The sequence below is a fragment of the Zosterops lateralis genome (genome assembly GCF_965231275.1).
Source record: "Zosterops lateralis genome assembly, chromosome: 6".
Taxonomy (NCBI): Eukaryota; Metazoa; Chordata; class Aves; order Passeriformes; family Zosteropidae; genus Zosterops; species Zosterops lateralis.
The window spans coordinates 7,930,515-8,074,693 of record NC_139761.1 but is presented as its reverse complement, the minus strand read 5'-3'; the positions used below and the strand labels follow the sequence as shown (position 1 = coordinate 8,074,693).

Genomic DNA, 144,179 nt, shown 5'->3' with positions numbered 1-144,179 from the left:
TATCCACCTTTGGCCAGATTTGCCAATCTGCCTGGAGTAGCCCATTTTAAAGAGAGCATGTTGGTTCAGACAGCCCTTTGTTATTGACAGAAGCTATAAGCCAGTGAGAAGACACAGCCCCTTCCTCTCAATAATCCTCTTAGGGTGAGAAGACCTCCTGGTGGTGTCCACCTCTCTCCTCTGCTGCAGATGGAACTAACACAAGTCCCCTTGTGAAGCACTGAAGTTTTTCATAATCCCTGGGAGGGCAGGAAGACAGTGTGGTAGTTTTGAGGGTTGTTGGTGCCTGAAGGTAAAGTTGTGTGCCTCTCACATGGGTTAGCAGGCAGATCTCCACTGGGCTGCAGGCAGCTCCTGTCTAGGGAAGAGCTTTATAAATAATCCCTCTTTTCTAGGAATGTGCCCAATTTCTCATGTCAGTTGTCCCATTGTGTTTGCAGTGAGAGGGGAAACAATAAAAGGAATTTCTAAAAGCTCCTCCTCAAGAAAAAAAACCACTTGTCCCAGAAACGCAGGTACAAAAATTCTCCTTCATCTCTTCAGTACAAGTTTTTTGTTTTTTATTTTGCTGTTGCATGTCTAGGTCAGGCCTCCCATGGTGTGTGCTGCAGGATGTGCAGGATGTGGCCTGGAGCCCTCCTGCTTCCATGGCCCTGAGCTCATACTTGTTCCAGTGGTAATAACAACACTGCTAATAAGGATAATGACTGCAGAGCTGGAAGAGTATATCTGATGTTTTCACAAGTGATGTAACTTTTCTTGATATGGAGATGCCTCTCAAACCCCTTCAGCTATACTTTTTATTACACTCCATTTTCTTTTATCTTTTTTTTTCTTTCCCTCTAAATATACTTTTGATTCTGGTATAAAACAGCTGACGCACTCATAGACAGACGAGTTCCCACAAGCAATTAAATTTTGGGTGCAGACATTGGTGTCCTATAAATGACATTTCTTTTGAGGGAGGGAGGAAACACAATGGAAAAGTAACTATTTTGACTTTATAAATGACAACAATAAAAACTCAAAGTAATTTCCTAGAAGAGAAAATAATTAAGAGCCAAATTTACTGCTTTAAGTACAATATGAAGCCTTCATCATTAATAAAGTAATAAAAGCCTCCATCAGTAATAAAATTCGAACAAAATGTCTTGAAAACCTTGCAAGGCTAAAGAGACCTTTAGCTGTGTGAGGCTGAAGGTGGCACTGGAGGGAAGATTGCACACTTGCCATGCCTGCTCCTCTTCCAGTGGCAAAGGACACAGTGGTGTTGCTATTGAGGCTCTTTGGAAAAGTTTTAAGCCAAAGGTTGATCTCAGTTACTGTGTCTGGAGCAGCTCCACAAACTTCATATCAAAATGTTACTCCAAACTTTGTCATGCTTGTGGATGGTGTGAGTTTGGTCTATTTTCTCTGGAGTCACCCTGCAGGCATGCCTTTCCCTTCCCTGCAGGAGCACGTCCTGCACTGCTGTAACACATTGCCTGCTGCTGCCACAGAAGCAAGGGGAAAATTGCACTTGTGATTAATGCCTGAAGTTTTTATGGACATTCATAAGACATCACTTTCTGTGACCACAGGAATTCAAAGCTTAGTCAAGCTATTAGATCTAAAATGTTTTCACTGAGATATTTTGCTTTTGAAAATAGAAACAAAGAAGAATCCTTATTCTTTCATCTGCTCCAAGAAATATGCTCCTGAGCAGCTAATAGGAGGGTGTAAAACAGAGCAGGTTCCCTTCCCATTCCAACCCAGGGGCAATGCTGAAGTCACCACTCTGGAGTGGCTCCACAGCATTCTGGGATGAAGGAGAGACAGTTTGGAGCTGCAGCCTGCCAAGATGTCCACTGGGAAGGCTGCCCGTGGGTGCACACCTCTGAGCCTCCTCAGGGATGTACAATAGAGCTTTCCAGAGCTCCCAGGGGATGGCACCCTCTGCTTGGCTCCACTGTTAGTGTTTGCAGGAAGCACTTGAGACGGCGTGGGCAGCATGGGCTGGCACAAGAGGGGAGGCACAGCCACCATGAAGAGGGCTGGAAGGTGCCCTAGCACGCCAGGCCTGGGCACACTGCTGGTCTGGGGCTCAGTGGGGCCATGGGAAGTGCTACAACATCACATTAGGATGGACCAAAGCAGCCCCACATTCAGCCTCCACCTCGCCTTGGAAGGGGACAACCAACAGCTTCACCTGATGCTGTGCCCACCTCCCAAAGCCTGACTTTTTGTCCAGCTCATTTGGGGCAGGGCAGCAATTACAAGTCAAGAGAGGAAGCCACCACTCTGCCGTGCTGGGGCACCCTGTGGCTCTCCCTTGGTCCCCTCTCAGCAGCATGTGGGTGAGCATTGCTTGGATTTCACCCAGAGCAGCCAAATCTGTGCCCTGAGGGAGCCAATTCCTCCTGCCCCATGTGCTCCAGCTCAGTAACCCTGCAGGAATCAGGGACGGCGATGCCGGTGGAGCGTCGCAGTGTGCAGGGCCCCTCCCCAGCATGGAGAAGCCATGGAGAGTGTATTCCCACCTGAGCCAAGAGCAAATACCAGAGGCATGAATCCTGCCCTAACAGCTCATGGTTTGCAGAGCTAAATTAAAATGATAAAGAGGCTGCAAGGCCGGGCAGGCTCGCTGGCACAGGGCTGGCAGCAGCGGCGGGGCCATGGACTCCACCGGGTTCTTGCCACCAAAGGGGGCAAGGGCTGCCCATGCCCACTCCTCTGCTGCTCCTGGTGTCTTGGGAAGATGTTTCATCTGCCAGGACAGAGAGGGATTCACCTGGTGCTCAGGCCCCACCCTTACCTGGAGCTTGGCTGAGTAGCTGTGGTGGGTTGAGCCCTGTTTCTGTGCAGACACTCAGACACACCCATTTGACAGACCCACTGTTGTCTGCACCTAGGGACAGCATTGCCATTTTTCTCCTCACCTTGCTATTCTCTTCAGCTTCTGATGTTGAAGGTTCAGGCTGTTGTTCTGAAGGGCAAAGCATTTGAAGGACTTGCTTTTTTCCAGCACCCACCACTGCACTGACTGGAGGGATTCAGCTCATCCTCCCTTCGTTTAGGAAAGCTTCAAGATTCACCTCTTCCCTTCAAACTAACCCAATTTCAACCCACGCAGAGGTCCTACCCTTACACACTGTGTCTCTGGTCCACCAGGAGAGACTCTTTCCCTTCCCTTGGCTTCCACAGCCAGAGGCAGTTCCTGTGAAATTTGATAGTTTTCCTATACAACTTAAACTGATAGGTTGCTGCATGTGCAAATACTTGTGTACACGCAAAACTTCCTCAAAGCAGTCCCAAGGATAAGAAACCTTTCACAGATCTAGTTGTACCTCACCACCAGTGCTCCTCTTCCATCTTTTCCACTCGAGCTCTCCTCCCCTTTTGCCATCCACACCCATTTGTGAGTTTAGGTAATCAGGAATAAATGCCCACAGGAAGCATGTTCATGTGGTTGGAATATCCCTGTGATCCCTGAGCAACTTCTCTCTTTGCTGCCTGTCTGTAGGAATAAATGCTATTAAAATGCAAGCGGTTTTCAAAGGGCCTGAATTCTTATTTATTTTGTATCAGTATCCTTTGCTGTTCTTAGAAATTTTTTGCCTTTGCAACATCCGGCAAGATGTCACAGGAACCACAAGAGCCCAAATACACACATTTATGTTTCCTGGAACTCGCTGGCTGTCACAGTCCCCTGAGACATTCTGCCTCCTCTTCCTCCTCAGGGACAGAGCTGAGCTGCTTCAAGGACAAATATTCCAATTATAGACAAAGCAGGGAGCTCTCAGAGGCAGGTGTTAACATTCAGCTTACTGCTCCAGCTTTTCCAGTGCCTCTTTTGAGGTTTCCAGGCAGCAAATGCAATCCCCTCTGCTTCCCTTTCTGTCCACAGGTTTTGAGGTCTTGCTGTTCTCTGAGTTCACATCACTGTCGTCTCCTGGTAAAAAGGGAAACATCTGAATGGCACCTCTGCAATAGGAGAGCAGGAATGGAGACATGACATGTGTGTGGAGCACCCTGAGTTCACGGGACAGCATGAGTGGTCATCCCAAAACCCACCACCAGATGAGCTAAGGGTTGGGTTGCAAAGCTGATGGCTGAGGGGAGCAGCCAAGGACTCACTTTTCATCCCCACTCAGCTGATGGAGACATCCCCACATCACCCACCTCCCCTCTGCCACAGGTGAGCTGGAATACCATGGATATATCACTTGTACCCACAGGACAGTAGTAGGATCTGTATCAAGCACTCTTGCAATGAATGTCCCACCCTACCTTCTATCCTAAACTACCATTTCTCAGTGGAAGAAGATAGAAAATAAAAATGGTATCAAAGAAAACCAACCTTTTTTTCATGGACCATGGAATCCTAACAGGGTTAGTTCCTCTGTAACAATGATACCTGTAAATAGGTACCAGGTAAAAGCCTTTATCATTCATTGGTGATATTCTGTTCTGCCATATTTTTCAGTTAACTTTTTCCATCACCAGGGATAGCAGTGTCAGAATTGATTGGACAAAGTACCTGACAGGGAATGGGGGACGAGGAGAAACAAATCCCAGTTTTAATGCTGCGACCTCAGGCAAATCTCCTATCTGCCCCACTGTTTATGCTTTCACACTTTGTGTGTCTTTTCTGTCCAGACTACAGGTGCTTTGGGACAGACACCATCTCCTAAAATCTGTTTTCAACAATTCCCCTGGGAGGGCAAAGAAGAACATAATAAGTGCTTAGTGTACCATAAAATTATTTAGTAAATAACAGACAGTTGTGAGTCACTGCCCTGTAACTCCATGTCTGGTTCTTGGTGAGTATTTTTATACACTACTAAGAGACTTGAGGACTCACACCCTATCTTCAAAAGGAGGAACATAAGGGTCTTGACTCACACAGAGTTAAAAATGCAGTGGCTGAGGCAGGCAGATGTCCTGCCTCTCTGGATGGGGAACATGAAGAGGACAGCTGAGGCCAGTCCCTGACTTCAGCTGTCCCACTGTGTAGTGGCAACCACAAGTCCCTGAGCTCCCATTACCTCAATCTTTTTAGTCCCTTCTGAAAACAGCTTCATTTCATGACACCTAAAAACTTACTGGTCTTTTGGCACTAAAATATCTGTTTATTTTGTTGTGTTTGTTTTGCCTTGGTTATTTTTTCTGGCCTCTGAGCAGGATTTTGTCATCTGTAGGATATAGTTTCATGATATAAAAAGGTTTGTTGGGGAACAGCTGTGGATGAGTCTGCAGAGCACTTGAGAAGCACCCAGCTGTGGGGACAGTTTCATCTGTGGTCACCTTGTCAGTGATGTGTCCCACTGCCCCTTCCTTTCTTCACCTGTTGTTCACCTTCATTCGGACTTTGTGATAGCTTGGTGGAAAATATTGGGTAATCCTGGCAAATGCACACCACAGGAAGTGATTTTTTTACCCAAGAGCCATTTCCATACCTGTTAATGTTGGTGGGTCTCAAGCTCATGCTTTCAGGTCTCTCCCACTGGCTGCAAGAGAGTGCAAGTATAACTGCTGCCAGGTGAGCTGGTGGCAGGAGGTGGGATAAAGTGGATTTGTCTTGTTGAACAGGAAGATCTGTGGCAGCTGGATCAGCCAGATGTTTTACCAGGTTCTGAGGATTGTTTGAAGAGGTGAGATGTGCAACCAGCATGGTCTTTCTCTCATCAAAGAGCTTTGCATGTATTCCCACAAATGAGGCAGCAGTCTTAAGTGTTTTCCTGTGATAATCATGTCTGACCAATTAAACCAACACTTGGATTTTGTGTCCTGTATGGAAATGAGAATGTCTGTGCAGCGGTGCCAGCAGGAGGACAAATTAGAAATTGGAAATGCACAGAAATATATCTTACAGTGAAAAAATGGGGCATATTCAGAAGGGGGCTGTGTCCAGGAGAAAGCAAGTGCTTCCTAGCTCAGACCCATTCCTTATCCTCCACACATCCGTGCCATCAAAGCTGCATCACAACCTGACTGGCAGGGCTCTGCTTCTATGTTGTCGCCCTGCAAAAATCCTTTGCAGAAAAAACTAGAGATCTCAGGCCATTGAGTGCATTTTATTCTGGCAAAAATGACAGGGCTGTCCATCCTGGGTCCCAGTGCATTCCTCCTGCCACTTCTCCTTAAAAGGCATCACCCACCTGGCCCGATTACGAACATGAACTCAGCAGCCCCACACTCACCCTTGCATAGCAACTGCTGGATAGTGACAGATTTTCAGGGAATTGGTGGTTATCTGATACATAGTTGAGCAGCCACGTTCAAGGCTATAATTGATCCTTACTCTCTTTTCTTTGCCACAAGCCCACCTGCCAACTGCAGCTCTTTCCATCAGGTTGTCCTCTAAAAAAACCAAGGGATTAATCTTGTGGTGTAGCTCAAATTACACAGGCGTTATTTGGCAGAATAATATCTGTGCACTGAGCTAAAGAACCAACCTGGGAGTAAAAAAATCAAACAAGGCTGTTCTCTTAATGTTTAAAACCTAGAGAGATGGTGTAACAGGCAACGCAGAGGGCAGATTTGCATTTTTATTTTCATTTTGAAGGGGTTCTCTTGTGCTGTGACATGTGCTCCAGGCTAATGCTGCTTTACCTTAAACTGCTCCCCTTGGGTGAATTCTAACAGCTAACAGCTCTCATGTTATTCCAGCTGTAGGCAGAATGTGTGGCACTGTGCTTTTTATTTGAAAAAGAAAGTCACACTGGTGCAAATAAATGAGACTGGAATCACTGATGCTGCGGATTATTTGCAGCTTGGGAAGTACATGAGGTTGAAAAAATACCTCATTTATGGGCAGGTCACTATGGAGGTTAAGACCTGAAACTGAGTCATTAGCCATGTTCTATAGCTATGTTTGGTAATGTTTCTTAAATTATTCTTTCTACAGAGATAAAATCACTGCTTTCTTTTCTCCCTTTTCTGGTTTTATGATCGCAGAATACATTAACATATATTCATTCTTTTGCACTTTTATAGTTGCCTTCACATATTTGTGAACACAAATGAATTTAGCGCAGAGGCACTTGGACACAGACAACGTTTCACCAGCTTAAAGGTGAGGAAAAAGACCTGGGGGTAAATAGCAGGGAAGCAGAAAGTGGCTGGAGGCAGCTGAGAATGCCAAGGAGAATCCAACATGCTTCACTAAACTGCCACCTGGATCTGCTGGTCACCAGCACGTAGCCCTGAACTCGGACATCAGCACAAGAGAAATTCCTTAGGGAAGAATGGACCATGGAAACATGGCCTGGGAGTTGTAATTACTGCTTGGCTGCCAGTTCTGCCAAACACTGATGTCAGGACAACATAATGAATGGGAAACCCCCACGGGCCATGCTGCCACCCCATTCCTCTGGCTCCCCATGTGCAGAATCCCTCTTTTCACAGGACTATTTGAGCATCTCAGAGAATTTTCATAAGGGGAAGAAGCCTACAATAACAGTGACCCATCTACATCACAGGGGTAGTGCTTTTAGAAGAAGAAAATGCTTTTTTTCTGACACCCCTACCAATAAACTCACTGACAAAACAGTTATTTGTTGGACAGGAGGTTGCAAACATTAAAGCCTGACCTCAGCCATGATTACATGGGACACTGCTGCAGTTGATATCACCTCAGTTCACGGCAATTGGGAGGTAAATTAAACCTCTGTTTGCAGAAGGGGCTGTGCATTCATATGCCCCAAATAAGCCAGGGACATATCGATTTTCCAGCTGGGGTAATTTCCAGTTTAATGAATTACTACTGAAATGAGAAGAAAGAAGGTTTCTCCCACTCCCTGCAATCACACACCAACGCTGGGGCTCAGCTGGCCAGCCAGAATCTGTGAGATGCTGTTAAACAGAGCAGCCCTCCAGTTATGCAGGGGAGTTCTCCAGATTTTGAGGAGAATTATTGCGGGTCAGGTCTTCTCAGGACAAAGCAGAAAGGTGCATGGCCTGAAACCCCAGACTGAGCTCCTTATCAAACCACCTCCAGCCCACACCTCCCTGCAATGGCACATGGAAAGAGCTGAGCACAGGGGTCTTTGGAAGGGGCAGAGTGACTGCATAGGCTTTAGGCAGCAGAGCACCCCCATGGCATCAAAATCCACCTGGCATTAGTAGCATTTATTCCTTAGCCATCATTTGTGAATTATTTGGGATTTTATCTAACATGCCCATGTTCTTCCCTTCCCCCCAGCCCCCAAGTTTATGAAGTAATTTATGCATGTGTGGAGAGATTGACATTTAATAGGATGTTGGGAAAATGGAATTAAAAATTTCGGGAAGGAAAATCAGCTGGAAAATGACATTTGATCTTTTAATTGAGACAACTAGGGAGAAATTAAGAGATGTCAAGGGATGATATGGGGCTGACAAGTAAGTGGAGATAGAGGCACTTAAATACCACATGAAGTTCTGTAGATTTGTTTTACTTTGAAAAAGAAGAAAATACTGGAACTTTCTTCAAGTTTTAGGTAATTTCAGATAATTTCAATACGTGGTTTGGCTTTATGTTTTTTTGTAGACATGTACCAGGGCTCCAGATAAAGCGTGTTTCTGATCCATGTGCTGGGTTCTCTTGTTGTCATTGCAACATCTGTCAGATCACAGATCACATCTGCTCCCTGTTCAGTGACAAATCTGCTCATAGCTGCTAGAAGATTGTTCTTGCTTAAAACATTCTCTCACCTTTCATCAAGTATTCAACTACATGCTGAGGAGGTTTAGAGAAATAATGTCTATAATTTTACTTACTGGTTTGTACTTTTTTACTTAAAATACACTTTTGGCCCTAAATTTGGAATATATGTGAAAAGTTTTGGATTTTCCTAAACACATTTCTTTTAAAAAAAAAAATCTCCTTTTCTGACAAGTGGAGAATTTTAATTTTCTACTTTTTTTCCTTTCAAATTACAGCACGTCTTTGTTTTATTCCTCCTTTTAAGTCCTTGTAAGCCCAGCATTATGCAGTTATTGGGAAGTCACAGATGACAGGGCTTGTCATCCTCTTTCCCTGTCTCAGATTTAGATGTCCAGTGAAAGCTAAGCTCAGCCTTTTGCCCCTTCCTAGAGAGCGTGGGATAAACTGCCAGCTGGGTCTCCCTCTGCCCACTGTAAAACGAGCCCAGAAGATCAGCCCCAGTGAGTACCTGACTCTCAAATGGCTGAAATTGCGTCAGATGATTTGCACCCAGAGTGGCTGCAAGAGAAATGAGACACGGGCAAACAGATGATTGCAAGGAAGCTGAAAAGAAAATGCAGATTATCACAAAATCTACGTGACATTGAGTGACAAGTGAGGAACAAAGGGACTTGGAATGAAGAGTAAAAAAGGAAAGATAAGGAGGAAAATTGCAATTTCACGTATTTTAATAGATCAATATCAGCAGCTTAAATTATTGATTTTTTGGGGGGTAAAAAATTCATGATTTCTCACAAGTCTACCTTCATCGTTTTAGGATTCATTTCTAGTTTTCCCCAATTTCTGATGTATGTTACAAAATAAATGAAACTCCTGCATCTACCAAAATAGGTTCTGGCATCACTAACAGCTTCCTCTGTCTTTCTCTGCTTCTCCTTTCCAGCTTCAGCTGTTGTCATCTGCCTTCACACACACTCTGAGCTGCTTTCCCTGGCTCCAGATGGCCAGAGAGAATAGTCAGCCAACACAGTGCAGGCACTGTGGAGCAGCCCCAGCAGCCTGTAGAAGAGACAATCGACTTTTCCCTTTCTGGGATCATCCTGTTGCATGTTTTCTGACTATGCAGGACATGGTGTAGCTGATATACTGGCCCTTTGATAAGTGATTATATGGAGAAGCCTTTCCAGCTGCTTATTCCTGCAGGATGGAGCATGGCCCCATGTGCTTCCATCTTCCCAGAGCTTCTCTCCAGGGCACACAGTGAAAACCCTCCATTTTAACCATTCTGGCTGGAGACAGGATGGCCTCAGTGTTACTTTCAGTTGCCATAACAGGTAAAAGAATATTCATGTTGGAGGATCATCCCATGGGGTCCAATGAAGTCCTGCTCCCAAATACTATGGAACATGGACACAATTTGTGTCATTTGATGTCCACATCTCGTCACTCTCACAGCCAAGAATTTCTACCCAATGTCTATTCTAAACCTGCCCTCTGTCAGTTTCAAGCCATTATCCCTTGTCCTATCAACACAAACACTGTAAAAAGTCCCTCTCCAGCCTTCTTGTGGCCCCCTTCAGGCACTGTAAGTCTGCTGTCATTGTAACCACTGCTCCATTGGTTCCCATTCTTGGTTGTCCTAAGGTTGTAGTAGATTTTCAGGAAGTTGCATCATTTGAAAGGGTCACTGGATGGAAGGTTCAATTTCTAGATGCATATTCAAATCTGGAAGACTAAGTGCAAAGCAGATCCCTAGACCTGTAAGGGAAATATGAGCAAGATATATAATTTTGGGCTGTGCCAACAATAAAATCCAATCCCTATCAGCATTATGACTTGCCACCTTTCATAGTACTATGAATTTGGAAGCTGAAAGAAAAATAGGGAACTTTGGAAGTCACTAGTAGCTATTACGGGAAGTGGTGTAGCTGTAGTCAAATAAATGTGTCCCACTTCCAACATTCTAATATATTTTGTCATTTCTTTGGAAGAGGCGAGAGAATAAAATGGAAATTAGGTTTCATTTTCCATTGTTCATTTCTAGCAGTTCTAGTAATATCTGCAGAAAACCTGCTAATCCCAGCTACACACCCACAGGGAGACTCATATTAGAAGCACATCTAAAAATATTTCAGGCCAACCCACAGGTTGTATTAGCATTATGATACCTCCTACAGATGCTAAGATTGGGCACATTGGGGTAGTCCTTGAATAAGAATATGCTGCAAAATGATGCTTGTGCCACACCACTGGCAGACCCAGTGCCCAGGAGGGTCTAAAGGTGGGCAAGGATTAAGAAGCAGTGCACAAACTGGAGTCAGACTCCTTAGAGTTGAAAATAAAATCCAGTTCTAAATGCACTTTTCCTCTGGCATACTGGGCCAAGTTGCCTTCTCTCTTACATTCATAAATGCTTTACGTCAGTCAGCCATAAAGTGCTTTACCCATATCTTCTTCCCTTTGAAATGGATATAAACCCAAATACCAGTGGATCCCTGCAAAGGCTCTTTGGCCATTTCTGCTGCCTTTGTAACTTCTGATGTCCCGCTGAGATCAGCCATGACCAATTTGATTTGGTGCTAACACGCAGCGTTGCCATGACTCTTCTTGTTGCAAACTCTTTTCTTCTTTTCCCAAAGTCAAATATGGAAAAGCTGTGACAGAAGCATGAGCAAAAGGATATTGGAAATAATCCTCTTCATTCAGCCTGCACGCAAGATTTAGTGGTGCAGTAGCATTGCAAGGATGATTTCCACGCATCTGATAACACTGTGACACCCTATAATAAAACATATACCTTCTGTTTCATTTTATCCATTTAAGCCCTTTGAGCAACCAGCAGTTGTTGAGTTCCCCACTCCTGCTATTAATAGTCGGGGCAGACCACTCTGCCTACTTAGATTTATTACATTTTAACTAATCTTGATTGAAGTCTTCACATGTAAGGGCTCCAGGGCAGTCACTCACCAGGGTTACACACAACACACACACACACAGTTTGCCCTGAAATTAGCTCATTAGATGTCACATAATAAGCATTTATGTGAAAAAAACAGGTTTTGGTTTCCTCTTTTCCTTGTGAAACCTGGACAGCTAAACACAAGGATCCATTCTTTCACCATGATGGATGTATTCTGGGCTTTTACCCGTGCAAAAATCCCTCTGAAGTCTGTGGGAAGATTTCCCTGAACAGGGAAACTTGTGCAGCTCCACAAGTTTTGTCTGTACTGGGTAGCCATGATTCAAAAGATATCACATGCAGGGAAGCAGAGAAATTCCTCCTCAGTACTCCATATTTTTTGATTAATATTTCCTATGATCGATTTTATGTTGTGGGATTTTTTTAGTGACACGTGAAAACCCGCTCAGGGGAAAATTTGTGGTGCAGTTTCTCAGCTGTAAGATGAAATCAAGCAAGTCCCAAGTACATATTGCACAAGGATGATGAAAAGGGTAATACTTTCCCCATGGCAAAGGGTTTTTGGAGGCTGCCCTATCCCTCTGTTCCTCCTTCTTCCCCCAGGACACCATGAGTGAGCTGAGTGCCTGGCTGAGAAAGGACTTCTGAAGACACTCTGAAGACTTTGCTTTAAATGCAGCCTTGCAGTTTCTGTAGACATATTATTTTGTTCAATGTCCATGTTTCAGTTTCTATTACTCCAGTAAAAACTCATTCATGCTCATTTTCTAGGTAATATATCAGTGTTAAATGTGTCTCTGAGAAGCATGTGAAACAATAAAATAAAATAAAATAAAATAAAATAAAATAAAATAAAATAAAATAAAATAAAATAAAATAAAATAAAATAAAATAAAATAAAATAAAATACCTCCCATTATGGGCAGGAACATTACCATTCTAAGATTCAACCCACTACAAATGTTTCCAAGAACTGAATTTGCTGATGAACAAGCAACACCTGAAATGTACCCTGACTGCCCACAGCCCCCTCTGGATGAGTTAGGCAACCTTGGGAGCTCCTGCTCCAGGAGAATCAGCTGGCAGCCTTTAAAACCCTCAAGATGCAGCTTATTTTGCCTGAATCTCATTTTCTCTGGATGCCTGCTGTAACTGGTGCTTGGGGCAGCATAGATGCAGTGGCATCGAGGCTGGGTTAGTAAATGCTCCTATTGCAAGAATAGCATAAATCTCTCGGGTTCCTAAAGATTGGCTCCAAAGTGCCTGCAGCTGGTGATCTGCAGCTCAGGCAGGGCAGTGGGTTTGTCCCAGCTGAGAACATGCAGGTGTCAGGGCAAGATGCAGTGGGTATGGACTGAGAAATTGCACCGTGCAGGGAGGTACAGCAGCGGTGCCGGATGCTGTCAGCTCCTGGAAAAGGCACTGTACAGGAAATCTGATGGGTTCAGAACATGGGGAGCTTCCTGACCACACAAAAACCTCCTCCACCACTGTGAACAGCAGGTCTGAGGCATTCAGGGTGTGTTCAATGCATTCACCATGTGTGGCATGTACAGCTTGGAGGTGACCAAGGCTGGACTGTGGGATCTGGGGATGCTGTCAGAACTCTGCAGGGCCCTGTGAGAGAGTGCACAGGAACGGCAGAGACCTTCCCACGTCTTCCTGGAAACTGTGAAGAAACTTGGCTATTGCCAAAACTCTGCATTTTGGGAGGGTTGGCTAGAGGCTGATAAGAAACTGTTTTCTTGACAGTTCAGCAAAAATCCCAGGGGGAATGATAACCAGGGAGGGGCTTTTTCTGTCTTGAGGTTTTGGCTCAAACAGGGACTTTCAACCTATAAAGCCCTCCTACTGTGTGGGCCCAGGACAGAGGTGACAGCTTGTTTCCTCTTTCTTTCTTCCTCTGGCACACTGGGATTCCTGGCTTTTCACTGGAAATTTTAGGTGTTGGGCACAGCCCTGATCCTGCACTGCATAGTGGTGGCATGCAGAGGCAACACTGGAGAGCTCAGTGATGCTCACAGGGTTGGTGGGGCTGGACTGGATAGCCCCAAAGGTCTTCCCCTCCTGCTTTGGGTGGTATCTTCTGCTTTGAACCACTGTTTTGACCCACAAGCTGAAGGATGATCTTTTGTGCTGCTCTGATGTGGGAAACAGGTAGAAAATTTTCACTCTTTTACTGATCTTTCTGTCACTGGTTGTGCAGCATGCCTTTATCTGCCTGGCCAGAGAAGGAGCCTTTCATGGAGAGCTGGTAATTGGTGGCATTTGTTGTCAAAAACAAAGTGGAAGGGAGGTGTGGGAGTCAGTGTTAGGTGTGCAAAGGTGATGTGGACACTGCTTCAATGTTTTAAATGCATGCTTTAAATACAGCAAACTGTGTGTGTCAGTGATGTCTGTGGGGAGTAGCAGAATGTGTTTGGTTTGTGGCAGTGGCACACACCACACACAGCTAAAGGGACCTCTGCATACCCACTTGAATCGTAAAAACATCAGCTGCAAGGGATTTGCATCTAATGTCTTTCTTGGCACAAACAGGACTTCCCCACCCCCAGCATCCAAATAATCCATCCCCTATCAGCTTTTGCCATAATATGTAATGCAGTTCAGCATTGCCATCAGGGAAACCTGGAAGCTTTTACAGGCAATTTCCTAAAGAAGTTCTTCTCTGAGCCCACATAAAGCAGAATCTGGAACAAGAGATACAACACAGTGATGAATCTGTCCATCACCAGCAATGTATTTGGGAAATTTTATGTCTTTTTTTTTTTTGTCTCACCTGTTACAAAATCCTCTATCTTATCAGTTGCTCTAAACAGTGTCCAGATTTCCTTTGTAAATAATTTTAAATTGACAGCCATCGCTTTGTGACTGTTAATGACACTATTCACAAGGTGTTTTTACAATTACCAGCAGCTTGATATATGTATATATTCCAGTGAAAAAGATAATTGAGCAGCCAAGCAAAACACAAAGATTAAAATGTTGTTTTAAGATTTTGAGGAACAACAGGAACAGAAGAAAGTTTTGATGGGAGAAAGAGAGAAATTTCAGTTGATATTTTGGAGCAAAGACTTGAGGCCATGACTGTGATTTCTGCTGCTTTCTGCCAGCTGGGAAACCCTCTTCTTTTCCCTGGGTGCAGATTTTCCTGAAACATTGTGACTACAATGTGTTTTCCCAGGGTTTTGCATAGAAGCCAGGAGCCTATGGAGCAGTTCTGGGGAGGCAGCCACTGTTGCTGCACCCCTTCCCCAGCTGACGGGGTGCCCTGGTCAGGGATGGAGCATTTATCCCCATCCCAGCCTGCAAGGACTCTTCAGCAGTGCTGAACCCACAGGAAAACCAGACCTTGCCAAAGATTGAGTGCAGCAAAAGCCCTCCCTGAAATTCATTCCTGGGCTGACCTCAGCATAAAGTTGGCCCATGACAAGGAAATGTGTGTGGGACAGCAGGGAGGGAAGGGAAGCATAGATGTGATGAAGGGGAGAAGCTGGGATGGAACCTCTATGATCATCCAAAACCCAAAGGAAAAGCCCCAGGGGTAAGCAGTGGGTACTGAGGCTGGACTGAATCCTCCAAATGCTGGGAGAAGGCTTTTGCAATCCAGGAGAAAGAGCAATCAAGACCTGGCAGAAGTGTTTGTTCAAGCCGTGCTTCTTTGATGCTGCTGTGGCCAAAGTACATTGAAAAGAAAAACCCTGTTTAAAAGAAAATAAAGGGCTTAACAGAGCGTATCAATTATATAATGACAATACTTATAAAACCATCTGCTGGTCTCCCATGCCTCACTTAGTCACGAGCAATTACTTGGTGCATTTTACTTTGTAAAGGGCAAGAAGTTCCCTGCAGAAAGCAAACTCAGAACTACTACTTGGGAGAAGCTGCTGTGAAGTGAAGCAACATCCCAGTTGCTGAAGCCCCTGCTGTAAGGAAAAAGAAAAGAGCATTTCACTCAGCTTTTCCTCCTGGGAATCATTTTGGAGGAAGCCTTCACCATGAATCCAGAGTGTGCCCCCCAGCTCTGTCCCACTCTTTTTAAACGTCACCCCAGGCTTTGCAGCAGGCTTGGGGAGGCTCAGCCAAAGCCTGGCGTGACAGGAATTCCTTAAAAAATGATCTGCATGCCCCCCTTGAGCCTCCTCATGCTTGTGCTCCCCCCACCCTGGGGAGGCAGGAGGACTTTGTGAGGCTGCCGTGGTCCAGACAGGCTTGAAGCAGCCCCACGGGGGTGATTGATGGGCACTGTGCTGGTGAGAGCACTGAAAATAATCCCAACACATGTTTCCCAGTAGCACCTGGCAGCCAACCAGAAGACAGCACCAGCATTTCCTAAATACTGGAAAAATGACTGTCACTGCAGATGCCTTGCTAAATATAACCCCCGGTGATGTGGCAGCCTGTGAAAGGCTGCAGAGGGGCAGCTACCCAGGACATACCTACAGCCCTGGTCCCATCTGAGTCCTGGCTGCCATCCCTGCACTGCAAGATCTCCAGCACTGGAAGAGGCTTTGGAGGCACAGACCTGCTGAGGAAGTGTCACTCAAGGCGTAGGTGCCAATAAGATACTGGAAATTAGAAATACTGAGTTAAATAAGCAAAGCAGCCTCTTACTGTGTGTGGGTGGGAGGAATAATTTTAGAGACTCTCCATGTTTTGGTCTCTTTGAGAGGGATTTTTCCTCCTGTGAGGCCAGGCACTTGGGTCCATGGTGTCCTCCATGGTGCTGCCATGGTGTGCTCCTCTGCTGCTTAGGGGTGTAGTTCTGAGCCTCATATTAAGTGCTAGTAAGCTCCCTTGACAGAGTAGGTAGAAAAAAAAGAAAAAAATCCTTTTCCTGCTGAAGACCAAGGACAACTTTCAGGCCCAACAGCACAAACAACAGTGGACTGAGGGAGGAGCAAGAAGGATGGGATCTCACAACCTGAAGCTGTAATTTCCTGGCTCTCGTGAGTGTTTTCACAGAACAAAGTGCTACCCAGTGCTGGAGCAGTAGAACACAGTGTTTAGCTTTTAAAGGAGTCGGGGATTATCCTCCTCAGTGTGCCCCTGTCCCCTTTGCCCCCTGGCCATCATCACAAGGATTACTTTACCAGCAGAGTCCAGTGGTTCCTCAGGTGACAGCACTGCCAAGCAGCAGTCCTGGGAGCTGCTCTGTATTGTGTTACAGGACAAGCCAAGGGGTAGCACTGCCAGTGTTTGCTTTAGCAGCTTGCTGGGCCACCAGATGCATCCAGCTCCGTGGTTCTGACTGACACCTGAGTCTCATTTTCCCAAGCTGGCTTTTGTAGGAGGGAGTAGAGTTGAATGACCTCTTGGGTCATTAGTGAAATCTGGGCTCTGGGACAAGCTCTGGTCAAAGGTGTTTCATGCTTCTGAGGCTCAGAGGTATCACCTTAACAGCCAAAATGTTAAATAACATGCCTGTGTTTGTGCTTCTAAGACAGAAGAGTGTGTTTCCAGAGGTTTCATTTGCCCTCCAGCCTGCTGTCCTCCCCCAGCAAGAAGTGTCAGCCCTGGGCTGCTCAGCTGCAGACACAGCCCTAAGGTGCTGTGTCATGAACCCTACCAGGTGAGAGCCAAGGGGCAGAAATCAAAATTCTAAATGAATGTTATTTTTCTTTGCTGCTTACTCCCTCCATGGGGCTCATGAGGAGTGACAAGAAAGGTGGTGGAGGAGACCCTTCCAGTCTGGGAGCACAGAAAGCCCCAGTAAGGAGGAGTTTCTAGTCAATAGATGCAAGAGGGTGAGGCTGCAGAGCAAGATGGTCACACTAAAATGTCAAATCTGCTCCATCTAACTCACAGGAGCAGTGGGGCACTGAAAGCATCATGACCCTGTTTTCACCTGACTTTCTCGAGTCCCCACTAGGGTTGTTCTCCTGATACTTGTGCTTGATAAAGCTCTTGTCATGACATCCTTCTAGAGATATGCTAGCCATGTTATAACATGTGGAAAATGCCACAAACAAGGAAAAAAAAATTAAAGTCTTTTCCTGGTTTCGTACTCTAGGAAATTATGGAAAGGTCTTTTGGCCTCAGTTTTGTTCCAGCAATGCAGAAGGAACATCTCAGTGGGAGATTTGTTTTTCTGAATTTGGCCTTGTCACAGAATCTGAGCAGTGGGAAGCTGCAAGTTACCTCTTTACAGCTCTTATTAACGAGCGGAATTGTTTGTTTTTTTTTTTTAAAGGAAGAATAGAATGAAAATATAAAGTCTGGGCTATGTCCTTTCTATATGTTTGCAGAGTGCCTGCTAGAGCAAGCTCGAGGATCCTGAAAACTTATCCTCAGGCAGTAACCAAGGAGGGCAACTGCAGAAGCCCATCTCAAATCCATCACCTAAAATACTGGCAGAGGGTAATTTTGGAAATCATTATCTGAAGCTGCCATCTTTTAGATGCACTTCCTCATATGCAGTTCTCACCCCTCTTTGGGAATTCTCACTTGTCTTTTTTTAAATGATTCAGGCCTCAGCCCATTAGGGATGAACAATTAATTTCCAGCCCAAGGGGCACAGAGTTTCAGACCTGCAGGTGTTCTCTCTGACAGGAGCTGTCATAGGAACAGTTCCTACAGCAGAGTAGGTAAACAAACGGATATAGAACACAGTCCCCCAAAGGACAGCTGGTGAGAAAAGCTGTAAGGGCAGAAGTGTCATTTAAACAAAAATAGCCAATTTGGGATCTCCTGTACAGGATCCTTCTGAGTTGCCAGTGTTTGACCATATTTGAGCATATGGTTGTGGCTGATCCATTTTTGTCTCCAGCATTATCTGTACAACCCAGAATGCAGCATGTGAATTTTTTGATGCAATGAAATGTTCAAAAGCAGTCTCAATACGGGGATGTGCAGCTTCATAAGCACCTCCTGAACTTCTGGGTGTCCTTTTTTGCTGTGTGCTTCCCTCCAGCCTGGCTGGCTGTGCCCACCTGTTGCCTCTGTTCTTACATTTTGATTGTAAGTTGAAATGGGATGGGAAGAGTTATCTTCCCATGAGGGGCACTTGTGCAGGGTCTTAAAGCACTGGCATTATATGTAATGGTGTCCAGTAGCACTGTGGGAAGATTTAGGAGCTTTCTGGATTGATAAACCTGTAAAGCTCTGTCTGCAGGTATGTAGAAAATCCTGTGCTCACACACAGTTGCAGACTGCCTGGTGTGGCATTTTGTGACCCCTGGAAGATGGGAAGTTTTGGGGTGTGACCAGCAGGCACAGAGCTAAATGTGGGGGCTGCTGAGCCACCTGCATCCCAGCCGTGGGAAGGGGTACATCCTGTCCACAGAAACATTTCCTGCCTGTCCTGGGGCTCAGCTGTGTGTCCATCCCTGGAGCTTGGTGTGGTGCTCCTGGGCAGGCTGTTGTTGTATGGGACAGCAAGGGCCTGTGGTTTATTCAGCTCCTGATCCAGAGGGGAGAGAAGGGTTTTTGGGAGTGAAGAACTCAGCTGAAGTGTGAGTGATGAAGTTCTGTTCTCTGCCCAACACGCCATAGGGTAAATCATCTTCTCAGGACCTTGCTCCCACACTGATGTTTTTCCTGCCATCCTCCACCTCCTCTCCTGCCACTCTGTGTCCTACAGGGCTGTTTGTGTTTCACACCCCTGTTTATGGCATGTGGTAGAGTTAAACTAGATCTTTGCAGATCCTTTTCAACTCTGTAGATTCTGTGGTGGAGCAGAAATGGGTCCTTCAGCCCACCTGTCTGGTTCCTCCCTCTTGCACAGCTGTCCTGCAGGCAATGGGAGCAAAAATCTCCTGGCAAATCAGCTGATGTGGGCTCTTTGAGACTTCATCACTGCAAATCTCATATCCTATCAGATTTCCCAGGATTCCCCCTCCCTCACTTCAGCATGCTTGAGGATGCTCTCAGGTGGTTTTGGTGATCAGCCCTCCATGACTGAGACTCACAGCTCTGGGTGTCTCTGCTCCAGCTCCCCTCCAGTGGGATGCTGGCTCCTTAGAGGCATTAGAGGGCATGAAGCAAAATCAGCGGACAAAAAAGCTCCCTTTGTTTTCATACTCATCTTCTTTAGGAAGGCCCATAGCAGAGTTAACAGGCACCTCAGGAGCCATTAGGATTTTAATATTCATTCACTTTCCTAATTGTTTGCTTCCCAGTGGCTTCTCTTCCTGCCAGGAGATGGAAATGTTCCTTGCCTAGAGCCAGATTCCTCCAGTTCCCTGACTAATTTTCCTACAAATTTTGCAGCCAAAGCAGTTGGCTGGTAGACCTGTTCAACACTTAAATTGTACCTGGGGTGAAATTCATCTCCCTGGCTCCAGGTGCCTCCATCTAGCTGGTTACCATCTAACCTGCTGCTGCCTTTTTATAATCAATGGTTTCCAGAAGGACCTATCTCATGCTGAAATAGGTGCCCAAAATAAGTACAGCCATCCTTTAGTTTGTGTTACATGGCTTTGGAGGGAGCTCTGATAAGACAGTAGTGGTGTGAACATCTAAAACTCTGTGAGGTTAATTCTACTCTAATGGACAAGTGCTGTTCTCTGGTAATTAAAATTGCTTAAAAAGAACATAAGGTATTATGAAAAATCCCCAGCTGCTCTGAGAAAAGTCATCAAAAGATCTGTCTTCTTTTCTTGTTGCTCTGATTGATGAGTTCCTATTTCCTCCTAAATCCAAACATCCTCTTGAACCTCCCAATTCCATTGGCAGCCCCAAGAAATTTACATGGAATTTCTGTATCCATTTTCTGGGGTTATGCACACAGAGTATTATCTGTAATGAAGTGTCCCTTTCTCTAGCAGAACTTCAGGTTTGGATGCCTGAAACAGCAGCTTTTGAGGTTTGTAGCTGTGAATTAGGAGCAGGCTGATGAGCTGCACCTGTGCTTTACACACCCATGTCCACACCAGCACAAACACAGGCAAAAAGGGCATCAAAGAACCACAGAATGATTTGGGTTGAAAGAAACCTAAAAGTTCACCCAGCTCCAACTCCCCTGCCATGGACAGTGACACTTCCACCAGACCAGATTGCTCAGAGCCTCATCCAGCCTGGCCTTGGACACTCACAGGGATGGGGCAGCCACAGCTTCTCTGGACAACCTGTGCCAGGGCCACACCACCCTCATAGGGAAGAATTTCTTTCTAATATCTAATCTAAACCAGCCCTCTGTCAGCTTAAGGCCATTCTCCATTGTCTCCCTTTTCCTACCACTCTGTATCCTGGTTTCTCTTGAAAGCCTCCAGGTGGGGAGGAGAGAAAACTTCACTTTGGTCATGAATCCTGCATTTTCAGTCTTCTCAGTGTCTATAAAACCTTGTGGAGTCTTTGATTTAGTGGTACTTTGGCACATGTTAAAAGAGCCACCTAGTGAACCTCTCTCCTGAGTGAGATGCTAAACACCAGGGCCCTTTGAATGGAGCATTAGTGTTTATTTTAGGTCTTCAGGTTATACTCTTGCTCTATGGCTGTCCAATGGACTGGAGACTATGAGTCTGCAGATGCACATGTGCACAGACACACAACTGGTCCCCAAACTATCAATTACAGTACTAAAAAAGTAAGTTTGATATCTGCTAAGACACCCAGATGAAGAGGAAAAAAATAAAAGGAAAAAAAATAAAAGAAGAAAAAAGAAAAAAGAAAAAAGAAAGCACAGAAGTGGCTAGAGAACTGTCCAGAAGTAATAAGTGAAGTTTCTAAGCTAAGTTTGAAGACTAGCTGCAACTTGCCACACAGGAAAAAACAGAAGACAAAAGCACCATTATGCTTTCTTAAAAATGTAAGAGTAGAGCACACACATTCCCTGACAAGGTCATTAAACATGGGTTCAGAGACCCACAGCAGCATATGCTGGGCACAATGGGTGTTTACTCTCTGACTGAGCGAGGTGCTGGTATGCATAGGGGTTACTGTCACCTGAAAAATATCAGTTTTGGCCCTGTGTGGATCATAACTGCTTGGTTTGGTTAGTGCACAGAAATGCAGCTAAACCCTCCCCTTCAGATATCTAATTTGTTTGGAATGACAGGCATGTCCTGACTAAAAATTAATTCTGCCAGGTGATATAACTTGTTTGAATTTGCAGGAATTTGCCATTTGGAAAAAGGAAAAAGGAAAGACATTTAATTAGGGATGGAGCTAAAGCAGCTAATTTGATCTTTCCCTGGAAAAAAAAAATAAATTACAGGTTAAATATGAAGACTGTGTGCTCTGGGTGAAGCATGCTCCCTGCTTGCAGGTATGCTTTGATGAGGCTTCTCCTGATGAGAAACGCAGCGCACGTTTCTGTCGAAGCAATAACTTTATCTTGCTGCTTGTTGTCTTCCTGCCTCTGACTGAGCAGATGGCCCAGCCATGCCAGGTGTTTATCCACAGGGATACACTCTGGCACTGGGCTCTTTGTGGCATGTGGCACAGCACCCACAGGGAGGGGAAAGACAAAGCTGGCTGCTGTGGCAAGAGGAGCCCACCTGCCTCTCCAGAGCTTCCCACCACAGGCACTGCCTCAGCTCAGCCTGTCCCCTCACCTTCCCAGGAAAGGAGACTCCCTACTCCCCTCCTTTTCCCTGGAGCTGGGCAATCCCTTTTACCCACAGTGTTTTATCACACCAAAACCCTGTGGCACAGCTCCTGTGACAGAAAGGGTGTGGTGGGGCGTTAAAGGCAGGTGGGCACAGTGCCACCATGGTCAGGGCTGGCCCAAGCACGGCCGTGAGACCACTGCCTACAGCTTTGCTGTGCCCTGGAGAGCCCCAGGGCAGCCTCAAAGGAGCATCTGTGTTTACCACATCCTCAAGGATGTCTCAGCCCCTGCCCAGATGAAGAACGAGCCTTGCAGATTGGTTTGACCTCCTGCCCACAGAAACCCAGGAAAATTTCCTACTGATTTCCAGCACTGCAGATCATTCACAGCATCAAAGATATATCCCATCAGCAATGGCTTTTGGGCTTCCTCATCCTCAGGGAGGTCTAGGACTCCATTGCTCCTTCTGCCTCCCCTGGGACACCCAGTCCAAGAGCATGACTCCAGAGAGCTTTGTCATATTGGAGTGGTTCAAATGCAGACGGGTTCAGACTCACCCTTCCTCATCCATGAGAAGATGGTCTAGACCACTAAAACCACATTTTCTGGAAGTAGGTTCTCAGATGGGGTCACTTCCTGACAGGGCTCTTTGTCTTTTATCAGGAGGAGTGAAATCAGAAAGAAAAGCTAATTATTTATTGGAGGAAGATTTTTTTTTGTTTAAATCTTTTCTCTTTTCTTATTAGTGTCCTTCCAGTTTATTACTCATCTGTGGCTTTTTTACCAGTTGTCTTTCAGGTGAGGCGCAGTGAAGTGGTGTTACATTCCATACATGTAGGGGCTTAGCTGCAGTTTCATTGTGTGTTCAACCCTGTAATTAAGACTCAGATGGAAGACTTTATGCCTCTAAAGCAAAGAAATTCTAGGTTTCTTGGCAAAACATTTGGCTGAGTACATAGAGAGCACCTTAAGTACTTAAATGGTCTCTACGTGAGGAAACCTGATGCCAGAAATGATGTACCTTAAAGGCAGGCTGTTGGGAAAAGGCAAACAAACCAGCGCTGCTAAAACGCTTGATGTCTCAAGGTACATTCTTCCTGAGTATTATTTTTTCTCTTGGAAGATGCTCTGCGAGAGGAATTGTGTTCTCAAAAAATGACTTGTTGCTGGCAGTGGGTTAATGTGAGCCACATAAGGTGTGGGAGTCAGCAAAAAGCACCCGGCTGGTCCTCAATAAATTATGAGGGACTTGACCGTCGCCTTTAAGCAAATCAATACAGAGCTGCTGTGGAGTGCCAACAACCAGGAATACTCCATGGGAGGAAACCAGAATGTTTCTCAGGGCATGTCCATGCATGGCTGCAGTGCCTGGTCCCTTCAAAGGGAAGGAGCAGGGCCATGGGACTGCAGGATGAGGCGCGTGGCAGGGTGGGTGTTTCGGCGAGTGTGGGGCGTTGGCACAGGAGGGTTTTACCCAGAGAAAACCCCCACAGGAAAAGGGGAAGTGTGTTTCCTTCAGCCCAGAGCTCTGCATGGGACAGCCAAGGGCTGTGCTCCTGCCTGAGGATGAGCTGGGGAAGTCACAGGGGGGAGGAGATGCTCTGCTCTTGCCAGTGGTGTTTTCCACCTGGGCGTGCACTCAGCATCTTCCCCTGCCTCTCCTCTCTGCGTGCCACCCTGCAGCCTTCCTGCATCCCCCAGGGCCTGCTGATGTGCAAACCACTGCTGGGAGAAAGGCTTTGAAGATGGGGGTCAGCAGAGCAGCCCTGTGACCCACCTCTCCAATAAACCTGCTCTTTTATTTGTTGTCTCCTGCTGGAAGGCAGTGCCACTCAGTGCAGACTGAGAAGCTGGAATAGATAGGTAGAAAAAAGGACACAGATTCAGGAGTATCACCCACCTTGTGCTCAGACCCCTGGGTAGAGCAACATGGGCTCACAGCCTTAGAAGCTACCACTGGGGTAATAAAAGGCAGCAAGTATATTAATGCTAACAGTGATGGTGTCTGGTTCATACAGATCTTCTTCCAACAGTTGGTCTCAAAATACTACAAAAAGGGATCAATAACTTTTTTTTAATAGATGGAGAAACAGTGGCAGAGAGCAGTGACCTTGTTACTGTCATCCAGCTGGCTGCCAGCAGAGCCAGAAGTAGAATTAAATTCTTAGCCCATGCTTTCCTCAGCCTAAAACCAACTTGGCTTTGCCAATTTGACTTTTCACAGTGCCATTCTAAAGTTTGGCAGAGAAAGGTCCGTGTATCCTCCACTCACCTCCCCTGTGTTTGGAGCTTATCAAATGCTAAATGAAACAGCAAAACCAGAGCAATAAAGATTTCTATCAATGGGGACCTCCCACTGTACAAGGAATGTATTTAGTTTGACCTTCAAAAGTGAGCATTTTGCCAAAAGTCTGCCCGAGTTTTCTAGGGGTATCTGTGTTTCTTTCAAGGAGATGGTCTGCATATCAGATGAGCCAGAATTTTTTGGGATGTGCAAATTACAACAGCTTTTTTTTTTTTTTTTTTTTTTTTTTTTTTTTTGTTATTAGGCATCAGAGTAAATAAGTATAAGCCCTACACAGAGCATCTTGTTGAGGCATACAATGTATATGCTCCAGGGCGCAAATATTTTACACACCCTCCCCTTTGATTTTTTTTTTTTTTTTTTTTAATGGAATATGCAAATCATGCATGTTTCAGCTGGGATTGTCTAGCTTTGATCTGACTGTTCTCCATCCTGGAATTCCTCGCAGCAGGGAGAGAAACTGAACTGAGATGTGAAGCTACAGGGAATTTCACCCTGCACTTTCTCCAAGCCTGTTGGAAGCAACAAACTCACTACAGAGATCTTGGAGGGTGTCAAGAGGTTGAAAATAAAGTCTCTACAAATGCAAGGCCAGTGAGCACTGCTCCAGGCCATTGCAAAGGATGAACAAAAGGGCTTGGGTGCCATACGTGTGCGGATTCACCAACAACTGAGACAGTTATGTGACAAAAAGCCATGATTTAATTTGAATTGCTATACCTCTTCACAGCATGAGGTGGTAGAGGCACTGATAGCAGGTCACCGTGTGTGCAGCAGGGTGGAGAGCAGCATTTGGCTCTCCTGCCCAAGCCAAGACCTACACCAGTCAAATCCCTGTCAGCACCTGCTCTCAGTGCTGTTATATGTGTGTTATGTTAATGGCTCAGTTTGCTGCCTTTGCCCAGGACACTCATCCCCACAGGGTCTTAAAAATAATTCAGGGTGCTGAGGTCGCACCTTCAGGTGTCCTGCTAAGCAGGGCAGGAGCTGCTCCATCCACAAGTGAATCGCAGGTTTTAGGAAGCACAGTTGGGGGGAAAGGCTGGGGTGAGAGCCACCTGCAGCCAGCCAGGAGGGAGGAGATGTCAGCTGGATCAAGGAGCAGTGCCTTGGCTATGCTGCCAAAACAGCTCCCGCCAGGGCTTGAGTTACCGCCTTTGTGCAAACACCACCACCAGCTCCCGGCTCTGATGGAGCAGATAGGGCTGAAAGGAAAACAGAACTCACAGAGAAAGCAGCATATGGTGATAGGGGTGGATTTGCTGGGTGAAACCTGCTCCTGATCCCCGCTGGAGCCAGGGGAAGTTTTGCCTCTGACCACAGCGACAGCGAAAGTGGAGCTCAGGGGACTGGGCTGGAGGGGTGTTTTGGCACACAGGGAAATGTGGGATGAAGGGACATATCCATGGCCAGGATGATCATCCAGCTGTATTCCAGGCTGTGCTGCAGCAAACCAAGCAGCTTCAGGAATTTAGACATTTTCAGAGATAACCATTTGAGTTGTCTGCAGAAAAATCTACTTGTACTGGAGAAAGGAGAGAAGGAGGGAAGGAGGGAAGGAGGGAGGGAGGATGCCCCTCCTGAATTTGGAAAGCATTCCTGTTTGTTTCTGCTTGCCTGTGAGGGAGAGGGAAGCTCAGTGAATCATCCCAGCCACATAAAGAGCACAACTAAGATTTTACCTGAGCGAGAAGAAAGCTTTTTCATGGCTCATAAATGCTTATTGATTTGTCCTTTTCTATTTGTGTGCCTCTGCATTTCTTGGAGCACAAGTGGAAAGAAAACATCCCTGAGAAAAACTCACAACACTATTAGCAGAGGTCTGACCCTCAGTCCCTTGACAGAGATGTAGCCATTTGCCTCCAGCGATGGGTTTGGTCCATCCTCTGCTGACAAAAACAAACCAGCCCTGTCATGTGGAGTCCCTGGTGTGTGGAGCCCCTGGCCTGCAGCAGTGCCCTCCTGTGCTCCCCACTGCCTCTCCCCTGCACACATTTGCCTTTCAGGCAAGTGTAGGACACTGCCAGGGGTCAGCTGGGGGGTAGCCAAGAGTTTGGCCTGCAGTGTCTTGGGGCTTATCAATGGGCTGTTGTTCAGCTTGGGATTCCTGAGCTCCTTAGTCACATCTTTGCAGGTAACTATAAATCACCTTGTGCAGTTTTGCAATACTTGGCCCTCTACAATTTTGCCTCTTCTGCAAATAACAAGAGTGGCCATTTTTGCTCTCCTTCAGACAGGCCTTCTAGTTACCAGCTCTGGGTTCACAAAATATTGGTTGGGCTGATTCTACTTCCTTGTTGAAGTTATTAAATTTCATTAAAAGCAGCTAGAAACACATTAAGTTTCTCTACACTCTTGTTTTTCCGTATAAGGAATAGTTGCCAGTGGGCTGGAAAATTGGCAAAAGCATCCATAAAAGCATCACTAAACAGGCTCAGGGAAAGACTGGGATGAGATTGCATACCTGCCCAAATGTGTCTGCTCCAGGCCTTTCCCCTCAGGTGGGCTCAGTGGTGGTTGCTGAGGCATCATTGCTGTGGCAGTGATCAGTGGTGCAGAATCAGGTGACTTCTGGGGTCTCCCTTTTGCCCCACATCAGATCCCACCCACCTCTATGGGTGATGGAGCCCCAGAGGGTGACCCCTGCATCCACACTCTTCCTTCTGTGCTGCACAGCTAAATGTGTGTCCCTGGTGGTTTCAGCAGATGGTTTAGGAGTGCTGTGGCATGGTGGAGCTCTGACAGGGGCAGGGGCCCTGCCACCCTTCCCACATGTCCTTTGGGACCCGGAGGATGTGCTGACCAACCATGGTGTGCAGCAGCCTTGGGTGACAGCAGTGCCACTCCATGTCTGCGGGGTCTGGCTCTCGAGCAGCTCATCCAATGGCAAAAGTATTCCCACTCCCTCAGCACTGAGCAAATCAGGACAGAAATGTGTGTATTGCAGACTTTTAACATTTACTGCCTCATTTTTTCACACAGGCTGCTTCCCTTTCTCCAGATTGGCTAAAACCATGGAAAAACCCCACGCTACTGCAGCAAACCATCAGCATGGCTGTCATGTCTCTGTGCTGGGTCTGCTCTGCCCAGGGGAGCAGCTGCCGCATCGGATGCTCGGGGCTGGATTTATTTCTGAATTTATTTATTATTATTATTATTATTACGGGGATGAGTTCTGACTTTTCCACTTTCCAGGTTCACTCACCCCCTGGTCGGTGTCTGTCCCTCTCTGGGCTCAGTTAATAATGCATGGCAAGGGCTCACTCTGCCACAGCAGCAATAATGCAGCGAGTGCGGCCCCGCTCCGTGCAGGGTCAGGTTTCTGCCGCTCGGGAATTCGACAGATGGAAACGCTGGGATTCTTTCCATGGCCCTCCTGCCTCCCAGGCCCCCAGGATAGCAGAAGATTATCGAGGGCATATCCCAGCACAGTCGCAGGCATGGGAGAGGGAGGACCTATGGCGAGGGTGGTGGGGAGGAAGAGGGGGTATGAGTCATTATTTTAATGAAACTGGTGAAGATGAGAACCTTTCCTTATGCCTGGGAAGGCAGTGCACTCCTAATCATATTGCTAATTAAATCAGTTTGCCTTCTTTAAACTGATTTTCTTTCCCTTTCATGACTCAACTAATTAAAAAACTCAGACACGAGGCCCCCTCACCTCCATCCCCAAAATGATGCTGGTGTTTCCTTTCCTTTGTTTTTCCTTCATCACATCAGAAGCAGCCCTCTGTGCCAAGGGAATCTGATGTCCAATGCCTCACCCAGCAGGGATAAGGCCATTATTAGAAGCTCTAGTGCTCCTGCAGAACATTGTACTGCCGACCCTGAGTCACTGCTATGTTCAGATATCCACTTCTAGAGTTGCAGGGACTGGTCCAGGTGATCAGGTTCTTCCCCTGTCAGTGCAGGGGATGCTGCTTTCACATAGATCCTTTTTGTGCCAGTTGCCCCAGAGGTGCCAGCCTGATGAAATAGAGGAACAAAGAGAATTTCAGAAGATGGTCTGGTGTTAGAGGAATGTGTACCTTATTTCCCTAACCTGTGTTGGCTGTGAGAGCAGGGATGTTCAGGTGATAGAATACAGGACAGAAAAAGGTGGATTAGGAGGAAAAGCAAAAATGCACATGAGGTCACCAAAAGGAGGAGCAACCAGGAGAATGTCACAGCCAAAGCTAAAAAAGATCAAAAAAGACAGCTCATCTGAACAGGTTTGTCATACAAAACCAAAGAACTAATGGCAATTTTCTCTGTCATATGTCTTTGTTTCTTTACCCTGAGAAGTATGGATGGGAGCAGCAGCATGCACAGGCCAGGGATATTGGGATTTAAGGATAAAGTGTCAGCACATTCTTGAGTATGCACAGGTGAGGCCATCCTGAAACATGGGTTGAAACCACACTCATCCTTCAGCCCTGAGGCTGCCTTCCATCACCTCTCACATTGGGGCATGATGGTTTCTGACTTCAGCCCCAATCCTTTCTTTATGTGGAAAGTCTTGGGTTTCTTTGTCCCCAGAAGTCATCTTTCCTTCCAAAAAACCAAAATCCCAGCTACCTTCTGGATTTCATCCCAGATTGAATAGCTGCTTGTTTCAGCAAGAGTTGTCTGCACAGTAACAAAAATATTCATCTTCATTTTAGAGCAGGAAACATTACAAAAGCCAAAACTGGTTATACTTTATGGTTATGTCTGCTGGCTGAAGCAGTCTCACAAAAATAACATTGCTGTCAGAAATGATTGCTGGGGTATGGAAACACCAGTGTGTCACAGAGTGTGGAGTTTTGGGGATCATTCCACTGCTCCTACAGCTGCTTCCAGTTATGGCTGAGTGAGCACAAGGACAGCAGGTTGCTGCCTAGGATGGGTGCATTCCCTCAGCCTTCTGAAGCTGCAACTCACATTTTTCCACCTAACGCTGCCCCACACAGCAACAAAGCTGCTAAACCTGGGACTTAGACACATCCATAGCATGAATTCATTAATTTTTGTCTTGGCCAGGAAAAGCCTGATGCTCTGGCAGCTGTGGGAGCTGAGCATGCAGGAGCAGTGATGCTGTGGACACTGGTGCAGCCCTGGTGCTCCATGGCCAGCAAAGCTGGGAGGGCAAGGAGGATATATGCTGAACTTTCACATCCTCAGGTCCCAGTCAGTGCTTGAGGTGGCAGGGGGGACGTGATGTGGCACAGCAGGGCTGTTTCTCCTCTGGCTGGAGAGGGACAGCTGGCTGCTGGCAGGGACATCAACACAGGGCACGGTGACCCTCCCCTGAGCTCCAGGAGGGTATAACATGGAACATCAGGCAGCCATATCATTTGACTTTATCCCTTCATGAGGCCACTTTGTGGTCTCTGTCAATCCTGGATGACAAGATATGTAGATGGAAGCCAGCATTTGCTCTGTGTCTCAGTTCGCCTGCTCCAGCAAGGCTTAAAGTGCCTTGAGAACAGGCACAGAGACAGGTCCTGCACCAAAATATGTCACTGCTGGCTGACGCAATCCAGGCGAGAGACAAGGGGACTTAAGACAGCTCATGAAAAATATGCCATGAGACTCTCCTTTAAACCTTGCCTTGAGGCTTTTGGACTTAAAAATAACACACACACACACCGTTGGGGCCATTTATGTTTAGCTCACTGGGGGCCTTCTTTCCTGCAGGAATGCAAGGATTAGATGGTCTCCTCTGTGTGTGCAGTGACTCCAGCAGCAAAGTGATCATGTTCTTCTCTCCTAAAGCCCGGGCTGGATTGGCAGCAGCGGTGCAACAGCAGATGCATGAATGAGATTCCAGCTCTCTCAGTCCCATCCCGGCGGGAAGGAGGGCACTGCTGAGCAGGACAGGCTCTGGGGAGGGCTGGAGCAGAGCCTGCCAGCCAAGGGAAGGCTCCAAGAGAAGAATGTGGGTGACATTCAGGTCTGTTTTGTAGGCAACAAACCCCACTTTGTGAGGGTCAGACCCAGCTGCCTGGCTGAAATTGGTGACAGGTTGCCAGCAGGTCTCAGTGCACTAAAATGGGAATTACAGCAGAGTTTTGTTAATCAAGGAAGTGTTAGATAGGCAGGTACTCAACAGGATGCAGAAAAATCATCAGAGTAGAGAGTGGAACACTGGCTGGACTATTGGCTGTAGCTGGGGGATGTTGGGGCCTCATAAACCTCAGAGATGCCCTCAGAGATGAGCTCTCTTCAATACATCAAAACAGTACATGGGGTAAAACAAACAACAGGTCCAGTGCTGGCTCTGCTCCAGTTTCCCTGATTAAACACTTTTTTGGTCCTGTAACAATTTGGGGATAGTGGGGAAGATAGAAATAAAAGAGGAGTTTTACTAGGAGAGGCTAGAATGAGCATCCACACAACCTAAGAGCAGGTTTACATCTCAGAGCACACCTGAGATGTGGGGTCTGCATCACAGCAGAAGACAACGTTGTCACAGGGAGACACACTTGTGTCTCCATCCCTTGGGGACAGATGAGTGATGGAGTAGAGTACTAGGGCAATGTTGTCTTGCCTGGAGATCATCTTGCAGATACAGGAAGGCAAATTCCTTCTTGTTCAGAAGGAATTTCATTATCAGGGACAGCAAGTTTTGGGTATTGTTGATGTGCTTTCCCTGGTACCAGCTCTACATCCTCCCTCAGGAGCAGTCCAGCCATCCAGCCAGAGGGATGTGGCAGCAGGCACTGCTGAGCTCTGGGCTGTGCCCTTCAGCAAATAATTCACAGAGGAGCTGGGGAAGTTGTTTAAGTCCAGATAACACAACACTTCCCCATCCCTCCACATCAGCTCAGAGAATCAGTGCTGCCTGTCAGAGGCTGCTGAGATTGCCATGAGTTTCTCCTGCAATTTCAGGCCTTCCTAGTGCCTCCTTCTGGTCCCAGCTCACTCATTTTGGGTTATAGTAAAAACTCCTTCACATTAGTGCCTCTTAACACATTTCACCTCCAACAGAGGTAAGAGCTGCTGCTGTTCCTTTGGGTCACAGGTCTCCTAAGGCACTGCTTTTGGAGGCTCTGTCACAGTATCAGTCATGAGGAATGGCCTCCTCCAGCTCACTGGACTGCATTGAGATAAGCAGCCTCCCTCCAAATTGCTTCAGCCTCCTATGATCTTTATGGAGCAATTTGTTATGTCAAGTGTAGGATGTAACATGGGACACCAGGGCCAGTAGTCCTTAAAATGTGCTTGTTGGAGAAGGAGCACTTTGCAAAGGTGAACTTGAGGTGAGAGGAATGCATAGCTCAGATGTCAAATGCTGTGCTGAAAAAGTGTTTGGTGATGAAATAAAGCTCAGTAAAATCTGTTGTGGTGGCTGATTTGAGAGATCAAGTATTGCCTTTGGGCTAACTGTAAAAATGTTCAGAATCTAAACGCACATGGGGCTGGTGAAAGAGAAAAAGTGGTAGGTGATCATTCATACCAATCTAATAAGGCTGGAAATAATTTGAAACAAATTAGAGGTGGAAAACAAAGAGTCAAATTAAAAAAAAAAAAAATTAAAAAAAAAGGTAGGAAAGAATAACCTGTAGGTATTGCTAATATTTCTTGTCCTGTATGAGAGAAAAAATTTCCTCGTGGATAATTGGACTCTCCAGCCAAGTAAGAATGTGTAATTGTAATTCATGTGGAGAAGAAATTGTTGGTTGTCATCATTAGTGATAATATATTAGAACTGGATGTTCTGATGAGGGCCCTCTGTGGTCAAGTAAACATGCCTGCAAGGCTTAGCAATAGTCCCTTCCTTTGAGAGAGCACTTAATTACATCTAGAGAGACCTATTGCACCTTCAAACATGATAAATTACCACTGCTAAGCTTCTGACACTAGAGCTGCCTATCTGCTGAGCAGTGGTAGGGATCAGGAGACTCAGTAGGTGGTTCCTCAATAAAGCAGAAATCATTGCCACCATCTGAGTCTATCCTTAATGTGTTTTATTTCCACACACCTCCTCTTCTTCTGGGCTGGCCAAAAGGCATACACGATTTTCTTCTCTGCTGACCTCCCAGCCCCTTGCCAAGGTGCAATTCCCAAGAGACAAAACACCAGGAGAAGGTCTACCACAATTTTTGACCAAGCTCTCAGGATGAAAAGAGGCAGCTCACCCAGCAGGTGTTCACAGGACAAAGCAATCCATGAAGATTCATGAAAAAGCCTGTGTTCACGCATTTCACCTCAGGACAACTGCAGAGGTATTAGGCTTATTTATCCCTGGCAGCCAAGCCAACAAAGCCCACAGCACACATGCAAAGCTGCAGAGAGCTTTTCTGGAGTAGGTGGTCAGGCCATAGTGGTTTGGAGCTACTCAGGGTGTGCTGGACCACTCCAATGGTGAAATCATGGTACCCTTGGTGGAGCTGGGGAGAGCTGATGGAGTGAAGAACATTCCCATAGCTGTGAGCCTCAGCTCCCCTGTGGCACCCAGCTACAAACTGCCTCTAGGCAAAGAGAAAGTGCTGCTGTGTGATCTTGGTTGCTTTTTGTCATACTTTCCACATTGGTTCACATCCTGTTCTCTTCTAACTGTAGCTCCCCTCTCTCTGTCTCCTCCAAGCCTGATGCCCTGCCAGGATATTTCACCTGGAAATCTCCCTGCCTGAGTCCCTGAGCCTGCACCGTGCCCGGGATGAGGGTACTCAGTGACGTTTATTTGCCCCAGGGCACCGCGGCTGGCGGCTCTGGTTTGCTCCTGCTTGCCTGCACATTCCCGCCTGGGATAACAGTATTGTCTCAAGGAGCGGCTGGCTGGCGTAGGTAGGGGATCAGGAAACTTGTTTGGTCATGCTGTAATCAGAGCAGGAACTCTCTTATCTGCCCTTATCACGCAGTGCTGCAGTGCAGCTTCCCCAACAGAGTGGATCCTCCGGGGCCCTGCCAGAGTGGGACCAGGACCCAGCAGAGCATTGCTACCCAGAAATGGACCAGGCTGTCCTCCCTGTGCCGACAGCCCAGTGTTTTGCTCCCCTGAGGATCCCATAAAAGCATGGAGAGAAGGGAGAAGTGCAAGGGAAAACCTGTGCATTCATTGCAGCTCCAAATCTGGGGCCAGCTGCTCCCTTCAAACAGCACAGCATACAAAAACTGGACCTGGTCATGTTGTAAACCCCAGAGAAGGGGGTTTTGGCTACCCATGAACCTGCCCAGGGAGCATCAAAATGCCTTGGCATGGGACACTTTGGAGAGCACCCATCAGCCACGACCTGCCAATGTTGCCTTATCCTACAGCCAGCCTTCCTGTGCTCGTGTCATTTGCTTAGGAGTGAGCTTGGAGAAAGCTGAGCCCAAGTTTTGGACTGCTTGAGGGATCCAAGATAAAATACAAACTTCACCACAGTGTTTTCTACCCTTCCAAATCCTGCCTGGTGCTGCTTGCCCAGTTTCTGATCAGGAATGAAGGCAAGTACCAGGTCTGCTCTGTACTGCAGCCCTTGGCACAGAGGATGCCAGTTCTAGGCAGTGGCAACCAGGAGCAGCTAATTAACCCTGGCCATATTTAAAATAATTGCTGTGCAAAGTAGAGACACACCAGGCTGGTCAATGCATGTCCCATTCTCTGGTCAATTGTGTCCTGGTGCTCCTGGGCAGCCAGGGTTTGGTGCTGCTTCATCTGCACCTCTCCTTTTCCATATGGAAGGGTGGTGAAGGTGAAAACTCCCACTCTGAGATATGCCCAGTGCTTCCCGCTGTCAGCTCTGTGCACGTGTGACATGATGAGGCAAGAAAATGAAACAGGTTGGGAATTTCTGATGGCATTTGAGCAGAAGGAGAGGCTGGTCTTTAGAAACTCTGGGTTCAGGCTTGTTTCTGCACTGCCTCTTCAGAGGAAATATTTCCAGATTTTTTCCAAGCCTCTTAGAAAAACAGTTGTTGAGCTCAGCAAATGTATTTCAGTGTTTTGCCTCAGACCTTTCTCACTATGAAAATACTGTGATATTCAAAAATACGGGGACAAAACAGCAGTTGCAAGCTTTGTGCTGGGTCCAAGTACAGGCAAACTGACATGGAGCTGTTGCTGTCATAGCACCAATTGTATCTTCCTCTCTTTGGTACCCCTGGGGCTGCTGTGGCTGACAGCATCTTTATGGACTTCCCCCAAACCCAGGAACAAAGAGAGTTTTCCATCATGTGAGGACTGCTGTGATTTATTGCAGAATAATCTATTGAAAACAAGTGGAAGAACTGTCAGGATGGGGAGAGAGGGTCACAGTGTCCTGGACAGGGACTGAAAACAAATGGGGCAGGAGGCTTTAGTGCAGAGCTGGGACATGGAAACAGTACAGATGCACGGAATAATCCTCAGGTTCAGCAAAGCAAGCTGCTGTTTTCAGGTTTGGGCTGCAGGATTGAACTCAGTAAAACAATTAAAATATTGCAGAGGAGCAAGTAAAGACTGTCATGGGAAGGGAAGCACCACTGGTTGTTTGCCTTCCTCTCAGTGTACTTCAAGGAACTTCAACAGCTAAGTTGCATCTCATGGGCTGGTCCTGCATCTGAGGCATTGCCAGCATCCACAGATCCATTTTGTCTATTATTTTACAAAAAAGCACAGCAGCTCTTCCCCTGATGGGAACTCTCTGTTTGCTCTTGGATATAGCAGCAGAGGAAGGCTGGGGGCTGGCTGGGACAGGATTGAATGTGTTTGCACATTCCCTCCCCTTGTAGGATTGAATCCCTGTCAGCCCAGTGATGGATGCACTGCTGAGCCAGTGTATCTGATAACCACAATCATTAACTTAATTGTTGGAGGGTCAGGGGTTGGAGGGCCAAACACCATCCTTGCTCCAGCTTTTATAAGATTCCTTTGTGGCATTGTGTGCGAGCACAAGCCATGTGGGCAGGGAAAGCCACTGCCAGGCCCTGCCATCGTGGCAGAGCCACAGGGGGACTTGGTGAGCAAGGGACAAGCTGTTTGCACAAGGATGGGGAGAAAATTGCAGGGCCTGGGTCTCTCAGGCACTGCATCTGCCCTGTCTTTGGGAATTAATTCTTCACACTCATATCTTAGTTTGCCTTTCCTTTCTGCAGAAGGAGAAAGGGCACTGTGGTTGAACTGGCTTCCACTCCTCTTCTTCACTGCCCTCCCCCTCCTCCTTCTCTGGAAAAGGTCACCCATAGGCCTCTCTCCTTGCTTCATCAGGGCCTCCCTGCAATCTCTTTCTCTCACACACATGCCCAGGATCTTTTCTGGAGAATTGCCCTCCATTGACTTCCATCTGATGCACAAACACGTGCAGATCCCAGGGAGGCAGTTACTTTCCCAGGCAGATGTCTCCAAGTGTTAAAAAAATAATCAGCTGCAAGCTGGGATGCTCCTATTCATCCTGGAGGGCAAACTGCAGCGGAAAGAAAGGGATGTGACTGTCCCCTGGCTCTTTATGGAGGGTCTGTTTCTTAAGAGGCTATTGAACCAGATTCAATGCACCACTGAGGCATCTAAGAGGGGATTTAGGGACTTAAAATTTGCCTGTGGGCACCAATACACACTTTGTGAACAAATGGCTGGGATCCTGAAAAGGTTATCAGACTGACAAAAGAAGGGGAAGAAGCAATCAACTCACATTGGGGCAGAAAAGAGAGAATGAGAATAGGAGAATATGGCAGCAGCATGCTCAGGTGGGCCCAAGACTGAGAGAAAAAAACCCTGTGATGAAATTCCTGAGCAGAGACACAGAGACATGTGCTGCCCAGCAGCTTTGGGAAATACAGTAGAAAAAGCATGGAGGGAAAACGTGTGATATTAAGTACATCCACTTCAGTGACTAAAAATACTTTTGCTCATTCTTCAGTGTCACAAGAAGACATTTTTGTCATAGCTTATTTAGACAGCTGCCTGCAAATAATCAGGTTGAGTCCTATTCTGTCAGTACCATTAAAAAAAAAAGAAAAAAAAAAAAGAAAAAAAAAGAAAATAAAGGAAAGGAAAAGAAAATGCCATTCCTTAAATAAATTCAAACTGTGTGTGGGAACATGTAGCTTCCAACCAAAAGTGACTTTGCTGGAAGTTGCACTGGCACTTTCTTGCCAAGGTCAAGATATTCTCTCAGCCTTTTCTAAGAGCCTTCTTTTTTTTTTTTTTTTTTTTTTTTTTCCAAACAACTTTTCATTAATTTTTAATGCATATTCTATTACAAACAGCAGTGTACTTCAGAAAACACTAAGCCTGGAATAAGAAGCATTGATTGTATTGATGGAAAATGTTCTTCTGACATCTGAAGTCCCACTTGTACCTTTTCAAGGAGATTTCAAACTTTTTTTTTTTAACTATGTTTTGGTTTGGAAATAACATTTCAAACTCAGATAGGTCTCAAAATCACATAAATTTGTGTCCCTCTACACCGCCAGCAGAGGAAATTCTCATCCTGTGTAATTTTACTAATTCCTCCCAGAGACCTGTGTAATTTTACTCAGTTCTCTCCATGGACCTGTCATCACCAGCACTGCTGCCAGGCAGTGGGACAAGGAGTGGCAGAGCTGGCAGAAAGCCACTTATGGGCTGTGAGGAATGGGAAATCCTGCAAGAAAAAAAAACATCAGCCACCCCCAATCATGGACATTCTTAAACTAAAAAGCCACAAATATCCAAACTGAGGACACAGGGCCCTGCTGCAGATATATCAATATCTACATGACTTATCATCAATATGATTGCAGAGACAATTCCTTGGGGAACATGTGAGAGGCAGCAGGGTGGGTGCAGAGACCCTGTGAGCATCCCTGGGTGAGGGGGCTCTGCAGGCAGCACCTTCTCCAAGTTCTCTCCAGACAGTGCCTCAGGCTGTTTGTGGTCTGGGCTCTGCCTCAGGAGGGTTGTGCTACAGATCTGTGGCTGTATTAACCCTGCTGCTTGGTGACCTTTGACAGGAGACAACCTGGCTGCAGTCCCTGGGGAGGTGCAGGCAGAAATGGGAGCAGAAGATGGCTGGAGAGGGACCCAGGGGATATCAATTTTCATGGCACAACACAGTAGGGAGAAAAAAAACAAACCTGCTGAAAAGCAGAATATTCAGAGGTACTTTTCTTCAGCTGCTCCTGGAGTGACTTCACTCCCAGAAATGTCAGACTGGCACTGGGAAGCCTCACTGCAGGCTGTCCAGCACAGTCACAAACTGGAGGGAAGGAGACTCTGCAGAGAGGATAACAGCTGAAGGACTAGTACAAGCACACAGGGGAGATCAGATTAGAGGGGATCCAAATTCCTGGGCTGTGGAACACTTGCCAGACAGGTTCTCTCATTTGCACCTCCAAAATTTGGGGGCTTTCCATGAATACAGAGTCTGCACACCACAATGTTTGTGGAAAGCGATGCCCATGCCCAGGGCTGGTCCTCAGCAGCAGCACAGAGCTAGGGTGCTGGGCATGCTCTGAGGCCAAAGGCAGGCTGGTCATCCTTCCCTGACTGCTTTCTCCAGCCCCAAACACGAGCCCAGGCCTGGGGAGCAAGCCTGGGAATGTTCCTGTGTATGGGCAGAAGCCAAGCAGGTGCTCTCAGAAGTTCTCATCAACGTTCCCTGAAGAACTCAGCTTCTGTTTAAAATGGGGAAAGCAGAAGAAAGAAGCTACACTAAAAGCTGGCCTTATGTAGTGACTTTTTAACGCTTCTTCCTCTCCTGTGCCCTTCTGTCCTGCACAGAGAGCCCTTTGGCCCTTACTCAGCAGCTGGACGGTGTCCCAGTCCCACTGCCGATGTGTGGGCTCCAAATCCTCTGCACTTGACTCCTCATTTGGGAAACCTCTCTGAGGTCACTTGGGAAATTTGGCACCTGGAGGTTTCAAAACTGTGTCTGACTCAGAGGTGCAGGAGCTGCTGCCATGAGCTTGGTTTGTGAGATGACTACACACAACATCTCTGACATGAGAGCTGATTAATGCCACCCAGGCCATTGCTGAAGTGTTTGCTGATTCACCTCTCTCCTTTACCCAAGATGGTTATTTTTCTTATTATTTATTATACATAAGGAAGACAAGTTTGTCACATTTATAAGCCTTGGGCTGCTCTGTGGCATCCAAACAGCTTTGCAGGAAAAGGCTTCTTGGTCTCTTGTCCACATTGAAAGCAACAAATATTAAATGTTTCTTCTTCTGAAGAACAAGGTATTCACAGCAAGGTAAGTGTGAGTATTCCTGTACAAAGACTTTAAATTTTAAAGGAGGAATGATTTGAAAACCCAGCAGACCTCACACAATGCCCCCTTTCAGCGGCATTATTTTGTGGATTAGTGGATGAAATGGTGAAATGTTCCTCACTGGAGTCAGCCAGCTCTGGGCAGAAGATTCTTAAATTGTCACCTAAGACCCAACACTGCACAGAGAGCAACAAAACACTTCAAACCAAGCTAATAATTCCCAGGTAGGAATTTGTTTGGTGAATATGAGCAAGGCGCCCAAGAATTCCTTGAAGTTATTGATTACAACCTTGGCTTTTTCTTGGCAAGTTGTGAGCGAAGAGTTTTGTATGGGCTGGATTTTTGTTTGGTTGGTTGGGTTTTTTGGTTACTGTCAGAATTTCATGAGCATTCTGACGAGAAATGCAGGATGTGGCCTATATTTGAACTGAATAAAACTTCAATAAAACTTCACAAAGGACCTGCATTGAGACAGGACTTTCTGCAGCAGGAAGGACAATTCAGTGAGGATCAATAATTGTGTCCAGGGAATAGAAATGGGAGATGAACTGAGCTGCTAATTTTTCTGTCCTAGTAGATACCAAGCCAGACACAAGCTGGCCAGGGAGCAAGGGGGTTTTCTCCCTGTTCCTGGTGCAAGCCACCAGTGTTCCTGGCTCTTCTCCACCCCAGGAAAAGCCAAAGGCACAGCGAGCTGAGCGCAGCACTTGAGTTTTCTTGGGATGGAGGGGAGCTAGAAGGTATCTGCCCATCCTGCACACCAAACTGGACACAGAATGAAGGCTGCATGGGGGGCTTCCTTTTGGTGTTGAGCTAAGAAACACATGGAAAGGAAACCTCTTTCTCCAGTGAGCAATGCTGGCTGTCAAATCCTACATCTTGAACTTTTTCACCCCAGTCTTCTCTCATAGAGTTAGACCCTAAAAGCACTGATATAACTATGCACAAATTGCCAGATTCTAGATGGTGAGACATTGTTCCTCCAGCATTCAGGTACTGTTGATGTTTTTATCCTTTTCCTTTTTAATTAGAAAAGCCCCTACACTAATCTTAGAGCCTGCTCCACCTTCAGTGTTGAGTCAATGCCCCTCCTTCCAGCATGGACTCAAAACACCACAGACTGCTCCCCACAGCACTGTCATCAAACCTGTCCTGGCTGGTCAGGGATAACGTCTGAGATGCCAACACCCATATCCAGTGCAGAACTGGGCCCTGAGTTGTTTCTCTGCCCCCATGTTGTATTTTCATCACATTTATCAACTCCTGCCATCTCTGAACAGCGCATGGCTGTTTTGTCAGGTTCAACATAGATAAAAAAAACTATCTTTTCTTTCCATCTTTTAAAACCTGCTGTTTGTTCTTTACTCATTTCCTTTTGCTGATTACATCTGCTGCAGAAATGAGCCGTTGCATGGTGGCTCCTCTGAGCTCCTGGAGGAGCCCTGCACTTGGGCACTATCCCACAGAAACCATCAGCTCCTTGTCCAGGGTGGCCACTTCCCTTGGAGATGCTTGCCCAGCACCTGCTGCCCATAGGATCTCAGCCACTGGAAGGTCTTATCCCGAAGTTTGGTCACAGGCCCTTTCCAGAGCCTGAGGAAAGGATGAAACATCCTGAGTTTTGGAAATCATTTGTGGGACACCAGATTTCTGATGCTGATTGGCAGGGATATCTGCTATCCATCATGGAGGTAAGAGGCAGGGGAGAAAGGCAGACCTTAGAGGCTTAGAGCCTCCTTAATTTTAGCAAAGAGGATTGAGGGACTGCCTAAAACATATGCTTTGAAGGGGTGAATATATATTCAGCTCTTCTGGGATCTGCAACATCACCAAGGCATAGAAGGACAAGGAGTTTTGAACCAGAAGGAAAGCACATGGATGAACAATGATGGTGACCAGTTTCTGGGACAAAGAGTTGCCCCATCTCCCAGTGTCTTCAGAGCAACATGAGCTTCCAGTGAAAAAAGATAGTGGGTTCAAGTGACTGAGCTCAGTGATCTGTTGTAAATCCAGATTTAGCAATTCCTCCTGGCCATAAACACTACGACCCTGCTGGTTCTCACAGTTTACCAGTGGGAAAGGGCCGAATTTGGTAAACTCAGACATAAATGTCACGTGCTATATTTATACAAACCAGTGCAGCTCTCTCCTTGTAGGGGAGCAGCCCTGTCCCCATGTGGCAGCAGTCACTCATCAAAGGCTAGCAGCAAGTCTGGGATGGGGGGACAATCCCTGGGAGGGTGGCTGGAAGCTGTCCACAGCTGTCTGGTTGTAGTGGTGGTGCTGGCATCCCAGACTGTCCTCTCTACTCCCAAGGAAGCTCAGAGGCACAGAGGGAGGATTCTGTGCTACCAGAAAGGCACTTGCAAGAGGTCCAGTGTTGGCAGCAACCTGAAGCACCTGGCCAGGAGCCTAACACAGAGGGCAGTGCTGTTTCTGAAGGCAGTAGATAAACAGCATTCCCATGGCTGTGACCTGATCTGATGTTGCTCTGCTTCATCTCACATTTATATAAATGCCGTTCTTAGAAAGCCCAGAGAGACCTAAGCTTTACCAACCCACTGATCCCTGAAATAACAGAAAAATCCAAATGATGTAAACCCCTGAAAGAAATATAAACTTAGTAACTCCCTAAACCCACTTTGGTTCCAGACTGTTGCTCTTGCAAGACAGAAGAGAATTTCCAGCTTTTGTCTGGAATTCACCTTGTGTGCAGAAATCCCAGGCACCAGCCTTCTTTCTGTTCCCTGCAGGTAACACACATGTGCAGCCAGAAATGCTGCTAATCCACCTGAGTTTCAGCACTAGTTTTTTTGTGAGACTCATGGCATTAACCAGGCCTCCTGTGAAAGGATCTGGAGTGTGGAGGGTAATGCAGGAGCAGTGTGAAACCCATCGGGGGAGTAACTCGAGCAGCAGCATCACTATGGTGATGGAGATAAGGGGCAGCTCTCACACCACAGCTGATGAGTGACATGGTTCCTAGCCCTTTCAATGTCTTGAAGTGTTTTCCTCCTTGAATCAAACTAGAAGTGCCACAGCTTAAAAACAATTAATGTCCCCTTGGAGGAGAAAAAAAAAAAGGAAAAAAAAAAAAAAAGAAAAAGCGGCAAATTTTCCTTCTATTTTTAAGTCTCACTTCACCACAATAGCTCCAATATTTCACTCCTGGCTCAAAGGCAAGGTCCGAGGGAGCAGGATATGCTGTAGGGTATCTCTCTTGCCACACTATTCGTGTTATTTTCAAGTTCCTCTCTCCAGAGTTGATCTTGGCAGCAGATCACAGTGCTGCCGCAGCACAATGTAAACTGGAGCCATTGTTACTCCATCTCCCACTCCTCATCGCTGCAACAACACTTCCCCACACGCCTCCCTGCAAATTGTTGCATGTCCCATCCTGCTTCCCACCCCCCTCCAAAATCCATTAGGCTGCTGCAGTTCAGCTATTCATCCAGCCCCCTCGGAGGCACAGAAATAAAGTGGTTTTTCTTTGCTGGCTGACATTGTGCAGGGTTTTGGGAAAGGGTCTCAGTGACAGCAGTGGGTGCCTGTGCTGCTGGGCTGCCCAATGTTTCATGTCATGGGCACCAAGCAGGCAGAAGAGGGTAGTAGGGAAGTGGGCAGCTGTCAAAATGGCCTTAAATTGCTTCATTTTCTTCCATCACCTGGTGAAGGCACAGTTGTGGGTCTGGCGTGGGGCTGAGGAGGTGAACCCTTCACATGGGATCAGCCTGTTGTGCTGTCTGAGGAGTGTACCAGGGTTTGGGTCAATACAGCCAGGGGGCTTTGGCTGATGGAGCCAGAACTCAGGATGAGTTGCAACATCAACAGAGAGCTCAGGGCCTCAACCTTCATCATTGGGGACTGGTAAATGGCAGCTGTTGCTGGGGCTTTTCCTTACAACTTTGAGGCCCTGATATACATAAATATGATGTATATATGTGTGTGCTCACTCTGCCAACAGCACAAATCCAAAGGGCACTGCACAGAATCAGCACAATGCTGAACTTCAAGTGACAACACATTGGTGTTTGATACCCTGGTCCCAGCAGCTGCAGCAGAAGGAGGCTCCACCAGCAAACCCATCCCCATCCTCATAGAACTCCTCACAGCCACACTCTGCCCAGGCTGGTGGTGGATGGCACCCAGGATGGGCTGGGAGCAGCGATAAAAGTGACGTCCGTGGGAGTTCACCGCCAACTTCAGTGAAACAGGATCAAGTCTTCAGTCACTTGGCAACCTGCTTTATCAACCTGAACTTGTATCTCTCTCTGCTGCTGTTTTTCCAAGGGCTATTCATGGTTCAAAGCTGTAGACAATGCTGTTCCTTTCTTCACTCACTGCCACCTAGTTATCTCTGGCAGAGTGTGACTCTGGAGAGAAGCAATTTGAGAGAGGAAATACATTGGAGATGGAAATAGCATAGATGATACAACAAGGACTTGACTTTCTTGTTTCTATCTTATTCAAGATTATGTTTCCTGACTGAATCCCTGAAGACATTTGAGTTGTTCTAAAAATTATGAAAAGAACAAAAGAATTTTTTTTCAAGCACATTGCAGAGAATCCAGAATGATTCTGCTGATTTCCAAAGTGTAAAAGTGGGAAGTGAGGATCGGCACTTGGCCCTTGGCTAAAGCATGAAATATAGGGAAGGCCCAGGGCCCTGGTGGAAACAAATGTGTGTCCCAATCAGATACATAATGGGAACATTTGTGTCAGCATCCCAGTCCATAGCCCTTTGGAAAATTCATAGTGGTCTCTGCAAACATTCCATTTCATAAAAATTCAGTAGGTGGACAGAAAATTATAGAAATGGATAATTCTACAAATAGCACCATGACAGGACAGGGTTTTGTTGAAAGAGATGACTGATGAAACCCAAAGCCACAGGTTTCAAACCTTTGGTGTGCTCCTTTTCCTTGGAAGTTTGCTGGATCAGCTCATCTGCACGGTGAGGAAGTTTGTCTTCTTGTCCTGGACTTACCCTGAGTTTCTTACGTTTACACCAGAATTTGGCTCAGGAGCTCTCACACGCTTCATTCATGGAAAGGTGCAGTAAAACAAGTGCACACAAACCCAACACAATCTTTTATAGCAAGAGTTTTGCAATCTTGGAAAAACTTTTCTTGAAAGACTAAAGTCACTCTCCCATGGGTGAATATGATCGGATTGATTTGATATTCTGAAAAAGGTATACACAGACATCAGTTATATGATGAGTTTGCAGTGAATTAATAAAATTAATGAAGAATGAACAGAATAATAATAATAATAATAAAAAAGGAAAGTTTTAAAAACAATAAATTAAAAAAAAATAATAAATCCTACTTTTCCCTACTTAGCTGACCTGCAGAAATTAAGGCTAAAAGGCCATATACACCCCAATGGGATGGTCCAGTGGCTCTGTCTGGAGCAGTTCCCTGAGGATGGAGAGTGCTCAGGGAAGGATCCCATGGGCAGAGCTCCTGCCCTGCCCCACCTCCTGGGACACTTGCACTGACCAGGACACTGGGCTACAAAGTGGAACCAGGACATGAACTTATTCCCTCCATACCACTGGGGCTGTGTGTTGGAAAGCCTCACTGAGAGCAGCTCTGAAGAGATCCAGAGCTGCCAAAATGCCCAAAATGAAACTTTCTGCCTTTTTTAATCTAATCCAGCATGATTGCAAAGCTTTTTCCTGCCTGATCCCAAATGGATTTTCAGGCAGGGAAATTTATGAGAAGTAAACAGCTAGAGTTAAATAAACACTTGCAGGCCTCTGGCTATCCTGGCAGGGGACAAAAATAAACAACCCCAAAAACAAAAAAACAAAAAAAACCCAAAAAAACAAACAAACAAAAAAAACCAACAAACAAACAAAAAAAAAAAAAAAAGAAAAAAAAAAAGAAAAAAAAAAAAGGAATAATAATAATAAAAAACTGACAGCAAATATTAGCAACAGATTTTTAACAGGTGGAGGAATTATCATATGTATCTAGGAAAGAAAACAAAACAGGCACTCCTAAATCACCAGTGCTGATTTAAACATGAGGTTTTAAATATAGTGTGTGAGCAGCAAATGAGTTCTAATTGAGGAAAGCTTGTAAACAAACAACAGCTTTCATCTGCAGCATCACACACGATAAGGGCTCTGTGCTGGGGCTGGACTGTGCTGCCACAGCCCAGGCCTGGCAGTGGAGATGGGAATGAGCTCTGAGCTCCTTAAGGAATGTCAAGGCATCCTGGGGCAATGAGGAACAACAAACCTGGACTCACACTTCTCAAGGTCTGGAGGGGTAAAAGGAGCAGTGCCAGGTCAGTGAACCAGGGATGCACCAGGATCCTGGGGCTGCTCCTTGTCCAGGTGCTGCAGGGACCCAGAACAATGTTTGGGAGCAGTCAGCCTGCCATGAGGGGCACTTTTTAAAGCCACCTTTGAGAGACCTCATTTCTCTTGAAACAAGAGAGGTGAGGCCCCTTTCCAGCAGCTGTGTGGGCATCTGATCCATGCCACAGTCACTCATCATCTCCTGCTGTGGAGTTAAGACCTGCTTCAAGGTCTATCAAACACCATGAAGTGTCTGAGGATCAATCTGGGAGTCAGACAAAGGAGGGAACGTGTCTGGGGAACAAGCCAAGGTGAAAGACAGCTGGGGCTGTGGTCAGAAAGGAAAGGTCTGCTGCAGCAAAGCATGCACAGTTAATGCTCAGCCTGTGATGCAAGAGTGGGGGAGATCCAGCATGTCAGGAAACATCTACGCAGTGCAGATACAATCAGGCTGAAAACACACAGAGCATGCCAAGGAAGTAACCTTGAATGTCTGCTGGTATTTTTCTCTGGGAAGCAACAACAGGATATTACAAAAGGACAGAAGCATGGACATGGTTGCCAGTTTCTTACCAAGATACATAAATTACCTGCCCTGGAAATGAGCATGAAAGGGAAAAGTGTTTATGCCCAGTTCCAGACCAGGGCTCCTTAAAAGGCCAGCCCCGGCTCCACTTGTAGCAGTGCCCCACTGAGCTGTCACAGTCAGCTGGAGGTTTTGGCAGCAGGTTGGTCACATTCAGCATTAGAGCAAAGCCTTTCCACAGGGTGTGCAGGGAACAGGCCTTGGAAAACGCTCCCACTGCAAGAGGGATGTCCTGCACCAGCCACACTGTGTGTGTCAGGCATCTGCTGCTGGGAAGAAGCAGCTAGCCTGTATTCAGATTTTATTTCTAGAAGTTTTAATCTCTCTCTGCTCTGATCAACGATTAATCTCTCAGATGAGTCGAACCAGAAACTGGCAAATCAAAGCCAGCCTTGTTTTGAAAACACATTGCCCACAAACCCCAGTTTAGCACTATGCCCCACAGCAGGAGAAACACAAACCCCAGCAGAATATAGCACCCGCAGCTCCCAACCTTTAGTACCCAAATTTAGGCATGTAGATAGAGCAGCTTAACCCTGAGGATTGCAGGGACCCATATAGACCACCAGAGTCAATGGAAGCAGCAGGTGCTTGGAAACACTGCGAATCAAAGCACCCGTTTAGGGCACTAAATATAGAGCAAAATTCAAACACCCAGGCTGGAAAATGTCGGCCATGTGCTCCCTCCACTGCCCTGCGGGTCCCACACACCCAGGCTGCTGCCACACCATACCCCTAGAAGGTGCTCTAGATGGTCTCTGCTCCCACCACCACTGCCCATTAGCAGGTTTTTATCCAGGGTGACACGCTGCAAAGAGGGTTCTCCCCTTCACTTTTTTGGAGGATATTGCTGCACTTGAGATAACCTCGCTGGTTTATCTGCACTGAAAGCCATGTCAGCAGACTGTCAGAACTCCTCCCTGGGGACCTGCCCTGTCTGTGAGGCCTTGGGGCCATGCACGAGAGCTGTCCCTGTGCCACCACCCAGGGAGCTTCACCAGGCTGAGAGTGGCATTTGAGGACATCCCAGTGGCTCAGGGAGCCCTGGCAGCACCCTTGCGCTTCCCAATGCATGCTTCAAGAATGTCTTGATAGAGCAGAGCTCTTCACTGTTGAATTTTTCCCTTCTTTCTTTTCTTGGTTATCATTTAATTTAAAAAAAAAAAAAAAAAAAAAAAAAAAAAAAAAAAAAAAAAAAAAAAAAAAAAGAGGTTGAAGAGAAATAGGGAGGAGAGCCTGCTGATCCATGCTCACCTTTTAACTTGCCCAAATGTTCAGCTCCCACAGTTTTACCTTCCATTGAGAGCCTGCTGCACCAACCATTTCCATTTTGTTTTGGGAAGTGTGGATGAGAAAATGCTGCAGCAGTTGAGCCTGTGGTGCCCTGTGGAGGGTGCAGCCCCGTCTGGGGGTGTTTAACCCTACACAAGGCAGAGCAGGTCAGGGGTATCACCTCAGCCAGAAAAAGGGCTGGTTGGCACATTCCCTGCACAGGCTGACTGGGGGATTCAGCACTGAACAGCCCTTTCTCTCACCCCTTTGCACCTCCTTGTAAGTAACACATGGAGGATTTTGGAGTGGAGCCCAGTCATGCAGACATACATCAGTGAGGGGACCACCAAAGAGGGAAGCACTTAGATAAGCCACACGGCAAAAGGAGAAACAGATACAAACTGTCCCATCATTTCTAACCCATGGAGAGGTCAGGCCCTGGGTTCACAGCTAAAAAGGGTAGAGAAGGAGGGACAACCCCTTCTCCCCCACACCTATCATACACTGTTGTGAAATGATGCTACACCTACATGTTTATTTAACACTATAACTCCCTGATACACAAAACTAATTTTGAGCTGCTTTTTCCAGCACTTGCAGGTATCAGGACCTAGAAAAGCCCTGCCAGAGGATTTCTTCTGCTCCTAAAACAAGGAGCTGTCTGAAGCAGTTGTCAGACATGGGTAAGCTTTTCATCAGAGGCAGCCCAGTGATGAACCAGAACTGATGCTGTCTGATAGATAATGGTGGGGCTGGGCTGCTCACCTCACAGTCTGAGCAGCCACATGTCTGCCCAGGGCTGGGCACAGGGCAATGGCCACCAGCCACCCACCCCTTCCTCCTGCTCCCTTCTGCCTCTCCAGCAGCAAACCACAAGTGATGGTGGTGCAGCATTAACGTGGCCCTTTTGGCCTCACCTTGACGAGTGCAGAGCTGTGGATACACCAGTTTTGGGACAGACTGTGCCAGCTGTGACTTGTGGCACAGCTCTTCAGCAGCAGAGAAATTGAAGAGAGATGAACCAGTGCAATATGGTACCTACGTAACCCTCCCCTCTAGATCTTACTGATGTAGCATTCCCCAAAACACAGTCCTCTTCCACACTCACTGATGCCCACATCCTTTTCAGCCTCCTCACTGCTGGGAAGGCTGCAGGGCTCATTCCTGTACTGCCTGGTGTGCACAAATCCTTGTCATTGGCATATCCACCCACTCCAACCCTGCCCCAAATAAACAGGATCACAATGCTCAGGCCCACTGTGGACCCCCACACCCCAGGGCTGCTCCTTGCAGACACTCATGGTAGAGTGAGCTTCTAAAGGGATCCCAGCATTTAGAACAGTGGGATTCAGATAGCTTTGCTCTAACAAGAACCAGGAGCATGCACAGCCAAGACATGAAACCACCACTTGTTTCTTATCAGTCTTGAAGCCAACATAGGTCACAAGAGAAACCACCAGAGATGGTCAAGATGGTCAAGAAAGAATCTGAACAGAGTATAGAGCAGTGCTGGCATTGGTGGGGTGCCCACACATCAGATGCTGTTCAGTTTGGTCAACCTCACTCCAAAGGGACAGAGAATAATTTGGAAGGACAGGGAGGTCATTTAGGAAAACCAGCTGAAGACCTGGAACAGGTCTGCAAGTGGAAAGAGAAGAGACTTTGACTTTGAAATCCAAGGCTCAGGGAGAAAGTGGTGTCTGCACAGTAAATCCCAGATGTTGTGGAGATGGAGAGGGAACAAGTGCTTGCTGTTTTTACATCATCTTATTGAGGAGCAGGTTCACAACAAACAGAATGGCTTTCCCACCCAATCCATGGTGCAGTTGTGGAACTCATTGCCACACGATGTTATGGTGGCCTAAAGCATGAAAAGGATGATAGGATGCTACAGAGGAGAGGTGCCTATCAAATATGACCCTAAACTGCTGACTGAAAGAGCTGGATGGGTGTGAGAAGGGCTCATGCTGCAATTTGCTGCTGTCTTGCACTTTCTGTAAGCATCTTCCACCGGCCACTGCAGGACAGAGGATGCTGCAGGAGATGGACCTTTGATCTGCACCAGTACAGCTGTTGGCTGAGCAACTTCCACCCACAGGTGGGGTTTCATTAATGCATAGGTGGGGTTATGCCCAGAGTTCTGCCTGCAGGCTGGTGGCCAAGCCTTCAAAGGGCCTTCTGTAGGCCGCTGCCACAGCAGTTTCCAAACCTGCTCCACAGCTCCCTGCCCAGCCTCCTTTCAGCCTATCAGCACAGCAAATCTGCCACAGGGAGAAGTCCCCTCCAACCCAAGCCTCCTTCAGATGGTTGGGAGAAAAGATAGGATAGCAGCTGAGAAAGACCCATGTTAACAAGTCTCTCCCTACCCAGCAGGGCTGAAGGATTTGTATTGGGTTGAGTGTGTGGTTCTTTTTTTTGCCAGAACATTTGAAAGTGGCAGCCGCCCTTGGGAACCCAAAGGTCAGAAAACATCATCCCTCCCTAATCGTGGTCTTGCATCCTTACAGAATGTCACATTTACACCTGCAAAGTGATCCTTCTGCCTTGTCCACCACTGGAAACCAAGAATTCTTAGTTTGACATCAGCAAAGCACATTCATTCCTTGTGTCTCAGTGGTTATAAAGAGTAATATGGATGGAGTACATTAATATGAGCAAAAACATGACATCTCCTCAGTATTGTATAAGTTTTCCATGACTTTCTTCCCATCTAGAAAAATACTGAAGCAGCTTTGTTACCAGGGAAAATAATTAAATGGAGATTTTCTTCTGAGCTTCTAAAGACTGGCTCCTTGGTCCCTAAAGGTAGTTGATTTATGTACTCCTTTCATAAAGCTAGTGCAATGTATCCTTTGAGAAGGATTTCTACAAAATCATGCTGATTGTCTGCAGAAAACCTCAGATTATTAACTTTGAAGCAAGACAGGTGGGTCTCTGTTCAGCTCATTTGTAATGTACACTGCCCTGTACGTTGTCTGTTTCTTCTTGCTCTAGAAATGGTAAATATAATATTAAAATGAGATATGTATAAACCATCCAGATTTCATAGATAGATGCAATCTAGCTTTTCCAAGGGAAAAGGTGACCCAATGAACCATGAAACTTAATGATTCTCATAAAAAACCCCAAAGCTTCCTACTTAGGAACGTTACCTAGGACATTCATTTATAAACTTTTGATTGCAAGCACATGTTTACTATCAAGTGGTTGAAGAAGAGATATTTTTGCACTTAGACTAAGTCCTTGTGACACTGAAAAAATACATAGAGCATTATATATATACAGAGCAAAAGCAAAAATTCCATATATTCATACAGAAACAAGGATGGACCTGGGAAGGATTTAGTCATCTCTCATTCTCAAGGGGACTTTTTGCTCCTTTACTGTTTTATAAGCACATTCTTTATCCCACCACCTGTGATGAAATAAGAACACAGGGCTAATCAGAGACTGTTTGCAGCACTGAACAGAGCAAATCAGAGTCACGTAATACTTTCAGAGCAAGAGCAATGATTCTAAGCTTGATACAAGCACCAGCCTTAGTGTTGAGAATGGAGGAAGAGCAAACACAACCTCCTAAAGGTCACTACTAGACTGCCTAAGGGATGACAGCTGCCCAGGACAGCTCACAAAATACTTGAACTGTTCCTCAGGCTCATCCTTTCTCCAGGGCATCCAAAGCACCACCAGCACTCAGTAACAATGAGGGAGTTCCATTCACATCACATCTCCAACACAAATTCCTCTGCAAATGGGGTTACATGCTAACCCCATCCCTTTTGTCCAAGTTTCCTCACAACAACTAGAATGACAACTGGTGTCCTCTGCAGCTTTCAAGGCAGGGACTGAAATGCCTTTCAGCCCTCAGCTTGTTCTTGGAAAGGTATGGGCAGAGTGGGTTATTTTGCTGGATACATTAACTTTCCATCCAAGCACAGTCTGATCTGAAGAGGAATAATTTTCTGACCTGCTGGAGAACAAACCAGACAACAGTAAATGGCCAGAAAACAACTGAGCTCAGCAGGTGTTACAGGTTAACATCAGGTCTTGGAAAGAGCATCAGGGAAGAAAAATTAACCCAGAACTACTCATTGCTTAGAAAAACCACAAGAGTCCATTTATTACTTTGCCTCATTATGCAGTTCTTGTAACAGAGAGGATTCTGGCAGCACCATAATGCTTAGCACATGTGCATCAGCAAGAAGTCAAGATGCAAGAGTTCAACATCTCCTGTAAAAATAAATCTAGAGGAAACAAAACTACTGAATAAGGTGAGATGAGGCATGTGGAGACATGCAAGTAATTTAAGAGCAGCACAGAAATAAGATCTGCATAAAATCAATCAAGGTTAATTTGTGCCAGTCAGAAAGTTTACTTTTTGTTTATGCTCCTAAGTTTATTCATCTTGCTTCATGTATTTCAGTGTACATAATTCCCTCATCACATGAAGGAGGCATCAAATAATTCTTGGCTTTGGCAGGGAAAGAGCACTACAAAATTGAACATTTGCTTGTGATGGATTTGTGAATCCACAGGGGAACAACTCCTGGACACAGGATCAGTCCTTTTGTTTAGAACAGTGGGTGATGACCACTGGTATGCCCCCTTTACTTTATGTGCTATTTCAGTACTGGGAAGAAGCAGAATTAGTACCTTTGGGAGCAGTGAGCCAGCTCATGACTACAGTACTGAACAGCAGCGACCTTATTCCAAACATATATAAACCTATTATTTCTCCTTTTGAGAAAGATAACAGAATTGGATTTTGAGAACTGACTCTCAGCTGAGAGTTGCTACTTTCATGATGAAGACAAGCAAACATTCCAAGAAAAAACAATAAAAAGTATCTGTGTGATGACTGGAATAAAAGTTCTGCTAGAATCTAGAATTCTGCCTCAGATGCTGATAGCTACTACGAAAAATCCAACTTTTACAGGAATGCATTTTTTACTAAGTAAAATATCACCTACAAAGGAACTGCTACAGAAACAGCAATAGACCTCAATGGAGATTGGAACATGACATGTAAAAGCTCTGAATGGCTGCAGAGCAGAGAAAGGTATTGCATCAAAATCAAACTCAATTGGGAAAGGACACCTCCTCAGCCCCCTGCATTCTCAGCCAGCCCTCTTCTCACCCCAGGAAGCCAAACTCAGCTCAGACCAGGCTTCACTGAGCAGCCAGAAAGAGAACCACTGCAAAACAGGCACATGGAACACACAGAACATCCCAAGCTGGATGGACCCAGAGGAATCATTCGGTCCAACTCCTGGCAGCTAAACAGAGCCCTGGTGCTCTGCAGGGAGAGCCCCAGATTGGGAGCTGGAGGTGCCTGTAAGGCACCTGTGGACAGCACCTCCTCTGCAGGCTGTCCACAGGTCAAGAAGTGCCAGGAATTAAACCTGGGCTTCCACTGCTCCTCTGCTCAGCCTGGCCACATCCCAGCTCCAGGCATTGAGAAAGCAAACAACAATCTGAAGTATCTTACACACAATGAGGGAATCATTTTATTAGATTATGGAAGACAGCAGCATTACAGTACAAAAAGTTACAAGAGTAGCAGAAAAAAAGTGGTTTTGGTTTAAATACTCAGGATTATACTGGGGAACATGAGAAGGATAGTACCCTTTTCTAAGCTAACTCCTAACCAGGTTATCAAAATAAGTTTTGAATATTTAGCACAAGTAAAAAAGTTACAACAAACATCATTATAAAATGCTTTAATAAATAGTTTCTTTTCTGAAAGGTTTCTTTTTTTTTAAGAACATGTCAAAAAAAATGTACTAAAACAGATGATCCTGCAAAGCAAATCCTGCATTCCTGTATAAAATAACTGGTTTCAAAACATTCATGTTTACATTGTTCGTGGGCCAGAGTTTACACTCTCAGACATCTGTTCCTCTCAGTGGTAGGGTAACTAGGTGTATGTAGTGTTATGCTTCTTCAGTAATTAAAATAAACTGATAGTCTGCCCAGTTAACAGCAATAATAAAAGCCTTAAAAAAAAAAAAAAAAAGCATAAGCCTTCCATAATATTTAACCATTTCTACTGAGGTACTCCCATCCTCTGAGCTTGCCAGCCTTTTTCCTTTAGAGCGAAAGATGAATAAAGCACAACAGAAACAAGACTGAGGAAAATATTGTTCCCTTCATTAGGCCTGTATTTAAACGCAAAAAAAGTAATACCACATGTAATTAACATATTCACAAAAGAAAAAACAATGCCTCTCTATGTTGGTACTGTACAGTAGATGCACCCGTTAGTGTTCTTGAGATGGGCTGAACATGGGGATAAACAAACATTTCTGGATCTATTTACACATAAGTGGTTATGCTCCTATGTAAATACAAATGACCAACAGATTCCTAACATTGATTGTATTAACATTTTCTAATCTGGACATAATACCAAAAAAAGTCTTATAAACTGCCATAGAACCTCCTTTTTCTGCAACATAAATTAAAAGGAATGACATGTAAAAAAAAAAAAAAGACCAAAATATTTAACTTATTAAATCAAATATACAGAGTGATTCATTTAATATGTACATATTTACAAAAAAGCACTTTCACTATTAGAAAATAAACTGTGTCAGTTGGGGAACCTAGAGTTCTCACAATTTTACTATATTGATATGGCAGTCTTTGACAGTTGCTATAGAAAAAGTTTAATCTCAAGGCACTTGTCACATGCTTCAATACTGCAATTCTAAAGTAATTAAACAGAAATAAAAAGGCCACTTTTAAACCACAGTTGAAAGATCTCTATATTTTTTTTTTGTTCCTATTACAAAGTGTGTAAGGCAAATTTGGAAAAAATCTTACAGAAGCTACTAACGTAACAAGTGCAGTGAGCTGCCATTAATAGAGATTCAAAGTCAAGAAAGCAGTTTAAAGTTCACACAATTTCCTCAACCAGGAGGTTTTAAAGCCACCATTAAATTAGAGCAAGTAATAAAAAGAAATACATTCTGTAAACAGTGTACAGTCTTTTGTAATAAACTTTACACATATTGAAAATACAACCTCTCCTCTGCCACATAGCGAGTGTATTATAAGTAAACTTTACAAAAATAGCAACTATCAAAGATTACTCATTTTTTTTTCATCTGACAGTCATTGAATAATTTATACAAGGCTAAAGAAACAAAATAAATTTTATTTATTATTTTTATTTATTTTTTTTACGCAAAATAAAGAAACTATGAACATTTGACTCCAGATATTTTTAGTCCTTGATGCAAAGTGGAGATGTCAATTTTTCCCCTCCCCAGCAAGCGCAGGCGCAGTCTGCCTACATCCCAAATACAGGTTAGTCTCTACTGCCTTCAAAGTTTGATGCATTCACATTTTTTACAGATCTGTTGTCCATTTTGCCTATTTGATGAGATTTCTTTACTGGACTGCTCTCTGACGTGTCAGACACCTTTGTCGGCAAAGGCTTTGTGAGTTTGTGAGACAGGAATTTGTCCATTTCCTCATCTCTTTCCTCCTCTTCATCCTCCTCTTCCTCATACTCAACATACTCCTCTACTGCATCACAAGTTCTCTTTTGAGGAGATATGAAGTTTTTGCATTCGTAACGAATGTCTTTGTTACTGTAAGATCTGTCTATAGGATTCCTTATGGGATTTAAAGGCGCCCACTGGTTATTGGCACCCTCTTCTCTGGGAGGACGGCTTCTCTCTCTCTCTTTTCTCCTCTTCCGAGTCCACCACACGCAGATGATTATACAAGTCAGCCACACAATGCTAAACACCGCACAAAGAATTGGGACCAAATAATCTGGAGGGCAAATGGAAAGAAAGTCTCATGTTAACAGAACAAGATATATAGCACTGGACATTTGCAAGAGAAGTATCCATACTCAGCTACAGGTGATCCCCTGCACCATTTTTAGAAGAAAGATGTCTTTACAGCACAATAACAACTGCCTGAATTGCACCAGATCCATCTGAAAGCGCTCTTTACTAGTTTAGTTTTACATGATTAATGATGAGGGAGGAAAGCTCTGTTTGAGATCTTTTGTTCCCTTCAACAGACAAACTGGTTTTGTTAAGTAGCATCTTTCTCAAGCATCTATGCAAAGTTGGCCCAGAAAACCTGAGTAATCCTGCTAGGATAAGGTTTTTCTCCTACGAAAAACTGTGTACTGTGCCTCTAAGTTGCTCTAGAAGTACTGGTACTTGCACCACAAATTTATCCTGCATTTATCATCAGATAGAACAGTCCTTTACCATCAGTGTCTACAGACATTCATGTATCAATGATCTCCAAAAACATTCAGGTTGAGGCTACGTAACCAAATTGGTCATGTGTTCTTCAGGAAGTTCCTGTTCTACCTCAGGACAAAATATCAGAATATTGGCTCTAGAGAGAGGAGTCTTCACTGCTCAATGAACAAAAAAAAGTTGAGGCAATTGCTTTTTCTCCACTCTCCCAATCCAAACCTCACTATAATGTTCTCCCAGCCACATAGAGACGGATTATTTCTCTAGGAAAATATTTCTGAAAAGTGTATTTATATTTGGATTTCTTCTGCATCCCTTCCTCAAGAGCTGCACCAGCTAGGAGAGAATAACTTTTTTTTATTCTTCTTGATAAGCAAAAACTCTCACATGGTAAGGGGCAACAAGAGATGAGTTGTTTTTATAGAGAGCTTTAGGATTGTTCAACAGCTCTGAAGATAAATGTTGTCAACCCACCACTCTAATGCCTGATCCAAACAAATTCCCTCAGCAGTTTTACAACATCTGCTGACAGAATAACCTGGAAATGACTACACAAAAACAACCAATGTTTCAATACCACGGTTGTTCAAGTGCCTCCTGAGCACATTCTTATGTGGAATGTGACACATTCTCAAACATTTCCTTTTGGTAAAAGGAGGTGAGTAAACTGCCAACATGGTTGGCCTCAAGGGATCTCAAAACTGTATTTTAACAGTTACGGGAAGGATTGCACTCACATGAGTAACTGCTATTATCTCCTGATTTTTCATAAGCAACCCAACACTAAATCATGAATGGGAGAAATACTTCAAAGTAAAAGGAGTTCTTCATAACAGCTTCTCCAAGATTAGAATACAGAGCTTGCATTTTGACTGCTATCACATCTATTACTTCATCATACGACCATGGATCCAGGTTTACTTAGTAATAGGTTCCTTATACTGAATTTTTGGCACACAGATTCCAAATTCAGACTACTTTCTCTTAAAGCTAGAGGAAGCCAATGAAGTATCTAAATGATCATCTCTATCTAGACACTTGAGCATCCCACCGAAATGAGATTCTCAACATAAAGGGCTTCACATCACGTTTTCTGATAGGTTTTCCTCCACCTTAACCAATTAAAGGGCAGCAATAAAACAAAATCAAAAACAGGTTACAGTTTGCTTCATAACAACTCTGCTTAAAGAACTAAGGGGCCAGTGGTCAACACTGAGCACCCATATTAAAATGAAGAGTCTGGAAACCATTTTGCAAGAGAACCCAGATTAATCTACTATTTTGGGAGAATCTTTAAATCTTACTGAGGTGGGAGGCAAAGTAATCTGCAGCCCTTTAGCTATAGAATTTAATATGCAATCAGAAAAGCCAGAGAGTGAGGTATGTCAAAATCCCAGCTAGATTCCTTATCTTCCTCACAACTGCTGTTTAAGGCAAGCAGAAAGCAGGCACACTCCTCCAGGAGAGCTGAGGAAACAGCATGTTTGCCAGGACTTTAACAGATGAAAGGCATTTCCTAGAAGGAAAATGTATGGGAAGCAGAACCAGGCAATCTCCTAATTGTTTGGACTATGGATGGAAGATCTTCCAAGAAGATTAATGCTGGGGAGGTCTAGGAAAAAGCTGGGAGAACCTCCTACCATTGTAAGACTTTCACTCTGGGGCTTAGTTGAACTTGAGCCTACCAGCGGTCTTCCACAAGCTCGTCTCCTGCCTCCCGCAGGCAGGAGCACAGGCATGCAAAATCTCCAATCACTTACTTTGGCACAGCTCTTGGAGAGCCAACATTCAGAGATAAAGGTCTCCAATCACACTAAATCCTCTTAAAGAGGAAGGAATGCTATGTTTTATGCCAGCTGTGCACTAGTGAGAAACACATGTTGAAAAAGAGCAAAGTTTTACATCATGACCAAGTGTTGGAAGGAACTAGACATCTTTAATTCTTGTTAAGGTAAATAAATAGCACATGAGCACTTCAGAAGAGATTGGTATCACACCACACCTTCCCTCTCCCCATATTTCCATTCCCTTACAGCCTCAATGCAGTAGCATCAAGGGCTGAGGTTGGTTTAAGGTTAATGTAGAATTGGATAGGATTGGAACTGCACACAAGAACAGTCCCTGATCTTTTGAAAGGTGTGCTTGGGCTGGAGACCTGGGCTGGAAAGTCAGAGCCAAAACTGTGGCAAGAGTATCTGGGCATATCACATTAGGGATGAGGTTGAATTTAAACTAGCATGCAAGCACAGAATCTTGATGTCAAAGCTGCTTTCTCTTCAGTTAGTAACAGCAACTAAAGACACAACCTGGTGGATCATTTTCTCCAATGTGTAAAGAAAGATAAGAAGTCTGATAGCAGAGGAAGAGAAAACACACCACAGAGGAGAGGCATGCATTGGAACCTCACCTGATGATGAATTCCCAACAACGATGGTCTCGACTTTGACTTCAGTTACTGCCAACATAACTGTGCTGTTCTGTCGCTTGGTGATGGCATTTACTATTGTATTAGCAGCATTCTGAATGAGGCTGTTATCTTGTTCATCTCGGTGTGGGACAAAGGACTAAAGGGAGTGAAGGGGGAAAGCAAGAAATTATTGCAGTTACCTAACCATGGAAACGTTCTTTTTAAATCCAGCAACATCTTAATTGAGTTCACTCAGCTGAATTTGCCTGACAGTAGCTACAAACAGTTCTCTAAAAGCTTACCACAGCAACAGCATGGCTGGCTCTACCCAAACTGCAGATGCAATGTCAGACTTGGTGGGTAGCACACCTACTCGTTAATTTAACATACCTCAAAGGAAAGGCAATGACTTCCACGTTACTTAAACTGATGAACTAAACTTAGTCATAGTTTGGAGCAGTTCGAGACATGTGGATTATCTAGATAGAAGCTTGGACTAATAACAGTCTGCTCTATTAATACCATACACTTTGCTCCCTGCATGGTGGCTCAGCATGCTCTTTACAGTACTAGCAGACAGACAGTCCAGTTTATCTGCCTGGATAAACATTTACCATGAAAATTAACTCTTTCTTGAAAACTAAGCTATACACAGTGATTGAGTTGTAAATGCATCTAAAGGGAGTCTTTAGTTCATCAGGGCAACAGTCACCTTCATCTACTCAACTTGCACCTTCTTCCACTTCTCACTTAGTACCTTGTGTTTAAAGAACATGCCTGAAGCAGCCATGCACTAAAGGCACAGCAGAAACCTCTTCACAAGAACAATCCAGCCACCTGTAACCATATCTCCCTACTGAGGTCAAGAGCCCAAGATTTCTGACAGAACAAGCAGGCACCTGTTCACTAATTTGGGCTGAACTAGTCTTTAGAGTAATTTATCATGAGCTTGTAGTAGCCATCTGTCATTAACAAAACCTGCAGTTTCAGCTCTCTGGCAGTGTAGGAAATCGTAAGATCACAAAACTGCTTTGCAGACAAGACTAAGCCACAGATTGCTCCACCTGCATTCAAGTGAAACAAGCTTGAACAACTTCTTCTTCAGCAAAAACTAATAACAAAACACATTTGTATTTATATACACACATCTCATACTTACAATAGCAACTTCCACTGCGTTCTCTGTGGAGTAAGATGGATCACACAATATTATCAGAGTTCTGTCCCTAGAAACAGTCCTAGTAGCTGGTAAATACCGGATTTCTGAACAGATATTTTCTGTTGTAGTGCCCTGTTAGGAGCAAGGGAGACACTGTCATTTTAGTTCAAGTAAAAAAACAGCTTGTAAAAATAAGGTTCTTCAGAGTTCTTGAAGCTGCTAAGAACTAATAAAGGCAGCAAAGAGGGGAGCAAGAAAGGGCAGAAATGTGAAGAACAGGGTTTTGGAATGAAGGGCAAAAAACTGAGCTTGCATGATTATGTTAGTACAGTCTGAGCCCATCTTGAAATGTAAATAGCTCTTCAAGACTCAAGAAGCTAAAATATTCAGTACAAACCCAAATTTTGCCTCACCCTTTAGACAAAGCACAATTAAAAGCGACAAGGGAGTCTAGTAATAAAATTTGCAAGCTTATAAGAACAAGGAGTCATACTAGAAACCTTAATCTTGCATGCTATTACATAGAATAGATCCCTACAAATATTGCCACACTTCATTAAGAATTCCATTCTCACCTGGGGGACTTTGTCTCCATTAAAAATTAAAGTAATTCTAGCACAGTCATTGTCCAAGTACCCAGAATTAGGCAGACACTTGATATTGATAGGCAGAGGTTCAGAGGCACTGCATTCTCCCCAGTCTGTGCATGGTGGCTGAAAGCATTTCATATACTTCTCCTGGCATTCTTGACCCATGGGGCACTGGTTATTGGAATTATCCCAGTATTTGTGCAACAGACAAGGCTTTTTTCCACACCACACCTAGAAATTAAAAAGAACAAAGCACTGTTACAGGTATTTGCTCTCAGGCATCAAATCCAAATAACAATTCACATAGAAAAATATCTGTCTTTTGATAATGTAGTCCTAGTAGCAGGTGGCTTTGCTCTTCCACAAAATTAAGACACTTAGTACAGACACAAGAATAAAAATCTGTGCAAAGATAATCTGAGAAACCACTGACTGGGCATATTTCCTTAGAAGTTTATGGATTTGTTCTACTTAACTGAGTTATACAGGAATGTAAGCATTTATTTTAATCTAGTCTTTTTTCAATATTCATACTGAGACCCCTGCCAGAGAATGCTGAATATCTTAAGAGCTGATGCACATTGGTTATAAGCACAACCACTCCAACCATGCTTCTAAAATGTAACAGTTTGCTGCTACCCACAAATTACTGGGGTGCAGCAAATTTCCAAACACAGCTCCATTGCAGGAACTGGACTTGGATGATCCCAGTGGTTCCCTTCCAACTCAGGATATTCTACAATTCCACATAGCCTTTAAGATCCTACATAGCACTGTACAGCTACTAAGGAACTTGGGAATTTCTTAATGCACAATTGTTAGCAAAAAAATGCAAGTGTTCCATCACACATGGAAGAAACTTAATACCACACCCCCATGGACGAGGTAAATTTAAGGCAGCACGTTTAATCTGTATTTAGGTCTTAGTTTTCCTCAGTCACAAAACCACTAGAATCTAGTCCACAATAAATACACAAAGGTTGAAAGCTGTCAATTCATAAAGCTACTGAAGGGCAATACAAAAAGGCAGTCAATGCCCAGTGAAAAATTTCTTCCTACGTGTCCTCCACCTTGGAACTCACATTTCACAAAATTAGGAGTTCTAAAGCTGTGTTTGCAAAGCTTCAGCAGTGTAATTTATTCTTTATTCCAGCTCATATTTCATTTTCTGCAGCAAATGGTCTAGAGAGCCTGTTCTAGCAGGTAGACAGCAGGACAGTAACTTATGATATTAAGGACAATCCATAACTACTTTTACAGGATGCCACTTTTTAAAAAAAGAAACAAAGGAAATTTAGAGGAGACAAAGACTAACTTGCGCATGAAGAACAATGAGTTTATTTCAGCCACAGGAATTTAAGAAAACAGGCCAAAATGCCTACCTTGGTGCAGTCAATACGTCCATCCAAACAGTGGCAGCTGTTGCACTCCTGTTCCCAGCGGCTGCCATGGGGAAAGGTCATTCCTTTAAGCCAGCAAGGCTTTCCAATTCCAATCACTAAAGAAAAACAGAAAAACCCACACAAAAAGCACATTCAGACACTTTCACCTCTGCAAGTTATAAATATCATACAAATTTAAATTTAAAAAATTAGCTACTGTTCCTTACATATCAGACTACTGTATATAAACTTTATACTGGCTACATTGTGCACTACTGTGCTTTGGGTAAAGGTTGATGGCAGATATGGGAATACCTTCTTGGCATCTAGGACCAATTCTTCCAGGGGGACAAGTGCATCGGTATCCATTTATTTCATCTATACAGGTGGCACCATATCCACAAGGAGAAGACTGGCATTCATCAATATCTGGACAGAAAATAAGTAAAATTCAGTGACAAGGACACAGGACATTGTAATTAATAATTTACTGAGGTGTAATCTAACAGTACCTCCTTTCTTTAAAGCAAAAGACAGTGTGGCTACAGAATGAATCTCATAATTAAAGAGCTCTGCCATTTCAGCAATAACCTGTAACAGATTTCTCATAATTGCACCCTAATTGAAGTTCTGGTAATCAAAACAGAAGTCATATGCTGACTCATCTCACAGAGCAGAGGTGTTGGACAGCTGAAAGTGTTAATGCCTTGTCCATGTTCAGCTACAGAACAAGTCCCACATCCTGTTCTGGCACTAATCTCAGTCATTTAGGCTTCATACAAAAGCATGTGCTTTCATGAAGTTATCAGAGTGCATGAGCTGAACAATGATCTTGCTCTAAGAAGTGACTTGCTGCAATACAAGTGTCCATAAGGCAGAAGAGTAACAGTTTAGTTTATAAAACACACTTGATGAACATGAATAACTTTGAAATAGTATGTAGATTAATTTAATACACATACACTTAGTATTAAAGCCTCTTTAAAAAAAAAATCTTCAAAGATTCAGAGGCTTAGCTACAGAAACCAATGGAAAAAGGCAAGGAAGCATGATCCATTTAGATGGACGGCAGCATGTTATCTGTTATCCTAGGAAAGGGATCAATACTGATTTATGCACCAGAAACCAACCTGACAAGCTGTGAGCCACAGGCACCAACTGCTTCATTTTCAACCAGAACCTCTCTCTTCCAAAGCATCTTTTGAAAGGTTTCCCTCCACTGAGTATGAATGCCCTTTACAATCCCAGAGGAAACTGTTTAAACTCCAGTTCTTGTCCAATACACAGTATCAACTCATTTTAAAATACAGGACTTTGAAAGTGAACGTGATAAACAGCAGTAGTGAGAGTGTTACAAGCATAGGCAATGCAAAACAATCCAATGGATATGGAAGGGCTTTTGGTTTTATTTTAGCTTCCTTCAAAAGTGCACTAAGATCTAAATTTCAACAGGGTTTAACTACTATTTCCTCCTATCTTCATACTATACAGGTTTAAGATTCTCCAGCCTCTGTATGCTGAAAAAGGTGACCTAACTCTGTTTCTCTATCAGCCATAAAAGGCATTTTTTTCAGAGCTACTCCTTCCATCTGTACCAGTCTAAACAAGTAAAAAAATGTCTGCAGCTCCATTACAAATGCACCGAATTTGTATTTATGACATCCTAGCCTCAAGGGGAAGAGCAGCAGGCAAGGAGAATTCAATATCCCTTTCCGGAAATCTTGATCTAGACACAGAGTGATCTACCATGCCTGGTTCTGTATCAAGACACCACTAAGCTGATGCTTCCACAAGTGCTGCAGCTACCCTCCAACCAGAAGTGCTGGTTTGTTTTCTCTATGCCAGAATGAGGATGAAGTCTCAACTTGAAAGCACATCACCACACTGATGGAGTGGAAGCACCAAGCCCAGAAGCCTTGAGGCTACAAAAGATTCAAAGCCTGATCTTCCAAAGCAGAAAGTAAAAATAAAGTATATATCCATTCAAGTTAAAATGGTAAAATTCCTCTAAAAAGACAAAAACAAAGCAATAAAACCAAAAAAAACCAACCAAACAACAAAAACCTCCCACCAGCTTCTTCCACAACACTTCAACTTTTAGTTTTAGTCAGACTTTTAGGGTCTATTTTCCTCCCTTTTTCTTGGCCTCTACCCTTCAGAATAATTGCAGTGTAACAGGTTTGCTTTCTAGCTTTGAAAGACCTTTATCATACTTCTGCTATTCACATGCCAGCATTCCACTCAAGGTTTTTGTTTCCATTTGGAATGTCTCGGTGCATTTTGGTTTCTTATGTTAAGTGGAACACATTCAGATATATGTCATCTTTACCAACAAGATGTTCATCATCACAGAATTATTTAAAATTTAAGCTTCTATGAAGCCAGCACCCCAGAAATGTCAGAATTATCCAAGAAAATCCAGCAATCAAGTCTTTAAGCATGATTTAAGCCAACTCATTTCAGTGCCATTTAATGAAATGAGTAACAGACCATAACCTGCTATTATTTACATGGTATCAGTACCTGGCTAACACAGGTGGCTTCTGCTTCATTATTTAGAATTCAACTGAGCTAATGTAAAAAGGGTCACCAGGTGTCCTTTCCAATTTGTGCAGAGTGGTACAACCACCCAGGTGTTCACCCATGCAGGTACTTACTGATTCTGCAGTCAGGACCAGCAAAGCCAGGGGCACATTCACATCGGAACCAGTTCACTCCATCAACGCAGATCCCTCCATTGTAACTGCAAATTCAGAAGTGTAGTTAACAACCCATCTACATTGTTTCATTGGTCAATTAAAGCTTTGTTTATTAAAGCCTCTGCTGCTCTTTAGGGGGACAATTTATTTCTATCAAGAGTGAAAGCACAATGCTAGATAAACTATTGCTTAGGAAGTCAGCAGTTAAACAGCAACATCCTACAGATGCATGAGGAAGCACATCCATAGAACTCAAGGAGGTGGAACAGCACTTTCAAGTGAATACAAAGAAAGCCCAAGGTTTTCCCAATTTGGCTTTTTTTTTTCTTTTAATACATGAAGCATAGATTATGGCTTCAGAGGGGACAACTAAGAAAGATATGGTAAACTGTTTCATCCACACATCAGTTTTTTCCCCCTTCAACCATAAATTTAAAGCCTCTGTATTTAAAATATTCCCATTTTATCTCCTGAAAATTCAGTTTTGTTTTTAAACATGTTTATGCATAAAAATTCGTCCAACAGGAAATTTTTATATTATTTAAAATTATTTACTGTAAAATAACAGGTTTTGATTTCTCATTTTTTTACTCTGTCCCACTACAAATGCTTCAAATGTTATCATATGTGGTTCACTTAATCTCACTGCATCTCACTACAATTTACTGGTCACTACACTAAAATTCTTTTATTTGTTCATACATGAATCAACTCAAGATTATTTTGTGGTCTTTGCTGTCAAGGAATAGATATGGCATAGCAAAAAAAATGGTTGTAAGATATTTTACAGAGGCTAGCTTTAATTATTTTAGAGTAAAATTAGTTCTAACATGTAATGTAAATCCATATTACTGTGGTCACTTATCTTCACAAGAGATACAGGACTGGAGTTCATGTACTTACCATGGATGAGGGTTGCAGTCATTGGTGTCTAGAAAGAAGAATATTGGCTAGTATAAATAGTGGTATAATTTATTTTCTAAAATATAAAACTATAGTTCAGAAGCCACTATATTTGATAAGTAAAGAAAAATACACAGAACTGAATGTTTTCTTCCACACTTACAAAAAAAAGTTTAATTATCATGTATATCAACAGTAGGCAGGGTAAAAACAGAACTCAGATTTAGAGTTTCCCTCCTACTCCCAATGTTACACCTAGGGGGAAAAAAATAAAAATCAAAGTTGCAGGCTTTACTCCACCTAACCAATTCATTGTCTCGGTATGTCAAAGTAGTTAACTGCTGTCCTCAGAGAAAATGGCTTATACACCACTGCCTGCCTTTCCAGATACTCTTCATTATTAAAATTATTATTTCTGCGAGTATGTTTTCCTCCTCTACATATGTTTCCAAAAATTTATATTTTTATAGAAGGCCAAGAGTCTTATTTTGGCAGAGACTGGATGCAAAAAGCAGCATGACAAACTCCTCATTCATTACTCGAGCATCGTCTTCTTTACCTACCTCCCACTCTGAATGATTCAGATATTTTGGCACATGAACCCCCATAAACTTGCTTTGTTTCAGTTAACAGCTCTCTGCCAGACACTCCCAATATCCCGGGGGATGCAGGGGAAGAAAGGAGAAAAGCCTTACTCTGAGTGCATGTGCGTCCTTCCCATCCTTCTTTGCAGATGCACGAGAAGGAATCTCCGCTGCCAACGCATGTTCCACCATTCATGCAAGGGTTCAGAATACAGCTGCTGTTTTTAGCTTTGAAAACAGAAAGAGCATCTATTAGCCCAGAAAACAAAGAGTACCTATCATCTGGATATGTCAGTATCACAATCTTAAACAGTTTAAGTCAACGGTTAAAAACTTACAAAAAGGTCAAAAAACCTCCAAAATACTCAATCACATGACAGTGTCTCACCCATCTTCACCAAAGTCCCAATTCAATTGTTTAAGTGAACCATGAAATTTTATTAAAAAAGAATTACCTCCTTTCTGCCTCATTTGTGTACACATTCTTCAAGTACTGCTAAATTATTATTTTGGCAGTGAGTTACCTGGGCCATGAGGCATTCTTTGCATTAAAATACTAGTATTTAAAGCTCAGGTTTAGATTAAAGACTGCACTTGCATCTAGGAAGTAGAAAAACAGCACTAAATTATCTTCATTCAACTTCCGGATCATAATGGAAGTTTCAATTTCAGAAAGATGCACCACAGATACTACATTCAGTCTCCAAAGCAGGAAAAAAAAAATCAAGTAGTGTCCTATAGCTGGCATTGACTCCACAAATGCCCCAGGAAGAACCTCTTAATTTCATTTTCCTGGGTATGCCTGCTCATACACCTCATGATCACAAACCCTGTCACTCTGCAAGCTAAGCAGAGGACTAAGTTCCCAGGAAAACTTTTACACAAGGGCCTCTAAAGACCAATAGAAAAGTCAAGACACAAGACCAGGTTTTCTAAAACTCCTTAGGAGGGAAGCCATAGAAAAGACCATATAAGCAGCCAGAGGAGAACAGCTTCCTAAAAATCAGTATCATGTCAGGCGAGCGGAAGAAATCACTTAAATTTCAGTCACCACCCAGCTGGAACAGCTTTGAACCGGCCAGCCAGAACAGTGTGTCTGTTTACTAAGCAGTTGATTATTTAAACACTTCTCTGCTTCTTCTTGCTTCATCTGGAGACAGTTTTGAAAGCTTACCAGTGTTGCAAGTACTTCCTATCCACTCTGGAGGACATGAGCAGCGGAACGTGTCTCCATCATCATAGCATGTCCCACCATTGCTGCAAGTGTTTGCATCACACTGGTATTCACCTGCACACCACAAACAAAGCAGTTTTAATTTCCATTGGCCTTGCTGAATGGTAGAAATAGGTACTTTTTAATCAAAAAAATAAAGACATTTCATATTTAAATGTACCAGTATCAGAAACACATTCTTCCACTTGCTGTATTACAATAAACAACCCAAAGAATGGAATCTAAGGACATTTCTCACAAAACTCTTTCACTACATGAAGGAATACATTTTTCACAAGTTCCATTTTGTGACTGGGAAACTGGAAGGGGTAATGGAAGTGCGCCTATTTTTTCACTGCAATTGTTTTACTTTAAATTTCAGGAACTCCAGTCCCACGAGAAGAAAATAAATCTTTGGGTAATCTAAAGATCAAAGCAAGGAACACTTACGTGAGTGACAAGTTTTGCCTTTCCAGTCATTCTTACACTCACAATAGAAGTCATTTACCAAATCAATGCATCGGCCACCGTTGTGACATGGGTTAGGAGAACAGTCATTGAAATCTAAAAAAATCCAGTTATTCAAATTAGATGATCTAGCCCAGCCAAGGCCATGAGAAAACAAATCTCTTTATAAAGAAAATAAATTTTGTACTACTTAGGAAGACAGCAATCCTAATTATTATGAGGTTATATTTATACAAGCAAGGAAAATACACTGATTTATTACAGAATAACATGAATTATGACTTTCTGACAGCTTTGAAGTAACACAAGTATGGCTTCTCAGTAAAGCACCAAGTAAAGCTTCTCAGTACAGCACTATTTTCACAAACAGCTGTATTCTGAACTTCAGAATGAGTTGTCTAGTAAGGACCACAATGTCCCGAAAAGGAGTCCCAGCCCAAGACATCCTAGAAGATGAGGGAGATAATTCATCCCTTTTTCTGCTCTGTTTTAAAACAGAGTTACAGCCATTAGAGTTGGCTTAACCACATACACAGATTAAACATACTTACACAATCATGGATTTTAGAGAAAGCTCCTTTCACTTGAGACCAACATTTTAATAGGTGGAACGTAAGTATTCCAGAACAAACTTCATCTAGACCACACAAAAGGCTCTTTTGACAGCAATAGCTGCCAAAAGCTGCTCAGTCTGTATTTCACATCTTAATTGATGCATGTCCGGTAATAAGTCTCAGCAAGTCCTTGCCATCATGTTTTAAAAGGGGCTTCATTCAGAGCAGAAAAAGAAACAATTGCAGCTTCCTCTGAGGTGTCTTAACCATGAACTGGCCTAGTTCACTTCCTGGCCAACACTTTTGCCTATCCCCAGGAGAAAAAGTTTTCTCCTCCTGAGATAAGTGCTGAACTATACCAAAGAATCAGATTTTGCTCCTATTAAAGGAGTTGAGGCTTTTAGAGCAGCTACCTGAAGTTATTTCTGAAAATACTTCTGCAAACAAGACTTAATTATAGAACAGAGACCACTCCATTATTAAGCACATACCCACCATCTTTGTTACTAACAAAGCTACATCATTTGGCCCTACAACATTGAGCAGTACTCACTTGTGTCACACAGCTCTCCTTCCCAGCCACTTGAACAGAAACATCTGAATGAATCAACTTCATCAATACATGTCCCACCATTCTTGCAAGGTTTCCCAAGACAGTCATTGATATCTACAATGAAAAGTCAACAATTATTGCTCAAGGCTGTTTTCACCTACTCAGAGGAGTGATCCACATTTGTATCTCTAGGAAAAGCAGCACAAAGTTATTATTGCATTTGTCCATGCAAAAGAAAAGCTCAAACATCTGTTTTCAAGTCTGTTTCTGGCTGTACTGTCTCTCATATAGCAAGTCCAACCAGAGCATTACACTTACCTGGCAAGAATATCTGGGGGTTTAAAAATACCCAGACCAGCAATACAAGTTCTAGTCCTTTCTTTGTCATTCTCATGTTGGAGAAATCTGTGGCTCATAAGATTGTACATAAAGGTAGTAGGTACAGACACATTTACACTGAGGTTGGACTAAATCCAGTTTTCTATCACAGAGGAAGTGTAAACCTCCACAAAGGCTGCTACCAGAAGAAACAATTTCAAGCAGTACATCTGAAACAGCACTTTATGCAACTTTACTGAAATCTAAATGTTTTATTTTATGTTGTAAAGCTTCATAACATCAACTTTAAAATAAATTTTGAGCAGAAAGAATAATCTTTTACAAGCTCCTACTTACTTTCATGACAGTATGTTCCAGTAAAACCTCTGTCACAGGCACAAGTGAAATTCCCTCCTGGCTGACTAATACACCGTCCATGAGGCCCACAAACATTGGATGAAATGAAACGGATTCCTTCTTGTGTAGTGTTAGTGAAGACTTCTATTGTACAGCTGTCTATTACTGAAAAAGAAGTGTAGTCTTTAGACTAACGGTCTGTATTATCAATCAGATCTTAGTTTTAAAAGAAGTTTTACAAAAATTAAAGCAAATCACAATTTTGTGTTAGCTATAAGTTACCATCTACCTCTTCATAAATGAGGAGCATTTCCTCTCACTGCCTTACTATTTTATGAAGTCCAAGTGAGAAGAATAAAAACATTTCTGCAATATACTATTCCCCAGAATTAATTTTTCTTTTTTTTTAACGTACCACCATCAAGACAGATTTATGGACAACAGCAGGTACCTTTACAAGAATTGTTCTTGCAGTGGTCCTTGAGATGAGAACAATTTTTTCCATCATAGTCATCAGGGCAGGCACAGTAATAATCTCCTCCCAGATCATAACATTTAGCCCCATTCTGGCAAGGGTTAGGCTCACAGAAATCAATATCCATCTGTAAAAGAGACCACAGTTAGCAGCAGCTGCTTCATTTCCCAGGAGTAAGCAGCATTATCTGCTCTGCCAGAGACACAGATGAAGCTAATGTACAAGGAACCTCAAGTTTTAAGAAGGTTTATGAATCATAAATATTGCATTCCATCCTGCAAGACAGAGAAACTTCAGCTTCCTTTAGTCTATCCTAACACAAAGCATTTCTGACACTGCTAAAAAAATACTCCTGTGGAGGAGGCTGAATAAGCACATTTGCAGTAACTCAGTAAATAATTACTTAAGCCATTAGGAGACATCTTACTGCAACTTCTCTGGATCATTATAAGTCACTTTTCTGTCCTTCACACCCACAAACCAAGTGCCACAAGGCAAGTTAAATACCAGTGCACTTGTCAGCTTTGTGTCTGCAAGAGACATAAAATACACAGAACCTGAACAAAAATCCCATCCCCTAGAGCAAATTTTCTTCCCATCTCAACACATAGAATTGATTATAAAACCACACAGCTTGGAAGGCACCTCTAGAGGTCAGCTACTGCCCACCTCCTGCCCAAAGTAGGTCTAGTTAGACCCAGCTGCTCAGGGCCTTATTTTAACAAAAACCATCACCACACCAATTTACACGAGATGCATTTTGAACTCTGACCACTTGATCCAGAGAGCAAAATTTAAACCTCGCCTTCATAATACAAACTTTAACAGAGGCAAAAGAATTCTGCTGCTTTCTGCTTTAGATTGACACAAAAGATCACTGATTCACGATGCCCTAAATTGGTCTCAAAATCCACAAAGCAGCCTCAAAAGGGATATTTTTACATCGCAGTATCTTTCCTCCAAATTGTTTTTCTTAAGGATTGCTTTTCTCCCTCTCAAGTCAGTTTTTCCTTCTTCATATCTCTCTTGGGAGAAAGATAGCTTTCAACTTTACAGTCATGAAATTAAGTTCAATAGTGGTTTTGATCCCTATTTTTAGCAGTTCAGTAGCTAAATAGGAGGAAAATGCAAAACTAGTCAAAGGAGAAGGAACACAAACCGTGTTAAGTATTTAATTCAGAGGAGCACATACAATTCTCGTTGCAACAGAAAATTTTTCAGCGAAGCGTTTCGTGCTCTCACACAAAACATTCAAGGCAAGCTATAAAAAAATAGCTATGGTCTGAGAAAGATTCTCAGATCTCCTCTATCAGATGTCTCCATTTGTTTCCTTCCATTAGTGTAAATTTCCCCTTCCCAATGCAAGTTCAGTAGCTGGTACTTTAGCATCTGGAATCAATGGTAGATATTTCCTGCAGCAGACAAGGCAAGCAGCCAACTCACCCCTATTATTCAAGCATATTTGCTAAAACTTTAATTACACAGTACTGTATGAATCAGCCCAGAGTAGAGCACTGAAGTTATGATCCTTATGCAGAAAAGGTTCATGAGCTATTAGGTGCTGCACCAGCTTTATTAAACTTGGTTTGGTATCCACAGTCCTTTTAAATTTTGAGTAAAATGAGGGCTCTGCTTCTTTAATGATGCAAATAACATAGAATAAAATTACTTCAGTGTTTAAGAGAGATACTCCAATATCCTCCACAAAAAATTCTGGAGCAAATCCAACAAAATTCTAGCCTAATGCCTCCAGTTGATACTAAGCATTACACTCAGATGAATTTGACTATCAGCAAAAGCCAGAAAGCAAATACTTAATGCAAAATAATTTAACACTGAAAAGCCTAATGTCCTCCCTAGAATAACGGAATATCTTCTTTACCATGAAATACTTTAGAAATTACCACTATGAGTTCAGTATTTCAGATCTGAATCCTTAAGCACCAGACCTCCATGGTCCTCCAGAATTATCTCAGACAAAGTTCTGAGAGCCAGTACTCGCCTATCTGCCTGCCTTTAGTAATTGTGTTAATTATCACCATTATATATCATATAAATAATTGATATATAATTATTCTACTCCTACCAATAGCAGTAGGATTACTTGAAAGGTAATTCAATTATGTACATCAGAGTTATTAGGACAAGAACCTAAAGCACTCCACGTAATAAAAGGACACATGTCCAGAAAATTGCAAAAGAAACATTTCAAGCTTAAGGAATAATAGCAGCCTTAAAACCCTTAGGAAGGCCACCACCTATATACAACAACCTGCAGTTTATCAGACTGCAAATTCAAGCGTTACAGCTACTATGACAGCGCTGCACAACAAATTTGCTTATTCAGAGTATCAGGTAACAGCTATGAGAGGCAGTGACGCTCCAGCCTTGGGTTACTCCCATTTAAACCCAGAGATATATTTCTTTCAAGAATTCAGTCCATGACAAGCATTGCAGTAATGCCTGTGCTGCCCTCACCTCACAGAAGACTCCTGAGAATCCCTGGGAACACAGGCAAGTGAATCCATTCACCAGGTCTTTGCAGCGGCCCCCGTTCTGGCAGGGATTGCTCTCACACTCATTGGTTTCTATCTCACAGTTTTTTCCTGTGAAACCACGAGGGCATAAGCAGTGGTAACCGTTCACTTCATCCTTTGCAGAGCAGGGAAAAGAAGGAAAAGTAGAAGGATTTGTTTATTGTCAAAACTTGTACATGAAAATTCAAGTTACTTCTGTATTCCGGATTTGCGGACAGCAGTAGCACCACAGAATTTTATTTTGTGAAATGGGTGCAAGAGTCTGCAAGTCCAGTGTTACATTTTTAACACTTGAACTCATTTAACCAAACTCTAAGTGCAAACTATAAAACTCATAATCAGTCAGAGAAAGCTTAATTTTCAACATTGAATGTAATGAACAAGAGTTACCTTACAAGTCCCTCCATGCTGGCACTGTCCATGACAGTCATTTATATCTAGGCATAAAATATGCAAAGCATTAGAATTTAGACTGGAAGACTAAGCTGTAAAGTAAAACTTTGGCATAAAAATGGAAAACAAGTGATTTTCAAAAAGGTTTTTTTTCCTAGATGTTTCAATAGAAAGGAAGGATTCTTGATATCTTAAAAGATCCCTTTTTAAAAAATATATCCAATTAAAAATTACATTCTATATGTCTACTGTAGTGTACTAAAAATGAGATATCGATATCAGCTAATTTCATATCTAACATTTTAACTTAAAAGTATTATAAATTGAATTAGTATATATCATTCAGACACAGGTAAAAGTCAAGAGATTTATTAGTTATTTAAGTGTATATCTAAGATCACTGTAATACCAATATATTAAAATTTTTAAATATATTTTCAATTAACATTACTAGAAGTTAGAAAAATCCTGACAATAGGTCTCTTTTTTCTTATAAAACTATGTATACTATCACTCAGTTTATTTTTTTAAGAACAAAGCATCCTACAGTCAATATATATACTAAAGAAATACTAACTGATATGACAATTTACTCCTGTCCATCCTGGAATGCAGTCACAGTAATATCCACCAATGAGATTTTTGCAAGAGTAAGCATTAACACAGGGTTTCCCCTCACACTCATTAGCATCTGTGAAAGAAGAGAAAATAAAGAATAGAATAAAGAACAAACCCAGAAACAGATTACCACAGCCCCAAGCAAAGTGTCCATGCAGTCCAAGCATCAGAAGCTCATTAAACATTGGTAGGGCACTGAAACCATTTACATACCACAGGATTTTAATGCACACTTGCTTATAGTAGCACATGCATGTTATCTTACTGTTCCCTCGACCAAAACTCAAAAAGGCAATTTGTTAGTCAGGGCAAATCCCCCCCTGGCCTCCACAAAGCTTAGTCACTGTTCTGCCACCATGGAGAAGGAGTTACCATCACCAACACTGCAACAGAAAAGTAATGGGGCATTCTAAAAGAACTATTATATAAATAAACTTAAGTTGGGGCTTAAATAGTTAGAGATCCACTTTAAACGCCTGGCTTTGAGATCTACTCTTCTAGAGGAGCTAAAATACCAATAACAACACACATATTCCACATTTTCTTCAATAAACACCAGGCCAGAAACACAGAGTTATTCACTGTTTAGGAATAATCTCCAGTGGTCTCCGAGGCTTTAAAATTACTTACCAAGCTGGCAAGTTGCTCCAATCCACTGTTGTGGACAGATACACTCGAATGCATTGACACCATCAATGCAGGTCCCTCCTTGAGCACAGGGGTTCGATGCGCACTCGTCAATATCTGCAAAGGCAAAGGGGGACCTTCCATCACACAGCCTAAAGCTTGGCTTAACAGGTTCTGCTTCAAAGTTGGTTTGAGATGAAGGGGGAGAATGTGCAAACAAGCTTAGGCACAGACTAACATTTCCAACCTAATTTTTACTTAGGCTTTTCTCACATCTTTGAGACAGAGTAGAGAAGCTCAGCAAACAGCAAAGAAGAATCAGGTGACCTACCTATGACTAGCATGTTGATTGAAATTCATGTCCCTAGATCATTACACAAATTTAGGCCAGTTTTAGTTCTGTGGTTAGCCATTTTCAGAGTTGTTTTTTCTTGTTTTGTTTCGTTTTTTTTTTTTTTTTTTTTTTTGAGGACAGTTACTGTTTGAAGACAAGCCACTTGTGTTCCAAATCACAGGCAACATGCAAATCAGTTATAGTTCCACAACCACTTCTCTGTCCTCTGAACCAGACACTTAAGCATTTAAGCGTGCAAATCTTTTCTACTATTAAAGAAGGGGAGAAACTTTGACCTTAACATTTATATTTCTCAAAATGAAACCATTCTGCATTTTGCTTCAAGGTGGTTAAAGAGTCAGGAACTGTCAAACAAGCTTTGTTTGATAAACAAAGGACATTTCTTTGGATATGATCCAGCTATGTTTTTGGTAACTTTTTGATAACAGAGCTCAACTGCATTGGATTCAACACTGTGGGCTGCACAGAACCCTCCTCTTTTCACTCTGCCAATGCTCAGCTGTTAAAAGACAGAAAGAGTAAAAGACTACCACCAAATTCCAAACCCCAGATATCACCAAGTAAGCTGCATCAACCCTTCCAACCCAACAGGTCAGACACCAGCAGAACCATACCCACCAATAGCACATGTTGGTCCACTCCACCCCGATGGGCAGTGACACTTGAAGCCTGATGAAATTTCGTGACAAATTCCACCATTAGCACAGGGATTAGATACACAAGCATGCTCAGCTGGGGAGAAAGAAGGAAAGAAATTTCTACTAAATACTCTTCCAGTACCAATTAAGGAGAACTAGCAGTTAAAAGTTGCATTGGCTAGAAGTAACCAAGAGAAACAGCAGTGGAAAGATACCAGTACTGAAGCTTGGAGCCTTCCTCTCCCACCTGCAGAGAGTTAAGATTTCCAGAAGGAAAATGAAGCAAGATTTCACTGAAAATGTATCATCCTTCCCTCCTAATGACTAGAAAGCCTAAGCACAGACAGCTCACTATTTCAGTATCCCAGCAAAGTTCCCCATTAACACTCTGCTTCCAGCCATACACTTTCAACTGCAGAGTGCTCCAGCACTTCTTTTAAACTCGGTGAGACAAAACAGATCTGCTGTATGCAGAGGTCTGAATGGTTGTAGTAGTTTAAGTATCAAAGGTCTGTTTAGCTTCATCCTAACACTGTTCCTTGGAAACAGCAGGGAATAGAGGAGCTTACAGGCAGTGATGCTCCTTGTCACTCCATGTAGGGTTGTAACAGTGGCAGAGGCTGCACAAAAAACCCCTCAGGTTGAGGAGGGACAAGCTTTTTGCAACTTTTGGTAACTTCCCCTCTCAGAAGCCAAGGAAGTTTTTTAGCACCAGTACCTAAAGCAGCTCACACACCAACCTACTGTTAAAAATCACCATAAATCTCAGCAAGTATATGGTTTCCTTTTTCACTGCCTCCTCATCTGAAAAGAAAAGCTACTCCCCCTCCACAGCTTTCAGGGCAAGCTGTGGCATGATTTCATCCATTTTAGCCTAAACTTTACATCACATTCTACCAGCTGAAACAAAATTCAAGTTTTGATGGTATCTTTAATACCACATAGAGCTTTATGAAGTTCAAACATCTACATCCTGATTGACTCTGAAAACTTTCTGCTGATAATAGTTTAGTGAACTTAAGGCCAAGCAGTGAAGTGGAAAAAAATGGGTTCTCTCCATCTAAAATTTTAACTATCAAGGAACAGCAAAATTCATAGTGAGAAGCTCTGAATACCACATTTCAAAAAAGGATTTAACAATGCATCATGACAAAGAAACAGAACACCCAACTAACCACTGTATGAAGCAAAATATGAAAGAACTAGAAACTGCACACTGCCCATTTACCTCCTAAGTGAGAATAATCAAGAAGAATCTCCAGAGACCAAATCTGTCCCCAGAACACAAATACTTTGGTTTTTGTCTAACATGTACAGAAAAATATAACATGCTATTTTTGTACTGTAGTTGAGATAGGGAGCAGTTCTTCAAGACACAGATCTATTGAAGATTCAAGTCAAAGCCATATTTCATCACAACTGTGGTTTAAACACTCTCCTCCATTTTGCCAAAAGGCAAAGGAAGACACCTGCTTTTCAGACTGCTCAAGGTGACTCTGTAAGGGGGGTTGAGCACATTTCTATAGTAGTTAATATTTCATTATTAATCCAATCAGAATTCTCACATTAAAAGATTAAGTTTCAGTTGATTAAAAAGGATAGTCAACACATTCAGCCAACTAAAAATAGGGCCAAAGTCCCACATCAGAATAGAAACTGAAGTACCCATCACTTCCACCTTTCTTAGTCCCCAGCTTGGAAAAGATGCATGCTTGCCAGCAAGCCAGAAGACAAGAAAATGGCCACCAGGGACTAAGGTAACAGGGAAAGCCACATGTGTAACCTATTTCATGAGACTGCAGCCCAACTGCGTATTTGGATTAAGGAAGAGAAGTCAAAGGGAAGAAACAGTCTTAGTCTTATCTAAAGGAAAACTAGTGCAGCATTTCTGTTGTCCTTGTTGATGTTTTGAACAGCTCTAGGCTCAGGCACTAGCAAAGAGGGATGGAGCATATCCCCACTGAAGTGCAGGAGTGCCTAAGGCAGCTGCAGGTCCCCGAGGAGAGGGGCAGTGTCCCCAAGTACCGATTTCGCAGTTCTTCCCCGAGTAGCCATCGGGGCAGGCGCAGCGATACTCGTCCGGCTCCGTGTTCATGCAGGTGCCGCCGTTCAGGCACGGGTGGTGATTCCCACAGTAGTTCAGATCTGCACAGAGAAAATGCTCAGTCAGCAGGGAACACACATCCCACCATTTCAGTCCCTAGTCAGACACAAAGATGCCTTTCTGGCTCAAACATCCTTCACCCACATCATCCCCATATTCCAGTGGCTAGCCTGTGATTGGGTAACTATCCATAGAACAGGGAAGAATGGACAAGAGACAACTGCAAGAGTTAGAAGAGTCAGGACAATTCCAAGCCTTTTGTCTTGAACTTCCTATACTTCTGATGCCTAGGCACCATCTGCCACACAAGAATTAAGGCACAGAAACACTCAGGTAGTTGCACACTAGCAGGAGAAAAAAAAGGGTTAATGAGTTATCAGTTAATCATGCAACTTAACTTATTTTTCCTGTACATTAATGTTAAGTACCTTTGTTACAGAGCAGGCCACCCCAGTTGGTTTCACAATTACACTGCCATGGTTCATTACAGCTCCCATGAGCACAGCCTGGGTAGCGGACACACTCATCACAGAACTGTCCTTGCCAACCATAATGACACCTAAGATGTAAGTTCACATGTTAAAAGTTAGCAACGTGATGCTTCATTATCAGCATTACATGTATTTACAACACTACACTTACCATTCTCAAGAACAAGGTCAAGTGTTCAATGTGCAACAGATAACAAAACTTTATCCTGTTTAGAAGGGACACAACTAGTCCTGTTGAACATCCTTACAGGAACTCATCCTGCTCGAATGTGTTACACACCATGGCAACAAACACCACCAAGCACTACACATTATGAGAACTGGACATGAATTAGTTGTTCTTTCACAAGAAGTCCCATCTTCACATAATCATCTCAACACTAGGACAAAAACTTGTGATTGATACAAGAAAGCTGAAATTGATTTTCAGAAGGAGACTGCTGGCTTACTGCATTCAGCACCATAGTGTTTTTCTTTGAAGAGCAATTTCAAGATAACAGCCAATTTGCTTTAGAGTGCTACAGCCTTAAAAGACCAGGGCAGCCAGAAAGGCAGCAGTCTTGACAATTTTCTCAAGAAAACCCTTTTTTCACAGATTTATTCCATTATCTCCTCAGCCTTCTCTACTTGCACTATGAAAAAAGTACTCTTTGGAGATAGGAGCAAGAACAGAAACAAAAGCCATTAATAATTCATTTAGTTTAGAGTTGAATTTTTTCCCCAAGACTTCTTCTGAGACCAGTATCTTTGTTACTCTGTAACAGAACTCTGCTGAAAGAAGCAACTGTTTATGCTACAGGAAAATATTAAAATCTGAATTTATGAGGGAGAGGAAGGGCATAAGCTAATGATTTTTTTTTTTAACATATTTATATTTCACACGCATTTTAAGTACCAAGAAATAGGAAGCTTGCTCTTTTGGGCCAACAAAAGAAATGTTCTGTCTGTTAAGAGTGTATTTTTATACAGAATTCAAGAGACATACTAGCAACAAAGAGATGCATAAAATCACACTGAATGAGAGTTGGGCACAAGCACAACAGTGCAACTCTATTGCCTAGAGGAAAAGAAACCGTTAGAAATAAAACTACATTTTTTAGATTTGATGCTACCATTCTATAATCCACATAAACTGAATGGTATAAAAGAGCAGAAAATAAATTAAGTCTTTGTGGGGGGCAGTGAGAGAAGACAAGGAAGAGAAGTATAAATGAGGAATCTTAGTTCTATGTGAATCAATCCCCTTCCACTGTTTCAGTAAGCTGGATCAATCCCCAGAGGAACAGAACAAGCTGTGCTGGCAGCACAGTATTTGAATCCTTACTATTTACATTGGCAGCAAGGAATCTAGATGCAGATCTCTGCAAGACCATTCTTTTCATAGGAAGTTCTAGAACTGCTTTGAGCTCCTGTCCCAGTACCTGCTCCTGCCCTGAAATCTCCCAGCTGCAGATCTCCAAGGAGAGTCTCAGCTGAGCACCCAGCCCAGAGGTTCGTCTGAGCAGGGCTGGCAGAAGCCTGGAGAACACTTGTATTTTAGAAGCCTCTTTCTTTGGCTGCAGCAGCAGCAAGAGGAAGCAAATACTGCTCCTGCTAAATTTGATCTCTTCCTTCCTCCTCAAGGACAGAAAAATCTTTTCAGAGGATGGTAATAAACAATAAAAAAAGCATTGCAACTCACTCTACTGGCCCCAACCCAAATCTTCATATCCATGCCAAACCTGGCACTACTGCCAGTGATTCACCATGACTATCCCAGCCAGAGCCAACTCCCCACCCACGTACAACAAGCATTTTCGAGAGCTGAAAGTCTGCATCACAAAGCAAATAATCACAGTAACTCAATTTATTCTCCATAGCCAATGGATAACAAGTTTCTTTGTTTAACACCGCAGTGGTGCTTAAGAGTGCAAAGAAAAACAGCCACCTTCTAGAACCTGAAGGCATCTTAAAGCACCTACTTGAGTTTGTAGGTATGCTTGGTGACATTAAAATTACTTTAGCAGAAAAAGGTTGCTGCTTTTTTTATGATATTCAAACACAGTCAAAGTTTACTGTTAAAATTACCACCAAGCCTGAGGGAAATAATTTCTAGAGGCTAAAAGCAGTCCAAAGGAACACAGTGTTTACAAGTCAAAAGGTTACTATGTGGTAAGCTGATCAGCCTTCAGTTTACAAGGAAGAGTAAATTAGGATTTCCTCTTGAACAGGAAGTCTGGTCCCATCCTACATTAACAGGTGCTAGAGCAGTGTTAATTCCACTTCCTTCTAAAAAGATAATGCTTACATGGACCTCAGCCCACTCTGAGAGCAAGATGGGATCAATAAGGGTAAACCAACCCAGAAATGGATATGCTGTATGTCATTTATGAGTATGGGTATGTCGTTTATGACAAAAATATCAAGACAAAAAATAAAGATGAAAATGATTAACAATTCACTATGAGAAGCCCAAATGGTACAAATACAAATTCAACATCATTTAGGGGAAGAAAAACCCTGAAAAACCCAAACCAGAATTCCTTGTCAAGTACCAACCACTTGTCCAAAAGCCAAAAGGAAACTGCCAGTGTAGCTAATAGTGTAGCTAATACTTCTTCCCAGCCCTCCCATCCCAGTCAAGAATCAAGTAATTGCAATTCTAAGTTTTTCACATCTGACAAAATAAGAAAGCCAAATATAGAGAATCTATAAGGATTCTCATTGTTCAACAGACAAAGAAAATTCTTATTGGAATCAAGATTCTACTTCCTTTGTCCTTCCCCTCTGCTGACTTCATCAGCTCAAACTTGTCTTCACAATCCAGCACATGCAAAACAAAATCAGACCTGGCTTAATCTTAGCCCTTGCTGGGTTATTAGCAGTACAAAGAACCATAAATAGATTGTTACAGTTTAGTAACTTCCTGATGGAAGGCTGAAGCACAGGCATCTGCTCCCAGACTAAAGCATCCCTTTGGGTTACAATTAACACAGAGTGTAATAGGGACAGAAGAACAATTGTTGATTATCTTGAGACCAACAACTTGGAGAATAGATCTGGTAATTCTACAAGGCACACTTCACAGCTTCCATTTTCCTTAGATGAGAGTCTGGTGGCAATAGAAAAATGAGAATTCAAACAAAAGGCTAGAGGTGGAGCTGGCAGGAGTTGACATTAGCAAAAATTCTAGACAACCCTTCAATCGTCAGATTAGGAAAACTGCAACTGGGCAGAAAAAAAAGACTGCTGTCATTGACAAACAGAAAAAGCCACAATAATTCAGCTCAGTGGGGCTTCAAACAGCTAAATTTCAGGATAAATGACTTTGTACATTAAATCTCAGTAGTAAATTTAACATCAGGGAACCCTACAAAAGCACTCATCACTACACACAGTTCAAAGGTACATGTGCACTCAGAGGCAGAGGAAAGTAGAAAAAAAAAACCATGAAACAGAACATTTGGGGTTTTATTTTTCCTAAGGTCATTCAAAAACTAAACTAATTAAGTCCAATTAAGATACTTCTACAGATTTTTCTACAGAAATATGTTCTTCTGAAAGAGATGTAATGAAGGAAAAAGCTGACAGTGGCCTTTGCTTTCCTCTGAGGAAATTTGTTATAATTATTGGTAAGAACTAGGTTGAAACTAAGCATTTCCAAATCAGATGGAACTAACTAGATGTGTCTAACTATCTTTTCCCCCTTGGGCAAAAAGGTGACTAAATGACCCTGCAAATATTGTCCAGATTCAATAAGCTTATGTCAAATCCTACAGTGGCAATTACAGAAGTTACATGGAAAGGTGAAGAAATGTACCCAGATCCTGATGGTCAGTGAACCATGGCCCCTCAGCACCTTGAATGATTAACAACTCCTTATCCAGAAGTAGGATGCCTCTCCCAACACAGAAGAAAATCAAGGTGTCCTCGATGGTCAGCTTAAACTCCACTCTTTTGTACCATCTTCACACATTGTTTATTCTCCTGGTTCAATCACTTCTGGTTATTCCAAAGTCCTGATCCTTCTGTGCAGAAAAGTTCAGCTGAGAAACTTCATGTTGCACATCTCATCCAGTCACTAATCTATGCTGGCTAACCTTAAAAAATGCTCTGTAATTCATGAGAATGAGAGGATACCTAAATAAATTCTGTTCTACACCTACTTACAGTGCTTTGTCAGCACTTCATGCATAAATACACCTAAACCATCAAACTGAAGTCTATTCCTGAAGTCAATGCAAGAATATGGGGCCTAAAAATAAATTTAAAAAAAAATCTTAGGGAGGATGTAGGCAATGAGGTATGAACCTTTAAATATCACAGGTTACACCTTACTGATTTATTGCACATCATACAAAGAGTGAAGAGATCATTGTGAGATATTCATACACCTTTTTTTAAGCAGACATTATGGAAGGAGCCTCTCCCAATCACACATCAAGTGGAAGCTGGGGCCAAAACACTCAATACAGGAAAACAAAGCAAAACAGTGACATTAAGAGCAGAAGCAAAATGCATCATTCAGGGGTGGGGGAGAAATAACCCTCTTAAAGAGAAAACCACTAAATTTTCTAGTGACGTGAACAGGATGGTGTTGCATAGGCCAGAACAATAGCTTTATATTAGTTATTTACTTAAAATAACCATAAGAAAGCCTGTTTAAACTTTTAGGAGATTACTTGTTACACAGCAGGCAGCAATACTGTCCAGCTGTTAAATCCTACAATTCTGAGCATCTGGAGTCGATGTTAATAAGCAGTACAGTACTCATTCACTAATAGTTGTCACAGAAACACTTTGCTCACCTTCCTACCTTTGAAATAGGCATGATGACTTTGTGAATAGCAAAGGAAAACAGACTCATTAATGAGCTCAAATAATTTAATTACCTGAAAGTTTGTTATCTTTACCTCTCACCCCTAGTATTCTTATCACACCAAAAAATACAAACCTTTCCCTACAAACTTTTTACTCCTCTAATAAAGGAAGTTATTGAAAGCTAACAGTCTCACTTCAGTAGTACATAGAGTTTTGAGAACAAGTTAAAAGAGGGGATGGTTCAAAAGTTTTTAACCAAAACATTGCTCAGTTAACTTACATAAGTGGCTCTAAGGGCGTGTCTGTATTTGCATTAGTTCACACCAGGAACATGATTTTTATGTGAACTGCCTGATCATTCCTGTTGATGGTGTGTTAGTTCACATCTCAGAGCTGTTTTGGAACAAAAGAATTGGATTCCTCTTAGGTTAAACTAAGGTAACATCAGACAACGTATGCCAGGAGCACACCCAATGTGTTCCAGCTGCAAACAGGCGTTCAGGCCACAAGAACAGACTAGAGAGTTTAAAATTTAAAGTCCTGAAGTGTTTGGAGTATGATATTCAGTTCTCTGTGCTGCTTTGATCTACTGTTCTAGTTCAGCTGCACTCCCCACACTGCTGTAGACACAAGTTCAAGCACTACATGTTTTTACTTCCTGCACACCCACTCATATCTCCTGGATGCAGATCCACCTTTAGGATATGTTCTATACCCTCCAACCCACTCATGCAGAGCATCCTCAGTTCCTTGAGCAATAAAGACATAAAATATGAGGTTCTTTGTCTAACTTAAGGTATCTACTTGTGAAACGCTTGCCAACACTCCCTAAGGGCTCACCACTAGGACATTTAAAAAAAAATAAATAAAAGAACACTGGCTATAACAACAGGTAAGAGAATTCTACATGATGAAAGACAGCAATGGTAAAAATTTTACAAGATCTTTGAGACCTGAAGCTGTAATAGGATCTCTTATACCAAAGAGAAGACAGGAGATGTCCCAGTCCTGGTACCAAATGCATTCCTGTGAGGCCAAACAGAAGCCTCACACTTTTTAGGGACCATGGGCAGCCCAGTGTTGCTGGAATTGAACTGGACAGATGCCAAAGCAGCTAAGCACACTGCCCAAACAAGGGTTTTTTCTAGTTCACTGCTCAGAGCAGCCTATGAGATTTCTCATAATTCCATTCTGAAACATCTGTGAAAGATCCCCACCTCTTACTTTCTCCCAGTTTTTAGAAGTAGGAATTTTATTTCCTTCTTTTTTTCAGTTCTCTATGACCTTTGCTAGTCCTCTACGGTCATTCAATAACAACCTGTTTTGGAAAGCCTTACCAGATCACCTTATACCCAAGAATGAGTTTACAAGAATCCAGCTGCTGGGTTGTTTGTTTTTTTTTAAAATTTAGACAGTTTCCCTGTGCTGATGTTAAACATGTTATCCACCCAACCATCATAAAATCACAAGGGAGACATCAGTGATATTGGATAGTCTCTGAGAAGTCTAAGATTTAACAAGGACTCTCTAGAACACTTTCAAGCCACAAATACTCCAGGATGGTTGCAGCTCATTTTGCAGCTCCAGCTTTTCTGCATCTCTAATAAAAGTACTAGATAACAGTTGAGCAGGATCTGGTCTGTAAAGTAACAGATGAAGGGAGAAAAAACACTTGGGAGATGCCCATAGAGCTTGCAGGAATGGCAGGAAGGGGAACACAGTGACTACAAAAGGAATGGCACTGGGCAAAAAGCTTGAGAAATCTTTTTCCATGGGGTAAAGATAAGGTACATGTTTAAACTATAACGAACAAAATCATCAAAACCGTAAAACCAAAACTGTCGTGAATAGCTCTAGAACAAGTCACTTCAAAGCACAAAAACCTTAACTTATTTTAAAAGTTCTTCTAAAAGAAGTATGTTTGCTTTTTCCACCTCGCACAGAACTCACATTAGAGTGCTATTAATGATTCCACTTCTAATTAATTTCAGTTAGTCTGCACATTTTAAAGAGATTTTTGTATCAGTTGTGGAAAGTAAGACTGGCATTTCCCAGGACAAAACCCAGCTCTTACCATGGCTCCAGAATGCAAGCTGAGAAGTGTTAGGGATTCAACTCCTTTTGTTTAGCTTTCGATGAGAAAGAAACATTCAAAGGCAATGGGAAAAGTAGAAAGACTTCTGAAAATACCATCATCCTGGCAGGGCTATGACAATGTAAGCCAGATATGAGGCATATCTGGACCTCAACCAAAGCCATACCACTCTGGATAACAAGGAAGTGAAAGATTGAGCTGTTAAGCCTAGTGACAGTTTATGAGTAGTACCAAACATACCCAGGTCAGCAGTTTTAATCAAGGAAAGAGACTTTCACTGGTGGTTTCTCTATATTCAACTTTGCTAATTCCATGAGGTCATTGAACCCAAGCCAGATACAAGCCATCAGATCAAACTTCATTCTCCTCTAGACAGCTTAATGGAATTTAACAAAGTACTTTAAGTGATGTAAAAACACACAAAGTACCAGCATCAAGGCTCTGCAATGTTGTGTCTTTGATATTTCCTCCTACTACTTTGGCCTGGTGAAGTCAATAAAAAAAGACCATTTAGCCTGCTACTACAGACCAAAGTTTATTGTCTTTTATGCACTGTGGATAAAGATTTTTTTTTTCTCTTTATGATGGTGGCATGTTTCCATCCTTGCAAGACTCAGCTAAGTTCTTTTGCTGTCCTCAAGGATGTATTTTTCGTCTTTATTCAGGAAATTTTTATTTTTGCTGAATTGCCTCCACAATGACAAAACACATCACCTAGACCCAGCCACACCACAAATTCATTTCCTACATCAGGTCATTTCGAGACATCTGGTCATCCCTACATATTTTCCATTTTGATAGAAACTCAGAAAAATGGAAACACATTTCAATACTGTAACTTTCTCAAAGCAAATGGGTGCATGAACTTGACCAATAGATGATGCACATCCAGAACCAGCGACATAGCCTTTACTAACACTCTAAGGTAATTTAGCTACTCCTGATTTTAGTGTAACTTTTTGTAATACAAGAACTGCTCTAAATTACATTGGAACATAAAAAATGGAGGATGGATCTTTTCTTGAGACCTTGGTTGAATCCTTGGAGCCTCTGCCTAGGGTTACCTCCATGTTCATGCAAGTTGAAGATGGAAACCATTTTCCAGCTTTTCTATTTACTAACAGCACTGCAGGTTTTGGCAATTAAGTAGCTTTTGGCACCAGCTGGTTCCCAATTACCTCACACCCATATTTTTTCTCACATTTTCATTTTCTTTCTGAATTAAAAAAGGACATTGTTTTCACCTGTTAAATTGCAGTGGCAGCTGTCCAGAAACCAGGATGAAGGAATCTAGATTAAAATTCAATAGCACCAAACATAGCAGTTTCTTTTAAATAACAGCTTCCTTTGTACTGCTGAAGATAAAGGTCATGTCTGTAAGCCTCGACTATTTTTAGGCCAGCATCATTTTTCTACAGAAGTTATTATCTGTTTTTGTTAAAAGTAACATTTCCAATATAGTCTAATAACTATGTCAGAATACAATTTAAAGCTTGTGTGTGAACACACCCAAGCTACCAAATCACCATAAAAGAGACAACTAAAACTTTCTGCTGTACTACAGAGAGTGGCCACACAGAGAAAAGCCATTGTTCTCCTTCAGCTTACTGATCACAGATCTGACTTGAGCAGGCATCAAGAAACAAGGTAAACTGCACACAGTCCATTATTCCTTCCCTCAGTCCTTTCTTTAAGGTGAGAGAATCCACCCATCACAACAAGATACCTGGACAGAGTCCTTCAGTAAACTGAGGGTTATTTTTGTGGGCTCAGTTTAGCTGGGCAGGTTGCAAGGGAACACCTGGATTTACAACCCCAGATGCTTCTTCACATCAGCTCCAGGCTGCAAGGAAAGGCTTTGCCATGTGAGATCACCTGTGGACAGCCACCTCGGAAAAGGTAACAGCACCCAACCTCTCAGCTGGAAAGGTTTTATATTCCCTTCTTGAAACCTCCCTCTCCCCTTCTCCAGCTTCTGCCTTCTCAGATACAGCTGGTAGCACAGAGAAAGAGAAGCTGAAAAGGAAACTGCACCAACCCCTCTCACCCACCCACTCCCATCCAAAAAAAAAAAAAAAAAAAAAAAACAACAAAAAAAACCCACACAAACGAAAAAAACCGAACCAAAAAGTACTGCTTTGTATTTGCTTAATTCTGTTTCTTTTATGCATTTAGTCAAAGACTTTTTGCATTCAAAAAGCAAATATTCACAGGCTCCTAGGATGCTACTTGGACACCTACAGGACACCAGAAAGCCTTACATGAATCAAAATAGGCTCTCAAGGGGAACAAATGCATACTTGGAAGGCTCAAGGGAAGGAATGTTTCCTCTTCAGGCAGAAACGATACTGGCCCAGATCTCAACCACAATCTCTACTTGTAACTAAAAATGCCCAACAGCAGTATGAGCACCCAATACTTAAAATCACAAGGAAGATACTTAGTGATATAGAAAAAAATCACAAATAACATTTTCTTATGCAAAAAGGAACCCACTATTTAAACATCTTCCTTGAAAAAAAATCTTTTAAAGGATTTTTTTTATAGCTTGAGAAGAGAAATCACACACAAACTGAAGTGCTGTTTCAATTTTACTTGAAATTTACAGTTTTCAGTCAGACCAGAGGGCTACTAGACAAAAAGCCTTCCAAGAAGTCAGCAGCATCTGATGGAAGTTTCAGGGCAGTAAGAAACCATTCTGTGCTGCAATGATTTAAGGTTTTCTTTGTTATCTGCCATCCCCCAGGGTTAAAAACACGAGGCTCTGCAGGAGGATGGGACTTGACTGCATGTCACCTACCACAGCTCGGAACTGGCACCTTAACCCCAGCTCAACTCCAAGCCCAGCTAAGCTGGACTATCTGTGTCCCATTTCTGCCATGTCTGTGGAGGCTGTGGTAGTCAGAAGGATGAAGCCAAATTGCCCTAAATTGTCACAGCTTGCCACAAAGTGGTATTTGTCAGCTCTCAGGGGTTCTGGCAGCCACAGCACAGTTTCACATCATGCCAATCAAGCAGGTTCAACACAGCTCAATAAGGAACCACTGTGTGAATCCACTCTTACAATGGTGCACACCACTCTGACCACAAATAAACTCAACAACTTGCACAGGATCCCAAACTTTCAAGTAGACCTGTCCCATTTCTTCAACAGCCAGTGTAAAAATAACACCCATTTCCCCTTGACCTACTACATTGAATGCCTGAACCTTTACAGGAAAACAATCAACTGCCCTTGCAATCACAGTCTACTTAAGCTGCATCACAAAGTTAAGGGAACATTTCACTCTGTTCTCTCATATTTAGGGACCAAAATAATTAACCTGAGGTAGGAAGTTTAGGTTGGTGTTGCTACTGTATCTCTATTATTACCAAAACTCTTTTTCTTGGAACAGCAAAATTTACTATATTTTGGTGACCAAAACATTTATTGAGTGCTCTAGGACTGTGAGCATTTCCACATCTAACAGTCCAAAGAGCAAGCTGCCCTTTTCATTTGAGAGAAACAAACATATAGAAATTAAAACTCCTAAAGATTTTGAAAATAATAGTAATAAAAATTAGACTCTTCTCATTTGATAAAGGCATAGTTTTGAACTACATGAAGCAAATCTGTTTAGTCCTATATAGGCAAAAAATAGAATAGCATCACAAAAGAGTTTAGAGTATATGCAGTTCTTACACATGACATCTACTTCAAATCCATTTCCATCCATGTTCTTGTACAGAACTTTTCCATTTTAAAGCAGACTTTTTAAAAATAGCAATATACATTTAGAACACTTGAGAGATCAGTGCTCACCCCTCCCCCCCCCCCCAAAAAAAATATATATATATAGTCAAACATGCAAACTTACTTGCATTCCCCAGGTACACTGCAGCCCCCATGGAGCAAATTACATCCTTGTTTACACACAGCTGTAGACACAAAAAGATTTGGGCATCAGCCTGGGCAGCCAGGTATCCATTAATACAGCAGCAGTCTGGAGCTCCTCAGGTAGGGCTCCTGTCATTTAGCCTCTCTGTTTGTGTGCAAAGCAGATTGCCTTCTGCCATGTTCCAATAGCTGCTCCTTCCAGACAGTTTTTCACAGGACACAGCACCATTACAGGCAAAAAGCTTTGCAGCAAGAGTGTCACCACTGAAACTTTTATAAAATACAGTTGTTTTTAAAACCTGGCATAAGACTGGTACTGTGCTGGAAATTCCAAACTTTTAAGTGATGCATGGCTTTGAGTAAGCCCTAAAAATGGTCCTCCCCATCATTAACAAGTTTTTTACTGAAAAGGAACAGAAAACAAAACCAAAAAGGCCCCAGCAGAAAGAATGTCAAATAATTTTAGCACTAAAATTACTTACTGAAGGCAAAATCCAAAGAGATTTGATTGAGTGGTACATTAAAAGAGATGACTACACTCGAATTCCTGTTCCCATTAAGAGCTATCAAAAAGCTTTCAGCTTTGCACACTTTACACTTAAAACTGTTTCATTTGTAGAAACAGTGCTATAAATGCATTTATACAGGATTAAAGTCTACTGTGTAAGTGATGATATCACTTCAATAAAATCTTACATTAACAGATGCAATGCATCATTTTGCTTTGAAGGAACACCACCATCAAATAAAGTCAATTAGTAAAAGGATGTTTCCCTGAATACTAAATTTGTTTAGGTACATTCACAGCACACACCAGAAGCAACACTGTATCCTGTGCTCCACTTTTCAGAGAGGATGTTTTATTTAAAGATTTGTATTGAAAGGACAATGCCTGTAAGTGCTAAAATTAATATGCTACAGCACAGACCACAGAAACACCTACTGCAGTTTACACCTATTCTACATACACCAGGGCTAATCCAAGACAAAGGAAACATACTACCTTGCTTGCATTCTTCTCCCATCCAACCTTCCATGCAGGCTTTGTTTCCATTTTGATCACACGTGTAGTGGCCAACAAAGTCATCTCGAGGGCCACAGAACTTGTTGCACAGAGCACTGTAGTAATTTTCATCACATTTCACCCTTATTTGCACTTCAAAGTGGGCAACAGGACCATTAATTTGTAGGGTCTTCCATCGATCTTCAGGATTGATCATGCCAGCATGTGCCACTCGCTCTATTAACAGGTTTTCACCTTTTTGGAAAGAAAGGTAAATTCAACAGGGGGTTAAGTTTGATAGCACACATATGGACATATGGAATCCAATCAGAAGTACTCAACTGGTTAAGGGAAAAGCAAGTAAAGAAAATGTTAAGATGATAAAGATCTACTGTATAACTGAATTTTCCTTTGCCTTGCAAACTTCATTACAGGAAGGCCAATTTAAAAAAGTGTCCCAAAGGAAATATTAAAAAACCCTGGAACATAATCCATAGGAAATAGCTTATTTTTCAAGGCGGCCAAACATACCACACCCACATGCTGACAACTAGCAGCTTTATCTTGATCTGAGGCTCTTCTTGACTCCTTTTTGTTCTTATAAAATTGCAAGATCTGCATAATCTCGTGGCTGAGATAAAGTTTTCTGCTGCTAGTTTAATTTTAAAAATAAAGGAAAACACACTATATTCATTTTGCTGCAAAAATACTGAGGAATAATGAATGCTCTAGTAGGCTTACATTATATACATAAACTAGCTTGTTTCCATCTTATCATTCTCTCTAAAATAAAGGCAAAATATCTTTAACTACCGTTCTATAGAACACTGCACAGCTAGTGTTTGACATTTTGAGAAGAAATAAACAAGTGAACTCATGATTGTCAAGGGCCATTCTCAGCTCTGTATCCTCCTTATCCTCACCCCCAGTGAAACTCCTGATAACTGTGATCTCTGTTGCAGCACACTCTGTGAGCATCCTGCCTTGTCCCCATGGAAAGCAGCAGCTCTGCTACTGCCAGACTCACTGAGGCCAAACCTACACAAAGAATTACATATCCCAGGGGACAAGAGGATTCTAGGCTGTAACATCATAGAAACTGCCAACACAAAGTATTTTCATTAACATGAATATCCATTTTGTACCTTCATTCATGTAATTTTTTGTATAGAAGGTTCAATACCAGGAGATGAGACAATTATAGCCAGTACAATGAAATGATGAAATAATTGCTTCAGCAAATATTGAGAATAAGCAAAGCTCAGTGAGGGGTAAGGGCAGACACTGAGCAACACCAGTGACAAAAGCTTTCTAATGGGTTCACCATTCATATCTGGTACCACCCTGCTGGACAGCTTTTCTAGGTGAGTGCAAGTTGCATTTGGAAATGCAAACACTATTTAAGGATGAGAAGAAGGTACAGAAGCTTCACTTCAACATATTAATTTCATACACATTTATGAAATAGCTATGATATTGTCAGCTCAGAGCTTCAGCACCCATTTTCTTTAAATAAAGATTATGTAAAGTACATGTTAAAAGAAATTAATAACCAAAAACTTGTGTACAGCAAGAGGCTGAGATGATAGTGAGATAAAGCCTGAAGTTCAAATTATTAATAATACAGAGCACACCAAGCTGGTAGCAGCAAGCAATACTAAGCTACCACCTTTAGCCGACACATTTTACCTACCCAGCTGCTTTCTAGAATTCATTAACCTCATGTTTAGAAAACAAAACCCAAGGAGTGACTGTTTCTCAACCAGAATGTTACTGACAATTTAGAGGAATCCTGTGCATATCTTAGCAAAGTGGCATTTCTCCCTCAGCCTGTAAAAGAACTGAAGTGACAGTTTTCAGTCCCTCCAATATTAAGATAAAAGAATAGTTACAGAAGTATCAGGCTCTCCAAAGTATCTTGCTCTCTTGGCATCTTTTATTCAAGCTTCTATAAATATGTTTCCTCTTGAAATTAAAAATACTGAACTTAAAGAGAACCCCTTTTAACTAAGCATTGAAAGGTACTCCAGTTATTAAGACCTCACTGTATCTCTCTCTGCTTTGTCATTAAAAGTGGCATTGCCATGTGTAAGCTCTAAGTCATGCTTGCTTGGACTGGACTGCATAAAACATTTCATGGCTGGCCAGGACACATTGGAGCCCATCCCTCCTCTTTAACTCTCATTCCTGTGCATGAGCTCCTCCATAATCCAGCAGCACTTGCAAGACAGAAAAGGCTGCCTACATTTTATTTTTGACCAACACAATACTTATCACACCAGGACCCACTGAAAGTTTAACGATTAGATAGAATCACAGAGGTTTTTTAGTTGGAAAAGACCTTTAAGGTCATCAAAGCCCAACCATTAACCCAGCACTGCCAAGGCCACCACCAAGCCAAGTCCCCAAGTGTCACATTTACATGTCTTTCAAATACCTCCAGGGATGGTGACACCACCACTTCCCTGGGCAGATCTCAGCATCCTTTAATAATCTTACTTTCCTCCAATGACTACTGATCTGAAAAACTATCAAGGAAAACATGCTGAATCACTGGATGGTCAAAGAAAAGTGAACAAATAGTAAATATACATTACAGAGCTTCTTTCCTGCTATAAGCAACACAGGCTCCTTATAAACAGCTGCAGCAGCCACTGCTGTGAAAGTGTTTCCTCAAAGTGCATCAGATGGACTGAAGAACAGGTCCTGAGATTAAAGGAGTGGCTTATATAATAAAATCCTTATCAGGCATCTTCAGGCTAATGGAGATTCATCAGACCCAGCTACATTGAACAAGCATTACAGGTACTGCAAATATACCTATGCAGAACAGACCTCTTGATACCAGGGGTCAAGAACAGGGGAAATAACCCAAGAGTGGTCTTTTTAACACTCAAACTTTATCTTCACAAGCTCTTCTAAAAAGGAATGTATTCAGAGTCTTAAGGGCTTTTTCTCAAGCTTGTATCAGTATAAGTAGGGCTCAACAGCCTACATAGAAGCAAGCCAAATAATTTACCCTGAGCTACAAAATGCATGAAGCAGCTCCAAGCTATTTCATTTCTAATACTATATTCTTAACTACCAGAGTAAGTATGAGAGTTCTGTTTAACTTCAAATTTAACACTGATCCTACATGGAAGGTGCATCTTCCAGGGAGATCTATAAACACAGGGAGGAACGTGTTTGTCAAGGTTTCTCCTTCCTCCCCCACAATACCAAAGTGTGTCTGAAGATATTCAGACTCTTTCACCTGTTTTGATGAGACAGGTTTGCTCCCTGCATCTGACTTTGCCATAGAAGTTCGCCTCAAGGATTCATATTTATTATTTTTTAGCCCTAAGTAAAGGCATAACTGAATTTGTCTGGCTATTGGTAAAAAAGCAGTATTCATTACTCAAACTTAGATACACACCAACAGCCCTCCAGCAATTTCCCTCATTAGTGGTTTTTCTACAAGCCGCTCTAGAAAAGCGGCTAGTGGTACAGATGCTTACATAAAAGGAGATGATGGCTGAAAAGTAGTCCTTTAATGAATGTTCCCAGAACATCTGATTTTCTGAAGAGAAAGCCATATCTGAAGAGTATTTAACTGTGCAATATACAAATAAGAACACTGCCCATCAGCACCCTGACCCTTGCCAGAGATCAGGCATTCCCAACAAGCCAACAGGGCTGTACAAAAGGTGATGCTGGTAGTTGTTTGTGAGGGAACACATCACATGAACTTTACATCCAAAGGAGCAGGAGGTGCCCATCTCAGGAAGCATGTTCTCTTCAGAATGTTTTCAAGCACTATGGACAGATTACTCTCCTACAGGTTAACGGAAAGGAGGAAAGCAATCACTGCACCCCTGCAGTAGAAACAGAGTTAAATGGAAAGTTACTTCACACCTGAAGATGCCAGCTTGCTCTGTCAAGGCAGGGCTGGGTTGGGCATTGCCAAGACCTCTGCTGAAACCTGCCCAGCCAAGTGACTTACCTGGAAAGGGGAACTGCTGTGACAGATGACAGTCAGCAGGCCCTTTGCAGTGACTTTGTATCTAAGCCAGTTTCCTCTCCCCCTCTTCCACCCTCCCAAAGCAAACAAGTGGTAACACTACACTGCCACAAGCTTACCCCCGAGCCAATCCTGCTGGCCCCACAGGAGGAGGAAAAAACAGGAGTAGTTCAGGAATCAGGGCTGCATAATCCTCTAAGATTTTGTACAGGGGAAACATTTGCCATGGCAGACTTGCTCTTGAGATAAGTAATTCACAGGTCAGCTCTGAGCCCCCCTGCCTCCACTGAGTGCAAGAAGAATGCAGGATGCTTGGACACACAGGGAGGGAACCAGGACAAATGTTCTAGAACCTTCAGGCTGTTCACTGGAAGCCTCTCTTTCTAGGTTTTAGGAGAGGATTTTTGTTTGCTTGTTGTCTTGTTTAGGTTTTGTTGTTTATTTTTGTTGTCGCTATTGTTTTGTTTTTATTTTGTTGGGGAGGTTGTTTTGTTTTGGATGGGGGTTTCAGGTTGTTTTGGGTTTTAATACCCACTTTAGAGTCCAAGCTGGATCACAGACCCTACATTTAACTTTCAGCCTTACTCATCCCCATTAAAGGAAAGCAAAACCTGACTCTAGAACTAATTAATCAGCTTATAAACAGACTCTGGCAATTACTTTGATTAATCTATCTTACAGTAGCAACAGAAGATACATGTAACCTGATCCCCAGATCAGCACAGCGCTCAGGATGGACAGGGAGTCACCCTTTCCACATTCTCTTTTTTCACGTTCACCTCACCCCTCCAGGACCAGATATTGTCTTTTCTCTGGAGAAGCTGCTGAATTCCCTTTCTTCTTCTCTATAAAGTGAATTTTTAGTGATCTGTGCCTGTCTGGCAGTTCAGTGGTGCTTGCAAAAATACAAGAGAAGCATCTTTGCATCTTGACAGATTCACAAGGCAAAACTTACTGGAGAATTCGCTGCCAAGATCACTCAAAAAAAAAAAAAAAAAAAAAAGAAGAAAAACCTTTAGCATTAAGGAATTCTGCCTATGAATCCTATATCCAAAATCAAAATTGAAGCATAGTAAAGCAACACATCCCTACCACAGAATCAGAAAACAGACTACAGAAACATTTAACCAAGACAAGCACTTAGCTAGTCTTCTGCCAAATTACAGGCCAAGAAAGCCTTCTTAAATTCATCTGACAAGCCTTCAAGCTTTCAGCTGCAATACAGCTTTGCAGTACCTCCCCAGCAGCCTAAATTAAAGGGAAGTTCACTTTCCATCAGCAGTTTCTCATAGAGCTAAACTGTAATCTGACACTTATACACTCTCCCACAGTTCATAGAAACTGTTAATTTAAGGAGATGGCACACTGGGCCTCCAGAAGACACTCTATATCCTGCTTGCCTGAAGTTAAGGGAAAAAAAAAAAAAAAGAATGCAAGTAAAGAGATTTGTTAGAGCTTGTTAAACTAAAAAGCATATGACAAAGACCTAACACAAGCCTGAGGTGACTGTCCTCTTATCATGTGTATTTAAAAGAAAACTGGGGTTTAAAGCTACAGATTTGCAAGTGGATTCTGCAAGTTCTAAAAATTAAACAGAAAGTTACAATACTATCATTTATTAAGGAGCTAATTAAAAAATTAAATCCAGCACTTGAATGCATACAGATGATTTGCAGAATAGGCTGTTTCTTCATGTTCAGCCCTTTCTACACCATCTCATGAGTTGATTTGCCCCCTGAAACTAGGGCATGAATAGTCTAATATTTGCTGTACTAGCTGCCCCTAGATAAATTAGTCCTAAGCTGGAAACCATTTAAATTAATCAACATCACATAGTATATTTTAAACAGAGCATTCAAGAGGATTCCTCCAATCTGTTACCATGCAGGCTATCTAAACTTATTCAAGATTCAGGCTTACTCTGCCTCAGCACACAACACCTCATTTTGAATACTACACCCAGCTTTAGGAAGTGACACTCAAGAAGGCTGTGGACAAACTCAACTGAAGGGCTGTAGCAACATTAATACCAGAGATGTAAAGAAAACACAGCCAACAGAATAAGGTTAAAAACCATAGAAATCATTGCATAGTATGATCATAGGCAGACAGAAGAGAATTTGAACAACTCTACAGATTATCTTCCTTTAAAAAAAAAAGGGGGTGTAGCATCATTTGTAAATATTTTAGAGTTAATTATCGGAGTCATGTGTTAATTACACCCTCTATTTACAACTGTCCATTCTGTTCTCTATATAGCCATAATTTTTTACAGTTCCTAACCCAATACTCACTGTTTGGATTTGTACATCCCCTTTACTTGGACAACAGGTCTGCCTAGAGCTGATTTGGAGGGATGGCTGACGGCAGCAGGATACAATTTTTCCCCTCCCCAGTTTGAACACATAGAACACAGAATAAGTACAAACTCCAAGCTTTACATAAATACTCACCAGCTTTGGTATCATTATCCCAATCCCATGCTTCTAATATTAATGTGAACGACCTCTGAAAAAAAACAAGACACCAATTAGACAGTAATAAAAACCTGCTATAACCAGACAAACTGATCTGAAATAAGCAGATATTACTGCTACAAGAAAGCCAACTGAAAGCAGTTGAAAATTTTACTTCTCTGTTGTCATGTGAAAGCCCTTGAAGGCATCTTCTCAAAAGCATGAAATATAACAGCATTAAAAATTGTGGGACAAGCCACAGCAAACAGCAAACCAAAAACATTCCATGCACACACATCGAGGACTTAATTATTATTACTCTCCTCCCACTGCATCTAATTCTCAGCTTTGCTTAGCCACAGAAATCCCTTTCAGAAGCAGCCCTAAAAAGGTTTAAATGAAATGAGGTTCAGAACCTTGGGAAACAGGTGGGATATTTAAGACCTAAACAACTGAACAATCTCCCCTAAAAAGGAACGAGAGTCATTGTTTAGAAAGCACATGCAAGATAATCCTATACCAGATCTATTTTACAGAAAAACATATCTAAAGAAGAAATACACAATTCATCCTGCATCTATCAAAAATTTACACTTTCTCATGAAAGGGTAGCATAAAAACCAGATCTACAAAAGACACAGCAGAAACAATTATTACAGTAAGCACACCTGGTACTGTACTTTCCCCTGAGGAAAGAAAAAACCCATGATTTCAGACAGTTCCTAAACAATTTAGAAAAAACATGAAGGCTTTATTTCACTAAACCAAGGCTTCAGGCATTTTCCTTGGTTTATGACTAAATATGTAGGACAGATGTTGATATTCAAATACTAAACTTATTTAGAAAAAAGTTATGCATACAGGTAATTTTTAACTGCTTTGAGTTGAACAAGAATAGCTGTCAAACCACTAGCTTTGATAGTTTCCAAGTCCTGCAAGTAACATTGAGAGATTCTCAGATACATTTAAAATCAAGGAAAAACTATCAAGAACAGAAAAGAGTTATTGCACTACTATCTTGAAATCCTCCCATACACATCTTCGTGCAGAGCCATGCCCTAATGTGTGCACAGTTCACAGTCTCAAGATCTATAAACTGACACAGGTATGGGGACATTCAGTCAAGAAATTGCAAGGCCCCTCTTTGGAAGAGAATTATGTAAGAATTCAGGCATCTTTCACAGGGGAATTAGGACTATTTTACTGTTGCATCAAGAGATGTGTGTTTTTATTTCGAGATAGATCCTTATGTGTTTTACACACTCCCCACCTCCACACCAAAGAGGGTTGATCATAACATCGAGGCCTCCCCATTTTAGAGCAGCAGCAGCAATAGGATCAGTGCAGCACCCCAAGCAGAAAGTTTCACTGCCTGAGGTCTTTCATGCCTACAGCAGAGAACATTCTACTCAAAAATGCACTTGAGTGCTTATTTTCCTACTGCTCAGTTACATTAACATACAAACGACAACTCGGCCTTTGAAAAAAAGCCCTTCTACTGTGTTTTCAGCTTCAGACATATACTAGGGAGATGATTTTACATCACTGAAACAGAAACAGGTTTAGTGGTGACTATTTAGATTAGACTAAGGAAAGGAAGGGAAAAGGGAGCTCAGCAGTGACCATACTGGACAGAGACACACTTGGGTCAATTCCACTGCTTTTTTCACAACAAACATTAGTGGAGCTTTTTAGTAACTTCACCCTCCAACTCCCTGCACTCCCCAGTCTCGGCACTTAGGGAAGCAGATAGGATTCCACTCTATTCTGAAAACACTGCCTGCAACCTTCTTCCTAACTGCTACCTGAAAAAAAACAACCATACATTGAATAGTTAAGAAAATAAATTCTATATAATACTGCTCTATCATCATCATCATCCGGCAACTTCTGTCTCTTTACTTCGCATCAAAATTATGAACTAATCCAGGCAGAATTCTGCCAATCAGTGCAAGGTCCAAAGTTATCCACATCTTCCACTTTTAACTACTTATCTTCTAACATATCCTTGAGTTTTCCTGTGTTCCGTTGATTTGTATTATAATATAGACCAGTGCTCCAGTGCCTCCAGATGTCCATTTACTTATTTATGTAAGGGCTGATCTTTCCTACTGCAAACTGGCTGTTGAATTTGACAGCCCACAAAAGGCAGCAAAAAATTTAAGATGGACTTGCTGTAGGAAACAGACCTAGCAGTCATCTGTGCTTTCCCATCACATCATTTGAAAGCAGACTTGTATCCGTGCTCACAATGCTAAGGAATTTTTGTGGGTAAAGAGTTCCATGCAATGCACTGTTCAGTGTGATCCTGCTGGACAGGGTGAATGGGGATAAAGAGGCATTCTACCCATTTTTAAGATGCTTAAAACAAGAAATGCCATAGCTCTGGTGGCAGACCTCATGGTCTAAGCTGGTGTAGTCCCTGGAGCAGAAAAATATTGCCTTACAATCTTTTAAAAGCTTAATAATACAAGATGAGCAACTCCGACTCTGGTCCAGAGCTGCTCCTTCAAAATGTGGAGCCCACACAGCTCATGTTGCCACCTCTTGGTTTTGCAAGTCCCAGGTCCCACAGGCCTTGTATCCAGCACCTGTTTTGACCATCCTCCCACTGGCCACCATCAAGAACCACAGCCCTCCTGTAGTAAGCTTAAAGAACCTACACAACAAAGACAAGATAAAGACTTCTAAATCCTTTCACTTCCCTGTGTCTACTTTTATGGCAGACCAGGCTGGCACTTGGCAATTCACACATGAACAAGCATTTGGAGTGTAACCTTTCAGGAGGGCTTGCAGGAGATTAGAGATGTTAATCAAGTGGCACTACACAGTATTGATAGACAAATGTGTATTTACTGGACTGTCAGTTTCAGCTGGGACAGTTCTCAGTTGTGCAGCTTCTGCTCTCTGGTGAGTTTACACAGTCAGCCTTTAAAAATCCCAAACAGACACAGCAAGAATGCAACTGTAAAACTGATTTTTATGGCTATTTTACCTCTAGAGAAGATAGTTAAGGTTACCAACCTAACCTGTGACCCTTCCTCATCTCCAGCTGGCCAATAAGTTGAAAGAGGAATTCCTCCCTGTGGTAGTGCAATGGATCATCACATTACAACTACTACACCTCAAAAGAGAAAACTGGTCCTTAACCAACTTGTTCAAAAAAACCACAGTCCTGCCCACTACCACATGTATCAAGTCTTGCACCAGATCTGCTTACATGTCTTTGAATTTTATACTTCACTTTAAAATGACAGCTGAAAACTTATAAAAAAGCATCTGTGTTACTAAATATGTTCATAATATGTGGCACTGAGAGCTTGCCAGTTATGCTCAACTATCAGAAGCACATTTTACTACCAAAATGATTTATTAGTGGAAATTTTAACAGCCATACAATCACCTTGAGTGCAACCTTACCTTAATAACCAGAGTAAGCACTGAAGTTTAATAACACTAATGGATATAAATTTTAAAGGATATTTTCAGCTTCATACTGGCCACACTCATTTTATGAAAACTCTGCCATCAGCTGACATTAGTCACACCTGAACTTTTCTACAGAAAGTCTTAACACAGACTAACCAACTCGTCTACTGACACCAGCTGCAAGTAACTCATCTATAGCAGAGACATTGACACCAGACATCTTTCTTAAATTGTGCTTACAGAAAACAGCATCAGAACTTGCATTTACTTAGCTCTTGTCCAGGACCTAAGGACTACCCATACAGCAAATCTTTAACCTCTTCACATCATCCAGCAATGTCTTGGCTTTTTGATGTATCTTTAATACGAACAGACTGGCTCAAAAGTTATTTAAGAACATGCTCTCCACAGAGACTTTTGATTTAAGTGTGCTCAAGTTCATGCATAAATCTAACAAAAGACACTACACAAGTATCCTAAGAATGCCCCAAAATCATGAGCCTCGCACATAATACACAGACACATCACCACACCTGCTTCTTTAACTCACACACAACTCTTGCTGTAGGCTAATAGAACAGCAGGACATGCATATTCCAGTCTGCTCCGATATATACAAAAAGCTTTCTGAAGTAGTATATGTTGTTCATTTCAAACAGTATTAGGAAAATATTTAGAAAATATTGTTAAAGTGACCATGGCACAAGTTTGAGGGGGAGGGGATGGATCATGGAATATACAGCACTGGAAATAGACTTGATTCTACTGACTCTGATGATTAAGTTTATTTTTTGGAAAAAATTAAACACACAGCATCATCATTTGTGCTCATCAAATCAAAGCTCAGAAGGTGTTAAAGGCTACGAGCCAAAAGAGCCTCAGTGCACTTCTGCAGAAGAGCACAGCTTATGCAAGAGCCACTTCGTAGGAGTTAACTAAACAGATATGCCAAGTAGCTTGGAAAGATACAAATTAAGTCTGTTTATCCTGGTGATGCTCTGCCTCAGTCGTGTTTTTTTCCTCAGGATTGGTGTTGACACAAGCAACTTCAAAGCATTATTCCATTGTTTACACTAAACAAAACACTCCCCCACACTATCCCAGCGACCTCCTTTCTGGGGAGGGGGAAACAAGACCTGTAATATTGGTTTGGCACTGTCTTTTCATGAACTATTACTGTCACCCTGGTATCTGCAAATCAACATTCAAAAGGTAGGGGTGTTTTTGGCAAACCAGTCATGTCAGAATTTTCATCCCAAGACAGATGATCAATCTGATGACAGCATTTTCAGTCAGATATAGAACTTAGATTCTCCAACTCAGAGTCTGAAAATGCCAAAGGTGAGGTTTGAGCTGAAACAAATACTTGAAGTTTTCTGCATTAATAACATTCTATTATAACTTCTATGCTAACAGACAAAAAAATTAATTTCATTTGAGTAAAAGGACTGACTGGATTTTCTACATGGAAAAATGTTTCAAGAATCAGCTATGATGTAGAAAAAAGTGGCTCCCAAAAAAAATCTCCTAAACTTATCTTCCTGTTCTACAGTCACATAGTAAATGCAGGGTCTCATCTCCAGTCAATACTATATTTTTTCAAACCTCAATCAAGCAAAGGAAACATTTGTACTCAAACATTTCAGCTGTCCAAACACTGGATAGCATATTACTAGTCTTACTGCAGGTTAATTTTTGTAACTTCTGGAACAAGCCATCACCAGTATTTCTTGCAGCCAAGTCCACTAAGTCTTGATCAGCACAGCCAATTCTCATACTTGCTTTCATAAGAAACTTTGAGTCAAGTGAGACAAGCACAAGTCTGGGGGCTTCCCTCCCTCTTTTTGTGTTTCAGGACCTCTCCCCCTCCCCCAGGCAGCCTGCTTGCCATGGAAAAAGCTGACTTCAAGGCAAGCATATTCCATTTCCTTCCCCAGGAACTCTGCAGCAAGTTCATATAACTTCCTCATGAATAACCCAGAGGTGGAAAGTGAATAAAGAAGAAACTAAGAAAGATTCTAAGATCTAGGACTCATAGTCAATACAATTTTAAGGGCAGACAGTCTGCAGATTTATCTTTTAGAAACAAACATTATAAAGTCATAATAGGGACCTTTACTGAAGGAGTAAATCATCCACATTTGGGGAGAACATGGGGGCAGGGACAGGGTAGGGGGCTTTTTCTGAAACTTGAAGGATATTTCAGCCACAAGAAGCTTATCTACTGAATTCAGAGACCATGCAAATCATAAAGATAACCATCCTCTACATCTTAATTTTTCATTTAAAAAGCAAGCATAGTGAGTCCTAAACAAAGCCTTCCTTTTGGAAACCAGGGCCAAACAACCCCATTTTGTTAGGAGTGGAAGGTTGGGTTAGAGTCCTGCAAACATCAGCAGCAGAAAGCAGTTGAGCAAGTCCAAGTTTTCTATTTGAGAGCAATTACTGCAGTTATACTCCTCTTGGCCCAGTCACAAAAGCAAGATGGTGTTTACAAACTCTGGAGCCCTACTGTTGTGTGAGGAGAACTCTGTGAATTAGCCCCACCTGACAATCTTTAGGAAGTCTGCAAAATCAGGGAGGGGTGAGAGGGGCTATTTTTCGCCATGATTAATAGACAGCAGGCTGATATCTCCACCTACATGAGTCTGAACACTCATTCCACTCCTCCACCAAATTAAGCAAAACCTAAGCTGGAGGGGTGTGTAAGTGTGTGTGCATATGGGGGTGGCAGAGGGAAATCTAGACTATTAAGAATCATTTCATTGCAAAATGAACACAAAAACAACAGGTGAATAAGAGTCAGTCCTGGAGTCAATATATCAAATTTAACACCCAGGTAGAGACTCACTTCAAGCAAAGAAAATTACCCAGCAACTAGGTGGAAGAATCCTACCAACAACCAGCTGCATCTGAAAGATAAAACAACTTAAAGGAGGAACTCAAAGGGGTATTACAACACCTATTTGGCAGTGCCTAGTGTTTGATGAAACAGGAGCAGCATGCTTCTCTCCAGAGTGATCAAACTACCAGGATCCTGACATACCTTCCCAGAGAACACACTTGTAGTAAGATCTTCAGGTGAAAGTCTGAAGATACTCTGATCCTCCTGCAGTGGCAGAATGCAACAGGAGTTTCTCAGTGTGAAGGGGTCTTTATATATCATGGGACAGCAAACATTTCAGCTGTGGAGTTCTTAAAATCATCTCAAGTCACATACTAGCTTTAGCTAATGCCTGTAGGAAACAGTGACCCATTTTCACAAAAGCCCAAAACACCATGACAGACTAGAACTCCTCAAGGCAGGACATTAATATAGTCAACCTCAGACCACATAAAAGCACAGTGAGAGCCCTCTGGAGATCCATCTACATATGAGAAGCTAAATCATGGGAAAAAAGAGTCCACAACTTTCTTGTAACTTAGGAACACAAAGCACATCTCAGCCAAGTGAACCTCGTGACAAATGGCAAGTCAGAGATGGCACATTTGGTTCAGCACTGGCCCTGACCTCTCACAGCACCTGTCAGACAGCTGCTGCAGCCAGGGCAGCAGCATCCCTGAGGAGAAAGGAAACAGGCATCCCAGGAACAGTTTTCACAGCACCAGGAGCAAGTCATTAGCTTCTCATTTAAAAAACCTGCAGGAGATGTGACCAGACAGACATCACGTGGGAGCTTCATCTGAAAAAGAGCTCATCTGCTCAACTGCTCTCAGCCCCTAGAAGATCCCCTCCCTAATTTAATGGGGTGCCTTTCACCATTACACACATAGCAGTAATGCTAGTCCAAGGGAACAGAAGTAATGCTTGCCTCTGCTTTTTATAGCTGTCTGCTATTCATCCCCACCCTATCCATCCCCCTTCCCCTGATTCCAGCATCTACACATCTCTGCTGTGTTCAGAGAGATTAAGTTCCAACTGTGAAGTCTGAGCTGCCAACTGTGGCCACTTAAATTTCAGCAAATACCATAGGATTGACTTAGAAATCATCTGTTTTCCATATACTTTCAGAACCAAACAAAAAAAAATATCAGTGAAAATTCAGCTATTCAGGACTCCCATGATAACTTGCCTTTCTTGAGATTTTCCAGCAAGGAACAAGAAAATCAATGTTTAATACCAATCCATACTATAAGCTGTCAGTTTTCTTGAAACACTTCTCTTTTACTGCAAATGCATTCTGCCTATGCCATTCCTAGGCAGCTCCTCTGTGACACAAGTCTCAACAAAAGTACTGCCTTATAAAAATAATCAATACATCAAAGAGGAAAGATTATTTTTTCCCAATTGAATAAGCAAGTGTAATGCTTATGAAAAAATAATCAACTTCATCTTAGATGAATGACCAGTAACTTTATTCTAGTTACTAGAACAATTACATTTTAGGTGGTCTTTAAACAACTTCTTACTCTTTTCTCTTTCCATCTTTCAGAATTCTTTGGATTAACTGTTGTAGTAGGAGCACAGCATTGCAAATCTCATTTTAACTTCCAACCTTGTTGAATGTAAACTAATTTTCACAGAGCCTGCCACAACCCTAGGCTAATGACACCTGTGACTTTGTTCTTCTGTGCAAATCTGTATTGATAAGCAAGGTTTCACTAAATACATCTTCTGATAACCATAATCAGCTACTCCTTCAATCCACCAAAGCCATGTAAGCTTCTTCCAGCTAAGCAAGTTCCCTTCAAAAACTCAACACAAGTTCTTTGATCACAGTAAGAGATCTGCCTCCCACTCTTACCCATGCCTTGACTACTTAATATTCAGAAGTCTGTTGAAAAGAGCCTCCTGGATAGGAAAAGAAGGTAGAGAAAAATAAAAAATCTTCCAGAAGGGTGACTGTAGAAATCAAAGGCCCAGAGAAATGCATGAAGAAGGAGCAAAGAATCAAGTTATTTCCATGAGAGAAACTAAAGAATTGGCCAAAACTCCTCAGCCTGGAAACTCCCATAACAGGAGTATGTGACAGATGCTTCAACAGATCCTGGGTGGCCAAGGGAAAAGTAGTTTTTAAGAGTTTTGTGGGTCCAAGGGTAAACTGGAGAGACCAACCACAACTGTTTCTGGAGGCTCTCAGGTTGAAAACAAAGCTAGGGACAATGACAAGCAGTTTTGTATATTCTTGCTCTTAACGTCCAATGAACATTTGTTTACATTCTGTGAACTCCAGTTCCAGTACAGTGTGGTTCTGAAGCAAGAATTTCACTTTTTCTCATGGCTGACATTAAAACAAGACAGTGCTAAAATTCATAAAACGATTACATTGTGGAATCTTGCACGCCTGCCTGAGCCACTACCATCTATCCCAGGATAATCAAAATTGTGATCAAAGAGTGTTTGAGGAAGAAAATGAAGCCAGAAGAAACAAAGCAAAATTCTAAATCAGATTTATAATTATAGCAGAACTCCTCTTTGAAAACCATGACAGAAGACGACATAATTGAAAAATCTAATCAATATTCTCCTTTCACTGAAATGTCACATGAAATAGAACAAATGCAGAAACCACCAGCCCATGCATGCTATTCAGTCAGGTAACTGCTGCAGTAAATGCAACACATGCAATTCAAATAAAAAAAGACAATCTGAGCTAAAGCTACTAACTGGGAGATATTATTCAGAATAAAAGTTTAGAGGACTGTAGGCTTCTGAAACTTCCCCTGAGGACAAGGTAATCCAGACAGCCTTTTAATAGTGATTAAATCAGGTGACACAAAGCAGAACATACTGTCATTCAAGGCAAGACAACAGAAATGCTCAAATACAGCAAGCACTTATTTCACTAGAAGAAGATTGACAAGTGTCAAGTGAAACACAAAGCTTAATGATTTCATAGCAATTTTTCACACAAAAATTTGTCAGCGCATTTGTGACAAAAATCCTGCTTTAACTATAACAAAATCACTACTTGCTTTGGAGAAGACTGGTAAAAACTAAGGTTTACACAGAAAAATAATAAATTTCACAATTCACCTCCAAACTTTAGCTATTCTATTTACACTAGCCAAAATCAACCCCTGCTGGCTTCTATGATGAAGGCTAGTGCTATTCCTAATTAACCTTCCTGCACTAAGAAAGTGATTCTGCACCATCTACGTGTGTCACTGAGCCAAGTGTCACAGCAGCCACACATGTTATTCCATACCAGCTGAAGAGTATGCAAGAAATATTTCCCCCACTAAAAGCTAGGGCTCTCAGCCACTCAGGAACCAGCCCAAGGAACAAAACAGCTTTCAAAACATCATCTTTACTCTCCAGGGAGAATTAGGGGAAGAAAAGAATAGGAAAGGCGAAGATTAGTTTAGCATGACTGGCACAGAAAGCTGTGAAGGCAAGAGCATCTGTGACAGCCTGGAAATAAGAGCTAAAATAAAATGTTAAGACTTAAAAGCTGAAAGGGAATAAAAAATAAAAAACAGTCACAGAGTTGCTACAGAACTTCCTCTAGTTGATTGAACCACCCCAAATACAACACTACTCTCCATAAAACACAATTTGAAATCACATAAAGAAACCTTGTCATTACACAAGATCCCAGACACAAAGTGCTGGAAGAACCAGTCTCTTCAGAGCAAACCAGGGTAATTAACTAGATTTCCAAAAGATGCTTCTAGACACTCTGAACAGACCCCTGGAGTACTCCTGATAAATGGGAACAGTAAATGCATCCTTTTAGCCATTTGGGTGTACCTCAATATTGGTGTGCTTGACAGTTGCTACAGGCTCAGCCCCAGCCTCAGACAACACAGATTCAGAATTTGAGCAGAGATCAGAATCCTTAGTGACCTCAGGAAAACATTTTAGACCAAAATAAACAGGAGTAGAGAAGCAGGAATTAAGATATCACAGGCCTTCTGGAGCCATGCCTATATAGAGGTAAACTGACTGCTAGAAGTGTTTTTAATTTGAACTTTTTCACACTCTCCAAGGAAAAAAGTCTTTGAAGTCTTTTATCAGTAAGCACACAAGACCTTCTCCTGCAGGTTGGTCTCCAACAAGTCCTGGGAAAAGACTTGCAGAAACTCAATACCCTTCCAGAACTCTGTGAAACTGCTTTTCTTCCAGGTAAAGGAAGCCAAACTCATCAATTCTATTCTAATCTGCAACAAAAAACATGGCAAAAGCATCTTGGAGGTGATCCTCAGATCTGCTGGGCAGAGGTCTAGCATCCCATAAAAAGCTTTAGGCATGTGGAAAAGAGGCCACAAAAAAGGACAGCTTGTCCCAGCAGTCTGAGCACAGCAATGCTCTGTTTATACATGACACTGTGACAGAAAAATCAGCACCATAAAGAAGAATAACATGTACACAAGGTAAAATCCACCTGAAAACAGTCTTAAACCACCCTGCCCATCACTTTGCTTTGCTTCAAGTAGTTGATAAGAGCTAATAATGAGCACAGAATACAAAACAGTTATAGAAGAACCATTAGTCATCCCTTCTACAGGCACAGTTCTCTCCTCTGCTAATTTATCCAAGATATCTACATACATTAAACTTTTATGTAGTCTGACTAAAAGTTAACAAATATTTGGGTATCCTTTGATATGGCTGTTACTGTGCCTGTCCCAGTGAGGTTTCTTGAAAGTATATTGGAATATAAAATAGCATTAGCAAGATATTCTTCTACATCATAGAAGAAATTAAGTAACAGAGAAGCCAATTACCAACACTATTTTAAGTGTAACAGCTACCACAACTAGAGCAATAGGATTTGGTATGGAACACTGCAACCGTACAAAAGGAAGAGAGCATCCTAGTAGCCTCCCTGATAACTGTCAAACAAGTATCAATTTGTATTTTGCCTCTCACAAACATGAGAGCCTTGTTAACATCCCTCAGTTACATTTCCCTTTTTGTGAGTTCTAGAGCAAAAGCAGCAGAAAGGAAAATGAAATTAACCCCATGTACATTAACCCTGAAAACACGCTTGAACCTTAAATAACAGCCTTCCATCCTACTCAGGGAGAACACACAGTGTTGATTTTTGAGATTAGAAATTGAAATTAAATCAGAAATTATATACAAGATCAGAGTAGCAATTCCAGTAGATGTTTCTTTGCTAGTATCCAGTTTTAGTGGACAAAAAAAACAAAAAAAACCAAAAACAAAAAAAAAAAAACAAAAAAAAAAAAAAAAAAAAAAAAAAAAAAAAAAAAAAACCAAAACAAAACAAAACCAAAACAAAACAAAACAAAAAAAAAAAAAAACCACACACAAAAAAACACCACCACCCAGAATCCACTGGTATAGATAGAGGATCTTAGGATTAAGTGTCAACACATATTTTGCCCAATATAATAAACGAGCTATATCTTAAGATACTTTCATGACTTCACAGCTAATAAGCTCCAGTCCTCTCTACCACAGCTGGAGCTGGCACTAGGAGCTTCCAGAAACCCACCCAGCTAATCCAATAGCAAAGAACAGAAAAGTATTGATGAAATTAGGGAACAGAGAAAAAAGACTTTTAGATAAAGAGACACGTACACGTGCAGTTCCAGGCAAACAGTGGGGAACCACCTGAACATCACTCTATTAGATTTAAGCAGAAGCTTTCAGCCTTGCTACCACCTTTGAACTGTTTCAGACAAACGTGATATTAACCAAGTATCCTAGTCCTATTCTTTTCCTAAAGTTTTGGAAGAAGTCCAAGATAAATTAAGCCCATTATACACACACTTTCTTGTTGCATTAATGAAAGTATAGCTAGATTGTCTCTTTTGAAGTATATGTAACAACCATGAAGACCCATTAATGGTTAGTGCAAGACTTGTTTTATGCTAATATTTAGAATTCAAAGATGAACTAGTAATTAATACTGCTCTTCCCCTCCCCTCTGCACTCCATGTGGCATGGATATTAGTGTCCTCTGGGCACTTGAAGCCATGCATCATTATAATTTCAACTTGAAGTCAAGAGGGAATTAAACTAACTATGTAATAACATACTTTAATTACTGTTCTAAACACAGAACACCTGCATGCACTCTCTTTTGTATTAGAAATATGCATACTAAGAAGGTAAGCAAATGTATAAAAACCCATATATGCCCCCAAGTTCTATGTATGCAAAGGCCCCAGGAATACAGAGTAGTGTTTTAATCTTAACCCTTTTAAATAACATTAGCTGTTGATAGAACTGCAATCTCTCCCTTTGTCTTTGAAAAAGCAAATGCCCACAAAACCAATTCCAGCTAATGAGCTCTAGATGTCTTGCCTTAGGAAGAGGAGAGGCCCACACTCAACCACTGTCCCTAAGGGAGCAGGGATTGTGGCACTGTTTTTCTAAGTCCAATTCCCTCATCAGTCCTACCCAACTGAGTCATCTTTAGAGCTCCTTGGGCAGCAGCAGCCAGAGCTGCAAGGGGACATGAAATAAAGACTCTACTATAGCCACAGTGATGGCAGTAGCTGATGGATCAAACCCTCATGGAACTCCAAACAAAATCCATTATTTTTCTCCCATGGCTTTGTTTCTGAGCACAGGCATCACCACAGGCCTTTTCAACAATAGCAAACACAAATGTCTCTTTTGTTGCTACATTGAGTCACACAACAGTTTCAGTCAATTTGAACTTCACATTTCCACAAGAGACTTATCAAACAGAGTGCAGACCTGCTCATGGCCAGTAACACAAGAGTCATTAATTCAAAAGAAAGGGACAACACGCCTAAGTTGTCCTTCATTTCAGCCCTCAGCAAAACACCAGCTCAGTTTTCAGTTCTGCACATGCTAAAGAGGCTGGCAGGGAATCAATTAGAAATAAAACACCTTCTTTTAATTCTCTGTAAATCTACAGGAATAAGTTGAGCAGAAAAATAAGAGTCACCACTCTAAGAGGTGGTGAGCAGTTCTTTCATGTAGATCAACACAGGCAAGGAACTTGAATAAAGGATTACACAGGGATTATGCACACAGTTAAATATACATGGTAGAGCCAGAGTTTAGCTGTGAAAAAACTAAGTTCATAAACCCATTCCTGAAACAAATGCTTCAATTGTATTCCAGCAGCAGGACTGAATTTTCTGAACAGCACTTTGTGGCTTCAGTAAACCTTTATCACATGTGCAGCATCAACCACTACATTGGACTTAATTACTATTAAAAATTAATTGCTTACAGTAGCAAAGAAACACAGCATAAAACAGCATGTGTAACCCACCATTCCAAGCTACTTGAAAATATGACAACCAAGACATGATCAATCCCACTGTAACAAAGCAGCATCAGAACCTTCAATATCTCATCATCTCTTTCAGATTCATGTAAATTGGAGGGGATCTGATACAGCTTTATATTATTACAAATCAGACAAAAAGCACAAATGGGCACACCTTTGGAAGGAAAACTTTGTAACAAGGGCAGCAAAGTACATGAAACAGCCTTTGAAATTAAGCACACGCCCTGTAAATTTACACTAAGCATGTAAATTCAGAATGCTTCTCTATTTTTTCCCCCCTTCTCCTCCCACTGACATGGATCTGGAAGCTACGAAAGGGAGATTATGTCAGCAGGTCTTCAAATTTATTTCATTGCTGACCCCTAGTTACTCTTCTGGTGAGCAACAGTGTTATAGCTTTCCTCATAAGGATGAGTATCAATAGAGAACACAACAAAGCCGTGGAAAGTGGGCCAACACTAAAAAAAGGCAGAGTAATTTTGTTAGTCCAAAGCTGGAGCCATAACTCAAAAATATGTCCCAGTGACTACTTTATAGTTTCAGCACTTCGTTTGCCACCGACTCCCTGCTGTTCCAACTTTCTCCAGATTCCTTGGCAAGCTGAAGGTTCACAGAGAACCAAATCTTTACAATCCATCCTAACGGCTTAGGGACAAACAAATGATAGCAAGCTGCCACAAGCCAGGACTATCTTTGCTGTCAGCCAAAGCTTATTTTGTTTACCTTAACATTTGCAGTGATCTGGGAACAGATATGAGCAGCTTGAGAAGCTCTGGTGACACACCAGTTTGTACTTCTGCCTAAGCCCTGTGACAATGAACATTCTGACAAGTCCAGGGCACACAGTGTTAGACAAAGGGAATCTGAATTCTGGAAATTAACCTCTGAAGAATTGCCACCAGCTGGGTTTGGGCAACCACTTTGTACTTCTACTTCTTCCAAAACAAGAGATGTGTGGCTTATAGCTTGGTAGTCTCTCCATAACCCTGAAGTTATCACAGCTGAACAGCAAAGATCAGAAAGCACTGCAGGAGCACTAAATATTTAACAGCCAACACCTTACATGTCTGTGCAAGTCCAAATACTTCATTTTCCCTACTTCCTTCCCTTCCTCACTTTCTGATAGGAGAAAGCACCAGTATGTGTGGATGAATCATGGAAAAATACTCCGTTCTACAAAGGTATCCAACAGCCAAACACAACACTAAAATATTCTTGCCCTCTATATAAACATATGATTTAAACAACAGTCAATAACCAACACAGGGGTGCTATCAGGTCATTGTGGGGTACAAAACACAGTCATTGCTGAGGGGCAGCGCATGGATATTCCTGCCTTTAACAGCCCAAGTAAGCATGGTCTGACTTTTAGATTTTGCTGATTGCATGTAACCAATTACAGTACAAATTCCATATTATGATACAGGGAAAATCATGTCATTCTACCATAAAAGAGTCAGGACTATCAAAATCACCACTATTAAAAAAAAAAAAAAAAAAAAGAGAGAGAGAGAAGGGAGCAGTAACTAAAACTATTAAGCAGTAGCACAGGTTACCAGACCAGTGCTGTTAAAGTTGTCCTCAGCCAGTAGGAAGAACATTAAATAGTACCAAAAATCGTACACCCTAAAAAAATTCTACTTCAGTAGATTAATTGAAGATCAATAATTAAGCTATTTAAATATTTCTCAACTTACTGCTTAAAGCATGTGTCAATCATGTCTTCCAAGTATGAACAAGTTCCCTAATTAGATCTTAAGTTCTCCAGCTGGAATCCAGGACCTATTACATTAAAAGTGTAGATTCTGTCTTAAAGTAGACTGTTGAACTTTGCAAGGCTATAAACAGAATCATACATATTCAGGGGAAAAAAAAGGAAGAAAAAAGGAAAGAACCTTATTTGACGCTTTAGTTAACTGTTAGCTCATACAATAATTCTCTCCAATTTGCATGAAGGGATAAGGACATTTTTCTACCTACCATAGGATACTACATCAGTATTAAGATTCATTAAGAGTCTGAAAATGTAAAATTCATCCAGTTTGAATGTTAAATGCCTAAAGTTATTTAAGATGGTATGTTCACAGTATTAGAAAGTACTGGAGAGACTAGAGACACAGTGGATTATGTGGAACTAGAGGAGGCACTGCAACAATAATTTAAATGCTATAATAATCAAATTGTAACATACTAAACAAAGGCCACCAGAACACATCCTGTTGGGAGCAAGATATATATAATCAGGACTTTCAAGCCCAAAGCAGGATGTAAACAGATTGCAGTTTGTGTACTAATACTCCGGCCTTATCTCAGATTTAAAAAAATAAACTCAACAACAACAAAAAAAACACCAACTCCAGAGAATGAGCACCTGTGCATCTGTCCTAGGGGCATATAATTGGTTACTCAAGGACTATTAGGCTGTTTCTTAGCAACCTCTGCAAGCTCTAATCAAGTAAGACTAAGATTGTCATTTAGCCTTGAAATGCCTTGCCCCTTCTATCTAATGTAGCTTTCTATTGAGGAGCAGTCACTGCAACCACAGATAAAATCCAGGCTCACTGCATGATTCAGCTCAGAGCTCCTGTTATCAGAAGATCCTAATGTTAAATATGCCTTTTCCACTTTATTTAGTATCTGAAACAGTGATAATAAAATAAATATTTAAATTTTTTTCCCTTTATATACAAATTAAAGGCTAGCTACAACTATAAAGAATACCCTTGGGAATGGTTTAACAAATGAGCAGAAGGTATGGCTCAACTCTTAAACAACATTCTATAACTATAAATCATACCCCAAATGCAATTACAAGAAAGAAGGTTAATATCAAAAGCAGTGGTAGAGACATTTCAGGTAAATAGCAAGCATTTCACTCAGAGCTCACTGGTATTAAAATCTTTAGTGATGCTGAAATGCAGCTACTGTGTTGCACACATTGGACTTCTAAAATTGACTATCTTGGAGCAGTCTGGCCATCAGACCAGAAAAGGAAAAAAAAAAAGCAAAAGCACTGGAGTAATCAAAAAATAAACTAATCTGTTCAGTCCTAGTCTAGCATCACTGCTTGTCTGTCATATCAATGGGATCATGACAGACTCTGCTGAAGACAGCACTCAATCATTTATATGGAGTATTTTTTCCTGTACAGTAAGAAAAGGCACCAAAAGACTGGTTATGTCAGGGATGGCCAACCCTCCCTAACTGGAGGTGATCTACGCCAGAGCCACCACACTGTTCTCAGCTCTGTCCCTCCCCTCCTTGAGTGCACAGAGGGAAGAAGCAGCTCCAAGGGAACCCCACCATACCACAGGAGGCAGGTCAGTGGTGTCCCACATGCACAGGCAGGGATGCTCTCAGCTACCCACACTGGTTCATTCCCCAGCCCTGGGAGCAGGGTGGGGTGGTCAGGCTACACCTCCTCCTCCTGTTAGAGCTGAGCAGCTCAAAAGCACTGAATGGACACAGCAAATGACTGCCAGCAGTCACCTCTGACCGGAGATTGACCCATTTTAGACACCCACCATCCAAAGCCAGAGCAGATTTCTAGCAAAAAGCCCATCAAAGGTTTATCACAGCGCAGAGAGGGAGAGACTGGTGGAGTTACTGCCAAGGAACAGCAGCAACTCTCCTTCAGGTAAGCAAATGGATGAGCATTCGGGAGAAGCACTGCCACTATACCCTTATTCCTCACTTCTCAAAGCAGCCTCTCCAAACTGATGCTCTCAAGCTCCTTCCAGATCAGAGGATTACTGCAGCTACAACTGGAGAGGAACAAGGGAAAGCAAATGGGTGTGCTGACAGAAAAGGCAGGGTAACTTTCTAGTCTCTTCAGCAGGTTGAGCAGCTCTGAAACAGAGTAGGCAATGCAAGCAGGACCCACACAGAGTTGACAAAACATTGGGCTTGTTTTCAGAAGAGCAGGGAGGGAAACTTTCTGGCACACACTAACCTAAAGCTCCTGCAGATGACTAAGTATATAATGTGATTATAGCTGCTTTATGAACTTAGGGTAGTTTTTAATGTTCATAGCATGTATTTCAGAGCCAATGCAAAGCAACACCTAAAGGAAAAACAAGCGAAGGAGTCAGACTACACAAAAAAGGATGAATTCCACTCATCTCACCTACACAAAGTGACTTGAAGTCATTACTCAACAGAAGGGCCAGACAGCCACTGGCCCACAGGGGACAAGACAAAAGTAGTTTTCAAGGTTAAAAACAAAATCATGATTTACCTTACACATCTGTCTCAAATCTCATACAATAAAAGCTTTGTGGCAAAAATACATACTAACAAACATACTAAAAATTTACTACATCATTTTTGGCATTTTTTAAATCCAGAAAATGTAGTTGTTACACATCATTATTTGTTTTAAAAAAGCTAAATTTTTTGCAGCTTTTGTGCTAAAAAACAATGAACCCCAACAGTGCTCAAGCCAGCTGCATTTGCATGAGAAATATACGCAGTAGCCTTAAACACAGAAAGCAGCTTCTGCCACACAAAGCTCCTCAATATCTACACTAACCCTTGAACCTCACAGGATCACTCAAGCCACCTAAAATGCAGAGGGAATGCAGCCTAATTAGGCCAAATATCACAAGTCTGATATACCAATTACAATATCACAAGTCTGATATAAAACAAACCAATTACAATATCACAAGTCTGATATAAAACAAACCAATTACAATATCACAAGTCTGATATAAAACAAATCAATTACAATTTCAGCTATGTTCAAGATAAACCTGATTGTTTAAAGATTAAAGCTACAAGTGGTCATGTCTCCAGCAAACCCTTGCTCTGCAGACTTTTTTTTATTGAGAAAACAGCATTTGGAATATCTTTTAAACAGCCCAGAGACAGTGCTACAAAGCCTCTACTGCACTGCAGTGCATCAAACATGCTCTGCTTCTACCTCACATCCTCTCGTGTAATCCTGACTACTTTAATACCAATTCCATTTTCAGTCAAAGATTTAATGCCCACACCAGCTGTGTGGCTAGGAGTGTAGCATTTCACAGATAGGCTGGCTGGAGCACCTTCTGGAATAAAGATTAGAAAGCTGACAAGAGGTGTGCAAGCACATTGTCAGTGGCTGGGAGGTGAGGGAATTCATCTGCAAGTTTTGACTTCAGCCTCAGTGTTTCCAATAAATAAGCACATGTTTATTTAAGGAAACTTTCAAGGAGTATAAATAGAAGTGTTCTTTACTATCTGACCATCTCTGTGACATTCAAAAAACCCCCAGAACTTCGAGGTATAAAGTTTAAGTAGGTAGCAGAATACTGTCCTTTGAGGCATATTTGTTTCAAAGACATAAGAAATTCTAGATTTAATGACACAAATGCATGAAAGATTAAGAATGCAAAGAGCACTTCTGCTTAAAATTAGAAGATAGATTTCCTATAGTTACATGAAACTTAAGTCTTTAGACTTTCTATTCTGGGCAAGCTGCAAATAGTTGCTGGCACACACAGCATGCCAATAATAAATCCCTTTTTCAAAGAGTGGTTCTGAAGTGGTCACCATTAAGGCCTTGATTCTTTTTTAGAGGTGACACCTGCAGCTGCTATTGAAATCAACTGGAGTTGTCACTTCCCAGCATTGCTGAAGTCACTCTCTAAAACATCATCCCGTTATCTTCTTTTAGGGAAGAGCAAAACAAAACCTGAAAACTACCCTTTGCATTTGTGTCACTTGAGACCAAACAGACATAATTTTTGTAATACACCACTTCCTCAACCTTTTGTTTCTGATCAAAAAGGCTTAGAGGCAAATACAGTACTGAGCAGGTGAAAGCATGTAAATTCCATGATCTACCTCCCCAAAAGTGAGGAAACATGGATCTATATTTTCTGATTCACAATGTATTAGTCCATGATTTGTAACAAGCAGGGGAAGGCTTTATGAGCACAGGGACTGCAGGTGTTTTGGCAAAATAAGAAATATTTTGGCATAGCAGTTCCACAGGAGTCCCAGAGTCTGCTGACAAGCCCACCAGGCAGAGACAGTAAGCATGCACTTAAATTCGGGGAGGGAATGTCAAGTAGGGCCAGCAAAGCCTTCCACTTGGGGAAAAAAGGCTACTGCTAAATAAGACATTAAACATTTATGGAGATCATCAATATACAGTTATCAATTAGATTTTTTCCCCCCATGCTGATTTCCTGTGCTAACAAGGTGAAATATGCATGTACATTATAGCCCATCACTACCAGGTGAATTTTACATTTTGGCATAAGGTTGCACTCTCACTTCTTATTCCCTGCCCTCAGGTCTTGCTTGGAACTGTGCTTTTGCAAGCATTTTCCTTAAGAAGGAGTTTCAAAGGAACAAAGAACAACTAATTACAGGTAAAGCTTGCTGTGTGTCTCCCCAGTGTTTCATTTGTCAAATTGTAATCTTTTTCATAAGAAAAAAGCATATCTACTGTTCCTCTAGTAGAGCCATGCACAAGTTCCTTTTCCAGTGCTAAACGGCCTAACTTTAACCTGCCTAATTTAAGCATATCTGTCCCAATGGGTTGTCATCCAAGATGACAGGATGCATGTTTACTCTATCAGGGAGCAGAGAGTAATCTAATCCAGGATATTTTCATTACAAAGCCTGAAGATCCTCATCAGAGAGCAGTGATGGCTGTGTGGAGACAGGAGGTAGACCAACTGTGGATCTACCAGCCAAACAAAAATAGACAAGAGCACTTCCTACAGCCAGGCTATCTAGTTCCCTAGAGGCACCAGGGATCCCAGATAATGAGCTTGAAGGCTAGATGTCTTCCAAGGCCCTAACCACCTTCACCTCCCAAATTAAAAGGACAGGGAGAGCTTGATGCAGGATCCTACAGTAAACCAGGCAACATGTGAAAGTGCCAGGCAGAATGCTGTACCCATTAAGCAATAAAAGCTGCAAGGTCAAGTATTACCCGCTCAGGTTTTGGCAGGGGAGGGGACAAGTTGCTTTCTAAGAAATCTAACATTTACTGTTGCAGCCAAGCTATCCTCTCAACAGCTTTATGTATTTGTAAAGTTCACAGTCCTATGTATATTTTAGATGAAGACTGAACCTCTCCAGGCATTTGGATGAGACCCACACATGGACTTCATACAGATGAAACTCACACACAGCCTGGACATTAAAATCACAGGCATTTTTTATCTACCTGAGAGTTAACATTACTTCGAGTTAGAGAGAAATGCTACAATCACACTCTAAATAGGAAAAGCCAAAAAACTAAAACTAAAACAGTGCCTAAAAATCAATTAGTTGCCTAATCCTAGTGGGAAAGGCACCCTTTATCCAAGAAACTTCCAAGGGCTGCCTGAACCTCTACCACATCTCCTTCAGACTGGTTACTAAGCACTAAGGAAAAAGAGAGGTGAAAATGCTTGTTTCTGCTGCTTATCTCCAAGACTCTGAAAGCTGAAGTTCACCTGGGGAGTTGAGAGTATACACCACCCATGGGTGCACTGTCAGTCACAGCAGGACCTCAAAAACAGAGGGGATGAGAGGAGCTAATGATGCATACTGTAATACATGATTTCAACATCCACAACTAGTCAGAACAATTCCTCTATATGACTAATTAACTGAAGTAATGGATGCCATACCAATATTTACAGTACAGGAAAAACTCTGAATTCCCTGAGGGAAAGAACAGGGTGGGGGGAAAAACCACACACAACTCCATTTCATGCCATCTTGCAAAGGAGTACAATAAATGGTTCCACATAACCCATCCTGCAGAACGACTAACTTTAAAACACCATCTTCAGAAGCAACCTCCAATTAACCCCAAATCTAAAATTCTGCCAATGGCTATCTGCTAATGATAAATATTGTTGTGCCAGGTATTTGTGAAGCTTCAACGTCTGAACAAAAAGCTTTGTGCAAGGGGAAAAAAAAAAATGCTCAAGACTAACAAGCCTGAACTGTAACAGATCAGAATCAATTCCAAAGCTACTTGAATTCTTCTGTCTTCTTTGTTTTAAAGTTGCACATAAAATTTAATTGTATCATTTGTTTGTTAACAATCTCAAACAGGCATTAAGCTTCAAGTTTTACAGCAGGAGGCAAAGAAAAAAATGTGAGGTAGGTGGGTGAAGAAGACAGCTGTATTGTTCTAGCTGTTCCTCAGCCTCTCCCACTGCCAGATTTCTGTGGATGATGTATCCCAAGGTAGCAATTTTAAGAACTTTCTGGCACTATCCCAAGCTCCCTCTTGCAAATCAGAGATCAGACTAATGATATCAAAAAAAAAAAAAAAAAAAAAAGGACAGGAAATAGGAATAAGCTGGATAACTGACACTGTTTCAAACACTGGAAGTCACTGAACTCCGGTACTGCAGCTCTACAGAAGAGATAGCTGTTCAAACTGAAAAAAATTCTCATAAAATTAAAAGAGAAAATCAGTAAAACAAATCACTTTTCAAGAAATTACTTGCTTCAGAGCTACTGCCAGCTTGGGACATTGTAGTATCACATAGACTTCAAGCAACTCCCCCCCCTCCTCCCAGCAGTTTATTCATTACTGCATCAGTCTCTAAGTGAGGGAGTTATCATTCAGATGAGACTCACCAAGAAGTCTGCATATACTCGTGTTGATTTTCATCAGTGTGGAGCTTAAAAATTCAAGCTAGAACTACTGAAAATAAATCCTTTGCTCACTGCCAACACCAAAGCAAATTTGTTTCATAAGAGGACACAATTTCCAATGCTCTTTACTCTTGCTCCTTCTCATCTTATTAAAGAAACAGTAACTGTTGCACAGCAAAAATAAAACTCATATGAAAAGACTATGCCCATATTGTTGTTTCTCATTTGCAAACCTAAATACAGAAAGAATACTATTTAAGAATAGTTTTGAAATTATTCCAGGGAGTTGAAACATAACCCAGGAACTCAATCTACTCAAAAAACTCCTTGTGATAAACCAGCACTACAATTAAGCCTCTCCTTGCAAAGCCTGCGCAGCTTTTACACAGCTCTGACAAAGATGCCATGTTCCCCATCAACAGACTGAGCATACAAAGTTCAAGATCTAACTACAATACAATACAATAATACAGGAGGGACTTTTTTCCATAGGTGCATCCACAGACTGTTGTAAGGAAAACTACTCCACAGCTTATTTTTAGAACGCAGGGTGGGCTGGGAGAGCATTCAGTAAACCATCCAAAAATCAGCTAACCACCCACTAGACTGCAGTGGTACTGTTCAAATAAATTACAGCCCGCTTTGCAACAGCTGCAGGAAAAAATGGTGGAAAAAAGAAATACCCTGAGTACTTAAATTCTTTTAAAATGCTGGAGGCAATGGTACAAGAAACGTCAGCAGACAGGGCACTGTGGGCTGGAGACACTGTGTTAATTTACCTGCAAGAGGCAGGTCAAACAGGCCTTACTTAGGACTGGGTGAGCACAGAACAACAATATCCGGCAGCTGCAAGGTAAGAATGTGCTTATTCCAACAGAGAAAAATTCAAAGAAGGCTGGGCTTAGGGACCTGCAGTACAAGGATTATCAAACTCTCCTTGTGTTTCAAGTAGCAATACTAGAAACTGGCAAAATAAAAGCATGAGTTAAGTTACCTTTACTTCCTCATGCAGATAACACACAAAGTTTGAGGTGCTAACGTTACTGAAATCTCCTGCTGAAGAGTTTATGATTTCATCAAGTCTGTATTAAATGGCCAATAAAGAGGAGAAAGAATCTTAATTTTCACTTTGATCTTATAACTTAAGAACACAGTTCAAAATACTCTGGGCTTATGGTATCGACTACACTCATTAAGAGGAACATTTCCAAGTTCAAGAGGGCACAGGACCAACAAAGGCCATGAAAACACCCCAACCTGGCAACCAGAACTTAAGTGCCTCTGCATAGAAAAAATTATCAGTTGTACCTTTTTTATTTTTAAACATTTAACTGCAGCAAACTCAGTCAGTCCTTAAAATTTGCAGACCATGAGCATCAGGTTGGAGAGTCCCTGGTAGCACAGAAAGTGAAATAATTTATGTAGACTGGCTTCCTTCAGTTTGAAAGACAAATGAAGCATTTTTGTCCCTAAGCATTTTTAGCAGGCGTTCTCCAAATAACCAAAATCCCACGAGCGACGGACTGAGAGGTCAGCGAGGGCCATTTCGTCTGTTAGTCACCAGGTGCCAAAGGCAACCCGCAGGTACCGATACCCATCTCCCCGCCGGGCTGGGGCACTGCACCACCCCCAATCCTCAGCGCCTCGCAACTTGCCAGCTTCCACCCCGTGGCCCACTTGGAAGGGCTGAGGGCAACAGCTGTGAAACTCCCTGCAGGATCCTACCTGCCTGCAGCCGGGCAGGGAGCCCAGCCTCGCCTCCCTCCCTCCCAGCGCCGGGCACTCTCCACACCCAGCACCCCAAAGGCAGAAGGATTCTCTAAAACAAGGACTAGCATTAGCCTGCAGCCCCACTGATGCTCCATCCCTGGAAGCGTTCAAAGCCTGACTGGACAGAGCTGGGATAGAAAGCATCCCTACAAACGGCAGCGGCGTTAGAACCAGACGGTGTCTCTAAGGCCCCTCCAACCCGCACATTCCGTGTGCGGCGCACAGGGCGGCGGGGGCTGAGGGGACAGTGCGCTGCGGGGGCGACACACCGGAGGGCGGGGCCCGGCCCGGCGGGGTCCGGCACACACGGATTACACACAGACCCGCCGGCGGAGCCGGTGCCGGGGTCGGGGCGGGAGGGGCGGGGCCGTGGCGGGCGGTGCCGATGCCGCGGGCCCGGCCCAGGTGTGTCGGCCCCGCCCCCGCGCAGGTGTGGGGACCCCCCCGGCGCGCGCCCGGCCCCGCCCCCGCCCCGGCACGCGCCCCGGCCCTGCAGCGCCCCCTGGCGGGGACAGCCCCGCGCCCACCGCGGCCGCGCCGTCGGGCTCCGCTCTGCGCGGGCGGGGACCGGGGGTGGCTCTCCCCCCGTTATTGTGATTTTCCTGCTTACACAGCCCCCGCTACAGCTCTTTCTTTCCCCACAGCCGCTTACCCCCGCAGCACCCACCGCCCGCCGTACCCCGCCCAAGGCAGCGCCCAAGGCAGCGCCCCAGCAGCGGGCCCCGCTCAATAGCGCGGGAGCGGGAGCGGCACCGACGGGAGCGGGCGAGGGAGGAACGCCACACACACACAAAAAAAAAAAAAAAAAAAAAAAAAAAAAAAAAATAAGGGTGATAACGAGAGCGCGATTAAAAACCTACCGGCCACGCGAACTGGAAGGGAATAACAATCCTGCCCGTCTCGGGGGTTCTGCCTTGGTGCGAGTATTTGTTGCTGTTCAAATAGAAAATATTTCCACCGAGAACGGGGGTAGATCCGAATCCGTAGTTGCAGGGTCCCACCGGGGTGATCTTGGCCTGATATTCCTTGAGGCAGACTTTCACGTAAGTGTCGCACTCGTCCCGGGAGCAGTCCAGGTTCTCGGGGCTTTTCATGCCATCGCAGCATTCCCCATTGAACAACTCGCCGTTTACATTCCGCACCGAGTTAAGCTGCAGCTCGAAATAGCCCGTGGACCGGGACACCTAAAAATAAAAAAACCCAAGGGGAGAGAGCCTCGTTACTACCGCGGGCGGGGGCAGCGCGGGGCTGCGGCTCCGCACGGCAACTTCGGCCGGCTGCGGGATCAACCCCGCCACGGCAATATACATATACATATATATATAGGCGGAGAGCATTAGGGACGCAAATATCAATAGGAAAGGAACAAGGTGCCAAGGGAGCAGGCAGAAGGAGGCAGGGAGAAGAGCGCAGCCCCGCGCCCCGGCCGTACCTGCAGGCAGGAGGCGAGGAGGAGCAGCGCCAGGCCGAGCGCGGCGGCGCGGGGGGCCCGGCTCGGGCGGCCGGAGCCCCGCATTCCTCCTGCTCCCGCTGCTGCCACCGCTCCGCGCCGCCTCAGAGGAGCCCGCCGAGCCCACCGGCCACGCACCGGCGGCCGCTCGCGGCATGGGCGGCGGGGGAGCCGCAGGGCATGGGCTGCCGGCGGGGCCGCCCGGAGCGCTCCTCCGCCGCCGCTCCCCTCCCGCGGGCTCCGCTCGCCCTCTGTGCGCCTCGGCTCCGCGGACACCCAACAAGTAGGTGCCGGAGTGACAGCTTCATTACCCATTCGCCGCCGCGGCCGCCGCCTTCATATTAATGAGGGGGACGGCCCGGCCCCGCGGCCGGCGGGTGGGGCCAGCGCCGCTCCCGCCGCGGCTCTTAAAGGGCGGCGGGCGGATCTCGCTCCGCCCTGCCCTGACCGCAGCGGGGGGTGAGAGATGCGGGACACTGTGCGGGATGCGCACCCGCCTGTCGGTGCGTGTGGGATGCAGGAACAGCCGCGGGATGCGCACGGCCCTGGAGGAGGAGGAGGGTGTAGGGTGGGTGCATCTCTGCCTGTGAGGAGGCAGGCGGTGTGTGCGCCCACGATCGTGTGGAACTGCCCAAGGAGCGTGCAGACAAGCATGGAAAGGCACATACAGCCAGGGAATGCTTGGAGTACCCCAATAATGCAGCAACTGGCGCTGCTGTGTAGGAGTGCTGGGGGGGAATCACCTACAGCTGTGCAGGGGCGCTCAGGGTGGGACCGCTGAGAGCTCTAAAGGAGTGCTTGAGCAAAGATCACCTGCAGCTGTGGAGGAGTGCTGGGAGGGATCACCTACAGCTGTGGAGAAATACTCAGGGGGATCACCTACAGCTGTGCAGGAACACTGTGCCCGCAGTCACGGATGATAGCCCTGGTTGGCTGTGCCTGCAGTTATGTTAGGTGTATGGTGTATACAGATGTAGCCATGGAGGAGAGCAGAGCATGGGATCACTCACTCTACTGAAAAAACATGCCTCATGTGTGTAGCCACAGCTGTGAAGGAGTGAGTGGGGTGGACACACCCGTGGATCCAGAGGAACACTGAGGCTAGGGACATCCACAGAGAGCACCCACAGCTGTGTATAGAACCACATATGGCTGTGGAATAGTGCACGGGGTGTGCACACCCACGCCCGTGTGGAGGCACAAAGGGTGTGTGAACCCACAGCCCCGCAGGAGCTCACACGGGAGGGCTGCTGGAGTGACATGTGCGGCACACACAACAGATGGCCAAGTGGTGGATCATGTCCTCCTCCAGTGGTGGCTCAAGCAAATATGAGGGGTAACTGCGCGGAGATTTCTCCCTTAGTTTAAGCACCCTGTGATTTTGATCCTCGCTGACAACTATGAAAGCTGTACACGCAGACAACTGCATGCTGGGGATACAGTATCAAAGCCCAGATCTGCATTTAGGACCCAAGTTTTCCTACTGTTTCTCTCCCTCCCCCCTCTCCCCATTTAACTCTTTCGTGCTGATCATCCACCGGAGTGGACAATCGGAGAACAAACAGCTCGGAAATCAAAGGGCTGTCAAGTTCTCCTGCGCAGAAAAGCTTTCAGAGAGCCTCCCCCTGCCTTTTGAGCGCCCCGCTGCCCCCGTCCCTCCAGCAGCCAGCCGGCACGCTGCTCCTCTGCTATTCATGGCCAGCGTGCAGCTGCAGCTACTCTCCTAGGCTGACACAGCAGCAGCTGCTATATGTGTGCCAGCTGGCTAGCCGCTCTCCAAAATCCTCTTGTCCGCCCCGCTCCCCTTGCTTTCCTGCTTCCCCACCTACAGACCTGCTTCTCCTTCCCCACCACGTCTCCCACTTGCCACAATCTGCTCCAGTTTCCTCTCTTCCCCACTGTCCTGAGCCTACCCCTCTGCTGTCCTGGTTCACCTTACTTGCTCTCCAGGAAGCATCCCTTACTTTCCCTCTCATCCCTCTGGAGCTAAAACAGGAGCTCTCTGAAGTGGAGAGGTGAATATTGCCTTTAATTATTTTATGTGTCCTCTCTTTGAAAGTGTGCCTCCCAAGATAACTGCATTCAAGCATTTTTTTGGTTAAGATAACCTCTAGGATAACCACCTTTAGAAGGCAGCAGAGGGAAAGTGGGGAAGGCTGGGGGAGGGTTGTTATGGTGGGTTGAGGTCTCATATTAAAGTTGCTACATTTTGTTAATCAGAAACTCAACTAAGCCCATGCTCTTTGCCCAGCTGAGCTGCTCACTGGCTTCCAAATGGACAGGCAAATGCTTTTTAGTTTTTTTTTTTAATTACTCTTTCTGGTGGCTGAAGGGAAGGAGTTTCTTAGACTAGCTTGCTGCCTAAAGATTATTTTGTAGTGGATGGCAGCCAAAATATTTTGCAAGACAGGTATTTTGTTTGCATCTATCATGATAAACAAACACAAAACCTCACAATCTACCTTCAGCACTGTGCGGTCAATATGCCTGTGGAGGAAGACATATATTTCTATCACTGAGCTAAGCAAATGCAATACAGAAGAAAGATGATCCAGTAGTTACAGCATATGCTCAGTCTCTACAGAGCCAAGCTCGGTTACCTGCTGTATCACAGAATTTCTTTGTTACCTTGAGCACACTGTGTGCTCTTTTTTTGCTTTGGTTTTGCCTTTGTAAATATTCCACAGTACTCAGAAACTCTGGTGCCATTTTAAAATGCCTTTTCTCACTGTAACCTGACTTCACAGGAGCAGAGAGGGAAGGTGCAGCTATTTCCGGCCATTCTCTCTGCTTGGGGAAATTTTCATTTTATTCTTCTTCGTGCTGCAGCCCCATTTTCAGCCTGAACTCCTTAGTTCTCTTGCTGTGGTTATTATTTTTTGAGTGCTGTGGAATTTCACTCTGTTCTCCTGTGGGTATGGAAAGCTGTTTCATCACAGTTACACACAGATAGTGATGGTTTTCAGGAAACGCAGCAAGGTTATTTCTTAGCAAATGAACTTTGAGCTTTTAAAAAAGCCTAGTGGCCAGAACTGGATGTTAAGAGGAGACATCCCTCGCAGCTTGGACAATGTGCATCAGATGACCCATGAGTGACCAGCCCTGAAAAAGGGCAGTCCAGCCTCTGGCACTGTCCCTCCCTTCCCACCAGGGCTGCCTCCTTCTAGCTTTTGGAGAGGGATGAAGTTAGGTGAGATGAGAAGCAAAATGCCCTGTGCAGCCTTTGGGTGCTTTGGTCACTTCCAACAGGCCACTAAACTCCTGCATCCAGGAGTGCAGGGCAGGATTTCCCCTTTTCCTTCAGCATTTCCTGGGCTGTGGGCCCCTGCTGCAGGACAGCTCTCAGGACTGGGCTTCCCCAGCCCAGAGCAAGCGTGCCGGAGGCGGCTGGCTCCATAACTCATTCCCAATCAGCTGCACGCTCCCAGGCCTGCTCTGAGGCCCCGGCTGCCAAGTGTAAGCAAGTGTCTCCTCTTACAGCCACACCTGCAGCCCAGCCTGCTGTCACCCAACCCGCCGCCTCCCTCGGCCATCCTGCATCTGGCTGCACGCTGTGCCAGCAGCCATCCTTTTTCCAGTGGGTGAGGCCAAGACCTTTCCTTCTCCTCTGTGAGGTCATTGTCCCCTCACCTTCCCCAGAGATGGGTCCCTGTGCCTTTGTATTGGGTCATGGGGCTGTCCATGCAGTGCCATGCATGCAGACACCTGCCTGCTGCTCGGGAGGAGTTGATATAAATTTCCCTATCCTGAGCACAAGCTTTGAGGTGCTGTTCTTTTGCCCCCTCCTCACCAAAACAATGGCTGCCAAGATCCAGATTAAAAAAAACCATAAATATTCTCCCATTGCTGCTCCCTTGCTTCCTCCTGCTGCTGCTCCTTCTCTTCTCTGGCAACGCCTGATGATAGTAACAAGTGGGAACCAGGGGCTGTGCATGACAGAGGGGTGAAAATAAGGCTGAGAAAACTCACGGTCAACTTTAACTGGAGTTTGAGCGTGCAGCCAGCAGTTACTCATCCTGCACAGGGGACAGGACTGGAGAACATTGGTCCCTCTGGCAGGGGAGGGATGTACTCACCACCAGCCCCAGGCAGGGTGGAGTGCCGGCATCCTGCACCTCCTCATTCCCAGCCCTCTGGGCCAGGATTTGAGCTTTTGTGCTCTAGACATGCACTTGTGCTAAGGTTATGCCTGCATGCAAATCCTTTGGAAGTATGCTTATTAAATCATTTGCATAAAATATCCCTGGAGGATCTCAGCAGCTAGGAAGTGGTAGGGTTTTTCCATGTGCCTTAGAGGTAGAGGAATGTCATTTATCTGTATGCATATGGGCATACATCTCACTTACCCAGGCCAAAATGTGTCCACTTGGGAAAGTTAAAGGCAAGAAGATCACTTTGGATGCTATCCATCTGAAAATTGGCAGGGTAGGAGTTAATCCTCCCTTTGTGGCCAGAAAGGCTACAGCTGCCTGTCCTTGAGAACAAGACATTGCAGGACAGAACCAGCTGTGAAGAATTAATTTCTCTCCTTCTTTCTCCATGTGAAGCCTTGTGGGCCAGGGTTAAGGATATGGATGGGGATACTGCTCAGGGACAGAGGTAGAGGGTAACCAGCAGAGAATTTTCCTTCTTTTCTTTGTGTGACTTGACTGGAGCAAGATATTTTGAGTTTTGTTCTGGGCTTGGCAGGGTAAGACACATCTTGTCCCTTGGCTTTGACTGAAGAGTCCTGTTGGGTTTGTATGGCTCGTGTAATGTCATTTATAAGGGTGTACCTGCATGTGCTTGTTCTTCATGGAGGCATAAACTGCCAATATGTTGATTTAAAATATCATAAACAGACCTAAACTGCAAAGATGTTGATTTAAAATATCATCCAGTATAAGACCTGAGAGTGGTTTCTCTTAATTAGGATAGAGCTGATGGTACAGCCCAAGAGAAGACCAGGTGGAGAAGGCATAAGGTAGTGCTTATACTTGTCTTCCTTCCTGACTCTTACTAGGAAAGTAAAGTTATGCCTGATGGAAGTTGTGCCAGAAAGGGAGCTGAGATCTTGGCAGCACCCTTTTCTATTTCAGTGGTTGCCCAGCTCTGATCTGGCACTGGTCTCCATGGACTTTAGAGCAGAAAAGAGGTGGTTTCCTATCATTTTAACTTTGCAGCCTGGTGTGCTTTCTGCTTTGGGGGCCTGGTCTCCTGCCAGCAGAAGCATATGCTGAGTCTGGCCCAAGAAGACAGTTAGACACAGTTTGTGCAGCTGGGTACAAAAGGCCAGCAACATTGATATAGTGAAGGAGAACCACTGAACACAGCCTTCCAGAGTTACTCCCAACTCATCACCACCTGTGTGTGAGCCCTGCTTAAAACAGGAACACCTGGGGTGAGGGTGGAGGTGTTAACTGGTCACTTGGGGAAGCAAAATTAGAAAACCAGCTCAGCTCAATTCTGAGAAACAATCCCCTCTCTGAAAAGTGAAGTTCTTGCTCTCCTAGTGGTCTATCCTCTCTATGGGCTTTTCAGAAAACAGCCCATCAGAGAAGCCTTTTCAAAACTGGCTGAACCATGCTGTGTCTGCTACCCACACCCAGCCTTTGCTTCTCATGTTCATTGCAGTCATCCTCAAAGAAACAACTGCCCATGGCTTTCCTGGTGCATGAATCACAGAGAGCAAGGTCAGAAGGGATATCCAGAGATGGTCTAGTTTATCCCATTCTACAAAGAAGGAAAAACGGTGCCTGCTTCTTGCATAACAGGTGATTAGAAAACGTCTTCAGCTAGAAATTTCTTAGCTATAATAATGTGTTCTAATGGTTACCATCAGAAAATGCATGCTGCTGTATCACTACCTTTTGATCCTGCTTCTTGACCTTGTTGCAATAGATGTGGAGCTCAGCAAATTCCCTTCCTCTCTGCTGCTACCCTCTATGTATTTGAAGACTAGTTTTGTGCCTGTCCCTGGTGTCTCTTTCCTACAATTGAAAAAAAAAAAAAAAAAAATTGGGGTCTTACATGGTTGTTGGCCATATTTTCTAGCCCCTTCATCATCTGTGTGGTCCTACTTTAGTTTCTCTGCCCTGGTTCCTCAATTAACTTAAAACCCAGTGCCCCAGACTGGACACAGAGTTCCAGTGAGATCTTTGCAGCACTGGATGAGATGAGAGGAACACATCACAGACCAGGCAGAAATCACTCCTGGCTGCATACACCACTATGATGTTTGCTTAAATAATTTTTACCTTCACTTTTTTTCTTGCCACAGCATAGTATTGTTGACTTCATTAAGCATCTTTTTAGTTTTGGAGCTTTAAGAAAAATATCTAAGTAATCTAACAAATTTGTGTTAGCCATTACTCAATTCCTTGTTATTTTACAGATGTTTAAAGAACGCTTCTTTATTCTAATTCTCTCTGGAAATTCCAATGGTGTTGGCTTGTGCCATATTCTTAAGCTGCTCCCTTTCCCAAAAAGGAGTGATGTCTCACTTGTGCAATATTCTGACACCTTGTTGGTTCTCTGTGGCATCCCAGAGAGCTGTTAACAGCCTTGAGATTGCTTTAACAAGCAGTCTAAACACTTTATATGTAATCAAGGCAAGTATTCTTTACTTATTCTTTCTTCCTTTTAGACTGACATCTTTTCCTGTCATTTATGGCACCAACTGTGCAAACCATTTGGGTACAAGTGGTCTTTTTACTGAAAGCTGTGGTGAAGAAGGCAGGTGCTTTTCTTTCCCGATGGATAGTTCTTCTGATAGATGGCCTTTATGTCCCTGATTATGTATTTTATGTCTTGATGTGCTCTTGAACCTGTTGGTTGTATTTCTTTTTTCATCTTGATTTTTCTTGTGTGGTCTCTACGTTTTTCAGCCTATACATTTACATTCCCATGCCAGTGAATCTCTTCCATTTTCTGAATGTACCGTTTCCTTCATTACAGGTCAATGAAGTGGTCACGTTTTAAGAAAATAGTTTGTTTCTTACAAAAGCTCTTTTCCCTGTTCTGCTGGGATTGTTTGAATTGATGCCCTTACCATTGTTTCTTTAAGGTGCTGCAAACTTTCCTGAATTCTCTTTTCTCTGAGACTTTTTATCAGTACTGTGAGGTTTTTGAAATATGGTTTCTGGAAGTCCATTGTATTTATTTTGCTGTTTTCCTTTTTTCCTTTCCTATGGCTTGTGAACTATGTTGTTTCATGGTCATTTTCACCCAAGCTGCATTCCTCTTGCATGATATAAGTGGTTACTCTCTTTGGTCAAACTTAGTTCTCATTTTGATTATGTATCAAGATTTTAATCTCTTTTTATTTATTCCTTATGCTGTTTGTATGATTCCATCAGGTGATCCCTTATCCTCTTCAGCAACTCTCCAATGATTTTCTAATGAGTAATGGTATTTCCCCTCATTTATAATGGCTTTACCCAAATACTTGATGCTTGTATTTACCTGCTCACTTCTGAAATCAGTCCTTGTGGATCCTGCTTTCATTAATTCAGCAGGTCAGGGCACAGAGATGCTCTTCCTGTCTTCCACTGAATGCTAGCTAGCTCTGGTCACCAGATCTTTTTCTTGGAACATCCATCCAGGTTCAAGCAAGCCAAAACCACCTGCACAGCCATGCATTCATTTCCAGGAATAGAGTTATAAGTAGCTGATGCCACTCGTGACCAAAATAGCTAGTGCTTTATTCATGGAAGGAATTTTCCTTTCCTCCTTTAATCCATGAATTAGCCTGACCAATGCTAAGAAAACCAGTCTGGATATGCTGAGTCTAGACAACTGCCAACACATCAGATCTCTGATTCCCATGGAAAGATCATAGGAAATTACCCAAGATGCAGTTAGCAGTTTCTCTTATTGAAACCTAATTGAGATTTAGACTAAGCCACTGGCATCTTTGATGATCTGCTCTGAGACCAGGGAGGTCTGACATCCCTCTCCTGTGTCTGGGAACACTTGTCAGAGCAGAAGCTCTTGCTGACCAGAAGGTGCTGTTTTCCAGCTAAGAGGTGGTAGCAGAATTCAGGAAAATGCAATAAAATGTTTGTGTCTGTGGAAAGGACATATTCAGTGAGTAGGGAGGAAAGCAGGAATCTGTCTATGCAATAAATTGCTATGATGTGATGTATTGTGGTGTATTTACATAGATAAAATGGTAATTTTCTCTTCATGCAAAGGCATTCCTTTCTCCACATTAGCCATGTGGCTGGGCTTGACCAGCTCACACCTTGCTAAACTTAAATGTGAGTAAGATGGAGAGTATGGGAGATGAGGGAATAAAAAATATCAGTTATTTAAAATTATGATTCCATCTTCTTTGAGAGCATCCTACTCACTGTCAGTAGAGCAGGGTTCATGCACTCCTCACTGATACTAGGCTCTTTCACAGCAGCTGATAATGTTATTTCTGATGACCTGGAAAACCTACCCAGCACTGGAGGAGGAACTACCTTTTGTCAGCATCCTCTGTCATGTAGAGACAGCTGTAAGACAATTTGTGGTAGGTAGAGCAGTGAGACCTAAGGAAGTGCAGACCTGTACCTGCCACTGCTGAACATGACCTGGTGTCAAAAAGAGAAATGTTACAGGGATGGTCACTGGGATGTCCCAGTGTGAGCATCCCACCAGCCCAGAGAGGCTCAAGAGAGGCTCTCCCAGGGCAAAGATCTGTTAGTGCACTTACACAGTGACACTGATTTAAAGGAAAACAAACAAACAAACAAAAAAACCCCACCAAAACAAAAACAAAAAACCCCAACCAATAACTACAATTTTCTTATAGATATTTTTTCCAGTTACTAATGAATTCATTTGAATTGCTCTTCAATGTGCAATTTGATCTGATGACATGATCAGGCAATCCTCTGTTTCTCTCGCTGACACCTCCAGTCATTTATGTTTTGCAAAATAAAAAAGTTTTCTTTTTGGGCTTCTCTATGGCTGAGATTGTCAGAGAAGTGATTGTCTATATCATAGCTCTTAAACTAAAATACTTGTGCCCCTGTCTCCATTAACACTTGGATCTCAGTCATTTCCCTTCAGTCAGTGTCTTCCAGCACTTTCCATAAGAAGGTGATGTGCAGGAACAGACCTCAAGCTTGCAGAAGACAGCTCAATTCATTTGAGATGAGTGGCTGGGGGACAGGACCATTCCATCCACTGGGATGGATCAGATTGACATTCACAATTCATCTATTTATCCCCCAGTTAACCATTCAAATAAAAAAATTTATCACTCCTAGTTAAAAGCACACATAAATGGAGCTTCCTCTTCTGAACAGGAAACTTTGCTCCAAAACAGAATTCCTTCTTCCTGAAGCCAGGCAAAATAACCAAGAGGGGCGAGAGATGATTCATCTACCAGCACTCTCCATCAAAAACTGTAGCTAAAACAAGATTACTAAGAAGAAGAGTGCTATTAAAGGAGGAAACTGCTGCTGTAATTTTGTTAAGGAACACGAGATTATTTAAAAGCCTTTTAAAAAGTGTGTTTGTTCCGGGAGAGGGAGGATTTTAGAGGAAGGGAGAAAGATTATTAGTCTTTCTTGCCTATAAAATTCATGCTGCTTCCCTTGCCCTAGCCAGAGATTTCAGGAACCATTGCAAGTCATTACTCCAGCCCTAATGAACAGGTGACAACCTGCACTTTAGCTTTGCAGAGGCTGAAAGCATAGGAAAAAAAGGTTGTGGGCTGTAGAGGATTTGGTGCACTGTACTGCACATAATTACAGGTTAAGATTTTATTTCCAGGAGTATTTGCTCCGGGTGGTGACGATCCCTAGAATACTCACACAGCAGCAGTCTCATTGTGTTCAGGGTTGCTTTATAAAACTCTCAGAGCCATGAAAAGTGAACTGCAGAGCCTGTGCCTCGCTTCCCTCACTGATAACCAGGTTTACACCTGCTAAGCACACAGAGCAGTGATGAAGCAAGGAGTGGAACAGGCTGCCACCACTTCCAGCAGCCTCTGCTGTGTTGTTCACAGCAAACTGCACAGCACACACATGGCAGTGTAGTGACCCCACACCAGGGGCTGCAGGGGCAGAATCCCAGAGCTGCAGGGGCAGAGATTGGGGTGATTCTGTGGGGATGATGTGGTGCTGGCTGCACACCTTAGCCAGGGACTGGATTTGGTCTGGCTGTGGTGCACAGGGTCTGCTACCAAGCAAAGCCAGCACAATTGTCCCTGGGATTGAGGGCCAAACCTTAGCTTGGGAAGCTGGAGATCCTATTCTGCTTCTGAAAGTGGCTTCTTTGCATACCAAATGGGCATACTATGAATATTACTGGGAGAGATAGGAAAAGGATTTGAGCAGATGCAGATCACTGGCCAGGAGTTACACGCAGTCTCTCCAAATGGGATTCTGCGTAGAGAAAGCTGAAGGACTGAAGAGATCCATTAAACCAGGACTGCAGCCATACAAAAAGCATTTTGTGTACAGTGTCAACTTGCAGCCAGAGCTGTGCATTTTTATCAGGTTTTCAAGGTCAGTCAGGAACTTGATGGTGATCTGGTCTGACCTCAACTGGTTTTCAGGCTTTCAGTCTGCTTGCTGTCACTAAAAGAGAGTCTCTGCAGCAGGGCTCCCCAGGATTGGATCAGGACAGGCTGCTCATGGGGCAGAATGTGGCCCAGGGGATGCCAAAAATATTGAGAAAACACTGCTGAGCAGCAGAAAGCTCCAGGAGTTAACATGGGTTGTGTCTATGTCTTTCTCTCAGAGAAGGGAAGAGTGCTGTGGAACAGAGCTGATACCTGTTTGTTCATTGTGAATTATTGGCATGTTTTAAATGCAGAGCTTCACTGAGTGGAATGGCATAAAACTTTGGCTTTGTGATGTGTCAGGATGGGGGGCTTGGGGGAACTGCAACAATTCTGGATTTTAAAAAGAGAAATGTTACACAAAGGAACTTGGAAGTTGAGAGGTTCCAGTAATGAACAATTTTGAATAAAAAGATTGAATTTATGCTGGAAAAAAAAGAAGTTCAGGATGTGGCTTGTATTCTGTGGTTAATTCCCTCTAAATATTTAAGGAAGGAAAAAAAAGAGGGGATGGAAATAGTGCTTTGTTTAAAAATAGGATCAGAGGTTCTGCTAAATACATGAAGAAATGCCTCAACATATTGTACCATGGGATCACTCCCCTCAAACAGAGAACCCAATGCATCCTGGAACACTAAAAAATGAGCTTGCATTTTAAAAATCTACATCTAGGATTTGTTAGCCTTCGAATTTGGGTTCAGCCCTCAAAGCCTGTGTGTAAAGCATATGTCACAACCAAGCCATGTTGCCCTCATGCAAAGAAACGAGGAATCAGACCTGCTGTCACTGAAATGTGCAAACTCACCTGGGGCTGGAGAGAGACTCTCCAGCTGTGACATCAGACCCTCTGTTATGCCTGGCACAGCCTCCCCTCACTGCCCTGTCTTGTGAAACTTCTCTCTGCAGGCCAGCAATGTGCCCAAGGCCTCTGAAAGCCTGGCTCCATCCAGCAGGGACCAAAACACACAGAGCTGGCTGCACGCCCGAATGCAGGGGGTTGTGGGTGTATTGTGTCCTTGCATACATTTCCAGGGAAAACATATTACACCTGGCTTCGGATGCCAAACTTCTCCAATTATGAGAGAACAGTAATTCACCGAGGACTAAGTATTCCTTCAATTTCCTTTCCTTGGAAATGATACTGAGAATCTGTTCTGAATGGAGGCAGATGAAAAATGCTACATGTTAATGCAGATTCTGGGTTAGCTGTCTTTGTTAAATTAGAATGAATGCTGCTCATTTCCCATCTGGTCCTCTTTGACATTACTTCCAGAATATATTCACAGCTCTTATTTGTACGGTACAAATGGCTGGCTGTAGTACCAACTTTACCTTTTATAGGCTGCTAAAATGTTGGTGCCAGATCGCAAAATAACGTTCTACTTCTAGGAAGCATCTGTGGGCATTGCTTGCTCCAACAGCTTTCTTTTTTTCTTCCTCTTATTTTCTTTAAGTGTAACCATGTATGTGAAGTGAGTTTGTTGTCAAACCAAGTGAAAGTTGACGGCTTGACAGCCCCGGAGCCTGCAATCCTCCTGGAGCAGCGAGGATGCAGCAGGCAGATCAAGCAAAGTGCTATCAGCCCTCTCATCTCTTCTGCACAGCCTTCCCTGAGGGCTGAAAGCACAGAGATTTCTCCATCTGCAGCTGCCGGTTGGTGCCTTTGCTGAACTGCTGTGCCCAGGGATTTTGTGCTCTGGATCCCTGCATGCTCCAGGTTGCCCTGAAAAATACCAATGCAACAGCAAGTGAGCAGCTCTGAGCCAGCGCTGAATCCGGTGCTGCTGACCTGAGCTGGTTTTCTGATTATTCCTAAATCTTCCCATCCATGAGTGTTTGTTTCTGGCAGTTTCCTTAGCAGGCTCCCCGTTCCAGCAGCCTCCACCCCTGCCCTCCTATGCGTCTCAGAGCCACCTTGGTAAACAGAGTGTTGTGATCCGAAACGCCCACGTTTTTCTGCCTGGAGTGACCAAGGGCTGCAGCGTCTCGCTGGGAATTCTCACCATAGCAACTACCAGCATTGACAGAATTTGGTACTCATTAAATAGGCTGTTTGTTTACCTCTCGGGCAGCGAGAGTAGTCTACAACCAGAGCTGAAACACTGCCAGCTGAACAATGTTGGGCTGCCAGTGTAACTTCACGTGTGGAACACATAATTACTGTGTTCTGTAAGTGAAACAGATACGGAAAGCCTGTGTGGGATGGGAGTGTTGAAGATGCAGGGTGACATGGTGTTATTATCAGAAGATCAGCAGGTGTGCTTGTCAGACACTGCTACGTGCTCCCCATGGATCCAGCAAAAAGTGGGTCCTGAGTCACATCCCCTCGACAGATGATCTAAATGACTGTGTTCACAGAGGTCAGTACATGGACTTATCAAGGAGCAAATGCACAGAGCAGGGGAAGAAATTATTGGACTCCAGAAGAAAATGCTGAAGCTTGCAGATAGAGGCTCAGTGCTCAGCCTCTCAGGGACCAAATGTGGGGAACTGGCTTTAAGATGTTTGTCAATTCCCAAAATGTAGAACTACCTAACAGTGCAAAAGTGACTTTCAGAAAACAAGATATCATCTGTCCAGCCATTTTAGTTCCAGGAGTGTGGCATCTGCCAGCCTCTGGGCAACCCTGTGCTTCCAGTGGGACGTCACCTGTTGCAGAGCTGCTGTCAGCTCTTCAGCAAGGGATACTGGTGACAAAAATAAGGGGAAGCACCATGGCTGAACCTCTTCTGCCCACCACAGAGCTGCCCAGCTCTGTTGAGGTGGTGGCTTTCAACACCACCTTCACAGGGGCACCCACCACTGCTCAGGCAGGAGCAGGCTGATGCTCAGCCTCTGCACAAGACCTCCAAGCTGTGGAGTCCTGTGGGTACTGCACCCACTTCAGGCAGCCCTGTAAAATCAACTAAGGAGTTTAGGACAGCCAAATTCACACAGAAGGAGCACATGCAGGCATGGTCAGAGCATCGACTGGGAGCACTGAGCACTTAGCATCCAGCATCCCATGGCACACAGCTGGAGTTTCTGTCCAGCACAGGAATGCACTGACCACTCTTCTATACACCTCCTGCCTCCAATCTGGATAGAATTCCTGCTTGCCCCTGCCTGCTGCCAGAGCACCACTGAGGTTTAGGATGTTGTTGGCAGTGAGGACCCCAACCCAGGCAGCAGCTTCAGCATGTGGCTGTAAGATGCTGAAAGAGGAAAGAGAAATCCTAGTCATACTCCTCATCTGGCATTCCCTTTAAAAGGGGCCAGGATTGCTGCTCGGGTCCCTGCCCCAGGCGGGGAGGGGGCAGGAGGTGGACTGAAGTCACTTTCTGTAGTCACCTAATTAGAGCATTTCAGAAGAGGGACAGGCCCAAACACCATCCCCTCTGCCCCTTAGGGAGCACAGTCGGTGTCCGGTCACAGCTGGCACGCTCAGGACTTTGTGCAGGCAGGGGCTTGTAGGAAGGGAGGGCAAAGGGGAGAAATACCTCTGAGATGAAGGTGAGCTGGGAGTCAGGCTCCATAGCTCTGCTGGCTGCAAAAGGCTGAGGATTCTGCATGCTGTTATTAACACCTTTCCTCAGGTCTTGCCTTGAACTAACCTTTCTCCCTTCCTTAGGCAGTAATTTTTGCCCTTCTTTTTTCTGCTAACCTTATCACCTCTTAACAGTCCTCCCTTCTATGCAGGTGCTAACCCTTCTTTTCTTCTTTTCACTTACCTTGAGTAATTAACAAAATTAAACTCCCTAAGTTCTGCTCAGATATACCTAGACTGGAACTGCTCCTTCTTTTTCAAACCCAAAGAAGGGGTTTTAGAGCTCTAAACTTGTCTGTTTTCTCTAACCATGTGAGTTTGCCTGATGAGGGTCACTGTACTTCCATAAAACCCTAGCCTTGCTTAATGGCAAGAAGAAAGCCCTGTGCTCTTGTCCCTGTTCCCCCAAATCTTTCCACATCTGTTCAGTTTTAAATGCTGGGAGCTTTCCTTAGGGGTGCCTTGAGTATGAGCCCAGGGAGTTGTTTTCTCTCCCCACCTCCTGGCACAGTTATCTTTGTTTTGCCATCAGTTGGAGAAGGGATGGGGAACACCACTGCATCCCAGCCTGGTGTGGATGGCCTCCTGGGGCTGTCAGTGAGTTTGGCTCCTCATCTGAGTGTGCCACTATGGCAGCCAGGGAGGCTGATCCCCACAGCTGGCTCCTCCCTATCCAAAGCAGCAAGGAGAGATCCCAGAAGGCAGTGGGGAATAAATTAGACTGCAGCAATGGGTTCAGCTACCAGGACATTGGGAAGGCTTGTGCAGACTGAGCCACCACAGCTTTGTTGCCACCACTCAGAGCACAGCTCTGAGCCCTGCTGATCTCACCCATACCCAGACTTTTATTCAGGGTGTACCACTGTGATTCACTTGGGCATCACAGCCCCTCACAGCTTCACTATTCCCTGCTTCTGGATGCTCGACTTTAGCTGGCATAGATCTCATTTTCCGAGGTGCCAGACTCTCCTCACTCCTGCTGCAATGAGACCACAGCAGAAGCATCAAACTAAAGTCTCCAGTTTGGACAGAGAATGGGGATAGCTGCTGCAGCAGCAGCATGCCCGGAGGGGAGAGGTTATGACTCTGCTTTGAAAGGACAAGGATGGAGTGCAGTGAAGGCATGAGGATTAGGCAAATGCTAATGTCGAGCAGGTAGATGGGTGATCAGATTAGAGGGAAGAGCTGCAGGCCCTTGCATGTGGGGACAGGCAGAATTGTGGGGCAGCTGCTGGCCACGGGGCTCTTCCTGGGGCTGCTGCTGCCTCTCCCAGCGGTGCTGCTGTGCCTCATTTCCAGGCTGCTCATGGTGGGTTATGTGTTGCTCCTGTTCCAGCCCTACCACTTACTATGAAAAGGCACATTTTGCATTCCAAAGTATTTTTCTGCTGACTGTGATATAAGCAAGATGACAAAATGTGGTCATGAATATTTCAGGGTGATCATAGGAAGACCTTCGACAGCTAAACTTTCTTCAGTGTCAGACATTTGGTGGGGCTTGAAGATACTGAGGTGTTGAAAGATGGTTCTCTGCCATTCAGTTCTGCAAGGAGAGGGGTGATGGCATGTGTCAGGCTCTGATGAAATGGTAATTTCCCAGTTTCCCAGGAGACCTTTCTGTCATCCTTGTGTGGAGCTTCCTCAATACAGAGGAAAATTGCGGTCCCTTAGAAATTCATCCCATGGGCAAAAGGAGACTTGGAAATTATATCTTTGCTCAACAAATAAGCAGTATGTAAAATTAATTAAATAAAACGGGGAAAAAAAAGTATCATGGTTTAACCCAGGACAATTAGATTTTGTACATTACTTACTTAGCTAAGAGGGAAGACATTTTTCCACTGGAGTATTTTTTTCTGCTTTCTAACTTCTCATGAGCAGTAATTTTTCAACTGCACTTCCAAACATTGAGGGGAACAATTGAGGACATTGTGGAATTGAACAGTGGAAGGAAACCAGAAGATTGTTTTTCTCAATCCTTAGGGGTATCCCAACCTGAGTCTTTTGCTGAACTCAAACCATCTCTGAACACCAGCAGTTGTTTCTGGTTACTGCTTTAAAATAACACCAGTGGCTTTCCTGGGGCCCTGTTCACAGTAGGGACAGCTCTGGATTTCTCCAGAGGGTGGGTGGGAATGTGTGCACATTAAACCTGCTAGACCCTTCCTCCCTGGCCCCTGGGCTGCCAGACATCAGGAGCTGACCCTCTCCCCTCCTGTGCCCTGAGCTGTGGGACTTGGGCACATCCCACTTGGAATATGCTCCTTCCCACTGTGAGGCTGCATGTTCATGTTTTGAGGCTAAATTGAAGCTGGGCTTCAGGGGCAGCTAAGCCCAAATCAGACCTGAACCTCCAAATTTATCCTGGTTCAAACACCTGGGAGACAACTGCTGTGAATTAGACAATAAGTTGCTTTGTTTCCTATTTCTGACTCATCCTCTTTTACTGCCTCACGTTTTCAGTAATGAATGAGTCCAACTGCCAGTTTGGAGAATTATTTCTGTGGCAGAGCATGCCTGATGGAAGAGACAACAATTGCTATCCATTTCCATTAGCAGCCTGTCAATAGAAATTAAATTACATGAATAAGGCACTATCAGTGCCAACATCACTGCAGGAAAACATTAATTAATCCTCATTTACATTAGTCAGTGCTACCATCAAATAGACTCTTCTGTTGCTACCAAAGACATTTCCACAAATGATTGTTGCTGTCTGATAAACAGATCCACAGAACCTCACTGACTCACTTGTTGGGCACTCGCCATCCTGTTCGGGGTCTGAATGAAGCAAATGCTCTGTGGGATCCTATTCAAAACCCAGGTTTGACATTGGGCCTCCCAGTCATATTCAAACCAACACAGACCCCAAAGAGGTGGGGCTTTGGGCTGTAAAGAAAATAAACCCCCAACTAACTTATAACAGTCATAGCAGATTATTTTTTGTGAGGAGTTCAAGATGTGCCTGTCACTAGTGTCTCTAAACATCTCTGAGGGTCTGATGATCTTTCAGAGGGGACTGATCCTTGCCTTCTGGCTTGTGGGGGAAGGATGAAAAACTTTTCTGAGAGAACATTTAAGTCAGACATGCCCTATTTAAACCACATAATGCCTTTACTTTTGACTTTTTGAGCCCTGGTGAAATCCAGATTTGCAAACAGGCTCTGCCTTCACTGCAGGCTGAAGGAACAGCCATTTAAACTCCAGTGCTCTCTGAGGGGTTCCAAGCCTGGCTCTGCAGCCAATCCCCATCTGCCAGCCTTCTGTCCCAGGAAAAGATAGCAAGGAGCAGTGCTGCTGCACCAGGAGAACTGTCTTTTGCACACACCTTGTAGAAGATAGAGAAAACATGGTACATGGTGAGATTCACAGCTGGGGCTCACCCAGTGCTGGAGAAGGGACAATAGTGTGACCATAAGGAGTCATCATTACCCCAAATCTCCCTAATGCTCTCATCATTCCATTCATCCATGGAGCTGGCACACCTGACTTAACCACCAAACAACATGGACATGGATCTGTAGCATAAGCAATGCAAACCCTTGGCTTCCCTCTGGGAACCTCCTGGGAAGGCAGGGTCTGCAAGCTGGGATGGTTCACAAAGCACTTAGGAGAAGTACTGTGCCTGATTTGGGACTGTAAGCCCTGTTACCAAATATGAATACTGGACACAGAAATAGTTACACCAATTCCAAGTCCTCCCATGACTGTGAAGGAAGCACTATGACCTGATGGAGCAGGTTGCTGCTCCAAAAGCTGTGCAAGTGTTGGCTCAGGCTGAGCCACACACAGAATAGAGCTGGTCACTGCAGGTGCCTCTGCCTGTGGTGGAAACCAGAAACTATGACAGCAGTCCTGGTAGCAAAAAAACAGAGGGATGAAGAAAGATGAGTGAGGAAGAAGCAAAGAAATACCAGAATATCTCAAAATCATGGCAATAACTTTCTAAGTAAGTTGCACTACAGGGCTTGCTTTGCTGGCCACTGAGGTGACTGTGATCAGCATCACAAATACATTATTCTGCTTTGCTGCAGGAGACAAAATGGCCTAATAGAAGGTGGGAATGGGTGGAAATGGAAATTACAATCATCAGCAGCTTTTGCCAAGAGATAAAAAATGCCATTAGCAGCTCTTCTCTGTGGCAGACTGCTGGGTCATGGGTGCTGCTCCTCCTCCCTGAGCATTTCCTCCAGCCACCAGCACTGCCAGGGACCTGCTTGGAAGCACAGACCTGCAAATTTACATCTCCACTGGAGACCTGTGCACTTGTGCTCGGGGTCTTTCTTTTACCCATGTGCAAAAGTAGCACTGGTACAGGCCTATACACTGAAAAATACTATTTTGAGCTAATAATGGTGAATAGAGAAATAACAGAAAAAAATCTGCCTGGAATATCTGGATTTTGGTGCTTTGGCTACATAGTATCTGGCACAAACTGCTGGTTACTGCAATAGGTCTTTAAATCTGCTTTAAGTGCTCTTCCACCTCTTTTCTTCCTTTCACAAGGCTTGTATTCAGCATCCAAATGACTATTTGGGAATGTATTAAGCAATAAACAGTAGAGTCCAGATAAAAAAGCTTAGCTGAGATAAAGCTAAGGCAGTATCCACACAGCCAGTGCATGCACAGGCAAAAGCAAAAGCAGGAAATGTAGGATGCACCTCAGGAACACAGCACATGAAAACCAAATATACCTCATAACCCTCCTGAGATTTAGAGTGAGGAAGTGGAGATGTAAACAGCATCTATTTCTTCGTTCTGTACCAGCATGAGCTATCCTGGGAGGACAGGGATGGGCAGCAGTTCCCACCCTGGGTAGGAGATGCTGAAATGGAGCTTTGAAGTTCTGCTGGTCCGTGGAGGGGCTGCTCCCTGCAGAGCCCAGCCTGGTCCTGCTGGATGTGAGTGTGCAGGCACCTCCTGCTCCATCTCGCTCTCCATCCCTCCATCTAATGAGGAGGGAAGCGTGTTGGTGAATATTCCCCCAACCCTGATGCCTGAAAAGGTCTCTGTGGGAGATAATGGTGAGCAGCCCTCGAAGAAAGCGTGAGTTAAATCTGACTCACAGTGATTGCTTGAAACGTGTTCCCCAGTCACCTGCTACCTTGTACCAAGTGCCAGATTAATATAATGAACCCCTGATCCTTCACTTAATAGCTACACTGTGGCTCAAAAGCTGGGGACTCCTACACCATGTAAATTTGCCTAGATTTGATACGCCTACTGGTGACCTCCAGCCCTTTTAAAAATGGTTTCATTCCTCAGAATAGAATGGATTTATTCTTTTTTTTTTTTATTTCAGCGAGATAAATGGAACAGGAGTCAGGTCCCTAATGTTATGTTAAACTGCATTGAGGCAGAAAAACCTCAACGCAGGTAAAATGTCAGATATTTAGGATTTTTAAATGCTTATCTCTAGCTTTCCTTGCATGAGCTACTTTGTTTCTTTGTTTGGTTTTTCACAGTAAATAAGTTTTTCTCACTTTTCCAGATAATTAACCTTTCTGCTCCAAAGCCAAGGGTGAAGATGTGAGGGCTGATACTCCAGAGGGACAGGTAAAATTAGAATCATAGAACAAGAGAACTGTTTGGGTTGGAGGGACCTTAAAGTTCATCTTATTCCATTCCCCCAGCCATGGGTAGGGACACCTGATTACAGGAGTAATCAGATAAAAATAATGTGGCACCAGGAAAGACTGATAGTGCCAAAATCAGGGAAGAAAATGTGGATAGTCTTACCTTGATGTGCTTAAAGAGCAGGGGGTTAAAGAAGTCAATTCCAGTATGTGCTGAGACATCAAAGGCAAAAATCACCTTCAAATTACTCATCACCTTAGAAAACGCACATTTAATAGAAAACAATCTCCTTAACTAAACTCAAAGAGTTGTTTTCATCAAGCCCCTGTTCCATCTGGCCAAGGCTGCATTCAGCAGCTGGGATGTCTCTCACATGGCCAGTATTCCTATGGCATGAGAACAACTTGGTATCCATGCACCATGCACTCCCTGGTTTCTCCCACAGCCTGGGCATGGGCGGCCAAACAGGGTGCAAGGGGCAAACCCTGCTCTGTGGCAGTGACAGGGGTGATTTCCTTCTGTTTTGCTCCTGGACACAAGGTGATTCCAGCTGTGAGAGAAGGTGGGGCACTCCTCATGTGCTGCGTGCTGCTTCCCTCCAGCTCTCAGCCTTTGCACTCCAGGAGGGGCTGGAGGCTCACTGGGAGCACACAGGGCTCTGGGGGGCTCTTTCAGTGGCTGCTGAAGAAAGCAGGTGGTGGGTTAGATGAGGGAGAACAGATGGTCTGAGGATGGTGTTCCTACACCCTGGAGAAATCATCTCTTCCCTGCACCTCCCTCATGCAAGCTGCACAAAGTACATGGCAATCTACTCACATGCAGGTTTTTGGTGTATTCCTCTTTTTTTTTCTGTGCACAGTATAAGACACTCATTTATTTCACTGAGATACATTGCCACCACACTTTATAGCACCTGAGTGCCTCCCATGTGAAGAGCCAAAGTGAAGTCCCTGAAGAGAAATGATCATTTGCTTTTTGCTCTTGTGTCTCTCCAGTCCCTTCATGGGTCAGCTGAACAGGTGTGTGCAGGTGCACCTCAGGTGGGAAGAGAGGGGAGAGGTGGGAGATACCCACTGACTTGGCTGTGTGGCAGCAGGGATGTGAGGGCACAAGCTCTGCATTCATACTTCAAATGCTCTGGTGTCTTGAGTGCCCACAGGCAGTGCAAAGTCTTTATTTCAAACCTTAAAGTCTGCTTGGTACTTTGAAATATGGAACATTCTCAGAAAAATCTCAAGGTGAGCACTCTTAGTAATTGGTAAAGTAGCAATTTTGACCTTAATGTCCTAGTTTCTCATTTTTAAAGCTTTCCAAAAGAGGTAATGTCACCAGGTCTCTCAGGGAGTCATGCAGTTGGGCTCCTCAGTGCTGGCAAGCTGCTCAGCTGCTGCAAAGAGCAATTGGTCTGAATGAGTCATGAAAACCGAGGTGATGATGAAGTAGAAGACATCCTTAATGCTGCTGATTTACCCATGCAGTACTTTGTTTTCCAGTCCTAATTATATTTTCAAAGAGACAAACTGCTCCTTACCAGTCCATGAGAAATAAGAGGTAAAGAAAAAGATCATCCTCAGATTGCAGTTTCATGGCTTGATCCTGAGATGGCTGTTCATTGACTCAGTTAAAGTTACTTGAAAGATTTTCTATCTTTAATGTCAGTTACATCTCAAATGAGACATGGCAGAATGATGGGCTGAAAGCCTCTATAGAAAGAAGATGGAGAATGGCCAGGATGGTGGAATATTGAGTCCATTTGGCTACACACACTTCTTATTTGTGTTGCTGTAATACTTGGAGGCCCAGCTGTGGTCCAGCAGCTCAGTTTGGAGAGTTCTTGTTGGTTCTCCTCCTCTGTTGCACATTTGCTTTGAGATAACAGGTAATTGCATGGGAAATAGAAGCCGGGCAAGAGACCAGGACATGCTTTGGTTCTCAAAGGCTACCCAGAAAAAGTGAGGCATTTCTATGGATAAGTACATGCCAGACATCCCATCAGAAATATGTTTAATCAGTCAACAGTGATGACCCTGCTAAAAATTGCCATTTGCCTTAGATAAGACGTATCTTTCTGATAACCTCAGTATTTGCCTTATTCAAGATAATTCCCATAACAAGTACAATGAACTTGGTGCTATTTGTTTAAGCAAAATTATTTATGAAGGGAATGGCTGGTGCTGTAACTCTCACACTTGCAGGTGTTCTTGGGTCTCGGGTAGGAGATGGTCACAGCCATGTCCATCCTGGGGCAGTGAGTACAGCACATCAGGGCTCTTCCCACCCACTGTCCCTGGGAAGCTCACCCAGATGTCTGCCACAGCCCAGCTGGCCATGGCAAGACTGAGCAAAGCTGCTGATGCAATTTTAGTCAGTGTTTTCAGCATCCTTTATCAGTTTTCAGCCAAGGTCCTTCGCAGTTTCCAGGTGCTTTGGTGGCTGTGGCCAGGAGAAGGTGGCAGGTTGGGAAGGGCAGGTGGTGAGGATGTGGCTGGGTCCATTGTCTGAGGGACACAGAGGTGGACTAGATCTCACACAAATGGGAAGGACAACGTTGTGTCCCCAGCTAGGGATGATGTGTGTCTTACCTGGTTGAATCAAAATGTTGAATGTCAGAGATAATGCTATGCAAGCCAAGAAATGGAGAAAATGCTACAGAAGGGAAATGGAAAAAAAAATCTAAAAGCAAGGCAAGCTTTCACCATCAAGATTTTTTTTTTTTGCAAAAGAAACAGGAGAGATTTTAAGCTTTATGCTGTAGTTTATATATATATATATGCATAGATGTGTGTGTGTCAATGTCAAATCCCTCAGTCCAAGACTGGTATGCTGACCACTCAATTGAACCTGTGAGGAACATTATACAGACCTACAGACCCAGGAATGACAAGGATTTTACAATGGGCATATACACACACAGGACCCTGAAGCCTAATAAGGAAACTCTTTACCAGTTGTTTAAAGACTACATAATTTATGTTTTTCATCATCTCACAGGGGAGAGAAGGTTGTTTACTTTGATTTGTTGATGAAGCAATTTTAAACATACGGTATAGTATGTGGAGTCCATCTGGGAAAAAAACCACACCTTATTGATCATGGTGTAACCAGCCCAAAAGCCATGGCAGGTAAAGAAGGAAATAGTGTATAGCACAGAGAGTGCATCATTCTCACTCCTATTACACACCAGAACCCTTTAGGTGATGTTTGTGATCAAAAGCACCTTGCATGACAGAAAAATTAAAAAGAAAGATTTAAAATGCCAGATCTGAGTTGTGCCTGAAGGGCAGAAGGAGGGAGAGGAACCCACAGTCATCACATGCTGCACAGCTCTCAGAAGCCAAGGGCTGAGGTTTGAGCTCTAGGGGGCAGGTAGCTGTGGAAACAGGGGAACAGTGAGGCAACCCCACGGAAAATCCGCAGTGATAAATTGTTTGCTCTTAATATAAGCAGGTTCATAAACCAATCTGATCCCTGAAGCTTGATAGAGACCAGATACCAGAAAGCACATTTTCAGCTGCAGAGCTGGCAGAAACCATACCTGGGATCCTGACCCAGGTGTAGCATTACACAGTGCTTCGATGGGTTGGATTACTCACCATGCCCTCACTTGGTTACCCAGTGCTGTGCTGTACAGCGAGGCTCTCAGAGCTAAAACAAGCTTTGATTGTGTCATCACAGGCAGAGTGCTCTGCCTTGGCTCTGTCTGATGATGCTGCCATGCAAAGCATCATCAGGAATGGGGCTGGGCATGGCCCATCACTGACACCAGCAACACAGAGGTGGGAAACCTGGACAAGCCCCTGGCACGGGGATCTCCCCACAGCTGCCCTGGCCAGAAGGTCCCCTTTGGCTGCAGAGCAGGTGCAGCAGTGATACTGATCCCAGCTCAGCCATGGGGACCACGCTGGAGCCCAGGTGGCCCCATCATTTCCTTCTGTGCAGGTCTCATCACCCCATCCTCCCTCAGTCCCTGCAGCCAGCCCCTCCTTTCGCTCCCGTATCCTCACATCTCCTCTTGTTTTCATTCCCAGTACACAAGCGCTCTGACGGTCCTAAGTGGGGAGAGCAGACCTTCAATTCTTCAAACTTTTTACAAGAAAAGAGTGCACTTTGCCTAATATGGGCTGCTCCCTGGGCTCTTTGCTTACATCTATAATTTTAAACAGAAGGAGTGGGTTTTGCTGGTGGCTTTTATCCCCTCCTTGTTCCCATTTGTTTTACTGTAAGGAAAATGTAGCCACATAGTCTTACTTCTTTGTGCAAGGGGCTTGCATTCAGGCAAGAGATAAGAAGTAACAATTTAAGTTTGATAGCACATTTTCATAGACCTGATTATCAAATGGTAGGTGTACACTGAAAAGGCCAGATTCTGTCTTCAGTTCCTGAGCCAGACTGAAGTAGCTGGACTAACAAAACCAGAGATCTAACTCAAACCTCTGCCATTGTTTACACCAGCTACTTTTTTTTATTCTGAATGCTCTTAACATAAATTGTTACTCTATTTTTTTTTAATACTTGTCTTTTATGTTTATATCCTAATGCAGCTGGGGATTTATTGACAGTATCTCTTATCAGAAT

At 43.3% G+C, this 144,179-nt stretch overlaps 1 protein-coding gene across 1 annotated transcript; it reads right to left on the bottom strand.

The window, feature by feature from the left end:
• Positions 1–52,122: 52,122 nt before the first annotated feature.
• JAG2 (jagged canonical Notch ligand 2) lies at positions 52,123–120,276 on the bottom strand (the record flags this gene model as incomplete). The annotated part of the gene is made up of 26 exons (XM_083863593.1): positions 52,123–54,422; positions 57,276–57,432; positions 58,435–58,566; positions 59,010–59,255; positions 60,407–60,522; positions 60,722–60,835; positions 63,064–63,149; positions 64,009–64,036; positions 64,704–64,820; positions 65,767–65,880; positions 66,256–66,369; positions 67,381–67,494; positions 68,056–68,220; positions 68,507–68,657; positions 71,009–71,182; positions 71,458–71,504; positions 72,038–72,151; positions 72,709–72,822; positions 73,679–73,792; positions 75,724–75,843; positions 76,231–76,361; positions 87,046–87,106; positions 88,069–88,323; positions 94,522–94,576; positions 119,372–119,695; positions 119,944–120,276. The coding sequence occupies 26 exons, from the start codon at positions 120,274–120,276 to the stop codon at positions 53,950–53,952; spliced, it is 3,969 nt and encodes a 1,322-aa protein (XP_083719719.1). The 3' UTR covers positions 52,123–53,949.
• Positions 120,277–144,179: the final 23,903 nt, after the last annotated feature.